Here is a 144,179-nt window from a genome sequence, read left to right on the forward strand (position 1 = left end):
CATCCATCTGTCATCTATCTATTGATCTATCTATCCACTCATCTATCTATCTATCTATCTATCTATCTATCTATCTATCTATCTATCTATCTTCTATCCTATCTATATTTATATACACATACAATCTTAATGATACTTAATAATACTTAATAATAGAAGATGGCATTGTTTGTACTTTAGGTGTTTTCTCAATCGAAAGTTAAGACACATTTTGTGGAAGATCTGAGCACATTTAAGACTACAGAAAAGAAAGCCCCCTTCATATCATATCTCTCTCCCTCAAATCATAAGTTTTCTCTACAATTTTGGACAGAGGTGTTGCTTAATATAGAAGTGGCCTTTCCAGTCTATGTCATACTCACTGATGTGTTTAAACATGTTTTATCCTCTCAGGAGCAAAGCAGGGTCGGAGATAGTTAGTGCTTTGGGGGTGGCCTGAAGACTTCAGAAGGCTGCCTGGAACGGAAATCAGTGGATGAAAGTTTCATGCTTGCCCTCCCCAGCAACTTGCAGTGTTTTCCACAGGAGATACTCTTGTTTATTACCTAGCCAAGGGTTCAGAAGGTAGAAAAGAGTTTTAAGAAAGGACTCTGCACTAGGATGAAGGGAGAGAAACATTATGAGAGCAAAACTGAAGCGTGGTCCTCCAACTCACTAATCAAGATAAACATTTTGATGTGGTAATTAAGAAGAATCAATTAAGTACTAACATGAGTATCGGGTGCTAGTAAGATGGGGCTATGAGTAAAGTACTTGCCATGTACCTAAGGACCTGACTTCAGTCCCTAGGACCCACATTCCATCATCCTATTGGCAAAGTGTAAGGTGAGAGTCACGTAAACAAGCTGTTCTCTGTGCTGTGGTATGTGTGCTCACACATATACAACATGGATGCACACATAATAATAATAGTAATAATAAATGATAATAAATAATAACATCAATGGATGCTTTTTAAATAAACAAATAATCCGGCCCCCACTTACACACATTGCTATTTTACTTCTAAGTATAATTTTATTATATACTGCCTTGATTTAAATATTTGATATTTTATATGTCAGAAATTTTTTACATTGAAATTTAAATTACTGCATTGCAAAATAATTTATCATGGGTCTCTATTTTGAGTTTTGGGTGCCTCTGTGAGTCTTCACTGTGTTGAACGCCTATCACGACACCTTTTCCCCTGTGTCCTGACTAGCAAGGTGATCTCCAAAACACAGTTGTTCAATCAATGGCTGTGTGGGAAAAGAATGAATAGATCCATGAAAGCACCATGGTCATATCTTCTGTTATTTTTTCTTATCCAGTCCTACTTCTTCCATTCCTCATTGGGGGAGACAGACATGCACCATGTGTCTCTGACTCCTTTTTTTTTGTGCAGAGGTGTTGCTTTCAATGTTTTCAAATAATATAATGCATAACAAGAAGCTTGACTTTTTCTCTTGTTTAAAAGTCTTCCCATTATAATTAATTATTGTCAGGTCATTATCGTACATGTGGGAATTTTTGCTCAAAAGACATCACCTCAGCTTATCTATACTTTAATCACAGGATAACCATCTCTTTGTATATAACATATGTGTGCTGTCAGCTGGGTGGGGATAGGAAGCCTCATTCCTCACTCATATTCAGAAGAGTCTGCCAATAATGAAAGGCCAGAAGCACTGCAAGAAAACAAAAACCAACATAGCAGAGACAATAAGGAAATCGGGGCTGGCTCTCCATTCATTCATGTGCACTTGTATGAATGTCTATGTGTGTATGAGGCGTATTTACTCACTCAGCCAGCACCCACACAGAAGAGTGCAAACATCGAAACATTAGCTTTAGAGTTGAAATATGTTTCTGCAATTGTTTGAGTTACTCCACCTGGCCTCAGGTCAACCTCTGCATGAGACAGGGAGATCAGGATGGCTAAATTGAACACAACACAAAACCAAACCAAAGTCATCCCTCTGTACAAACAGATGTGGGAACCTTGTTCACTGAGAACCAAATTCTCATACAGTGAGTAACCCGAGGGGTGGGTTACAATCCAAATGTTAAATGCTTTGCCCAGCATTGATTCTTAATATAGGAGGAGTCCTATTGCAGTCTGAAGTATATTCATCATCAATGTCATGTTCCTAACCTCATAAACCACCACCTGAAATAGGATTTCTTGAAGGGCCAGGTCCCTTGAGGCTTCAATGGCTGGAGAGGGTTTGTCCCTTCAGCTGACAATGGCAGGTCCTGCCTCTTTCTCTGGAATCTGAACGTGAGGCATAAGAATTATTTTCATCTCATCTCTTCATTTTAGCTCTGAAAGTAAGTAGCTCCCTTTAGCTAAGATTCAGAGTTGTTTGAACCCTAGGACTATGCATCAGTGGAAGGAAACAGTAACAATGCCTTTAAAAAAAAAATGAACAAAGAATAAAAAAGCCTTCTGAGGCCTTCTTGCAAAACTCAAAAAAATCCTCTTAGGAAATAACATGCCTGCAAAACTGTCAGGTGTCTTCATTTCTCCATCCACTCCTCTTGCTTATTTTGACTTAGGCAGGAGAAAGCATGCATCATGGCCTTTGTGCTTCCTCCTGTCAGAGATAAGTGGAAGGAATGAGTTCAGACTTCAATTGGAGAGTGCTTAGAACAGAGAGGCGGTGGGAAAGCCAATCAATCAATTCATCTCTTAGCTAATTGCCTGACATTGGAAATGAAAAACAGCTGAGATTCTGAGAACTCGGACAGGCCAGCTATTTTTTTTTTCAAGCTAGTTTTTGAAGTGTGTATGACCAGAGATGAATGCAATGAGTTTTTCTCTAGCTATGATTGCATTAAAAAAATAAGAACAAAGATAGATAAAGGTGTCTCCCACCGGCTACATAAAGGCAATTCCTCATTGGCAGTCTCCAGAAATAAGGCCACTTATTGAACTCAGAGGCAAATCTAGGGAATTCATTTAAGGGTATCAGCCTTCCCATGTGTTGTTTGGATTTTTAAGCTACTAAAGCCGAAATGATGAAGGAGCTTATAAAATTGCATTTATATTCTTATTTATAATGTAAAACCTTCTGGTTCACCTGTCTCCCCTCTTCCTCTTCTCTTTCATACTCCTAAATTATTAGGTTCATGCATTTAGGGACTTTATTTTTTCTTTCTTTTACATTTTTAAAGTAAGTAATTTTGGTTTCCTTACCGTACAGCTTGCATTCTCCCAAAGCTCCTGAAATTTTGTTGTTCACTGGACAGCATGGTTCAGATGAACTACTTGGTACTTTGGTCTCATGAATTATCCCTGGACTGGAGTTTTAGTCTTATCCAGTAGAATTTATGAAGTTGTGCATAAGGACACGGTGAGACCTTGGAGGTCATTCACTCAGAAAGATAAAGCCATGAGAAATATTCACTGGGCATTGACTTCACTGATAATATAAGGCACCAGAGATTAATGGTACTGGAATATAGAGCTGCTGTCCAAAGATGAAATTTTAGCTCAGGCACTTTCAATAATCATCAGCAACTCTGGATGATTACCTAGGAGGTGTCAGAGGAGGTGATGTACAGTGTAAAATTTTCTGTGAAATAGATTTTACATATCATATGGAATATCAAAACAAGTATTTAAAAAAAAAAAAAACTGTTTTCCAGTATCAGAAACTCTTCCCTCCAAGCAGAGAAAAAAAACGAGCAAACAACTGAATAAATAAAAACATCAAAAGCTTCTCTTTGGAAGTGGAGTTGACATCTTTTAATGAGCTCAGCTTCCTGATGGCTGCAAGGGACAGATTTGTTTCACTAAAGTAGAACAAATAAACAGAAAAGGTAAACAAGACAGCTATTTGAAGATGACATGACAGCACAAGGTTAAGTCAGGGGTTCCGTGAAAGACATGGGAAGGTCCCTAGGATGTGTCTGTGCAGCCTTTGGTCTGGGGGACATTTTTTGGCACTTGCTGTATAATCAGAGCACTGAATAAACTCTTACCTGTCACAATTACAGCCACCTTCTATAGAGGTCTCCAAGCAGCTGACACTTCCAGCAGGCTTAACAACTTTCCCAGTGTCAACCAACTGCTATTAAAGTGGCAAAGTCAAAATTCCAATTTTTGTTTAACTCAGTGTCTGTGCTCATACCCACAACACACAATGCTATCAGCCCTTAAGGGCTCACCCTATTTAAAACCAAGTCTGGTTCAATGGACAGGCTGTTCATATTTATGTATAGTAAAGTATATATAATATTTATAATTTATGTATAGTAAAGTATACATATGTATAGTAAAGTAAATCTATATAAAGTATAGATTTATGTATAGTAAAGCATTTAGGGATATCATATATCTATTCTCTGTCCTTCACAATACATTTAATTTCTGTATAGTTATTACTTTACATGTTGTCATTACCCACGTCAACACCATTTCCTAAGGAGCTATTCTGATAAAAGCATGTTTACTTATCAAGAGGATGAATGAATATTTCCCAAAACATAGTTCTCCACAGAGCTTGATACTTATACATCATCATTAATATGATGATTTTTTCCTTCTACTTAGTGCTTGACTACGAGACAAGATAAAAAATGACTCAGTTCCTTGGGATTTCTAATCTGATATCCCGACAATGCCAAAGTGTCTAAGATCGGGCAGAGAACTGTATGGTAATTCTCGGATGTGTTGTCCAGCACATCTTAATGTTTGACAAATAGCACACTCAGCAATTATTTCCTGAATGACCTCATCATAATTACCTGAAAAATGATGAACATGTCTTTAGTAAAATATACATGTGAAACTTAGGGCTACTAGGGGCATTTAGGCAAACAGTGCTGGCTGGATTTCTGTAACCTGGCCCTTGTGCCTTCTATTTATTTATTTTTTTGATGGTATACTGCATCAAGTCCTCCCAAACACCTCGTCAGCTCTGTCTCCAGCCCCCCACATTTGGGAGAACAAACTCAACCCTCAAAGGAGTTATATAAGTTATATTGTTAGTTTTCCAAATTTTCATATTAAGCATCAAAACCTGGATTTCAACCTAACCCAAAAATTCCAACTTCTAGGCACCCTCTTCATTATCTCTTGCCTGACAAATATCTGTTTAAAACAGTCCATCATAATCAAATCGACTTTTTGCTTGGCTAATATGTGAGTTCATATTATCTACCAAACTCTTGCCGCCAAGACACTAATAGAAAATTCTATATTGTCTTTCTTGTATACATCATATCTTAAAAACATTGGACTGTACATGTCCAGTTTCAGCTTTTATTAAGTGGATCCAGGACTTAAAGGTGCATGAAAAATAATTATCAATATAAAATGTCTTTTAATCTTTCAAGTTGCTTTATAAGTACCTGACTGATACCTCTTTATCAAGGCTCATCACAATCTTTGATTTAGTTTCCATAAAAATAATTTCGAGTGCACTTGAATTGGGATTTGAACATAGGTTGCATTCCTGTTAGGCTAACACTCTACCAGTGAGCTATAATCCTGGAATATACTAACACTTTTTGTTTTGAATGCATTTTGCTTGGCTTACTAATACCACTTACATGTGTAATGACAGAACAAAAAGGACTCTTAAAACTCAACCATAAGCAAATCTTGATCATTGGCCATTCTCTTGGGGGGAACAGGTAAAAGATAAAATGGTTTAAGAATCAGGGTCACTTGAGGACATGAGGCATCAGGCAAAGCCTTTCAAAAGGAACACTGTCATGCCTAAGTGGACTTTACTGAAGCAAAGATGTCTCAGACAGCAAAGGAAAACCTGCAGTTTGTAGAAACCAGTTTGTATTTTCTTTTTATTTCCTTATGTAAGCAGTCATAATGACCAGGGTCATTTGATTTTCTTTACTTAAGCCTGTTTTGCTGATCGCTTTACAATAATTTCCTGTACGTTGCAGTCTTTATGGCTTCTAGGCCCTGGAATGAGAAGGTAGACCAGCAGGCCTCAGAAAAGCCTTCGGGAAAAGCACACAGACTCTGTAGCATGCCCTCAGCCCTTTTATACATAGCCTATGAATTATCCACAGTGATCTTTACAACATCCTGTGATTCCCATTGCAGGCCATGGGGCTCTTCATCTCCTAGTCAAAATGATCACTGGAATCTCAGGCAAACATCTGCCTTTTGGTGCCTGAGGAATAGCGGCTCTGGTTTTCAGATTTGGGATGACCTAAGTTCCCAGAAATCCCCAACAGTGACTTACTCTCTCACAAGTTTTGAGCCATTGGATTTAGTAATCTGTATCAAGGAAAAACATTTTGCAGTTAAAAACTACAGAACATATACATATATCTTAAATATCAGAAATACAAAATTTCTGTAAGAAATCTTCCTCCTAATTATATTCTCCACTACCTAGGCACAAGGAATGATTCTAAATGCATATGTAAATGATCTGAACTATACTATCCAATGAGGCAAATAACCACGAATAATGAACATAAATATTTGATACTTTATTTGAGCTGAAATGTTATTTCAAAAGATCTAACTTTTTGGAATCCTAAATTCTATCAACTCTGTTATGGTTAAAAAATAAAGGGTCATAACACAGGAAAAACAATAGGAAACTATTTTAAATCATAAAAGATGACTTTTCTACCTGTAATATGTATTCAGGTGTATTTTTCCCAGAATAAATTAGCCTTAGATAGCAGCAGAACTGCAGGAAGACACAACACAACTAAAATATAGCACTTCATACTAGTTTTAAAAATTAGATTTAATGTTTATATCTTTAATTACAAATATAATAAGGAATCTTTAAAATACACAATTATTAGTTTATTCTATGTGCATGAACATTTTGTCCTCACATATATCTGGATACCAGGCATATGCTTGGTACCTGTGGAGATTACAAGAGGCATCAGATCTTCTGGGATTGAAGTTATAGACAGTAGTAAACCACCATGAAGATGTTGGGAATTTTACCCAAGTCTTTTGGAAAAACAGCTAGCACTCTCAATTGCTGAGCTCTCTGGCCCATCAGAAAGGCCAGATATTTTAAAAGATCGCAAAACCCCAGAGAATGTTAACTGGATAAGAAAGACACATTATATGGTTCAAAGTGGTACAGAAAGGAAAACTCACATAGATGAGGCTTTCCCTTCCCAACAATAATACCCTATTCCGGTCACATGTCATGTACTAACAAGGCATTTTATTGTACTGAGATACATCCCCACCAACAAAACCCACAACTTCCAGATATTCCAGAGATCAACATGAATACAGATGGGAAGAAACTTGGACAAGGCCCCCATTTAAAAAAAAAAATCTATCTTGGAAGTCTTTGAAAATAATGATGTATCCTTTCAAATGAATTTTATAAGCATTTTAAAATAAAACCTAATTGGATAATTATTGTGGAAGTTCAGAGCCCAAGACTTCTATGTATAATTAGAAAACATGATTGGGGAGCCAAGTTCTAAAACATTTTGAGAGCAGCAGTTGTTTTAAATATTTGATGCATGTTCTTGAAGAGTCAAGGAATCTCTGGGAGGCATGGGAGAAAGATGACAAGCAGCTCTTTTAAGAGGTCGAGTGTGAACATTTTCACACCAATTTCCAAGGAAAGAATACATCTGTAAGCACTTTCAGCTAGTATTGCAATGCTTTGCATATATTATGAGCTTTGTTGAAGCACCTATGTATTATCATTAGGTAAGAGAAAGAATGCAAGGACTTCCATCTAATTTTATCCTGATGGCTCTCATGTGAATCTCAAGATTTTCATGCACACATTAAGTTGAAAGCTTTAGGTTTTAATAAGCAATCTGGCAGCGCAGTTATTTTGTCTGTCTCCTTGGCAGGTGTCCTCTGGGGGCTGATTTTGCTTCGTTCTTGGGCAGATTTTGTCCTAGTTTGGGTCGGAAATGTCTCCCCAAAGACTCATGTGTCAGAGGCTTTTTCCCCAGCCAGGTGTCTTTGGAAGATGGTAGAGCATAAGAGAAACCTTCAAATGATATTGATGTACTTGGAAATTTTTGTATACAAGGCAAATGTATCCTGGAAGCTGAAATGGGGGTAGAAAGAACACAGCCGAATTCCAGAGAGTCTCTCAAACTCATTTAGTGATTGTCTTTTCTGCCACTTCACCCTAACCCTTTAAAATATAGTTTCCCAAAGAAACGTCAAAAGCGTGCATTTTGTGTGTATTCATTTTTCATAGTTTTTTAGTTCCTAAACCTTAAACAAGCAGCAGAGAGAGGAAGCAGCTGAAGGTACTTAAGGAATCCACATTCTCAGTTTTAAAATGCCTCTGCATCTTAATGGTTTGATTAGGATAATGAATCTTTCGTTGTGTTTGCTGCATTCTGAAAATCGTGTATCGTGAGCATTGCTGATTGTTACATTTAAAATAGCACCCATGTCTGAGGTGCAGTGCTCAGACTCTGCTGAAACTGTTCTTGTCATTATCGACATCGTCAACATGGTCATGTAAAATTACAATATGTGACCCTTTTAGTCTTCTCTGGGCTGAATAGCCATGTCCATTAATGAACAATAGTTCTGTGTTCTTTTGTATCTTCTAACATTCAGGTGATCTGTGTGACCATAACACATTGATCTTAAAACTTAGAACCATGAATACCAAGTGAACAATGAAAGTTTTAACATATTTTATGCCAAAGCATAAACTATTTGGGACAAAACAAACAAACATAAAACAAATTAGATGAAATCGATGCGGAACCAAATCATGTGACCAGGGACAATGCTGGGTATGAGTAGCTGGGTATGGTCAAACAGGATCCACTTGTTCTGTCTTGGAGAGAGTGCACAACACTGGGGAAGAAGAAATGGCTCTGAGAGGGGTAGTGTGACAGTCTGTGCAATACAACGTACATTACCTTCCCTGGGCTTGGCAAGCAAGGCATCACGGAAGCCTTTATCAAGAAAGAGCAACTGACTTGATTCTGAAGCCACTGTAATAGGCAGATTTAGGGAGTAGGTGGAACAAAATGGTAGTTCTGGAAGAGACAGCATTCTGTCAGAGGTACCAAGGTACAAAGGAGCAGTGGTGTAATGGAATAAGAAATGTTCACCAGGAGGAGCCCTAGCACAAGGGGAGGTGAACGTGGAGATGAGAGCTGACAGAGGCGAGGAAGGGAAACAATGACAGAAAGAAGTACTTTAACACGTATGTCACAACCCAGTTATCAGTCCCCATCATGAATTTGTAGCTGTGATGGGTGTGAAGTCCAGACATGAAACTCGAGTTTCCAGTTGACTCACTGAGAGAAGATCTGTGCTGGAAATAAAGTTGATGAGTTCTATTCTGGCAATGCCAGATTTCAAGGGCTGGTCATGAATTTAAGCAGAAAAATACCCCCATGGGTCATTGGATATAAAAAGTTCATAGACAGGATCTGTGTGAAGTTGAAGGGCTGAGAACTGCTGGCCTGTGTCTGCTTCCCTCCCCTAGGGTAGGCAAGCTGGTTCCCCATTGACCTGGACTGGAGTGAAACTTACCCTGGCAGGTGGGTGCAGGCAGGGTCATGGTCGGTGGTGAGTTCGTGGACAAAATAATACACACTTGGGAACAGCTTCAGAGAACTGGTTCAGTGTATTGGTGGAGGGGAGATGGTATTTATGCCCCTGGGAGGAGGCTAGGGTCTTTGGGGCAAGGTTTGTGTGGCCGGCCATGTACAGGCTAAGGCAGGAATGTTGGAAGATACTTCATCTGCATACTCAGGGACTGTAGAGTGTGTATGTAGGGGGTGAACTTTACAAGGTCAAAAAGGAAGTAAAGCCTGATAACTGTCAAAATAATAAATTCTTGTTAGAGTTGATGGTGGAGCAGCTGACTTTGAAGCATCAGGTTGGGAGGGGGAGGAACTCTCCTCCTGCCATACTTATCTGAGGTATCCCAGGGGTTGAAGCTCTCCCAACCCTTCCTCTGTAACAGTGGGTCATTGGGGCCTCACAAGGAACCATCTATATACAGCTCTGAACATCAGAAGAGTCATCCAGAGAGTGTGCTAGAGGAAGACACAAGGGAGACTTGGGAGATGATTAAGTGAGATGGATCCACAGAAAACACTGGGAAGTAGAAGGCGGAAGCTTGAAAATATTAGGAGAGTGCTATTAAGAAAGCTGAGCAAAGGGAGCATTCCAATGGAGTCTGGGCCAAATGAGGTTTGCCTGTTGCATTGGCAACGACATTGGTGATTTTGAAAAGAACAAGACGAGCGAAGTGATATCAGAAAAACCCCCAGTGGTGGTGGGCTGAAGTACAGGAGGCAGGAATGGACACAATAGTTATGGACAGCGTTTTCTCAAGAACTCTGGTTGAAAGTGAAAAGGAGTTGTAAAACTAGTAAGTTCTTTTATAAAGTAAAATTCTTCACAATATCACTTAATCTAAAAGTACTACTTAATATTATATGATGTCATATTAGTAGTTAAAGTGTATGGTATTAGAGTTAAAAGGGCTGTAGAGAGTATTTCAAAGGAAATGCCTTTTCTCCAACTCTTAAATATTTGAATGATTTAGATATTTGAATTTGAGCCAGTGTTCAATATTCAAAGTTCTTATTTAGCATATTCTTTTTCAAATGCCTTCATTTCTCTTAGCTGACAAAGTCAACTGTCTCTCCTAAGGGCAGATCAGGCTCCAAAACCGCATGACTTTCAGACATTTTTTTTTCTCTCATCAAAAGCTTTTGAGATTGCTTATTTCTGCAACCATCAAAGAAAAAGTACTCAAACTGGCCAAAACTAATGAGAGCAAAGACATGCCTTTCATATTCCCTAAAATTTCTTTTTGTTTTTTTGAGATTATAATATTATTACACCATTTACCCTTCCCTATATGTTCTCCATACCATCTCATGTGTCACCTTTGTCTTACTCTCTTTTTAAATTTATGGCCTCTTTTTCTTTAATTGTGTGTGTGTGTGTGTGTGTGTGTGTGTTCCTAAAATACATAAACACAACATGTTCAATTTATATTTGTTATACAATATATTTGTATTTTATATATACAATATATTTTTATTTATTTGTTATTTATATATACACGTTTTCAGAACTGATAGTTTTGTGTTAGTCAGCTGGTGTATTCTTCCTTGGGGAATAAACTATTTTCTCTACTTTCAGTGTTCCTTGGCTGCCTGTTACTTATTTCTTGTTTAAGACTGAGGCATGTTTCTTACTGAGAGAGAATTGAGTGAGTGACCAACAAACTTAATCAAAATGTTTTACAAATGATATATATTTAGAAAGGATAACTTAGATGCTTAGAGAGTTGCTGTGGGTCAGAAAATAAAGTGTGAATATGTTTAGAAAGAGAGCCAGAGTCCTGGCCTCCAATCTGAGACTCTGGAGGCCATCTTTCCTCATTGCAGATGTACCACTTAGTGGTGACACATTTCCTTTCTAAACAGAACTTTAAAATATGAAGTACATTTTATCTACTTTTTTAGTACTATAAGTGAAAGCATTAGGTGCCAGACCCCTGATGTGTGTGATCCTGGTAGGAATCTTTACATTGAGTAGGATACAAACTGCTGCACTAGAAGGTTCATTTCCATCAGCTCCTTGTTCTCTGAATGAGACTCCACTAACATTCTATTTGATAAGCTAACCAAGAACTTTAATGGAGAGCTCCAAAAATTCAATGACTGTAAACATTAGGCACATTTTACCAAGTCTGCTGGATAAAAAAAAAAAAAATGCCAAGAACCCTAAATATTGAAATAATTTTGTTCTGTAACAAGTGGCTGTTTTCTTGATTGATTTCTTTGCTTAAAATTCATCTTTTCTTTATTTTCCTTTTTTTTTCTCTTCATACATAAAGTAGAGGGAAGGAGAAATGAAAGAGAGACAGAGACAGACAGACAGAGATCTTATTAGAAACACTGAACAACAACAACAAATGATCTAATTAGATGATATCAGGACTTAATTTTGGCTACTACTGTGAACAAATTTGGGAAAACGCTTACATCTGGTGTTATTTTTAAAAAGCGGCAGAAAAAATGGTAGTCTTTGGGCTGGAGAGACAGCTCAACAGCTAAGAGAACTTACTGCTCTTCCAGAGAAGCTGAGTTTGGTTTTCAGCACACACATGGGGTGGCCCACAAAGACCCATAACTATAGCTCCAGAAGACTGGAAACCTCTGTGAGCACTTGCATATACACACATGAAGACACATACACACAGCTATATATGGTTTAAAATAATTTAAAATTTGAAAAAGTCATAATCTGAAAGACTATGACTGACTTCCTTAAAATTTTAAAATACAGGAAAAAAAGAAATGTTCTCTGTGTGTTCTCCAAAAAAAACTAGTTTTTAACATGGCACATAACATTTATCCATATTACAAATGACAAGGACAGCTAAGAGTGACAAGAATTCACATTTTATATTTTTTAAAGGTATATATTTTCATACTCTGAAATTTAAAAGCTGTCAGAACTCGTGTGTTATATTTACATTTTCCACTTTTTATCTGGATTGCATAGTTAAATGAATGTATTTTTTATATTCTCCTATTAAATATTGCTTTTTCATAAAAAATAGATAATAGAAAACATACAAACTCTTTGACAAATCTCAATTTTCATATACAATAAATTTAAATCATTTTCTGAAAAAAATAAAGATGGCAAAAATCTCAATTTCAGTATGTAAAGTCACAGAAATAGGGCACTCCTTCATCTTAATCGTGGTTCAATACTCCAATCAACTGAACCTTTTTCAGACACACCAGAGATGAAGGGAAACTGAACATACTCCATTTTGTAAGTTCGGTGTGAGCTGGGGTGATATGCAGATAGATTATAGTTCCCTATTTTCTAAAGAGATGAATGTAGACATGCATTTTACTTGTTTATATTTTAGAAGAAGAAGAAAGTAGGCCTAGAGACAGAGAAGATTGAGGAAATACCATAATACCAAGCAAGCATTTCACAGAATCTGTTGGTGAGGGTTTACTATGAACAGAACACCCAGTTAAAAGAAGCCTCTTAGGTTTTTTGTTTGCTGTTATTATAAACTATTAGCTCACACTGTACAGTGCACTCCAGTGGGCAGAATGCCTTTGTTGCCACAGCTCTGATATTCTCACAGCCGTCTTATACACTAGTCCAAAGCTGCTTACACTGTTATTACTCAGATGAAGAAATTGGACTCAAAGATTTAAAGGTTTAAAAGGCCACCTGAATCTTAACTAAGAGTTATTTGCATGTAACACTGTGATTCTATTGTAGGAAATTTCACATTGCTTTCGACCCAGTTAATTTACCCTGATTATATTAGCTATATCAGGGTATATATTGGCATAGAATTGAAACAAAATATGATGACATTAATTATGTTCTGATGTAGTTTTTTCTTTATTTTTTGAATACTAAAGTCATACCATAAAATAACAACTACAGTTTCCCCAGTTTTCACGTGTGATCTTTATGTGTAGAGAGACACTCGCTGTGACACAGAAATACCACTGAGTACAGATGTCAGAGAACTGGGTTATCTGTGAAAGACTAGAAATAAGGTTATAATGAGAAACCAAGCTGCAACTCGGGATTCCTTTTATTATTTGTATGCGACAGCAATTCTAAATAAAGCCACCTTAAAAATAACCTTCCCTGTGTCCCAGGAAGCATTCATGAACCCATTCCCCCGTCCACTTCTTTTTTTCTTTCTTCCTCTTTTTTTTTTTTTTTTCCTGTAAGATGGAGGCTGGTCCCAAGATGGAGTAGGTTTGGCCTCTCAAACGTGAATGGAGCCCCTGGTCTAACCCTTCCCCCACTACTGTTCTCCATTGCCATCTTTTATGCATCACACCCAACCCTTGGATTTTCTTATCAGAGACACCCTATATACTATGGTATATAGTATAAAGCAGTAAGAAGAATTTGTCTTAAATTTCCTCTGATAGTGAGAAATTAAACTCACATTTGTTCAACTTCAACAATGCTTTTACAAAGTATTCATATAGTAATTTCATGGAAATTCATGATACTTATCTGACAATGTTTGCAAGTTGGACAGAAAATAAGGTATATAATAGTTGGGCAGAACCTAGGATTGTGTACATGCCATCTATCTGGTGTTAAAACCATAATAACCTAAAGGGATAGTAGGATTCATGAAGTTAAGTCTAAGTGATAGAATAAAGAAATAATCTTGAAAAATCTGTGAAATAGCAACACATAATCAACATTCAACCTTGTAGTCAACAGAAGTCAAAAAAAAAAATCATGGATATGAAGCCAGATGAGTTTTAAGTCTCCAATTTTGTTAGAAAAACACATGTTGTGATGGCAGTGAATAAATTAGTAAATTTGGACACTTCAGCACCTGGTCATCATGGAGTGGATAATTAAGTGAATATCCCTGCAAGGTTTACTAAAATGTGAAATATACTTCATGGCATTTGGGAGTCAATAAAATAATAAACAGTTATTGCAGTAAGTTTGGCTAGAAAACTACATGTACAAAAGTGAAGTCAGAGTTCATCCTCTGTTTATCTGCTAGGTAACTTTTCTGGTTTCTGTGATATTGGCTAAAAGCCTAGTATCTAACAGTATTGTGAATACACACTTAAGCTAATAATGTAAGGCTAGATTTAAAGGCCTCCAGATCTTGAAGCCAATAGACTTTAACACAGTTGTACTATGTTATAGTTATATCAAGAAATATAAAAACTAAATTCAAAATCTTAATTGAAATCAGGAACGTACCAAAGACAGTCTCGTAGTATTTATATGACTGAAAAATATAATAACTACAGCTAAGGGGTAAATGAATGCTTAATAGTATATTATACCTAAAAGATTAATTCATGAGGAAGTGAGCAAGGGGGCTGGAATGAAGGCTCAGTGAAGAGATGGCTCAGTGGTTATGAGCACTTGCTGCCATTGCAGAGAGCCATATTTGATTCTTATTACCAACATGTTGACAACTGTTAAAATCTCATTTCCAGAGAATTAAGCAGGCTTTTCTGGCTTCTGTGCATGCTGGGTGTGCACACAGTACACATATAGACATCCAGGCAAAACATTTTACACACATAAAATGAAAATAAATAAACCTTCAATAAAATAGAGAGAGGAGAGAGAGAGACAGAGAGAGAGAGAGAGAGAGTAAATTAACTGTGGAAAGGTTAAAGGATGGGAAGCAGAATGGTGTAGGAGACATTGAAACATAGTGAGAGGGAGGGAGGGAGGAATGGATGGATGGATGGATGGATGGATGGATGGAGTGAATGTCTATTACATCAGGCAAATACTGATCAGAAGCATGCTGGAAACATCAAATGTAAAAAAATAAAAGCAAATGAAGTACCCAGACAAGCCATATACTAATCAAGTAAAACTGCCAAAAAAAAAAAAAAAAAAAAAAAAAAAAAAAAAAAAAAAGGTATCCTTAATGGTAGTGAAACTCAGAAGGCATCCAATGAACTCAGCAACTGAGGATCTCCCAAAAGCATTTTGAATTTGTGAACATGGGATAACATTCTCGAAGTCAGAAACACATACATACACTCAAAGAATACCTCTGAGTTACATTCTGTAACCATCTGTCCTTCAAGAGTGACTATAAAATAATTTTTCAAAGCTTTCTTTAAATGGTCATGTAAAGGTCAATATTTAAATTAACCCTACAGATTTAAATTTTTGGTAAAAGGAAAACAAAGTAGCTGAAATCTGAACTGAAAAGAAGGATCCCATCTGTACCAAGAGCAAAAGATATGGTAACAATGTATACTGAATAGTGATACATTGTTGAATAAATAATGAAAAGCCATAACCTGATATTTTGTGTCACATAGTGTCACATAGACTTCAAATACACAATAGAGACAAATTGGGACTGGAAGAAATAAACGAAGACACCTAAGGTTACTTAGAAGTCACTGCCAAAGCACTTAGTAATTACCTCTGAAGATCTTAGTGTCCTCATCAATTCAGGCTTTGATAAGTGAAGGGTTCATATAGCAATTTCTATGTAAATGTGAAAGAATATAAACATAGTATCTATTGAGGGAGCTTAGAAAATGGTTTCCTGAATAAAATACCCACCTGAAAACATAAGACATGAGTTCAGATCCCAAGCACCCAAATATAAAGCCAAGTGTTCTGCCCCATAACTATGATAGTAGTGCTGGCGTTGGGGGACACAGCAGAGCTCACTGGGGCAGCCAATCTTCTCAGATTGAAGGAGAAACCCTGTCTCAAAACATAAGGTGCAGGGTGATAGAGGAAAACACTACAACTTTTGACTTGACGTGCACCTAAGTAGACACTCTGTGTATAATGAAGGGGTGTGTGTCAATCGAAAAGAAGATCACGTGTGATGAGAAAGAACAGAAGACAGTACATAAAAATGAGCTACATTTTAGAATTAAAGTATGAAATTTCCCCCAACCAAAAAATAAGAAAAGACATACCAAAAAACATCAACATATAGAGTGTAAAAGTAGATGGGGGAAAAAAAATACCTGTAAACACTGATTAAAAGGAATGTGCCATTACACTAACAGACCTAGACTCCCAAGAAGTACCGTAAGAGAAAAATAACAGTCCACAATAAAAAAATATTCACTTGGAAAATACATTCTAATTCATTTGCTTAAAAGCCATTGTCTGAAGCATGGAATGTCACAGTTACAAACAGTGCCACAGTCATAATGTTGAATTGCAAACAGCCAATTTCTAGCTTAGCAAATCAAATACACAAAAAATATGAATTATTTAACATATTATGGTTGGTTAAATAATAACCAACTATAATATTGCCAAAAGGGTTTTTAAATGTTGAAAGGTATAGGATATGGTATAGTATAAATATAAAGTGAAATTCAACAAACTTTGACAAACTTTTAAAGTTTAAATGTTTTGTGTCTCTTTGTCTATACCCTATTATATCTACTGGGTTATTGTCTATAGTATAATTTAATATGTATTAGCTAATTTATTCTAATTTTGACACTTAAAATTATATTGATGACAATAGAATTTAGCTAAATAGAAATCAATGTAAAAACTCTAAAGTAAATTTATGTGTGTGTAAACCCAGAGAGGCAACTAACTAATAAGTCAAATTTAATTAATTAAGTCAGTGGAATGCCCAACTCCAAGAGAGAATCAGCACTCTCCCTTGAGGACCAGGCAGTACTGCAGAAGAGCAGGCAGAACGGTTGTAGGAGCCAGAGGTCAGAGAGGACAAGCATGAAACACTATCTCCAAGACATGAAACACTGCACACACACAGAGCTGTGGAACTCTCTATACAAGCCAGGCTGGACTCAAACTCATAGAGATCCACCTGCCTCTCTCTCTCTCTGCCTCTCTGCCTCTCTCTCCTCTGCCTCTCTGCCTCTCTGCCTCTCTGCCTCTCTGCCTCTCTGCCTCTCTGCCTCTCTGCCTCTCTGCCTCTCTGCCTCTCTGCCTCTCTGCCTCTCTGCCTCTCTGCCTCTCTGCCTCTCTGCCTCTCTGCCTCTCTGCCTCTCTGCCTCTCTGCCTCTCTGCCTCTCTGCCTCTCTGCCTCTCTGCCTCTCTGCCTCTCTGCCTCTCTGCCTCTCTGCCTCTCTGCCTCTCTGCCTCTCTCTCTGCCTCTCTCTCTGCCTCTCTCTCTGCCTCTCTCTCTGCCTCTCTCTCTGCCTCTCTCTCTGCCTCTCTCTCTGCCTCTCTCTCTGCCTCTCTCTCTGCCTCTCTCTCTGCCTCTCTCTCTGCCTCTCTCTCTGCCTCTCTGCCTTTCTGCCTCTCTGCCTTTCTGCCTCTCTGCCTCTGCCTTCCATGTGCCACTATGCCTGGCATATCAACTACATTTTAATGCACAAGAAAGAGAAAGTAAGATCCAGAAAAGTAGATGTTGTTAATAGGAGAAATCCAAGATAACTTAAAACATCCTGATAATACTCTGCTTGTAGTTTAAAAGGCCCAGGATCATATAGGCAATGTTCTTCATATTGATCTAATTACACACTAAATAAAATCCCATTATAATATTCTTGCTGGTTTGTATTGTTTATAAACAGCTGCTGTTTAAAAAAAACTTGGCTCTTGTTGGGGTAGTGATGACAACCAGGTAAGCCTCCAAGAAAGAGGAGAAAGCAGAAGAGGAGCAGGAAAACGGGGGGTTGGGGGGATGCCTTTTGTTCCCTTGAATATCAAGTTCTAGTATAAATCTCAGTAACTGTAGCCACTGCACAGTGAAGAATAGATGAGCAGTCTAGGCTAGAAACCAGAAAGAATCCCTCTTCTGCATGAATGCTTGACTGACAACAAGGAGAAATTACAGGACTCTGAGAAAGCATGGCTCCCCAGTAAACAGTCCTGGGATACTGGGTATTCATAATGATAGACTGAATAATCTATTATTTCACCTATTGATATCACCAAAAACAGTCAATTCTAGCTGCAGTCTAGATTCAAAACAAGATGAAGCTTCTGCAGTGTTCAATGCAAGGTTATCTTGATGACCTACACAGGGCAGGGGTGTTTGCCACAAGATCGGAGCAGAGCTGTATGAAAATCAAGATCTTCCACTCATCAAAAGAGATTGGAAGGAGTGCGAAGGGCGGGCTGAATGCAAATGACAACATTCTGAATGAGTACATTTATTCAAACCTGGGGATGGGGGGTGGAATAAAAACAAACATGTCAAGCTAAACACCCGTGGTCAACCTGCAAGGCAAAATACTTGCATAACATACTGAGTGGAGGGGGGAATGGACACAGACTGAGCAGGACTTCAGTTTGCTGATGTGAATAGAAAATAAGAAGTTTGCTGTTCAGAGAAAAATTTCAATATGTGTTACACACTTTACTATACACTGTGTTAATCAGAGGAGGGAAAGAGTGAAAGGGAGGGAGGACTAAAGAGACAGAGACACAGAGAGGAACTCAGGATCTGGCAGAATAGTAACAAGGAAATAAAATTGTATTAGTTGGTTGATACTTACTCGGGGAGATCTGGTATGCTTTCAATTTTCTGTTGTTTATTGCCCACTCTGCTCATTTATGTCTATGCCCCAAATGCAAGGGCACCCACATTAATAAAAGAAAATTTACTAACTCAAAGCACACACTGAACCTCACACAATAAGAGTGGGGGATTTCAACACCCCATTCTCAGCAATGGACAGATCATGGAAACAGAAACTAAACAGAGACACAGTAGAATTAACGTAAGTTATGAGCCAAATGGATTTAATGGATATCTATAGAACAAAGCAGGCCTCAACAGATACAAAAAGATTGAAATAAACCATTGCATCCTACGGACTAAGGCTGGTCTTCAATAATAACAAAAACAACGGAAAGCCCACATACACGTGGAAAGTGAACAATGCTCTACTCAGTGATGACTTGGTCAAGGAAGAAATAAAGAAAGAAATTAAAGACTTTTTAGAATTTAATGAAAATGAAGGCTCGTCATAACAAAACTTATGGGACACAATGGAAGCAGTGCTAAGGGGAAAACTCATTTACAAAAAGAAACTGGAGAGAGCATACACTAGCAGCTTGACAGCACACCTGAAAACTCTAGAACAAAAAGAAGCAAATACACACAAGAGGAGTAGATGGCAGGAAATAATCAAACTCAGGGCTGAAATCAACCAAGTAGAAACAAAAGGAACTATACGAAGAATCAACAAAACCAGAAACTAGTTCTTTGAGAAAATCAACAAGATAGATAAACTCTTAGCCAGACTAACTAGAAGTCACAGAGACAGTATCCAAATTAATAAAATCAGAACTGAAAAGGGAGACATAACAACAGAAACTGAGAAAATTCAAAAAATCATCAGATCCTACTACAAAAGCTTATAGTCAACAAAACTGGAAAATCTGGATGAAATGGACAATTTTCTAAACAGATACCAGGTACCAAAGTTAAATCAGGAGCAGATAAACCATCTAAACACTCCCATAACCCCTAAAGAAATAGCAGCAGGCATTAAAAAGGCTCCCCACCAGAAAAAAAACCCAGGACCAGATGGTTTTAGTGCAGAATTCTATCAGACCTTTCAGGAAGACCTAATACCAATTCTCTTCAAATTATTCCACAAACTAGAAACAGAAGGAACACTACCCAATTCATTCAATGAAGCCACAATCATGCTCATATCTAAATCGCACAAAGACCCAACAAAGAAACAGAACTTCAGACCAATCTCCCTTATGAATATCGATGCAAAAATACTCAATAAAATTCTCACAAACCGAATCCAAGAACACATCAAAACATTCATCCATCATGATCAAGTAGGCTTTATCCCAGGAATGCAGGGATGGTTCAACATTCAGAAATCCATCAATATAATCCACTATATAAACAAACTCAAAGAAAAAGACCACATGATCATCTCACTAGACGCTGAGAAAGTGTTTGACAAAATTCAACATCCCTTCATGGTTAAAGTCTTGAAAAGATCAGGAATTCAAGGCCCATATCTAAATATAGTAAAAGCAAAATACAGCAAGCCAGTAGCCAACATCAAACTAAATGGAAAGAAACTTGAAGCAATCCCACTAAAATCAGGGACTAGACAAGGCTACCCACTCTCATCCTACCTATTCAATATAGTACTGGAAGTCTTAGCTAGAGCAATTAGACAACAAAAACAGTCAAAGGGATATAAATAGGAAAAGAAGAAGTCAAAATATCACTATTTGCAGATGATATGATAGTATACATAAGTGACCCCAAAACTTCCACCAAAGAACTTCTAAACCTGATAAACAACTTCAGCAAAATGGCTGGTTATAAAATCAATTCAAACAAATCAGTAGCCTTCCTCTACTCAAAAGATAAACAGTCTGAGAAGAAATTAGAAAAATGACACCCTTCACAATAGTCACAAATAATATAAGATAACTTGGTGTGAATCTAGCCAAGCAAGTGAAAGATCTATATGACAAGAACTTCAAGTCTCTGAAGAAAGAAATCAATGATCTCACAAGATGGAAAGATCTCCCATGCTCATGGATTGGCAGGATTAATATAGCAAAAAATGGCCATTTTGCTGAAGGCAATCTACAGATTCAATGCAATCCCCATTAAAATCCAAACTCAATTCTTCACAGAGTTAGAAAAAGACATTCTCAAATTCATTTGGAGTAACAAAAAACCCAGGTTAGCAAAAACTATTCTCAACATTAAAAGAACTTCTGGGTGAATCACCATCCCTGACCTCAAGCTGTACTACAGAGCAATAGTGAAAAAACAAACAAAAAACAAAAACAATACAAAACAACAACAACAACAAAAACCCTGCATGGTATTGATACAGAGACAGGTAGGAAGATCAATGGAATAGAATTGAAGATCCAGAAATGAACCCACACACCTATGGTCACTTGATCTTTGACAAAGGATCTAAAACCATCCAGTGGAAAAAGAACAGCATTTTCAACAAATGGTGCTGGTTCAAATGGAGAACAACATGTAGAAGAATGCAAACTGATCCATTCTTATCTCCTTGTACAAAGCTCAAGTCCAAGTAGATAAAGGACCTTCACATAAAACCAGATACACCGAAACTAATTGAAGAGAAGGTGAGGAAGGACTTTGAATACTTGGGCACAGGGAAAAGTTCCTGAACAGAACACCAGTGGTTTATGTTCTAAGATCAAGAATTGACAAATGGGACCTCATAAAATTGCAAAGCTTCTGTAAGGCAAAGGACACTGTCAATAGGACAAAACAGCAAGCAACAGATTTGGAAAAGATCTTTACCAATCCCACATCCTATAGAGGGCTAGTATCCAGTATATACAAAGAACTCAAGAAATTAGACTCCAGACAACCAAATAACCCTATTTAAAATGGGTTACAGAGCTAAACAAAGAATTCTCAACTGAGGAAACTTGAATGGCAAAGAAGCACCTAAAAAAATGTTCAATATCCTTAGTCATCAGGGAAATGCAAATCAAAACAACCCTGAGATTCCACCTCACACCAGTCAGAATGGTTAAGATAAAAAAATCAGGTGATAGTAGATGCTGGCGATGATACAGAGAAAGAGGAACACTCCTCCATTGTTGGTGGGATTGCAAGATGGTACAAGCATTCTGGAAATCAGGCTGGCGGTTCCTCAAAAAATTGGATATAGCATTACCTAAGGACCAAGCTACACCACTCCTGGGCATATACCCAGAAGATGCTCCAACATATAACAAGGACATATGTTCCACTATGTTCATAGCAGCCTTATTTATAATAGCCAGAAGCTGGAAAGAACCCTGATGATCTTCAACAGAGGAATGGATATAGAAAATGTGGTATATTTATACAATGGAGTATTACTCAGCTATTAAAAACAATGAATTTGAGAAATTCTTAAGTAAATGGATGGAACTAGAAAATATCATTCTGAGTGAGGTAACCCAATCACAAAAGAACACACATGGTTTTCACTCACTGATAATTGGATATAGCCCAAAAGCTTGCAATACCCAAGATTCAAGTCACAGACCACATTAAGCTCATGAAGAAGGAAGACCAAGTGTGGGTGCTTTGGTCCTACTTAGAAGGAGTAACAAAATACTCAAGAGAGCAAATATGAAGACAAAGGGTGGGACAGAAACTGAAGGAGGGGCCATCTGGAGACTGTTCCACCTGGGTATTCATCCCATTTGCAGTCACCAAATGTAGAAGCTTATGTGGATGTCAGGAAGTATATGCTGACAGGAGCCTGATACAGCTGCCTCCTTAGAGGTCTGCCAGAGTCTGATGTATTCAGAGGGGAATGCTCACAGCTAACCATTGAACTGATCAAGGGGTTCCCAATGGAGTAGTTAGAGAGAAGACTGAAGGAGCTGAAAGGGTTTGTAGCCCCATGAAGAGAGCTACTAGAGCTCCCAGGGTCTAAACCACCAGCCTGGGAGCACATAGGGACTCCAGCTGTGTACGTAGGGGAGGATGGCCTTGTCAGGCATATGTGGGATAGGAGATCCTTGGTACCATGAAGGCTGGATGCTGAGTGTGGGGCAATCCGAGGGTGGAGAGGTGGGAGTGGGGTGGGTTGGTGGGGGCACATCCTCATAGAAGCAGGAGGAAGGGGGATGGGATAAGGGGTTCCTGGTTGGTGGGGGGATGGGGAAAGGGGATAACATCTGAAATGTAAATACAATATTCAATTAAAAAAAGAAAGAAAGAAACAAACAAAAGGTCAGAATCAGGCTGTCAGCTGCTCCTAGATTCATCACCTGACAAACAAATAATGAAAATAAGGTGTATAAAGGGACCGCATAAGCTCCTTAGAACAGGCCCAGCTGCTTAGAAAATCTTTGGGCATGTTCAGAAAGAGACTACAGAAAAACACTATCTTCTGATAACCCTCCAGAATGACCCTAGTCTCCATAGAAAGGCACTGAGGAAACTGAGCCCCTTTCTGAGGCCATGACTTTCTGAAGTTAGGTAAAGACCTGACTCATTCCTCCAAGGTCAGAGTTCAGCAATACTGAGCTTGTAGCAAGCGGTCCTTTGAGCCTTTAGGGAGGGGGTTTACTGCAATAAGGGATCATCAAGCTTATCCAAGATTTGATACACTTCATGATCGGTTTCTTCTCTTGCATGCATCAGATTAGGGGAAAAATGGAAATGGAAGAGCTATTGGAAGCCACATGTAAGGACAGTCCTAAGACGGAACTGGAGAAAAACCCAGAAAAGTAGAAAACTCCAGTAGACACCCATTAGTGCACTGGGCATCCATAAATGCTGGTGGCTTTGATTTAATGAAGCAATGTAGTTTACAAGAAGACAGCTTTTACAGGACAGCAGAATTTTGTAAGAAAGTACTAATAAAAATATTTACTTCCATCTTATCTGAACCACCCTTTTTTTTTTTACCTTTAATAAAACATATTCTTGCAGAAACCTGGGATATTCAAAGCATAAGGCTCAGTATACTACCAAATAAAAATACTGAACAAGTAGCATTCTGTCATACAAATAATAGCCAAGCAAGTCACAGGGCCAGACACTGAACTCAAGCTATGCTTATCTTAAGGATCAGGAAAATATCTTTATATTTTCTCTGTAAAATATGTCTCCACTCTACAAATAATCAAGATATAATACAGCAACCTCGAATATCCAAATAAATGTTTATCGTGTGTGAGGCATATATGTACCTTGAATGTTCATTTTTTTCTGTTTCATTTACATGTAATCCATGTATAAATAAATTAGTGTTCTGAAAAAAAGTTAATTTCATGCTACCTTATTTTTCTCTACAAAATAAATATTTTTCTAACTATCCAATGTTTAAAAAGGTAAGTTGTCTGTAGAAGTATGACTGTAATAAATACTACCTTTGTATTGGCTGGTGTGGTTGGCCAGTATTGTGGCAAAACTATCTGATTTGGAAAAAGCAAAGAAAACAAAACTAGTAAATTGACCTCAGAGCAAAGGTTTGGCCTTCAAGTGGCCCTGGAGGGAGAGGCTATACACCACAGACTGGTTACCGGCTGCTGATACTTCTGCATCTGGCTATTCATAGTATAATATACTTTTGGAGACACACTAAAATCAGTAACAGAAAGTATCTCTTTGAGGTACCAATTTAAGCAGATTTATTTACAAAAGGCAAGCATTCCCAACTGGCACGCACACATTAGAAATAGTTAAAATTCTTCCAGAGAAATGTTTGAATTAATTATGCTGTACTTTCCCTGGTGGATCCATCTCCTTTCTGGGAACATCAACGGCTCTGATAACCCACAAAGCTCGTTCCAGGCTCGTGATTCCTCTTTGTGAGGTTCTTTCTTTTGAGCTGGCCCAGATCAGTGCTGCACTCCACAGGAATTGCAGTTTGTTGCCTAGTGGCTTGAAATATTTTGTGGCGTCCTGTCACATAGTGAAAACCAAACTCTGTATTCGTTAAATTTGATAGCAAAAAGTTAGAACAATAACTGTGGCTCATGCCTATAAAAATCAATGCTTTGCCAACAGCATATGCGAAGACTGACAATGATCCCATGTATCAAGTGACGCTGGGACGCTGGGATAAATGCCTAAGAAAACAGCCGCTCTCGCCATGTAAATAAGCAGGAAAAAGGGATCATGTATAGAAATAAATCAATTTTCATTCTCTGCTTAGAGGTCTCATGTGCAAGATGATTAAAAAGAAAATGACTTGCAGGCTGCAGTTAACCCTGTACTGACCATGGGTTTGTATGGAGGCCACATTCGCAACCCCATGATTATGTGAGAAGCATACCTAAATACGTTGATAGATGTAAATTCTTGTGACTCTCCTTAAATCATGGAATATGAATTTGTGAGTTATTTAAGGTAAGACCTTTCAAAGGTGTTTTAGGCAATGATTGACTTCAGTGGCAGATTTAAACTGAATTTTACTTGCTGTTTGTCTTTAAGGCCTCCACGGTAACCTCAGGATTCCCAAACTTTCTACAGCTACATGACAGGGGATCAAAATTATCACAAAGGTGTCACAGAATTGTAAAATCCAGATAGATTTCAATTTGAAGACCAGTCAATACCTTACCTACCAAATATGGATGTCTTCTGAAGGCTGAGCACTGTCTAAGTTATTTAAACAATGTGATTGAAAATATGAAGCTTTTTTTTTTTTCCTGTTGAACTCATAAACATCATTTCACTATTGGGACAATAGCACATCACTGGGACAGCAGACCCTGTCTTGGCATGACAGAAGAGAGGCCCTGAGGATCCATGCTCAACCACACCCCACTGTGAGCCTAGGAAAGGATTCCATTCAGATACACATTGTGCTTCCTTGTATGAGTTTTCTGCTCACAAGGTGGATGGTGAGTGCATATACGGATGCTTGTCATTTCACTGTGCCTCAGTTTCCCCATCTATGAAATTGTGTCAGAAATGGCCATCTGGCGTCCTTCCTCAGAGCCGCAAACTCAGGCTTTTAAAAAGCAGCTTTGGATACTAAAGTGAAGAACAAGTCTTAAAATGGAGGAAAAGGAAGCTATGGTTTCTCTTCTTCATCATCCCTGGTTACCTTTTCCAGCCACTCCTAAAGTCGGGTCATGATGGGGAAGAAAAGGATCAGGAGAAAATAAACAGAACATCCAAGAGGCACGGGTGATCCTAGGTCCCATAAAGGAAGGGGAGGAATATAACATTTCTAGCTTCCTACCCTTCTTCCTGGGAAAACAGTCAGAAAACTAGCCAGCACCCGGTTGCTGTTCCTCAGTCTGCAGATGGAAAGGAAAAGTGGGGAAAGGAAACACATGACATTCAATAGGGAAGGATGGAGAAAGGTGTTCTCTTTATGTGTCCGAGTTCCTCATGCTGTCTCCCATGGGAGGAGAGGAGGCGGGGCTTTCCAGGATGACCTGAGTCAGTAAGACAATAAAACTATCCCAGCCACAACTGGGTTGTTATTGAAATAAGACTCCAGCCCAGGAGGATTAAAATGCACAATATCATCCGTGAAAGGATTTGCCATATCAGACATTTTGTTAGGTCTTTCAAAAACTGGCCTAATGTGTTAATATTGAAAATAGATGTGTGTCATTTGAGAGTGAGTATAAAATACTACGTGTATTAAATTAATAATGTTTCATTACTCTCCCATCACAGAGTCATTATTTTAAATAACCATATTTCATTCCAGTGGACAGAGTGTAAATGAGTATGTATTTTTATGTAAAGTGGACCTGCGTCATTATTTATTCATGAGTTTTAAAAGGATCATTATTTTTGACAGACAGTTCCTGTCAAAAGATTTATGCATAAGAGCTCATGTTTCCCCACAATAATCATCAATCAATAAACTTTAGAATTTGGTACTTAAAATTCAGTGTTACAGAGATGCACATTTTGTTCCAATTAAACACATGTTTGCATTTGGAAAATAAACTGCAACCTCGGTTCAATTATATATAATCAGAAATATCAATATTGCATATGCACGGTGAGTCATGCTTTCAGATTGGGAATGTGTCTGGATACATTTTAAGCGATCGCTTTGTTTCCTTACACCACACTCTTTGTGTGTATGTGTCCCTGTGGGGCAGGAAGGGAAACTTAAGAGATCTGACTTCTAACACAGTAATTGGTTATCACGGATGGCCGTTCTCAAAGCAGGGATGGCATTCTTTACTGCTACCAGTTCAATTTTCAGGGAATGGAGAGGGCAAAAAACCAGACATCTAGTCTAGAAAAACTGTGACTTTCAGTATGGGGCAGGGGCCAGTTCAGGAGCAAAGGTGATATGAGACAGAGGTGTGATACAAAGTTACTACTGCTCAAAGGACAACTATAAAGCCCTTGTCTCTCCCCACACCTGCTCCCTGCACTCCCCAGAGGAAAGAACCAGGAGGTTTCCATCACCTGGGACAAGCTGTCCTCTCAGGATGAACTTGCTTCTCTCAGACCAGCCATCGACAGGTGAGATAGTCTTCCAGGCTTATCTGCTATGCTCCTTTGAAGACTCTGAGTCAGAGGACCTGAATTAGACTGTCCTGTGCCACAAAGTCCGTCTTCATCTCTAGGTTTCTAGAGTTTATATTATCCACTACTTTGATGTATCGCCTGACTATCAAACACTCAACACATAAACTCCCTTCCCAGGCTTTGGAAGCAGAAAGGCCACATCTGCTTCTCTGGCAGTCTACAGTGAGGCACAGGCAGGGAGGAAGAACTGTAGCACAGAGGATATATAATCTTTGTCTGGGAGTTATACAACCCTTGTCACCAGGGCCAGTTTTTGTTTTTCTTTTCAATTGACTATATAACTATAACTGAGGATAAAATATCAGGCTTCATGGGAAGACTTGGAGACAGAGGCAGGGGACAGTGAAGAGCATGAGGGGACCAGAGAGGGAAGAAGGGATGGCTGACAATCTCAGGAATCACAGCACCTGTGTATTTTCATTAAAAACACAACCTTGGGGGGCAGTGAAATGCTTCAGAGGGTTAAGATATTTGGTATCAAGTCTGAGGATCTGAGATGCTTCTGGGAAAGCTAGCTTATAGAGAGAGACAACTCCACAGGTGTCTTCCAACTTCTACATACCCATGCAAACACACACACACACACACACACACACCACCACCACCACCACCACCACCAGCAGCAGCAGCAGCAGCAGCACTGCCACCACCAATAATAATGATAATGACAAGTGTAAAATTACTAAAAGTTACCTTTTCAAGTTGTACACAGTCTTTCCCTGTTGGAAATAGTTTAAGAACACATGAATGAGTGAATGTTGTTACTCAGAACTTCCTTCCAGCTTCCTAAACAGGGTAGACATTAGTAAGTAACAGGAAGAGAAGGAGAATGTAGAACTTGTGTCACTGAGAGCTAAACAATAACAACCTCCAAACGTGCGATGAAGAAGAAATCCATAATTGGGGGAATCAGTGACTTAAATGAAAAAATGTGTGAAAAATGCCCTCATAGGAGATTGTCTGAGAGGCAAAGAGCTGGGTGTTTATTTTTATAAGCGAACATTTCAAAGTATCTTTAGGGAGAAATGAAAATAGGAATTTGCCACAAATGTATACTGCTGAAGAGGTAATAACTAAAGAGTCCTGGAGGATACACGGAGAAAGGAGGAGGAGCAAGGGGGAAAGGGGAAGGAAAGAGGAGGAGGAGCAAGGAGAGAAGGGGGAGGAGAGAGGAGGAGGAGCAAGAAGAGAAGGCAGAGAGAGGAGGAGGAGCAAGAAGAGAAGGCGGAGAGAGGAAGAGGAGCAAGGAGGGAGAAATTCAGAGGCATATTGGAGCTGTGAATACTGACTGCAAAGAGAGAAAGCCAATTTTGTATTTAATAGATGCTTTACAACATATAAAAGCACATTCATCTTACATGGCAGAAAGAATATCCCAAGTAATTATCATCATATAAAATTAAACCTTGTTACTTTTGTATGCGGCTGGCATTTTCATTGCAAAATATGTTACTGAGATGTTTACATTAATTCATGATTACTTGTAAAATTTTATATGTATATAATATATTGCTTTCTGGATAGATTTCCAGGAGACAGATTGCAATTTTACAAAACATTAAAAGATAAGCGTATACCAAATCAATATGGAGGAACAGAAAATGTCAAACTTAGATGCCCGGTCACCTAGTCCCCTACAGGTCACAGGCCAAACTGTCCTCCTTCTTCTCCAGAAAAGAGCTATTGAACCTAAGGACCTCTAAGTGCTGGAGAATCAGAATTCGGAGACTCTAGAATCTTCTCTTTGTCAATAAAAGGAAAGGTCTAGTAATAGCTTGGCCAATATTTTTGTAAGTATAGAAACCATCGTGTCCATTGGGGTTAGATTATACAGTTCAATCGCATTAATTATTTTATAATTATGTATAAATCTTTGTACTCTTGACAATGTTCAAGATATTAAACTAGCATTTCCCTTGAGTTTCGACTTCTTCCTTTTCATCCTACACAAATTTTATTCACATGCATCTTCAACAGTTTATGCAGTCTTAGAGTGGAGTAGAGAGGTATAGACACTGCCCAACAATCTGAGTGTGGCAACCATGTTCCAGCCCTATGTCTTCACGCATTAGAGGTAGAATTTAAGATCCCTGTAAATGCCTGAAACTCTCAGTGGTGCCTAAATTCCTATATGTAGTGTTTGTTTAATCCTCATGACACAGTACTGGCACTCTTTTGTTTGTGAGCTTGAAATTAAGAAACAAACTAGCAATGATTCTCATTCATTCGCTCTCTCTCTCTCTCTCTCTCTCGCGCTCTCTCTGTCGCTCGCTCCCCACTTTTTTCTCTCTCCCTCTCTTCTGCAGTACTGAGACTTGAATCTAAAAAGTCTTGTACATTTTAGGCAAGTGACCACTAAACTCGTTCATTCATTCATTCATTCATTCACTCATCCATTTGCTCATTATGTTTTATTTTGACACAGCCTGACTAAATTGCATACACACACACACACACACACACACACACACACACACACACACATCACATTTTGAATTTATCTAGTATCCTCCACAGGATGCTGGAAACTTGCAATAATCTTGCCTCAGCCTCTGAGTACTGGGGATTCCCAGTCAATTTTCTTCTTCACAATGTAATGAGAAGATATTGGCAAATTCTCCCCTTCCCTATTAAACTGATATAATTTGACATTTTATTTAAGGGAAGTTTATTTTCTCTCTTTTTATCTTCTCATTGACATATTCAAACTTATCATTACTGGTTGCTCATGAGCTACGGGCCCATAATTAAGAAAAATGAGACTTCGTAGGACACAAATACTGTGCTTCTCTGGCAGTGGACCTGATGGCTCATTGCTGTATTAAGTGACTACTAGTAGGTAGCATATACAGTATGGATATGTTAAACAAACAAAAAAATGATTCCTGTCCTAGGAGCACAGAGCAAAGCTTCATGGGATTTCATGTGATACATAGAATGGCATACGAGTCAAAATGTAAGAATATTTAGCTATGGTTGTCAACCTTATGAATGCTACAACCCTTTAATAAAGTTTCTCATGTTGCAGTGACCCCCAACCATAACATTATTTTTGTTGCTGCTTCATAACTGTAACTTTGCTGTTATGAATCATAATGTTAATATCTGTGTTTTCTGATAATATTAGGCAAACCATGTGAAAGAGTTATTTGACCCCCTCCTCCCCAAGGAAGTTGTGACCCATAGGTTGAGAACCTCTAATTTACAGTATCTTTTGAACTTGCCTTTTAATATTTTTCTATTGTAGTTGGTTGCAAAGAACTGAAACTTCAAGAAGGTAAAACTGTAGATAAATATATACACTGCAATACTATATACATTGAACATACTGCATACATATACATACTACACACTGCACACACTGCACACACTACATACACTACATATACTGTATATACCACACTCTATATATACTGTACACACTGTGAATGGTGCAATACTGCACACACCATACACACTATGCACACTGCATACACTGATCATATCACACACACTACATATACTGCATACACTGTACACACTGCACATACTGTAGACATTGCATGCATTATACACACTGTACACACTGAACACACTGCACACACTGTAAACATTGCATGCTCTATATATACTTTACACACTGTACACACTACACACAATATACTGTGCATGTTGCACACACTGCACACACTGCATACACTGTACACACTGAACATTCTGTACACATTGAACACTCTGTACATACCACACATACTATACACATTGTACACATTGTAAACACTGTAATACTGCACACACTATATACTCTGTGCACACTGAACAAGCTATATACACTATACACACTACACATAACTGTATACACTGCCCAAATCATACATGCTGCACACACTGCACACACTACACAAACTCTACACACTATGCACACTGTGCACACTGCACACAGTGTACACTTTTGTTTTGTATTCACTCTTAATCATTTTTCTCAGGCTTTGCTTGAAAAGAATACTTTTAAATTAAACTTTAAAATAGAATACATGTTTAAAAAATACCCTTAACATGACTGTACACATAATTTTAGGTACAGTTTTGTAAAAATACAATGCCTTTGGAAATGCCACAGAAATGAAAAATGTGGAACATTGCCAATAACCCTCAGGCCCCTTCCATGCCTCCTCCCAGTCACTATCTGCCCCCTCCCATTTTTTCCTCAAAGAAATTATTCATCTGAGTTCTATCATTGTGAATGATTTCATCTGTTTGTTTTTAACTTTTATGAATATGAGTTCTCATAGAATATGTCTTACACCTTACTTCTTTTACCTGACCTTGTCTTTGGGAGCTTCGTGCAGGTTGTGAAGTACAGGACGCATGTGTTCATTTTTATTGCTCAGAACCGTTCCATTGTGTAGCTAAATGGCAATTTCATCCCATTAACAGTAGCATCTGGGTGGCTTCCCATTGTGTGCTATTATCAGAGTGGTACTATGCACATCCATGTCTGTTGGGAACACAGGGTACCTTTGTCTCAGATATATACCTCAAAGGTGAATTGCTGGATGACAGGGTGTGTAATTTTCATCATTAAAGATGTTGTCAATTTTCCAAAGTGGCTGTATTAATTTATTCTCCCACAGTGAGAGACCCAGCTGCTCCATATCGCCATCATTAGCACGATGCCCTGTCAGTCACTCTTATTTTAACCGTTCAGGAGTGCATGTGGCAGCATGGCATCGCAGCTTGTATTCGTGTCTTCCTGATTCTTAAGGAGGCTGGGTATCTTTCCATATCATTATCCACTTTCGGAAGACCATCTTTTGCCGTTACCAATAAGAACAACTTTCATTAACTCAATGGACTTGGTTGACACTCAGTTCAATAAAGGTTTAGTTTACTGGGAATAAGAAAGTTTTAGCTTGAAGAGTAGAATCCTTACAGGGCATTCAGATGTGTCAGAGACACAGGTCATCATTCTTCATAGATGTGCTTTAAAGACATCAAGGATTACTTAGCCTGGTAGACCATGTAGTGAAGATTGGCCACCTAAGATGATGGGTAATCATTATGAAGTCTGTCTGAGGAGAATGAGCTTTGTTTGATTCCTGCCATGTTTATTTTAGGAACACAGCCAGTTTTCTCTACTCTCTGTTAGTCAGCAACTGCAAAGATAGCATTTCCAGGGTGTGAGTTTTATGCTGCAAAGTTACACAGGTAGTCTAGTTAGAAACCGAATCAAATTACCTCTGCAAATTATAGCTTCTCCAGCAGTAACAGGGATAAGTACCCACATGAAGGTAAATCAAGCCATGCGTTTAAAGCATGAAACGCACAATTTTACTTGTGGGAAATAATCAATAAATTTTATGGCAACCAAACTGTGAGGATTTAAAGATACACCGTGAGGTAATCTTTTAACATGTGCCATTCCCCTTGACTTGTTAGCACACATAAAATGTATTCTCTCAAACACAAATCTCTCAAAATGCTGGGAAAAAAAAAAAACAGTGCTGTTTGCTGTTTGCTTTTTTCTAACATGTGTTTCTTCAAAGGGAAGCCTTATGGACTACAGCCATAGGCTAATCATCTTGAGCTCAAATCAGAGCTTTACAAAGAAAAACCAGAGCAACAAAATACACACACACACACACACACACACACACTTTGGAAATTTCACCTGGATTTATACATTTTTGCTTTTTGTTTTAAATCTCTGTCCCCAGTACTGATGAGTCCATGTTCCTAGTATGGGATTCGGACCTGGAACAAATGGTGGGTGAGGAGCATATTTTACATACCAAAGCAGACCCTGTCTCCAGGTTCTTCAGCATCCTGGAGTTCTTACCTGTCCCTGGACATGGCTGCCACACCCTACCCTCTATGCTGAACTTTCCAGCCCAGGGGCTGGGCTACCCTTACCCTGGAAGCTCCTCCCTTTATAATCTAGACATTTTGCACACACACTCTTCTGCTCTTTCTCCCTCCCAGCATTTTCTCTCTCCCTAGATGTGCTAGCTCTTTCTCTCTTTCTTTTCCCCTCTGTCTCCTTCCCCATGGTGACTCGCCTCACCCCATTCCTTTGGACCAGTGAACCCGCCCAAGAGTGGCTTCCCACCAAGCCTGTCTTTATAAACTTTAATTTGGCTTGAACTGGCTCATTTCATCAGCGGGGAATGACTTATCACCAAGTACATGGCATCACCATTACCATCTTGAAGCCTGAGAAGCTCTAAGATTACCTACAGGAGACGCTCACAGATTGTAGTTACTTTGTGTCCCTTCTAGAAGGGTGAGGGTCATCAGCTTCTCACATTAGATATCAACCACCACTTCCCATTGTCTCAGCTTCATGTGTTGTTAGGGGAGGGGGTGGGGGAGAGCATAGTATTGAGTAGGTGGAAAGTTTACTGGGGCTGGGATGGGAATCAAGTGATACCTCTTTTGTTATCTGTCACTCATGCTGGGGTGGGGCTTTGGATGATACACTTGCCTCATTCCCTGTGCTTCTGTTAACTCTCCACAAATGCTTCCATAAACAAGTCCCCCAATGCTCATTTAGTTCCTACCCTCAAAAGCTTGGTGAGTCACCAAAATGGACTTGGTCCATCTATTCTATCTGAAGTCAATGGGCATTTATTTGGTCTTAAAACAATTATTTCTCTCTTTTTCAGTATCTGTAGGCTGTTTTATTGGTTTCTTTGGGTAGTGTTTTTGTTTGCCTGTGTTTTTATGCATTGAGACAAAGTTGACACGTGGTGAAATAGAGAGATGTAAAAACAGTTCTAACTCCCACATAGCACTGGTTCAGTCAAGAAATAGAACATCCCTGTGACTCAGGAAAATTGCCCTGTCTTCCAAGTCAGTGTAAAAGCAAACTGCTCTGTTCCCACCATACCTTAATTTTCCCATTCAAGAATTTGGCTGGGCACAATTTTACACGTGTGGACACTGTCTCCATGCTTTCCCTTTCTTGGGATTAGCAAAATCAGGTGAGGTTTCCCCGCCATGTACTACACCCTCCAGCCTGAAACTACCCCATTTAACCTGGCTCTACTCTTCTCATTTCCCATTCTGCCTTACATTTCCAAAGGAATCTGTCCAAATAAGGGATAAGATATGAATATCATTTGAAAGTCATTGAATGCTTCTCCAGATCACAATAGTCCGATCTCAGAAACTTTTTGGTTTTATAAACGTATGCAAGAGAGGAAACTGCTGTTTCTTACTCTGGAGAGGTAAAGGTGCCATGTTGGAATGAAGAGGTTTAAGACTTGGTGAATGCTTCAAAATGTGTGGAATGTATGTACCTCATAAGTATATGAGGCAATCCGATTAGCTGTAGCAATGTACTTGCCCATAACTTTATTTTTTCAAATTATGACTGATATATATAAAGATATAGTCTTTCCCCAAGATCTGAGGGCTGAGCCCAGGGCCTTGTGTCAACCACACAAAAAAAGTTCCAACTCATCTATATAATACATGTGCAAATATATATGCATATTAATGTATATTAATATATTATGTGTATTATATAAATGTATGTTTTTAAATGCCAAAATATAATGCTCTAAATAAGAATATTCAGGGAGTATTGGTCTTCAATATTCAGAAAGGGCTTGTAGTACGCCTGTGGTGGACCCAGATGTACACTCTCTGCCTTATCAGGAAGCTCATTTGTCTCCACGGATGAATAATGAGGTTCTTTCCTCTGTGACATTCGCTTCCCAAGAGATTTCTCTCTTCTGTGTCAATTTTAAAGTGGATATATACCTTAAATATTTTTGACAAACTAAATGTTTGCCTTATTTGAAGGCAAGGGGCAGAACAGACACAACTTGAAGAGGCATAAAATATTTTTATTTTTCCATTTTTTTCTCTGTCCTAAACTTTAATGTTTGAGGACCTTATTTACCACAATTAAAAGTCCCTGTATGAGTGTTGCTTTGTGTGCTTGTACGTGTGCATATGTGCATGCGGGGGTGTGTGTGTGTGTGTGCACATGCGCATACGTGCTGTCCATCCTGCCATTCTCTTGGGAACCTCTCTGTGGAGGGACTTTGCTAGTTTCCACTGCTTTCTAAGGAAGAAGGCAGTGAAGTATTAGGGTTTGGATCTTATATGCCCCAAAGTTGCATGTACCAACATGTGGCAGTATTAGGAGGTTGTGGGATCTTAAGAGGGAAAGGCTTAGTCAAAGAAAGTTAGGTCAGTAAATGCATGCCTTTGAAGGGGATATTGGGAACTTGGCCACTTTCCATATCTCCTTCTTTACTTCCTGTTCACCATAAAGAAAGCAATGTCAATCTAATATTTTCTGCTAAAGCAACAGAGCCAACTGACAATAAAACCTCTTAACCCAAGAGCTTAAAGAAACATCTCATTCTCACAAGCTGACTTATCTTGGGCTTTACCATGATGGAAATCTGAACAGCACAGTTGCTCTCAGCAGCTGAGAGTAGGGAGTGGAGAGGGATCAGAACCCAGTTCAGCCTTCTGCCAAAATAATCACTGACCTTAGTAACAAACCCGCAGTGACCAGGACGGTGCTGAGATTTAGGAGCCTGGCTTCAGCTGTGTAAGAAATGCCATCAATGGCATCTCATTGCTTACATACTTTCTCCTTACCTGGATGCTAAGTGTTTGCTTGAAAAGTCATGAAATATCTGCTTCGTTCTAAAGGAGCAGACATACTAAAACATGGTTATTCTTGCAAGGACGGGGATTGAGAAAAGTTATTATGATTTTTCGTGCAGCTAGAATTCCTAAATGAGTTTGATAAAATGTTAGAAGGTCCATATTTGTATCAAACATGTGAAAGTCAGATAGATGTTTCTGCTTAATGCAGAAATAATATGCAGTATTTCCTATAATGTTGATGGTAATATAATAACACTGGTAATAATGAAAACATCAGTAATGACTTCATTACTGTTAACGGATTTATCTACTGTTCTTTAATATCTCAAATGACAGATATAATAGATTACGAATTCATATCCAGTGGCCAAAGGGAATGCTCATTGTCACTCGCTGAACCCACATTTTGTTTAGATCATGCAGCATTAGATGCTGAAACAATTCCCTGGTGTGTTTGGTGTTTATATGTTGCTTCATGCATGTGTGTGGACATGCACCCCCATGCACATTCACGCTGAGACTGGAGTGTGACTTCATGTGTCTTCTCCTATCACCCTCTGCCTTATGCCCTTGAAACAGGGTCTGTCACTGTTCCAGAAGCTCACAGGTTCAGTTAGGATGGTTAGCCAGCAAGCTTTTCTGATTAGTGGCTCTAACTCGGTGTTAGAGTTAAAGACATGCGCAGTCATGCCACACCTTTTACATGGTGCTATGGATTCTAGCTCAGGTCTTCATGGTTACAAAGCAGATACTCTTACCCACTGCACTATCTCCTTACCTTCTGAAATGTGCTTCAATCTAGAAACTCTTGCAGAGATACAGAAACCAACTTCTGGCCAATGTGATCTTTATTTGCATATTTTATTTATGCTATTTCCTGAAAAAACAAAACAAAACAAACAAACAAACAAACACCCAGTGGCTCCTGAGCAAAATTTCTCTTGCTTAATTACAACCACTATCCTTAGAAAAAGTGACTTGGGTTGCATTTTAAATCACAGTGATGCTTTGCTCTTAAAGAAGAAATCTTGTTTGCAGCTCCAAATTACCCCTGTCTCAGTCAAACTAGTGAAAACATTTATTAAAGCAATTGCTCCCTGGAGCATGCTGAAAGGGTAACAACTACGGGATCACTTAAGAGAAAAGATGGCTTTCAGAGAACTATGTGTGTGGTTACATAACTTTACAGTGCAGCAAGGTGTTCCCACTTCCTGCATGTCTTTTAGCTGAGCATGAGCTGTATCCTTTTTTTTTTTTTTCTTTTTTGAGCCATGTCTTGCCCAGTGTGTGTGTGTGTGTGTGTGTGTGTGTGTGTGTGGTTTCAGTACCGGAAGGGTGTGTCAGGCTGTTCTCATTAATGACCTTCAAGAAGAGAATTTTCAAACATGGCATGTTGAAAGCAGACTTGATCCGAACATGCTGTGGCTCTCAGAATGTCATGCCCTTTGGAAATGCAAGGCACTCAAGACATCTCCACCTGATCAAAAATGGCACCAGCCTCAATTAACGCCAACAACTGCAATTAGGAAACCACGGATGAGTTGGGACATGAGAGGCTCTAATTTCTTTTTGCCCAGATATCTGTTCTCGGTGACACCTGTCATGTTTCATTGATGTGAATACTTTCGGAGGCTAGTCACCATCTTTTTGAAAATTGCATTTCTGACCAGAGCTCCCTAGGCAGAGTATCAATCTATCTCTATTTGCAATAGCTCCCTAGGCCATCCCTGAGTACTCCCAGGCATGGAGCATTTAATTTGAAGAAGGGTGCAAGGTAAGACTAGTTGCAGCCATGTAGTTCAATACCAACTTTTGGAGAAATAAAATAAGTTTTTATGTAGAGTAATAGGTATCATAGACACTGGGTCAGAATATAGCAGCTGTGCTTGGGACTACCTTCCCATTACCAGTCAGAAAATGAGAACCAAGGTAAGTAGTCTCATGATTTGAAAATGTCACCTATGAGACTGAGAAGCAGCTTACATTATTATATACCATGATGAGTATGCTATATGGAAAAGGTGATCAAAGAACGCTATATGAAAAAGCTGATCAAGTGTATATCAACTTTTAAACCGTCATTCATATCTATGCTTGCAAACATGTCACCTTGCAGGAAAAAAAAGAAGGTGGGACATGGAATAAAAATACATAGTCTTAGATAGACATAGAGACAATGAACACATAACATTAAATACCATTTTATAAGTGAAGCATACAGAAAAGTGTATGAAGATCTCTTATCTCTTAACATCTGAAGGCTAGCTGCTTCCATCTTTGACTTTCTCATGAATAACATTCCTTTGACAACATCATTCTTGTTTCTTTAAAGAACTTGGGAATTGGAGAAGTCATGTACAAATACAAGCTTATTCCTGGTTCTCAGCTTTGGACAAATAAATGTGAGGACTGCAAGATAGATAGATTGGATGCTGTTTCTGCCTTCTACCTTGTTATTGGAAGTCTATTGAGAAAATAATTATCTAGATCTTTCCTTTCAACTTACAATGATCCATAAACCTTTGCTACAAGGTTGCACATTGAATGCATACCCTTATCCCAGCTTCTTAGTTTCCTCCTTACCTAATAGAATCAAGCTTAACACGTGAAATCTTGATGGATGATCCTAGGTAGTTAATCGAATCTTATCTTTCTATTAATCTAATTTTTTTGTCAAGATGTAGTCTCAGCAGTTTATCTTCAGCACTAATCAAATTTCATTTTTAATCCAAGTAAGTTCAAATGGGTTGTAACTTCTGAACATTTTTCTTGTTCTCTCAGCATTTATCTGGAGAGGATTCCCCACCCACAAACTCTTCTCTTATACTGACAGTTATCCACACGTTTCTTCTCATGGACCATATGCACGTCCTGTACCTGAGAGAGATATGAGACAGAGGTGGGAGAAAACCTCAAGCAATGGCAGGCTGGAGAAGTGCAAGTGTATAGGACCTGATGGTTCATCAGAGTCCTCTTTTGTACAGTGAAAAGTCCATTCCTGTGACTTCATGACTATGCCAGTGAGTAAACGGGACAGATGTGTGACACAGAGTTGACACTGAGAATAATTGTGCTCCTATGGCGTTCTAATGTTTGAAAGCTGCTGTTAATAGTTAAAAAGTCTATGATATTTGGAAGAAGAAGTGAACTTTTAGAGAATGAGTTCCATGGTGTTGTTCTTTTGCCACTTGGAGGACTCAAGACCTGAGGACCAAGTCTAGTATGGATATGGTATTTGCATGAGAGAGTAGGCATTGCAAAGAAGGATCCAGTGGGCAAACAACTCCTACCTGCACACTTGGGGTGGGAACAGAGGCCCGAAGGCTCACTCCTCCCACTAAGTTGATAGGAGCTCCTCAGATAGCCACAGCCCAAAACAAGTGAATTTCTTTAGGAAGGAAAAAAGAGTAAGGTAATAAAACCAAAAAAAAAAAAAAAAAAAAAAAAAAAACCATTCAATCTTTGTTCAGTACAGTGCTTTGCCCTCACTGTTATTTGTTTGTTTGTAGTTTGACTATCTAAGTAACTGGCATTTGTGCAATATGGATATTTGTATTTAAACTAATCCAAGTTAAACAAGTAAGACTCTTCCTCAGGATAGCAGCTACATTTTGAGCGCTCAGCAGCTACTTGTGGCAAATAACATTGGATGACATGGGTTTAGGCCGTGTACCTGATTCAGCAGGTACATTGTGAGGATATTAGCACAGACCCTGGAATGTAGCACACGTCCAGGCAATGGAAACACTGGGTTCAGGTTGGGGATCATAGCTCCACTGTAAGCTTGCAGTGGGTTTATGTTGCTCACACTCAGAGCTTTCCTGTCCTTGAGGTTTAGATCAAGATTGAGAACATTCATTTTGCAAATTACAGTGAACAATAAAGTTATAAGAAACTTGAGCTAGGTATATAACCCAAGAAATAGCCAACAAATAACAAGTGTTTAATAACAATAACAATGACTCCTACATTGTAAAAAAAAAAAAAAAAATGCTGGTTAAAGACACAATATAGTAGCTGGGTGGTGGTAGTGCATGCCTTTAATCTCAGCACTCAGGAGGCAGAGACAGGCAAATCTCTGTGAGTTCAGGCCAACCTAGTCTACAAAGTGAATTTCAGGACATTCAGAACTAAACAGAGAATCCCTGTCTTAACCCCACCCCTTCCAAAAAAAAAAAATGGACATCAAATAGTGAAACTTCAGTGATGCCTTTCTGGTGTAGGACGTGAGGCCAATTCCTGAGGAACTCTTTCCAGCTAAGTGTCATTTCTGTCACAGTGAGGTAAGACACATCTGAAATGCAGCTGGTTAAACCGAATATATACTTCTTCATACGTACTTATTGCAGTTAGATTTGGACATAAGAGAGAAATTTAAGTATTAGGTGATTTTTTTTCACCAAAAAACAAAACAAAACAAAACAAAACAAAAAAAACCCCAAACAAACAAAATAAAACAAAGAAAAAGACAAACAAAAAATCCCCCAGAAAATGTAAAGTTCAAATTTTCATTTAAATGCATGTCACACCCTGAGCAGAAGTACCCCTTTCCTACCAAAAACCATTTCCTTTTGTGCAGTTATTAATACAAGATTAGATTTCCCCCCTTACTTAATATGCGGAATGTACCGTGACAAAAGGTGGCCCCTAGGCAGACTGAAGAAAAAGAAACAGCCACTGGATTTCTCATTACAATGACAAAAAGATAGTGCTTCCCAGCAAACAATGTTTTCTTTTGTTTTTCCTATCCTGATAGGAAACCGTGAAAAGCTATTCAGCACATCCTCTTGGGTTCCATTTCAAATGAATCTCTCACAGCCATTTTAGAAGTCCTCAAGTTGGAATAAATATTCTTCAGATTTTAAGAAGAGCAGCTTGTAGACGGATCACGATGTAGCCGGGTTATGGGAAACTGATGGGCACCGGAGGGAACAATTCAAACTCCTGGGTAATTTCTAGTGGGTCATCAGGTGCTGGTGTCACCTCTGCTTCAGCTGCAGCAGTGGCTTCTTTGTCTGCATGTGTCTTCTTCATGTGAATGCTGTCAAATTCCTTTGCAGAATGTCTCCTCTTTTCAATACAGCCGAGGGACACTGTACATAGTGCAGCTCTGGTATGGTTCTGAGACCCCATGGCCCCAATGGGAGGGATTCAGATTCCATCTGCTCTGAACTACAGAGGGACTCTTTGGTCAAGCTAAGGCCCTGTATGGGTGCATCAGTGACTGGCATACTGTCAGCATTAGGCTTGAGAAGCATATTTGTCCTGCTGCTGATGGTGACAGTTTATGAATGAGTGGATTTTGATACTGGTTAATTAGAAGGAACTTGATTGCAGCATCTGTTGCCCAGCAGCAAACGATCCCTTCTGTGTGTTGTTCAGACAGTTTTCCTTATGGCGTACAAACTGGTTAATAGAAAGGGCCATTGGTACACCAGAGATGAGAAAACAAACTTTCAATTTTTTTTTTCTGACAGCATAAGATCTGTCTATATGATTCATCTTATCAAAACGCCCCCCTAATAACTAAGAACAATACTAAACTCTGATGTTTGTTCCAGGCTTGTTCTGGCTATTGTCTTAAACACTATTTTGGACTTTACTCAATAGAAGGACACGCTACCTAATATAATGAATAGCCCCAAAGAGAATACATTCTCTTAAAACGTAACTACTGAAATTTAAAGATGGTAACAAAAATTGCTTTAAATGTTGTGAAACTTAGAAGATGAGGTGATATAGCTTTTTTCTCATCTCTGGAGTACCAATGGCCCTTTCTATTAACCAGTTTGTATGCCATAAGGAAAACTGTCTGAACTAGTCAGATATAGTTGGGTATCAAGGTACAAGAGCTAGAAGAACAGCCAGTTTGCTATGAAATTGTGTCTCCTAGAAATGTCAGAAAAACTATACCCATGTTGCCCCACCAACATGACTAAAAAAGGATGGAATAAAGATGATAGCAATAAATATGTGAATGTGGTTAACCAATTACTTATCCAATATCAAATGATCATTCCTGAAAGCATAACAAGTAACCTAATACTGACTGAACAGGGTATATTTATGTATTTAGAAGTATATGTATACACACACACACACACACACACACAAACAACAACAACAATTAAAAACAGCCATGAATTTCAGAAAGAAGTGCATGTGAGGGTTTGGAAGGAGGGTGATGGCTATAGTATGTGTCTCCTTAAGCAGTTGTGATGATTAAATGTTAGGGCATATAAAAGTACAGTACCTGCCACTTGGCTTTGTGAGTTATCAACCCAAGTTATTTATTTTCTGTACTGACGACATTTTCCCTGCTTTTTGTCTATGCTTGGCTTCTTTACCAGGGACAACAGTGGCAAGCATAGCTGGAGAGTTTGTTTGTTTGTTTGTTTTAAATAAACACTAAAATTAAAGCCTTTTGGGAATTGGAGTATAGATGCAACTATTATTTTCTGTCTCCAGAGTTATTTTCCCTGGAACTATAAAACTCTGTTGACTCATTTCTTTCCTAATTTACCTTTTCATTGTCGACTAATAAGAATGAATAGATCATGCTTGAATTCTAATCAAACAGGCATGGTGGTGGTGTTAGTGCTGAACTGGTGGGGGGGGGAGTCTGGGAAAGGGAGAAGGCAGAGGAAGATGATGAAGAAGAAAAGTTCTTATAAATAAAAGAAAACACAAAAAAATAAGATACGTGAACCACCTGAGTGCAGGACAACAATAAACACTTTCACAATAGAAAAATTAGTACAAGACACTTGACCCATGTGCAGTCTTTGTGTAACAAAATCTTTGAACAGTGACAGTGTCAATGACACGTTTAAGACAGGAAGTTCAACATTAATGGCTAGATGTTAAATATCAAAATGTTTCTAACCTAATTTCTCTTGGCAGGGTAACTATGCCAGGGATAAACCCACAGCATTAGTTATTTTCTTTGTCACATGGAAAAAAAATACTCAACAGAAGCAGTTTCAATGAGGAAAGGGATTGGCTCAACATTCCAGGGGATTTCAGTCCATCATGACGGAGAGGACAAGGAACTGAGAAGCTTAGAACAAGCACAGACTTTGGGAGCCATTTATGATGTACCCTTTCTCAGGATGTGCCACATGGCCATAAAGTATGGAATGAATCGTGTTTGGATGTCTGTTTTCAGTGTGTTGCTCTGTGAACACACTACACAGACAGCCAGTGGAGCTTCCAAGTTAAGGTAATCATGTGCCATTGGCATTTATTTTTAATACGAGCTTTCCAATGAGTCTGTTTATGGGCTGTTAAGATAACACACTTTGAAAGTGTAGTCAAAGGAACAGTCTTCTAGATAAGCACTTTGTGTGAATTCTGCTTCTCCCACATGGACTTCAGACCGTTAGCCTGTGTGAGTAGTTGCTTCTGAATACATAGATAATGCAGTTATACGCAAGAGCCTGGCCTGCATAAAACAAGGCATTGTGCAGGTCCACTGTTTCTCCATGCTGCATTGAGAGTTGCTCAGACGGTTCAGTGCAGCAACCTTTGTCTTTACCATGTTTTCTTAGAGGGGGCTTGGCTTGTGTGAGCCCTTTGATCATTTATCTCTTCCACCCTCAACAGGGAGTACACACTAAAGCCTTTCCTCCACAATGGCCAGGCCACCCCTGGCTGCTTTTTCTCCAGCTCACATCGCATCAATTTGTGCTGTGCAGATGCCAGGACAATTGGAGACAGGGAGGCGTCCTGCCGTCTGGTGGGCTGGCCGAGGAGACTAAGATGGTAACATTCACAGAGGACACTGGCTCTCTGCTTCTCAGGCAAACCCGTATACAATGGGCCTTTGTTGATTAGCATGTAAGAGTCTTTAAAGGATTGTTTTAATCCATGCGGATCCTCAGGTGAACTCCCTTCCCAGGACAGCTTGGCTTAGCTGCGGCTGGCTTCTGGAAGCAGGCTGAGGTTGTAGTGATGCTCCATTGGAGCTGTAATGTTGAGAAAGAGAGCTTGGCAAAGATCTGCTTTTATAAGACCTCGAGATGCCAAGACAGACGTTTTTAACATCCTATTTTCCACCTAAAGGTAGCAATGCTGTACATCCGGAATAGGATAGAAGAAAACAAATCTGAATAGGAACCTTCTCAGCAACTGAACCATAACTGAAGGCAATGGGGTGGGAAGCAGTGTAGGTGTACTGAAACTGATCAGCAGCAGCAAAGCAATGATGTTAAATGCTGGCCAGAGAGGATGAGGCAGAGGGATGCTTTTAACGCCTGGGATGCTTTTGTGGATGCATTCCATATAGGATGAGCAACAGAAGCTGGACCCCGAGTCCTCATGATCAGTACTACAGAGAACGCCATTGACAGTAAGCAAGATTAGAAGGAAAGAAAAAGAGCCTGCAGCCAGTATGGTATGGCTATCTAAAAAAAAAAAAAAAAAACCAAGATGGTAACCAAAAGAAGAGAATGCAAAAGAAGAGAATGTAGCAAGACTGCCCTGGTATGAAATCTGCATCTGGTCCTTACTGTCCACTCACAGTCACAATTCTCTGTGTTTCAGTTCCTTCACTGAATGGGGGTGATCACCCTAGAACTTACCTAGCTAAGTTGCTATAAGGTTATGTGAGTTGAAGTGATTTTTCAAGCACATTAACAAATTGTGGTTGGTAATGATGTACTCTATGCATGGCTGATGAATAAGTAATAAATATATAATGAACGTTTTAAATACACCTTTAATATTTGATTATATATTTACTCTGTCTAAATTGAGAGTATCGTTTAGTTGCATGAGAATTGTTCCCCTTTGGCACTATGAAGGCACAGCAAAACATACACACTAAAGAACCCGTTCTCATCCTCTGGTTGGAGAATAAGGTCATGCAGATATAAAAGGCTGAATGCTCCAAATAGGAACAATAGCATTCAAAACCCCACATTAAAGTATATACCTTGTGAGATTAACCTCTGGGTGAGCATTTCAATACTGCCGGTGGCGGAGACCGCAAAGAACAAGAAATCATTTATTCCCGGATCATCATATCAGATCTGTCTAACAGAGGTCCCAGAAGGGAGGAAGTTTCACTCCAAGCAGCCAGGCTTCTATCCAAGAGTAATTCATGTGATGGGAAAGAAGATGGATCCGAGTACCTTTGTACTACTGACAGGTGGTTGTGGTCATTCACTCACACTGCCAGTGCCGATCACATTCATTTTTTAGTAGAGCCACGTCTTATACCAATTTATCCCAAGGGTCTGTGAATACAAAGACTTGCCGTTAATCTTCACGGGTTTTTTTTTTTTTTTCTCCGTCCAAAAGTACATCCCGCGATAACGCAGAAGGAGTACGTAAGGCAGCAGGAGTACGTAAGGCAGCAGGCTTCACTTTCCACATCACCAGAAGAGCAAGAACGGCACCAACCTAATTTTAAATATAGTCAGTTGTGGCCACTAGCAAATAGGAAACAAAACATCACAAAAATGCACAACGTGGTCTGATGCTACATTTTCCCACGTGTTGTCTTGGTCATGCCAATCTCAAAGTGTGGTGAGGAACCATCAGCATCCGTGTTGGCATCGGGAGACTTCCTGTTGCTGCTGTGTTGCTGCAGCCATCAGGCCACCATCCCCTCTGTGTCTGCCTGCTCCAGTTCCTTTTCCTCACCAGTCCTTCATTTTCATAAACCACTTTTAAAAAGTCTGCAGTGTTTTCATAGAAAACAAGAGCCCATTCAGTGTTCCCTGTGTGTTGGTTTTTTACCATTTTCTTAATTTTTGGCATATTTAATTTTTTTTCCTAACTACTTAGTTTATAGTTTATTTAGTTTATGGTTGAGAAGAGAGCTAGGATCAACAGGGCTTTTGTATAAGAATGGTTTAAAACAGTCAGTGCTTTTCTTGAGGCTCTGGGTGATATAAATAACAATATGTACCCATAAGTTTTATTGATATAAAAATCTCCCATGACTCTGTAACAGGAATCTCTAGAATTGATACCCAACCAAAGGACAGGTCTGGTTGGATCGACTTAGCAAGAGAAATGTTATATTCGTATATTACAGTCACCTGTATGCCAGGCTCACTTCTCAGAATATGCTGGCAGGGCTGAGGGATGATTTACATCTTTAATCCCAGTACTTGGGATGCCGAAGCAGAGGAATTCTATGACCCTGAGACAGTGTGAGTTCAGTGAATGACATTCGGTGTCAAAAAACAGTTTTCAAATGTGCATTTCTTGCACCAGGAGCAATTAATGTTGGGGAAATAAAAGCTTAGTGTATAAGGCAGGACACTACGAGCAGAGCCAAGATGAAACGAAATAGCCATGACCTAAAATCCACTACAATGGATCGTTCAAGCCAAGCACTCGATGTTCCCATTGAGTGTTTGGCATGGGTTTAATAAAACAGTCAGTTCTCATAAGCTACCCTATAAAATGGCTACAATGTTAAGATAAAAACATGAAATCTTATATCATATATATAGCCCACAGATTTGTGAAACACATTAGCCAAGGATCTCCTTAGAGTTGTCCTGCAGTTTTTAAAAGAGAGAGAGAGATGTAAGATATATACAGAAGATACACCATTTTCAATGGCACAGCTGAGTGCTTTTCATATGGTTGTATATTTGTGCAGCCCTTACGACTGATTCTAAAATGTTTTTCAGCCTTTAAGCTGAATACCCTTTAGTAGTCTCTCCTCCTTCATTCTTTTTTACTAGCCACTGGCAACCATTAATCTATATTTTTATCTCTATTGATTTATCTGTTCCAGAAATTTAACACACAAAACTAATTATGGAAGATGTGGTCTTTTATGTCTTCCTCTTGGTGTAATATTTTGAAGTTTATCCATGTTTCATTCCTTTTTATGGCTGAATAATATTCTCCTGTATAATTATACTATATTTCATTTTGTCCATTCATAAATTTATGATGTAACGTCACTTGGATCGCCTTCATGGGAGGACTATTATGAATCAAGCTGCTGAGAATTTCCAGAATGTGAATATAAATCTTCATTTCTCTCCTGCACATAATGACACTGTATAGTTTCTACAGCAATAAAAGCTTTTCTCTAGAAGATGTACCATTATGCACACCACCACTTGTGTCTGAACATCCACTACATCTTCATGAGCATCTGTTGTTTACAAGTCACTCTGGGTTGTGCAGTTGCTTCTCACTGTGCTCTGAATCTGTTTCCTGAGGCTGCCTCTACCAAACATTGATTCATGTGCTTATGGGCCATTTCTATATCTTCCTTGGATAATTGTTTATTCACACTCCCCCTATTGATTATTTAAGTGGGTTATTTTTGCCTTTCTGGCCTTACTTTAAACTTTCTTACACTACTCCTTTATCAGATACATAATCTGCTGATATTTCCTTTGACTCTGTAAATTGTCTTATCACATTCTGACTAAGTAGTCTTAAAGTTGCTTACTATAAAGCATTTACTGATTTTTAATACTGGGGTTTTTAACACGATTGTCACCACTTGGGACATCCTTTTTAATATCCTGATACTTGTTGATATGAGCCATTGACAGGCTTTCCCTTCTTGTGTATTAATTAGATAAGAGTCTTTGAATATGGAATAATACCTAGAAATGTAATACAAGACAGCAATGCCCAGACTTCCGTATGTTTAAGGAATTGAATACATCTGATGATATGTGTTTACCATTGTGGCACAATTAGGACTAATTCTAGACTAGTTTTAACAAAATCTAATTAGTCTGAGATGATGAGAGGAAGGATTAATTTAGGTGTTAAATATGTCTTTAAGATAGAATGGATTGAGTAAAACTTCCATCTTTTAGAGTACAAATCAACCCACATCATCCTTTACTAGAAATATCAGTATGAATAAGTTAAAAATGTCAAAGGGACCCAAAAGGAATGAAGAAGAACCTTCCAAAATGCAGACCTGGGCTTGAGACTTCTTGGTCTGTAACACTACTTGGTTGTTCTATGAGAATGGGACCCTACTCCAGTAACCACTGGGGAAATGCAGGTTAAGACCTACAATGAGATATGGATTCACATCTTAGGACAGCAATAGTCAAAAAAAACCCAAAAAACAAAAAACAATAAATGTCAAGGATATACACACTATGTGGGATTCCTAAGATCCTAAGCATTATGCAAAACATTGTTAAGATACAGGATCAACTAAAATGTTGTCAGTGGGGAAAGGGATAAAGAAAATGTGGCAGACTGTGCAAAAAAGAATACAATTCTTCCTTTAAAATGCAAAAGACCTGTCAGTTACAAAAACATGGATGAACCTGGACAACATGCCACGTGCCAAAGCTAAGCAGAGAAGAACAAGCACTGAAACCAAAATCCTAGTGAGTCAACTTACACTAGTAGAGAGCAGAATGGTCACCAGAGCCTTGAGGGAGCTAGGGGGACTGAAACGACTCTTGATTAAGGACAAAACATTTCAGCTGGACAACAGGAAATAATTTAAGGTCCTAGTGTATAAAATAGGTGACTACAGACCGTGAATCACGTAGTCCATTCTTGAAATTGCTGAGATTACATTTGAATGTTCTCATTACAAAACAAAATAAAACACCGCTAAGCATGTGAGGCCAAACATTAGTTGGTGCTATTTAGCCAAGCTGCATTGTGTACATATGTTACAGTATGTTATAAATTATAAGTGTATTTACTTTTGATGAACTAAAAAAAATAAGTGTCCAGGGCTGCAAATATAACTCCATATTAAAATGTATGCCCAGTATGTATGGGGTTCTTGTTCAGTCCTTAATACTTCAGAAAAGTATCAAGTACTTGCATTATACAATAAGGAAACATAGCAACAGCAGGCAGGCCCATCAGCCATTTATCTTAAGCACATTGCTAAAAGGCTTTCCTTACAGCAGCACAGAAACACACACACACACACACACACACACACACACACACACACACACTAGCCTATATCACTACTTTACAGTAAGCTCACAGCTTATTAATGCTACAGGGATTGTCTGGCTAGGAAGTAACGTCAAATTATTTTGAAAAGTCCTTATAGCAGATTCTTTGGGATCACAACAATCTTTCATCTACTTAAGAACTCTAAGGACAACCTCAACTGGCAAAGTGTTGCTTTAGCATTATTTAATAAATACATACCTTTTTTTCTACAAGTAAGGCATTGGAATAAAATATGAGAATTCATATTTTACAAACAGGCACCAATAGTCATTTGATTTATTCTTTAGGAATTTGTCCTGTATCTTTTATTGTGGAAAGAACATTCTCCTCCCCATCCCCAAAAAAGGAAGAGAGAAAATTAGAACAATACAAGCAGCCTACCAATTAGATTAAAACAGCTTTATAAATTCCTGGGTATCTCACTGAGACCACCTTCTTTCACACATATCCATTTAGATCCTGCCCCAACTAAAGGGAAACCATCAAAACTGTGTTTGTAATAATAACATCGTTTTGCTTATTTTAAAGGTCAATGGATTTAAAATTCCTCTTCTAAGGCTGCTGGATACACACCTGTAGGATAGAAGCATCACACTGGCTGATGAGGTAATGGGATGCTGAAGCATTCTGAAAGGGATGAGTGCTGGAAGATGTGTAGCTCATGACAAGGGGCTATCCAAGCCCTTGATGTACAAAATGATTGGCATATCCAAGGCAGTCTTAAAATGTACTGTTGAACAGTAATGGAGCTGAGAAGTGCTTGGTTCCTGGATCATCAATTCACTCCCAGTCTGTGTTGATTTTATTTCCAAAGTAGAGATCGAATCTTTCCATAATAATTTTCTGGGGCAAACTACCATGAAACTCACTGACTTCAATAATCTCTGTCAGCATTCTAGCTGTACATTCTAGGTTGGTTGGGAACTAGCTGGTCTAGGATGGCTTTGACTCTTCTCCACAGGTTGAGACTTGAGCTGTCTCAAGAGATTTTTTGTCTTTCCTGAAATAGTAGGATCTCTGGGTTAATTTCTGTCATGTCCATAGCACGAAGGCAAATGAGAAAACCTCAAACACAGCACATGGACATGCTCTACTTGGACTATATGTGATCAAAAAAGTCCTACCAACTAAAGGAAGTCAAGTGGTGTGCCCTCTATCAGAGGTCACAGAGCGTACTGTGTCTTTTCAGGGTTATACATGCTGAGTCAATCACAAAAAAGCACAGAGAGAGAGAGAGATGAGAGATTTGGGCTACACCACTAATCTACCATCCCTACTATGGTTGGATTGGATGGTATGCTTACCTAATGCAGTCTTTTTGTTGAGGGGTTAACTTGGCCTTTCTTGACCTCGACATTTCATCTGGTCCTTGTTCTATTAGACTACACAGGACTTTCCACCCCAAGGAGTCAGAGCAGTTGTTCCTGTTCTTCCACTTAGGGAAAACATCTGCAGGGTTGTTTTTGTTTTTCTTCGGTTGTCATCTGGATGTTTGGCAGCATGTCAAAAGTTTTGCTCTGAGAAGTCTGGAGAGTGACTGCAGTTCATGTATTACTTCCTTTCCAGTTATAATAATACATCAGCGTCTCCCTCAAATGCGCCTCCTGGGATGCAAGCTGGGAAACATGTTGTAGGGAAGAATGGGATAAATCCTACCTTGAGTTCCTTTACAATAGCATATTCCCACACACCTAAGCCAATGGCCCCATTTCTAGCCACCTCAGGCATTGTTTTGTCACATTACGGTGACATTCTGGGTGTTTGTTTGTTTTGTTTTGTTTTTGTTTTTCGAGACAGGGTTTCTCTGTGTAGCTCTGGCTGTCCTGGAACTCACTCTGTAGACCAGGCTGGCCTCAAACTCAGAAATCTGCCTGCCTCTGCCTCCCAAGTGCTGGGATTAAAGGCATGTGCCACCACTGCCCGGCTACGGTGACATTCTGGTGTGGAGACCATTGGTGGCTATAGGTTTAACAACCACAGGAATATATTTTCACATTACTCCTGTTCCATGAAAGACAATCATTTGTCATTACATGAAGATACATATTTGAATGTTAAGTGCCCCCATCTTGGTATGTCAGTTTGGCTATCTAGTTGTGAGCCCCTTTACTTTTCTTAGGGAAACTGAACTTTAAGGCCAGTGTTTGAAAATTTGGAAACAATCCATATATGGTAAGCTATCAACCTTATGAATGGTGGTAGTATTTCCTCACATTTTTCTCTGTAAAGGTCTCAAAATGATTATGAAGCCAGATATAACTTTAAATAAAACAAAATACTAGCTGTATAACATACTTGATAATTAATAAACAATATATATGCTTTGTTTCTCCAGAGCTGATAATTCTACATCAGCAAAATTCATAGAGAATTAGAAGACTAAAGTATTAGATACAGCTCATGGCCCAGACAAGTATAAAGAGTGACCAATGTCTGGCAGAACAATATATATGGAGCTAAGACAACAAAGACTAGTAGAATATTTACTGCAGAATAGAGACAGATCAAGATGATTGAGAGGAAAGCAAGTAATGGACACAGACCATGAAAGGAAGCAGCAAAACAAAACACTGGATGGGTTAGGATGCTATGTCACAGGACAGCACTCTCCAATCCGGCCTTAGATACTCTGACAGGTTGAGGTCAGTGGGTTACCTTCCACTCAGACATGCACTATTGAAAAGAAAGGTGCCAGTCTTCTCTTTATTTTTTTACCAGCCTCTGATTTCTAGAACATTGCTTGACTGGGAATAGATGCTCAACACACGCTTGATGGAGAGAAATTAAAAATGTATATGGAAGCCTGTTGATGAACAACAGCCTGATACTTCAGGACATTGTCAGGAACCGAGGTCTCGACCTGCTGGCATGGCGGAGAAGGTCACAAACATTGATTGTCTTTCAGAAGACTGGAGCAGTTGGCACATTTTCAGGAGAAATACCCGTGTCCTGTGATTATGTCATAATCTATTTATAAATCTGAGGGAAAAATGGGGGAGAGTTTACCGGGCAGGAGACTTAAACATTAGAATGGAGACATGGGAACAGAGGGGAAAAAACAAGCAAGATTTCCTTGTGAGTGTCCTAAAAAAAACTTATGAATTAGAAAATCTTATGTGTTCTTGAACCCAGAAATTGTACATTTGATAAAGGCAAGGCCATATGATCCTCACTGTGGAAAGGAAGGAGAAGACAGTTAGGAGGCCTGTGAGGGCAGCCCCTGGGATTCACTCTGTGTTGCAGGGATGTTGAAGAAGTCCTTCTTAACATCTATTTAAACAATGCTTAAAACCTAGATAAATATGAAATTCTGTGCTACCCTGGTTTAGTCTTAGGAAATACTCAGATGTAAGTAGTTCATCAACGTAAAGGAACTCTTTCTAATCTTTGCAGATCCCCAAGAACACTGTGAGAAATTTACAAATGTGCTCATTTGACACTTCAAAAATCTGTTTTCCCATCAAAAGAGATATTCTATTTACTCCATAAAAACTAATGACATATTAAAAATTTAAAGCTGAGGGAAAGATAACAAAAGAAATATAAGGAGAGAAGGAAAAGTGTAAATTTCAAAGTAAAAATACATAAATTATAAAATTCCAAATCAAGGATAAAACCATTAAATGAGTCCAAATCTTGGTTCATTGACAGTGTAAAGGTAAAAAAAAAAAAGGGAATACCATGGGGGCCTGGAGAGCAGGAGAGAGAGAGAGAGAGAAAGAGAGAGAGAGAGAGAGAGAGATCCTCTGACTATTAAAAACTGAAGCATGTCTGGAGAGGGGAAGAGACCACAGATTTTGAATAAAGAAAATACAAGCAAATATGAGCAAAGTGCACTTTGTTGATCTTTGAGAAAATATTTGAAACCTAAGATGAATGAAATAAGTTGCTAAAACACATCCTGAAGAGCACACAAAATGAAGAGTTGTCAGGGGACATCAACTGCAGAAACACCAGTCCAACAGACAATTGTGTCAGCCACATGATCACATTCGAAAGAAACAAGAAACTCTCAGTCTGTTTAAAATGTTTCTGAGCAGAAAGGAAAGAAGGAAAGGCTGCATGCTTGTGTGTGTGTGTGTGTGTGTGTGTGTGTGTGTGTGTGTGTGTGTGTTTGTATGTTTTATAAAGTCACTATTTTCAGAACCTTACAACACAGCCTGACTCAATAAAATTAAATTAAATATCACCTATAGCATCAGTTCCAAATTCAAATGTAGTCTTGTCAAATAAACTACAGTTACATATGTAAGAACAATTATAACACAACCACCTTAAATTCAAAGCAAGGATTCAGGATGTCTAAGCATAAAGATCTGTTAAAGTAGAGTATGTATTAAGAAGTACACAGAAAGCAGTCACTTGAGCACTTTTATATATGCCCAGAAGCCATTTGATGAAATTTTTCTAAGACAGAAATAGAATCATGATCCCTACCATAATACTGAATCTTCAGGAAACTAGATAGTTTTTTCTCATTAAGCTAGATACCAGAAAAAAGGGAGAAGGATCAAAAAGGTTACAGGGAGAATGATAAAGTTTCATGATTGCCAGACTGTGATAACACTGGAATATGTAAAAGGATCAATTTTGGCACAATTATGCATCCAGAAGGTTCTTATAAATTACACATAAAACTTTATTTTCCCCATGTAGCAGATAATCGGTGGTAGTTAGAATGAAGTACAAAAATCTCACCTATCAATAAAACATAAAAAAACCTAGAAATGCAAGCCATTTATCTATTTGAAAAAAAGTTAAATGTGTTGTCACACCTAGGACACTGGAGTAAATTTAAAGACCTGGCTCTGCCTGGGTGAGAACATGGACTTCAGGTAGACAGAACTGGCCCTCTGTCTTCACCATGCCTCACATATTGTCTGTTTGTCTATCTCCTAAACACAAAAAGAGTACGTCTGTTTGTCTTTCTCCCAGGGGCATGTTTTACCTCTTTAAAGGTACTGCAGTATCTGTGTAGCATGCTTGAAATAGACCTCCCTTAATTCAAAATTTCAATACCAGGCAAAAGAATAACAATAATTCCTTGAGACGGATTCTATTCGGCAGGAATGTTACTAAATAAAGGTTGGTGACACGCCTTAGCTCTCCTAGCTGTTAGATACCTCCCAGGAAGCAGTGATAAACGTTCTAATGTATTTTCCAGAATAAATACTCTGTAAGGAGGGTCACTAGATGTGGAAATTTTGATTGAACAAGTGAATTATTGAGCAAAGGATTTGGAATAATTGGTTAAGCAGAGGCTCAAAGCTGGGCTTGGAATTTGTATCTTTACTTCAGAATAAATTAGAGCGTCCAGAGATTTTTAAACACAAAATAAGATGCTGTTTAAGTGGTCGAGGACAGAACTATCTAGATCTTCTTGGAGGAAAATTCTGTTGAGTAAGACACAGAAGTCAGGGTAAATACAATTAAAGGGCAAAGGCTTCCCTTGAAATAGAAATATTTTCATGATTAAGACCAGAACAAATGATGTTAGAACAGAAGCATCCAGAAATATATTTCCATTGTGTATGTAAATATAAATCTGATAGCCTCCAATTACATTGAGTTCTAGTAAATCAGCAATGAAGATGCCAGTGACCCAAGAAAAACAGGCAATAAACACAGAAAGAAAAGAAACAAAAATAGCTTCTAGTTGTGAAACATGCACACCCTCACCTGAGGAAGAAATTGTTTCTCAGTTGTCCCAATGGCATTGTGCTTTAATATGCCACAGAGGATGTACAGGAGCAAGAAATCTCAGCCATGCTTATAGATGCCTACATCAGTGGAGTCTACAGTAGCCAATTTTATCAATTGGTGTGACATTACATATTCTCTGTATTCCTCTGTTTCTCTAGTGTTGAGATAAAGCCGTGATCAAAATCAATGTGAGAATGGAAGGGTTTATTACATCTTCTTGTTTATAGTCATCTGTCATGAAGGGAAGCCAATGCAGGAACCCGGAGGCAGGAACTGATGCTGAGACCATAGAGGAACATTGCTTACTGGTTTGTTCTCATGGCTTACTCAGCTCACATTTTTACACAACTCAGGACTACCTGCATAGGGGCAGCACCGCCTACAGTGGGCTGTGTCTTCCCACATCTGTTAGGAGTAATCAGGAATATGCGCTATGGACCTGCCTTGTAGATTTTTTTCAGCAATGGTAGCATAGAGGGTTGGGCTGCCAAAACAAATGGATGGGGATTTTGGAGAATTATTGTACTGTGTTGTTTTTTTTTCTTGGGTATCTAATTTGTTTGTCATTGGTTTTGTTCTTTTGAAAGAGGGTCTCATTCTGCGGCCTACCCTTGGCTATAACTTTTTATGTAGCCCAGTCTGCCCAAGATCTTACAGCAATGCCCCTGCCTGCTGGGATGATAAGTATGACCTTCCACACCAGGTTTGTTTTCAGTTTTGCTTCTATTTTTGTTTGTACAAATCGTACATTGGGCAGAATTTTTAAAAAGAAAATCTCTTGTTTTGTTTGTTTATTTTTTTCAAATAAAGGGATTTGTCTCCATGTAGCATATTTTGAGATTTTAACTCAATAGACTTTGGGAGCTTTTTTTTTTTTTAAATAGCATAATTGGCTGCAGAGGTCAGATAATAATGAGTTGATCTTCCTAGTATGTAAATCACCTACCTAATTTAAAGAAAAGCTGTACTCTAAGTAGAAGCAGAAATACTGAGAGACAACCTTCGGGAGAGATCCAGCACTGCTAAAACCAAAAACGTTGCCCACACTTTGTCAAGCTACAGTCCTTGACTGGTTTCCAAAGACAGAATGAGTCTGAAAAGGCTGCATCCTGGCATTACAGTGAGTCTCTCATCTAACAACTAGAAGGCCATTTCATCACCTCTGCATGCAGAGGATTCTTGGTTCTGCTAACTGACTGAAAGAAACAAGTGATAATCTATCGCTTGCCTTCCACCAGTGTCCACATGGCCATGCTCATACACATTCTGTTATGCATCCTGTGCCTTCTTGGTCCCAGTAACCACCTTCATATAAGCTCATCACTGGGGAAGTGATTTTAAGCACTTTTGGCCAATGGGCCAATCAGATCCATCTGTCAAATCTAGCCCAGCACAACAAATGTGACTCTGCACGGTGCTTGTCACTGCAGACAGAGCAGATGTGATGCTATTGATGCCAATTTTAAACTGTTTCTGAACATTTTCACTTCCAGGGCTACAAAGAGCCAGGTCCACCCTTGGCTTTGGCATTGAGGGGCTCCCCAAAGCTTACATTTACATTACCATGTTGTTAATAGAATGATTCAGTTGTCTCTCCTGTTAAAAATGTGTAAGAGCTGAGATTCTATAGCAAGGTACCACTGACTAGAAATTACAGGACCTTCGAAATACTAATTCTGAGCATGATTGTGTGTGCAAATAATTCTAAATTTGGAAGGCAGAGACACAAGGAGTGCTACAAGTTCAAGGCCACTCCAGGCTACACAATGGGCTGTGGGAAAGCTGAAATGATATAACAAAACCCTGCTTCAATAAAGGAGAATATTCACTCATGGGTCAGTTCAAAGCACAGAGATACGCACTAGTCTATGGTTTGGCTAGAGGCTTTAAATTGTAGTTTACAAATTTTGTATTAGAAAGAGATTCTTTTATAAAATGTAATTCTAGGTAGATTCTCAAAATTCAGGATACAGATACAGGCTTGCAGTATAGGAGATGAGTAAGGCCAACTTGCAAGTTGCCTTCATCTCTGTGTAAACTGAATTACAATTACAGGACGCATGGGAGTCAATTTGTACTTCAGTGGTTTAAGTGGCACCCAGGATGCCTTTCCTGTTCTCATTTTCTCTGCTTTCTGCAACAACCCTTTGTCCTCTTCAATCCTAAAATCATCAAAAAAAGTTTTATCTTCGATATTAGGATATTCATACTGCTAATCAATACATTAACCTTGATCGCTTGAGTTAGAGTCATCATAAAGTATACAGGGTATTAAAGTACACAGGGTATTTCCTAATACCTCAAGCAATGTGGCGAAGTGAATTTTTATTTTTTATCTTAAACTCATTATATAAGCTATAACATTAGACAGTATAATCACTGGGGTCGATAACCTATTGTTTATAGTAATGACCTTAAGCAAAAAGAAAAAAAAAGATGATTAAAAATGATATTGTAATGACACCCAATCTTCAGAAATGTGTATAAAAACTGGATTAGAATAATGCCTTCCATGGAGTAAGTATCAAATAACTTTAAAAAATAGAATTGATAAAGACTGATAACTATGCGATTGTGATGGCTAACCTTAATTGTCAACCTTACTGGAACGAGAATACATGTGGAAACCCTCTTGGATATGTCTGTCAGGCTGTGTCCAGAAAGGACTACAAAGGGAATATCCATCTTGAATGTATGCAGTCCGATGTCTGGTTGAGTCCCTCAGCAGAGTATAAAGGAGAAACAGAAATGAGCTCCGGAGTTCACAAATCTTGGTTTCCTGGCTGCAGACGCAGTGACTGACTGCCTCGAGCCTTTGCTTCCTCCCTCTGTGATGAACTAACTGCACCTCCAGACTGTGAGCTAAAATCAGCCCTTCTTCCCTCAAGTGAACTGCTGATCATCAGAGTGAGCAATCTCCTGACCATCCCAGTGTGTTGAGCACTAAACTACTGTAGGGGCAGGTTAGGTGTGCACTTCTCATTTTCTTACGTTACTACATATTCCCATAGGAAGACAAGGTACACTGTAGACCAGAAGGAATGCTGTAGCATATTTTTGGGGAAATTCCAGTTGTTGTCCACAATGACTGACGGTACTTTCTGTCCCCATCAATGATGTACACAAAGAGGTTCTATTTTCTGTGAGTGTTGACCAACACTGTAGTCCCCTGCTCTTTTAAACAGTCATAACTATTGTGATAGCCGCTCTCGTTGTGAGTTTAATTTGCTTCTCCCTGGTGCTTAGGGATGGTCAGCAATCTGTATGTTTTCTTTTTAAAAATGTGTTTTCAGGTCTTTTGCCTGATATTAGTAGGGTTTTTATTTCTATTTATTATTCTCTCATATATTACATCAGACCATAGTTTCTCCTCCCTCTTCTCCTTCCAGTCCCCACCCTTCTTTGCTTTCTACTTCTCACCACCACCTTTTTGCTCCCCCAAATCCACTCCTCCTCTGTTTCCCTTCAGAAAAGAGCAGACCTCCAGGTGACATGAACCAAACATGGCATGACAAGTTACAATAAGACTAAGCACATGCCCTCATATCAAGGCTGGATAAGGCAACAGGGAAGGAGGAAAGGGGTCATAAAAGCAGGCAATAGAGTCTGAGACAAGTCCCATTCCACTCTTAGGAGTCCCAAGAGAACACCAAGCTATACAACATAACATATATGCAGAGGACCTATCTTAGACCCATATAGGCCCCTTGCTTGCTGGTTCAGTCTCTGTAAACATCTATGAGCCCTGTTTATTTGATTCTGTGAGCTGTGTTCTTGTGGTGTCATTGACCTTTCTGGTTCCTACAATCCTTCCTCCCTGTCTTCCAAAGTATTCCCCAAGCTCTACCTAATGTTTGGAATTGGCGCTCAGCATCTGTTCCTCTAAGTTGCTAGATAAAGCCTCTCTGATGGCCATTATGCTGGGTTCCTATCTATGAGTATAGCAGAATATCATGAAGAATCATATTACTTACCTTGTTTTGCCAGTAATGTTTGGTTTTGTCCTAGGTCTCTGGGCTATCTAGTCTCTGGTTCCTGACCCTCCAGGCAGTGTCAGGGGGTGGGCTCCCTCTCATGTCATGGGTCTTTAGGTGGACCAGTCATTGGTTGGCCACTCCTACAATTACTATTCCAGATGTACTGCAGTACGTCTTATAGGTAGGACAAATTGTGGGTCAAAGGTTTTGTGTCTGGGTTGGTGCCCTAGTCGCTCCACTAAAAGCCTTGCTTGGTTATAGAAGATGGGTAGTTCAGGCTCCAGACCCCACAATTATTAGGAGTCTTAGCTAGAGTCATCTTGTGGATTCCAGGGAGTTCTGCTGCACTAGGTTTCTACCTTGCTCACTAAATGCTCCCCAACTCCAGGAATCTCTCCCACTATGCTATCTCTCCATACCTCTGCCTGATCCCTCTTGTTCCCATACCCACCTGTCCACTTATGAAATCTATTTTATTTTCCCTTCCCAGGGAGATCCTTGCCTCCTAACTCTCTTGAAGCCTCCTTGTTGCTTAGCCTCTTTGTGTCTGTGGATCATCCTTTATAAGTAATATCCATTTATTAATGAATACATACTACGCTTATCTTTCTGTGTCTGGATTGCCACACTCAGGATGATTTTTTTTCCTAGTTCCATCCATTTACCTGTAAATTTCATGATGTCACTGTTTTAAATAGCCAAGAAATAATGCATTGTATAAATGTACCACATTTTCTTTATCTAGTCTTCTGTTGAGAGACATCTAAATTGTTTCCAGTTTCTGGCTATTATTAATAAATCTGCTTTGAACATAGTTGAGCAGGTGTTCTAGTGGTAGGATAGAACATCCTTTGGGTATAGGCCCAGGAATGGTAAAGCTGGGTCTTAAGATAGATTGACTTTAAATTTTCTAAGAAATTGGCATATTGGTTTCCAAAGTAGCTGTGTAAGTCTGCATTCCCATCAGCAATGGAGGAGTGTTCCCCTTGTTCCATATCCTTGCCAACAAGAGCTGTCACTTATGTTTTTTATCTAAGCCATTCTGACAAGTGTAAGATGGAATATCAGAGTTGTTTTGATTTGCATTTCCCTGATGGCTAAGATACTGAATGTTTAAATGTTTCTCGGCAATTAGAGATTTCTCTGTTGAGAATTCTCTGTTTAAATCTGTAACCCATTTTTAATTTGATTATTTGGTTTATTAATTTCTACTATATTGAATTTTTTTAATATATTTTGAATTTTAGTCCTTTGTCAAGTGTGAAGTTGGTTTTCCCATTCTGTAGGCTACTGTTTTGTCCAAATGAATGTGTCCTTTGTCTTATGAAAGCATCTCAGTTCCATGAAGTGCCATTTATTAACTGTCAATCTTAGTACCTGTGCTATTGATTCTGTTCAGGAAGTTGCTTCCTATGCCAGTGCATTCAAGGTTATTTCCCAGTTTCTCTTCTGTCAGGTTCAGTGTATCTGGTTTTATCCACTTGAGGTCTTTAATCCACTTGGACTTGAGTTTTGTACAGGGTGATAGATAGGGATCTATTTGCATTGTCCTACATGGAGACATCCAGTTTGACTAGCACCATTTGTTGAAGATGTTGTCTTTATTTCCAGTGTGTATTTCTGGCTTCTTTATCAAAAACCAGGTGTCTATGGGTGTGTGGATTTAGGTCTGGGATTTGATTTCATTGAGCAACTAATACCATGCCAATACCATGCAGATTTTATTACTATAGCTCTGTAGTAGAGCTGGAAATCAGAGATGGTGATACCTCTGGATGTTCTTTTATTGTACAGGACTGTTTTAGCTATCCTGGGTTTTTTGTTTTTCCATACAAAATTGATTATTGTTCTTCCAAAGTCTATTTTAAAAAGTTGTTTTGAAATTTTGATGGGGACTGCAGTGTGAATCTGTAGATTGCTTTTGATCAGATGGTCATTTTTTATTGCGTTAATTCTATTGAGTATGGGAGATCTATCCATCTTTTGATATCTTTTTGAAGTTATTGTCATACAATCTTTTACTTATTTTGTTAGAGTTAACCCAAAATATTTTACATTATTGAGGCTATTGTGAAGGGTGCTGTTCCCCTGATTTTTTTCTCAGCCCATTTGCTCTTTGCATATAGGAGGGCAACTGATTGATTCATTTCTATTTCTTTTCTTTCTTTTTTTCAGTTAATCTTGTATCAATCCACCACACTGCCAGTGTGTACCAGCTGTTCCCTGGTAGAAATTTAGGGGTCACTTATGTAAACCATCAAATCATCTCCAAATAATAATACATTGACTTCTTCCTTTACAAATTTGTACCCCTTTGATTTCATTTTTTTAATTTCATTTAGTTGTCTTACTAAAGCTAGAATTTCAAGTACTATATTGAATAGATATGGAGAGAGTGGGCTGCCTTGTCTTGTTCCTGATTTTAGTAAAAATGCTTTGAGTTTGTCTGCATTTAATTTGATATTGGCTATCAGCTTGCTTTAAATTGCCTTTCTTATGTTTAGTTATTCCCCTTGTATCCCTGGTCTCTCCAAAACTTTTAATATAAAGGGAAGTTGAGTTTTGTCAAGGGCTTTTTCTGCATCTATTGAGAGGATCATGGTTTTTTCTTTCAGATTGTTTACGTGGTAGGTTACATTGGTGGATTTTTATATGTTGAACCATCCCTACATCTCTGTGATGAAGCCTACTTGATCATGGTAGATGATCTTTTTGATCTGTTTTTGAATTTTGTTTGCAAGTATTTTATTAAATATTTTTGCCTCAATATTCATGAGGGAAATTGGTCTGTAATTCTCTTTGTTGAATCTTTATGTTGTTTGGGTATCAGGGTGACTGTAGCCTCATAAGATGAATTTAACAATGTTCATTCTGCTTCTATTTTGTGGAATAATTTGAGGAGTATTGGTATTAGCTCTTCTTTGTAAGTCTGGTAGAATTCTATGCTAAAAATATCTGCCCCTGGTCTTTTTGTTGGTTGGGAGACTTTTAATGACTACTTCCTTAGGGTTTATAGATCTATTTAAACTTTTTATATGATCTTGGTTCAACTTTGGTAGGTGATATTTATCAGTAAAGTTGTCCATTTCTTTTAGATTTTCAAATTTTTTGGAGTACAGGTTTTTGAAGTACGGACTAATGATTTTTGAATTTCCTCTGTGTTCTCATGTCTCTCATTTCATTTCTAACTTTGTTCAGTTGTGTACTTGCTTTCAGTCTTTTAGTTAGTTTGGATATAGGTTTGTCTATCTTATTGATATTCTCAAAGAACCAACTCTTTGTTTCATTGACTTTTTGTACTGGTCTCTTTGTTTCAATTTATTGATTTTAGCCCCGAGTTTGATTATTTTCTGCTGACTACTCCTCTTGGGTATATTCGATTCTATTGGTTCTAGAGCTTCCACATGTCCTGTTAAGTTGCTAGTATGAGTTCTCTCTAATTTTTTTTAGTGAACTCACTTAGTGCTAGTGCTTTGAACTTTGCTCTTAGCACTGCTTTCATTGTTTCCCATAGGTGTTGGCTTGTTGTTCATCCATTTTCATTGAATTCTAGGCAGTCTTTAATTTCTATCTTTATTTCTACCTGACCCAGCATCATTCAGTAGAGCGCTTTTAAGTTTTCATGAGTTTGTAGGCTTTTTATTGCTTCTGTTGTTAAAATTCAGCCTTAAGGCATGATGGTCTGATAGGATACAGGGGGTTGTTTCAATATTCTTGCTGTGTGACCCCCACATAGTGTAGTCTATTTTGTAGAAAGTTTTGTAAGGTATGAAGATGAAGGTATATCTTTTCTGTTTGGCTGAAATGTTCTGTAGATATCTGTTACATCCATTTGACTCATAATGTCTGTAAGCACCATCATTGCTCTGTTGAGTTTTTGTCTGGGTGACATGTCTATTGATCAAAGTGTTGTACTGACATCTCCCAATACCAAAGTGTGATGTTCAACATGCGATTTAAGCTTTAGTAATATTTCTTTTACAAATGCGGGTAGCCTTGCAGTTGTGGAATAGATATTAAGAACTGAAATGTTATCTTGGTTTAATTTTCCTTTGGTGATTGTGAAGTGTTTTTTCCATCTCTTTTGGCTAATTTTTGTTTGAAGTCTATATTGTTAGATATTAGAATAGCTACAAGAGCTTGCTTCTTGGGTTGATTTGCTTAGAAAATCTTTCTCCAACCTTTTACTCTGAGGCAATGTCTATTTCTGTTGTTGAGGTTTGTTTCTTATATGCAGCAGAATGATGAATTCTGTTTTCACATATATTCTTTTAGCCTGTATCTTTTTTATTGAAGAATTGAATCCATTGATATTGAGACATATTAATGACAAATAATTTTTAATCTCTTTTGTTGGTGATGTTGGTGATGTTGGTGTGTGTGTGTCTATTTCTTTCTTTTGGTTTTGTTGGTGTGAGGTTATTTATTTCCTGTGTTAACCCCCTTGGGTTAAAGTTTCCCTTCTAATACCTATTGTAGGATTAGATTTGTGGATAAATACTATTTAAGTTTGACTTTGTCAAGGAATATCTGCTTTTCTCCAACTATGGTGACTGAAAGTTTTGGGTATGGGTGGCTTCTATGGTGTCCTAGAATCTATAGCATATCTGCCCAGGTCCTTCTGGCTTTTGGCATCTTCATTGAGAAACAGACCATAATTTTAATAGATCTGCCTTTGAATACTACTTAGGTTTTTCCTCTTGCAGTTTTTAATATTCTTTCTTTGTTTAATACATTTTGTGTTTTGATTATATGTGGTGAGGGGGCTTTCTTTTTTGGTCTACTCTATTTTGTGTTCTGTAAGTTTCTTGTATCATTAAAGACATGTCCTTTTTTAGGTAATGAAAATATTCTTTTATGATTTTGTTAAAAATACTTTCTGGGTTTTTGAGTCAGGATTCTTCTCCTTCTATTCCAGTTATTCTTAGGTTTGACCCTTTCATATTGTCCCAGATTTTTTGGATGTTTTTGCAACAGGATACTTATTCTGCTGCAGTAGAAGAGGAGGTGGAGCTGGGAGAGAAAGAGAGGAAGGGGAGGAGAGAAGGAGGTTATCAGCCATGGATAACCACTGATGGGTTGAAAGCTGTCCTGGGTAGCAACTTCTATCAAAAGGGTTAGATATTGGGTAACAACTCTAATTGTGTGGGCACCCTGTTGATTGAGCATTTCTAAATATATAAATCCTTTAGATAATCATTAAGCTTTAAGAGTCTCATTTCTACCTGGTACTGTAAGAATGGCAGATATTGTCCGGGGTTCAGCCGAGCTTTGTGGATGCAGTATGGTGGACTGGCAGAGCCATACCCCATGCTGGCATCTTGTAGGTGCCAGGGCCTGCACATCTAGCTAGCTGGAGCCCCATCAGAGCCAAGGAACAGCAGAAACATGGTGGCTGCCTGGGAATAGGCTGGACAAGGGTGCCATTTTTGAAATATCACCCCTACATGTTTTGTGTCAGGAGTTGTTTTAGATTTAACATTTGCTTTGACTGGTGTATCAATTTCTTCTCTCATATCTTTTACAACTAATATTTTCTCTTCTATCTCTTATATTCTGCTGGTGATACTTGTTTCTCTAGTTCCAGTTTGCTTACCTAGATTTCCATTTCCAGAATTCCTTTGGGTTTTTTCTTTATTTTTCTTATTCCCATTTTCGGGACTTTGACAATTTTATTTATTTATTGTACCTTTTTTGGTCTACTCTATTTTGTGTTCTGTAAGTTTCTTGTATCATTAAAGACATGTGTGTGTGTGTAAAGACATGCCACAATACACATATGAAGGTCAGATATAAAATCTCAACTTCCTTCTTGTTTGTGACAAGTTCTCTTGTTCACTGAAACATTTTCCAGACTCTCTGAACTCTTGTGAGCTTCCAGGGGTCTCTCTGCTATAGCCACTCCCCTACTACAAAGCACTGGGGTTACAGATGCATGATACTGCATCTGGCTCTACTTAGGTTCTGAGGATCTGAACTTGGGTCCCAATGTTTATGAACCATCATCCCTTCAGCCCCCTTTCCCATTCTCTAATCTCTCTCTCCATTCCACTGTTTCCTCACTGGGTATACTAGTTTTAACTCTGATATATGATTTATTTGTCTTTCCATTTGTTTTCAGTACTTGTAGGATTAATCTTTTTGACAAGACCCATCTCACAAAACTCTTTTTGAATGGCCTGATAATGTACACATATAATCTCACTTACTCAGGAGGCTGAGGCAGGTGACTACCATTAGTTTGAGGCCAGCCTAGCCCAAATAGGGAATGCAAACAAGTCTAGAGTACAGAGTCCCAATTTTAAAAAGAAAGAATACTTTTGTCCTATTAATCTCTGGTATTTAATCCATTTACATCCGTGAGGTATTGCAGGGATCCTGTCTATATACAAATGAGAAAAGGTTGCAGTTTCATGCTTCTGTATGTGGACAGGTAATTTTCTCCACATCATTCATTGAAAGGACTGCCCTTTCCTTATGGTGTGTTCTTGGTTTGTTGAAGTTCAGTTGCCCATAGTTGTGTGAATTTTTTTCTGTTTTTTTTTTTTTTCATCCACATGCCATATTTCCTCAGCAATAATAATAAAGTCAATATGATTTCCCTTTGGATCTGTGGTCTCTCCCAAAGCTTTCTTTTTCACTGCTATGCATGTGGTTTCTATAGCATTACTCCAGTCTCCAACTCATGTTCTTCCTCTTCCTCTATGAGTTTGAAAGATGTCTTATTTAGGGTTGTATTGCTATGAACAGATAACATAATCAAGGCAACTCTGATAAGAATAATGTTTAATTGGGGCTGGCTTACAGGTTCGGAGGTTCAGTCCATTATCATCAAGGTGGGAACATGGCAGTGTTCAGGCAGTCATGTTGCAGTAGGACCTGAGAGTCCTATATCTTCATCTGAAGGCTGTTAGGAGAAGATTGGCTTCCAGGTAGCTAGGAATAGGGTCTTAAAGCCTACTCCCTCAGTGACACACCTAGTCCAACAAGGCCATACCTACCAATAGTGTCATTCCCTGGGCCAAGCGTATACAAACCATCACGAAAGATATCATGATAATTATGCATAAATTAAGAACAAATGATCCTTTAGGTAAAGCCTGAAGTGATAGATAAGAAACACAGACAGCATGCTTTATCTACCTGATGGCCATTTGTTTTTTCCTGATTCCTTTCATTATCTTCTGGCTGGATGAAATGGTCAGATACACAAGTTATTAGTTAATAAAGACTATTGGAATGGTCTTATAACTACACTATTTCTAAATGAAGCTAAAACGTTTTTTCTTTTTTTTTTTAATTAGATATTTTACATTTTACATTTCAGATGTAATCCCCTTTCTCTGCCACCCAGGAACCCCCTATCCCACCTGCTTCTATGAGGATATGCCCCAACCCACTCTCCCACTCCCACTTTCCCACCTACGATTTCCCCCACACTGGGGTGTCCAGCCTTCACTGGACCAAGGACTTCCTCACTCACCTATACCTGACACTGTCATCCTCCCCTACATATACAGCTGGAGCCATGGGCCCCTCCCTATGTGCTCCCAGGCTGGTGGTTTAGACCCTGGGAGCTCTGGTTGGTTGGTATTGTTGCTCTCCTCATGTGGGGCCACAAATCCTTTCAGCTCTTTCAGTCTTTTCACTCACTCCTCCATTAGGAACTCCACAATCAGCTCAATGGTTAGCTGTGAGCATCTGGCTCTGTATATTTCAGGCTCTGGCAGATCTCTAAGGAGACAGCTATATCAGGCTCCTGTCAGCATACACTTCTTGGCATCCACATCTGTGTCTATCTTTGGTGACTGTATATAGGATGAATACCCAAGTGGAGCACTTTCTGGATGGCCTCTCCTTCAGTTTCTGTTCCACACTTTGTCTCCATATTTGCTCCCATGAGTATTTTGTTACCCCTTCTAAGAAGGGTCAAAGCACCCACACTTTGGTTTTCCTTGTTCATGAGCTTCATGTGGTCTGTGACTTGAATCTTGGATGTTTCAAGCGTTTATCCAATTATCAGTGAGTGAATACAGTGTGTGTTCTTTTGTGATTAAGTTACCTCACTCAGGATGATACTTTTTAGTTCCATCCATTTACCTAAGAATTTCTTGAATTCATTGTTTTTAATAGGTGAGTAGTATTCCGATGTGTAAATGTATCACATTTTCTGTATCCATTCCTCTGTTGAAGGACATCTGGGTTCTTTGCAGCTTCTGGCTATTACAAATAAGGCTGCTATGAACATAGTGGAGCATGTGTCATTGTTATATGTTGGAGCATCTTCTGGGTGTATGCCCAGGAGTTGTATAGCTGGGTCCTCAGGTAATGGTTCAAAGTAATCCCCATCAAAATTCCAAATCAATTCTTTATAGAGATAGAAAGAGCAATTTGCAAATTCATTTGGAATAAAAAAAAACAGGAGAGCAAAAACTATTCTCAACAATAAAAGCACTTCTGGGGGAATCACCATCCCTGACCTCAAACTGTACTACAGAGAAATAGTGATAAAAACTGCATGGTATTGGTACAGAGATAGGCAGGAAGATCAGTGGAATAGAATTGAAGACCCAGAAATGAACCCCCATACCTATGGTTACTTGATCTTTGACAAAGGAGTTAAAACCATCCAGTGGAAAAAGGACAGCATTTTCAACACATGGTGCTGGTTCAACTGGAGGACAACATGTAGAAGAATGCAAATCAATCCATTCTTATCTCCTTGTACAAAGCTCAAGTCCAAGTAGATAAAAGACCTTTACATAAAACCAGATACACTGAAACTAATAGAAGAGAAGGTAGGGAAGACCCTCAATTACCTAGGCACAGGGGAAAAGTTCCTGAACAGAACGCAAATGGCTTATACTCTAAGATCAACAATTAACAAATGGAACCTCATAAAATTGCAAAGCTTCTGTATGGCGAAGGACACTGACAATAGGACAAAACGGCAACAAAGAGATTGGGAAAAGATCTTTACCAATCCTACATCTGATAGAGGGCTAATACCCAATATATACAAAGAACTCAAGAAATTAGACTCCAGACAACCAAATAACCCTATTTTAAAAATGGGGTGCATAGCTAAACAAACAATTCTCAACTGAGGAAACTCAAATGGCCGAGAAGCACCTAAGGAAATGTTCAATATCTTTAACCATCAGGGAAATGCAAATCAAAACAACCCTGAGATACCACCTCACACCAGTCAGAATGGCCAAAGTCAAAAACTCAGGTGATAGCAGATGCTGGCGAGGATGTGGAGAAAGAGGAACACTCCTCCATTGTTGGTGGGATTGCAAGCTGGTACAACCACTCTGGAAATCAGTCTGGCGGTTCCTTAGAAAACTGGAAGATAAAACTTTAAAATATATCAATTATAATATTATGTTAACATTGTAGTTATATATAGTCACTCTTCTTTATGCACCCAGCCCACATCAAGGAAATTTATAAAAAAAAAAATAGTTTCAAGTTAATTTAGTTCAATCTCATTACATAAAAAACAGTAAAGAACTGCTAAACAACAAATAATAATATTGTGTGAAAACTTCCAGTACAGAATTCCAAATAGTATTTTCTGGTAAAGAAGCATATTTTTTTTTTGAAAAAAAATACTTAAACTGAGAAATACAAAATATCTACTTCCTCTAATAGAAGAGGAATCAAGACAAAACTAATAATGAAAAAATGCACTTCAAATGGATTTTATCTCTGGTGCAGTGTCTAATAGTTCAAATTAAGCAAAGACTAAATTACAAATGTTGACTTTTGGTGTTGGCTGCATTTCCATGGTCTTTGAAATGTTTAGAAATCAGTCTGCACATTTCATTTCCTTTCTGTTCGAAGAGCACGTTGTTGCCAGCTTCTCTTTGATTCCAACATCTGGAATCACTAACCACACAGCTGGGAAGAGCTGCCGGTGATATTTTGTTTTTTTTTTTTTTGACTAAGAATCAGAACCTTGACCTCAACAGAGGGTAATTATCTGGGCAAGCTAATGATGAGAAGTGACAAGACAGAGGCTCGGGCACCAGAGGTTCTAAGATATGAAGCTAGTTTAGGGTTGTGATGCACTAAGTTCTACAAGATGTTGTTACATGGCTCGCTCTGTTTGTCAAACCTCCTGGGTCCCTGTCTGCTCACACATGCCCTAATGCTGCTGAGAGAAATGAGTCCAGACTACTCTCTTTCCACAGTTCACCCTACTGCACATACAGGACACTTAAATCAACAGAAAAGTCAGGAAGAAATCATTGTGTACCTGGAGAAAATGGAAGTAAGAAAGAGGAAACTGAAATCAAGGACTAAAAGGGAGTGTAAGACAATGAAGACTGTAAAATAATGGAAAAATTGTTTTAATATCCTAAAGCTTCCCTTAAAAAGGAAATAATATTATGATAAACATGGGCTCAACAATCATTCCTATTCTATTGCTTAAGCCACACAGGGGAGTAAATCAGAACCAACACTGATGCATAAAAATGAATAGTGCTCAGCAAACATCTATTGTGGTAAAATTATAGTATGGGGCATTCAGGGTGCCACAACTAGAATGAGGTTACACACAGCACGGACAAACCTCATTCAATTAACATGAAGGCAGGAAAGTCAGAGACTAAGGATGTGGCTTGTATAGCTTCATTCACATGAAGTTCAGGAGCTTTGACTAGAGTTGCAATAAGTGAGACATCATTAAGCTGGAGTGAGAGCACTGACTGCAAGAAACACAGGGAGCTTCTAGGATACTGGCAAAATTATCTATCTTTATCTCAGTGTCCACAGAGGAAGGTTATGTGCTTCTATTAAAATTCTTCAATGTGTACATACATTTGTGTTCCTTTTACTATAAGTCAAACATCAACTACAATGAAAAATTATAGTAAGAACTTAATAATGATACATAATCAAAGTGTGAAATTGCTATCAGAATCAATGATATATAAAGAAACTATTACCACATTTGAAAAAATTTCAAATCTGGAAAGAATTTCTAAAATATATAAATAATTTATATATTTAAATATAAGTATCAATTTCATATATAATATGAATATATTATATATTTATAAATATATGTAACATATGTGTGTATTTGTATGAGTTTGTGTGTATGTGTGTGTGTGTGTGTGTGTGTGTGTGTGTGTGTGTGTGCATTGTCTGCATCCAAGCATCAAAGCCTTTAAATGAATGAAGTCACTTGAAGCAGACACCATGGAGAACCCTGCTTGAATTGAACTGACTTTGTTTCTTATCTGTGATCCTTCTCTTTAGAAATTAAGAAATTAAATTTAGAAATTAAATTTAGAAATTTAGAAATTTAGAAATTCCTGATCAAGGAATATTTTTACTTTAAGTATACATGTGAGCCAAATGTTTATCTTTAAAGGTATCCTAGGTTTTAACTTGAAATTGTTCTGGCATGTACAGAGGATTTGCATCATGGCCAATAACATTTTTATTGTTGTTCAATAGTCAGATATAACTGATCACAAAATAATGTGAATAATGATGTCTGGCTCCAAATGTATTCTGAAGGCTAATTTAAAAGAGAAGTCACTAAGGTCTGTAGTTCTCTTCTAGTGTAATGATTAAATGTTTATGGTTCCTGACAGCTTGACAGATTTGTATGGGCAAGAAAACTTTGGGGAAAAAAAGAGTCAAGATCCAAAACCTAAATAACTTCCATGTTTATTTCAGCCAACCCACTGGGAACTCAACAGTGGTTCAGCTTATTCTCTAAAATTATAAGCACCTCAATTACTGTGGATTAGGAAGTCACCCTAATACTTTGATCTCTACTTTACAATCATTCTCATCTCTCTCGTTAGAGGAGGCCATCTTCCTCCACTTTTGTTACAAGGAACCTACTAGAAATGACCATTCCAACACAGTTGATAGAAAATTGAAAGTCTTTATTCCAGCTACCTGGGACTACTCTCAGATATCCAGGACCTAAGTGTAGCATTGAGCATTTAGACTGAAGCATTTCTTAATGGCAAAACCCACACCCTGTTACATAGCTCAGTAGCTGCAGGGGGAAGTTACACAAGCCAGCAATTTAACAGAAGCTAAAATAAGCTGTTAGCTAAAGAGTGCTTCTTCACGAGCAAGCAGTGTAAAAAAAAAAGCTAAGGTAAGTTAGAAGGGGTATTTGGCCTCAGGGCCTAGAATAAAGTTGAGTAATTTCTCATTAGAATTTCCATCAAGGAGATCAAATCCTAGTTACACCTGAAATGGCCTCAACAAGAATATGGAATGGAGGAACCTCTGTGCTGTCTTGCTATGCCACACCCTCTCAGGTCCTAGGTTACAGCAGGGACATACCTCCAGTTTTCAATTCATGTACTTGGTTTAACCAAGCAAATGTTCATTTTGAACACACATTCTTCACATCTGTCACTCTGTTTTCACTCTTGTATTTGCAAAATGCCACAGAACTGCAGACAATAGGATCATTGGCCCACTTCCCTACAGGAGAATGTTGAAAGAGTTGTCCAGGATCTGTCTAAGCCTCTGTCTCTTGTTTGAGAAATAATGATGTAATGCTTACCTTGTCAGATTGCTGGGAAATGTTTAAGGAACATTCTTGGCCAAGATCCGGGAAGATTCCTTTCTTTGCTATGTCTTGTGTTAATTAATTGGCTCATTGAGGAAATTTTTCAGACTCTTAGAGAAGCCCACACTAATTTCCTGCACAGCCTTTCCATTTCTGCTGTAGATGGTGTTAAATATTGTTCACAAATTTTCTGTACTAGATGCTCACCCATCTTCTTGTTGGGAAACTTCTTCACAGAAAGTCAAAGCTGGGAGGAAGCAAACAGGACACTCAGCCTTTCTAGCTCTATACCCTAGTATCAAAGGCTTGAGATGAGAGCTCATCTTTTTGAATAAAAGTATAAAAACACCAATATTTAATATACCTTGACAGAATGAGATATAAGTATTTTGACAAATATCCTATATTTATATATAATGTGTAGTACATGATATTGTCTGGCTCCATAAAGCATTTCTGTTCCCTAAGAACAAGTGGACATGGTATTTTTAACATATTCTCATGTTGGTTACTTGGCTTAGTAACATTTCTATTTTATAAGTTCAAACCAGCCCAGAGTCCACTATTCTGATTGCTAATAAATATTTGCCTTGTAATTGAATTTTCTCAATTTCTGAATCTGGGCTTCCTCCTTTTATTAACTTCGTAAACAAGGTTTATTATAGATGAACACGATGCTGACTGAAGTTTGTACCACTCACTTCCTTTAACAAGCTATGGTGACATTCCCTGTGATCAACATCAAATAAACTTCAAATCAAAATGCAATATGCTACTTCTGAGGTATGCTATCTTCCTTCCTGGGAAAGCACAATAAATTTCGAGCTGCCTATTTTATAGCCTCTAATGGGCACTTAGAGACTTAGTTGGTTTAATTAAAGCAGCATACGTGTAATTGCTAACCCCAGTGGTAGACTTATGGTGCTCTCTGCATTCACGGCAGGGGGCTGGGGTGACAGCCAGTGTTTTTTGAAGCACTGAAATGCTTTAGTTTATTTTGTTTTTAATGTTTGTCATTGTTGCTTACTTGTCTGAAAATTTTTAGTTTTAGTGTGTCACTTACAAAAATTACAAAACAAAATTCTGAGACTCTTGGCTAATCTACCAAAACAAGTCAGTAGCCGAGTCCCATAATCAATTAGGCTGTGCTCACAGACCAGAGTGTAAGCATGACAACCAAATGAGGAAAGCAAAGGAGCTGGTATCTGTACAGGCCTGAGCATTAGGATTCTGCCAGCCAAACTTGATAAAATTGGGATGGTGGATGTAAGCTCATGCCCCAAAGCTGTCAGCATGTAGTTTTAGGCCTTTCATATTCATTCCCAAGGTCTTGCTAAGTCATCCTGTATGAACTTGACAGTTGAAAGCAATGACTCACATTTTAAAAATGTGCTGCTCTGTTCCCTTGCACAGCTCATCATGGGTGAGGCATGGTAAGCTTACTAACTCATTAATGCTCTTCCTTTCTTTGACTAAATGTAGATTGTTGGATGGCCCAGCTGCCTCTATCTCTGGGCATCAAAGCGAAAGTACTCTGTAATATATGGCAAAAGTACCCCTTAGGAGCTTTTTTGACTCTCTAGTTCCTTCGGGTAGAGCTAAGTCCTCTCCAGAAGTGAATAGGACTGCCAGGGTTTATTCCACTTGGATGTCTTCAGAGCAATTAGGTTATGCTGTAATTACTGAAGAACCTTTTAAATTTCTGCAGACATTTGTGGACAGACTGGCACCATCTTTTTGCTTCACATTTCTTAGTCTCTGAAGAGCTCAAAATACAGATTCTTGGTGCCATAGTGCAAACAGTTATGGTCTTGAAGTACTACCAAAGAATTTTTTGATGTTTTTAACCACTCAAAAATATCAACAAACATTATCAAATATTTTTCTCGTGTGAACTGAAACATTTTAGGTAAAATTAGATATTTTTGAACATATCCTTTTGCCTTCTTTTTCATATTATTTATCCAGCATTGGTTCGGGAAGTACCTGGAAAAAATAAAGCAATATCTATAATCATTTAAATGATAGAACATCTGCAAAACTAGCAGAGGCTAGGCACGGCCTCTACTTCCTTTTGCCCAGTAAGTATGATGGGATGGTGTAATACTGTTGTCAGAGTGAACATATGTGTAGAAAAGCATATCACTGGAGACAGCAACATAGAATTTTAATATTCTATACAGTAGATTCCATCCCACTGGAATGCAGTAATTGATATACATTTCAATTTTAGATATAAGACTGATTCTATATTTTTAAAAAAGCTTGAAAAATAGATGTAATTTAGTGACCCAACAAAACTTGACTGTTTAAAGAAAACCATGGTGCTATTTAACAATCTAAGCTGGTTATTAACGTGTTTATCACTCAAGCAGGAAACATGAGTTTGATCCTTAGAACCTAGGTAAAATGAAGGACATGAGTCTGTGGTGACAGAGCATAGGTAAAGCTACTGTCACACAAAATGAGGGCCTAAGTTCAAATCCCTACAGCTCATATAAATCTGGTTGCATACTCCTTCATACTCTTAGGGCTCCTATGGTAAAATGGCAGGTAGATACAAGAAAATTCAGCAAAGCTTACCACCCCTCAATCCCCCATCACAGTTCCCTAATTATACACACATATATCAGACATACACACAAACACAACGTGGTGGCTTTCTGGAGAGGAAAGACATGTTAATCCTGGGCCGTCAGCTCCCTGGGCAGCTAGCCTAGCCTAATCGGTGAGTACCAGAACAACAGAGAGACCCTGTCTCAAAATGAAAGGTGGACAGTTCTCAAAGAACAACACCTAAGATTGACTTCTGGTTTCCACATGCATGTGTACACACATGTATATGCATACATATGTATCCATATACATACATGCATCTGTATATATAAACACATCTGCACACACACACACAAATACACACACACACACAAACACACACACACACACACACACACACACACACACACACTACAAGCCAGATCATAGTATTAATCTAGAAAATAGTCACAGTTTAATTTTAGATAAAAAGATCCAGGTTACAGAAACAAAGTGTATGTAAAAAATACAAGGACATGTATACACATTGAAAATAAGGGATTTCTAAAAAATAGTCCTATTAAAAATATGAACAGTATAGAGATTTTGGATTTTCTACAATTTATTTCACATGTGTATTAAATCTTATGTTTCCCACACTGAATGTCTGTTATCCTAAAGTCAAGCAACAAGTACTTTTAAGAAAGGGGATCAACATAACAGAAGCAATCCATCCAAATCTCCTGATGAGATCCTGATATCAAAACATCTGGCTGATTGAATGGCTTAGCATCAACCTCGCTCTTTGTCGAAGCATTGCCGACATTTGTTCATTTAAGAGCATGCTCTCCATGGAGCTCAAAGAGAGGACTTTTCCAACAGACCAGTTACCTGATTCTCTGGGCCCAGGATGACCTGATAGCCTTCAAGTGAACTGTTAGCAAGGCCGGATGCTGTTTGTGAAGGTGGCCTTCCCTTTGTTGTGTGTAGTGACAACTTTCAGGCAGAGGTCCAAGGAATCCAGATGTTAAAAACCACGAACAGACATGGAGCAGTTCATACCCTTCCAACAGAGGAGACACAACAAGTTAATAAGCAAAGTCAAATGGCTTCAGGAAATCAGCTCTCTGAAGGGTGAGCTCAAAGCATATTTGTTTATCATAGAGGGTCAAGGCTGGAAGCCTTGTGCCAGTTATTCAGCGTTTCCAATGTACTCAAACTTACTTAAACTAACTTAATATAAAAATTGCTGACATATTAGCAAAAACAAAAACAAAAGCTTGGATTTTTACCATGTATCAGTTATTACTCTAAAGTGTGCCTAATTTTTTGGATCATTTTTCTTTTAGAGAAAAGTAGTAACCAGACGGTAACCTAAGGAGGTATTGCCCTTCTTTCTTTCTCTTTCTTTTCTGTCTTTATTTTTTTCTGACTTTCAATGACTGATTTTACCCAGGATTCAGCCAGTAAATTTGCACATTCTGCACCGCCGCACCACCTTTTTACCAATAAATGTTGTATAGATTCACAGTAAAAATGAGAAACACTAGGGATAGTTGTTAAAATGTCACACCTTAAGAAAATATCTATCTGTACTTAGTTGTCAGATTTGTTGAATATTTTACTCCCTGTCTCTGTCTGTCTCTGCCTCTGCCTCTCTGTGTCTGTCTCTTTCTCCCCCCACCTCTCTCTGTCTCTCTGTCTCTCTGTCTCTCTGTCTCTCTCTCTCTCTCTCTCTCTCTCTCTCTCTCTCTCTCTCTCTCTCTCTCTCTCTCTCTCTCTCTCTCTCTCTGTGTGTGTGTGTGTGTGTGTGTGTGTGTGTGTGTCTGTGTGTATTTAAAGAAAAATAAATTGTAGGGGCCAGAGAGATCACTTCATGAGTAAAGGCCTGTAACCTAATGACCTGAGAGAACTGACTCCTACAAGTTGGCTGATATGTCCACACAAGCTGTGTCTGTGGTATGTGTGTCACAACACATAAACATAGAAAAGTAGATAAATAAATACCACTACATATGAAGTACAGAACCACAAAGCTGTTAATCCCCAGGCCTACATTGCTTTCTTCTCCTGTAGGCATGGTAATAAACAAACAAGCAGATAGTTCTTGGCTACAAAGTAAATTCCTGGTTCTGTGGATTTAAGCTAACTGTAACAGCTCAGGATAGAATAATGTTTATTTTTAGGACAAAATTTGTATTAATTCTTTGAGAATTTTCTATAGTGTATTTTGATCATACCTACTCACAAGTCATCCTTCTACATTCCTGGATCCTCTCTCCATCTTTTCACTCACTCCTAATTTCATGTCCCCCCCCCCTTTTAAATAAAATAACTCACTGCACCTACTTTGTGTTCCCCCTGTGCTCATGAGTATGGGGTCATCCACTGGATCATGGCACATCTACCACAGGCTACACCCTTAAAGAAAACAGGCTTCCCCACAAGGAGTCGGCAACTGTGGAATGATGTTTGCAAGGTAAGACATTTGGAATGTTCCAAAGGACTGTCAAATTAGTGCTATTTCATTATCAAAAGAGCCTGACAGATATCCTTAACTAGTTAATGATAGCTTAATAATAAATAAAATTAATTAATTAATAACTTATTTAAATAATATTGAAAGAGTTTTTTTTTTAAATTTGATATTCTATTTACATTTCAGATTTTATCCCCTTACCCCATTCCCCCCACCGCCCAGGAACCCCCTATCCAGTCCCCTCTCCTCCTGCCTCTATGAGGGTGTGCCTCCACCTACCCCCCACTCCCACCTCCCCACCCTCGAATTCCTCCCCGCTCAGTGTTCAGCCTTCATGGGACCAAGAGTCTCCTTTCCCACCTATGCCCAACAAGGCCATCCTCCCCTACATATACATCTGGAGTCATGGGCTCCTCCCTATGTGCTCCTAGGCTGGTGGTTTAGATCCTGGGGGACTCTGGTTGGTTGGCATTGTTGCTCTCCTCTTGAGGCCACTAACCCTTGAAAGGGTTTTTTAAGTGCTAGGTTTTAGACACAACTCAATAGACAAATAATCAAGTATTTATGTGGAAATGGCTGACCTCCTAACTAATGAGAATTGTTGTCTCATTGGCCTCATCCCTGTTGTTAACATGTAGTTATGTTACATGTTACATGCTACACAAGCCCCTGTAATATTGGTTTCCATGGTCTAATCTAAGTCTCCTTTAATGGCCAGTACTTGGTGATTTCTAGGAAAGTATGCAGTGTGCTGACATAGTAATGTAGAGTGTGGCTTTTGCTTCCCTGCTTTCAGCTCTGAGGGAACTGCACTACCAGCCTCCACACAGAGAATATTGGAACCACAGATGAAAAACAGACACACTCTTTGCTCAGTTTCAACCTGTGTTATTGACTCAATTTCTCGTCTCTTTTAAGCCTTCCTCAGCTAACATGCCATTCCCAATACTCTTAGCTCAGCACCTCTCAACCTGCCCTCAACTTCAGTTGCTAAGTTACCTTTAGTCCTAGCTCAACATCCTAACCCTCCACCTGGAGAAATCCTTCTTTTTCTCCTTCTCCTCTTCTTCCCCTCCCTGCTCCCTGCCCTGCTCCCCTCTCCCCTCCCCCTCCCCTTTCCCCTCTCCCCTCCCCCTCCCCTTTCCCCTCTCCCCTCCTCCTCCCCTTTCCACCTCCCCTTTCCCCCTCCCCTTTCCCCCTCCCCTTTCCCCCTCCCCTTTCCCCCTCCCCCTCCCCTCCCCCTCTTCTTTCTCCTCCTCCTCTTTCTCCTCCTCCTCTTTCTCCTTCTCCTCTTCCTCCTCCTCCTCCTCCTCCTCCTCCTCCTCCTCCTCCTCCTCCTCCTCCTCCTCCTCCTCCTCCTCTTTCTCCTCCTCTTTCTCCTCCTCTTTCTCCTCTTTCTCCTCCTCTTTCTCCTCCTCCTTCTCCTCCTCCTTCTCCTTCTCCTCCTCCTTCTCCTCCTTTTCCTGCTCCACATCTTGCCTCACACTCCAGGAACCAGGAACCACCTCTTTCCAGCAATTGGCCCTTGACATCTTTACTGATAGATCAAGATCCAATTGGGAAATAGGACCTTAGCAACAGAACCAACCCCTACATGTTATGTCTTTTACAGTCGTCCTTACAATAAACCGTAAGCACCATGAAGTCACAGATTTCCTGCAATGTACTTGCCAAACCTATTCTCTTGGACCCACAACAAGCATGCATCAGGTACTCATGAAATCTGCTGTGAATATCCAATGCTTTGTGTGCACCACATGCAAATGAGATTGCAGATGTTCTCATAAATATAAACCGTTCCATTTTAATGCACAGGCATGTTAACCCTGGCATTGTATGGTTTTGTCTCTCTGGACTGCTGTTGAACGTCCAGGCTCAGAACAACTCTCAGGCTTACCTTGTGGCTCACCTTCCTCGCTGGGCTTGTGGGCACTTATGTAAGATTTAGAGAAGTGTTTCTTTCCTTGAGGCAACCAGGAGACAACTTTTTATGACAGTGAGTTTACCTGTATTTATGAGACATTAAGAGATTATTTCGTGTTTTGTTTTATTTTCTGTCAAAGATACAGACCAAATTGGGTACATATGTAGGCTCCTTCCTTCCTTTTATATCCCTTTCCTAATTTCAATAGGGAAAGCAGACTTTTTGCTTTTTCTCCACACTCCTCCCATGCTGCCTTATACAGCAAATCTTCTGGCAAACAGCCTGTGCCCAGGATGCTCTCAAAGTCCAAGCTTATAGTGGGCCTACACCAGATGTTGCCTGGGCATGAAGATAGAGGGATGCATTGACAGGAAAAAAGATGAGAAGCTGCATAAAAGAGATGCCAGTGGCCTAGATTCCATGTCTACCGCACCCCTGTAATCCTTAGTAGGAGCTGGTGGGCAACTGTGGACTAGAGTGCAGAACGGGATACTGGGCACTCTGAGATGCTTATTTTAAGATGTTCACTGTTTCTTTGTTGATAATAACAGTAGGTAGGCAGGAACATGGCATTGAAAACTGTTGGCAACTACTACACTCATCTGAGAAAGAGATCAAGGTGCATTGCTGGATATCATAGCTCATACCTATAGCCCCAAAATTCTGGGTCCTGAGAAGGTAGAATAATAAGTTAAACTGTGAGCCAGGATGGTCCGGGCTACATAGCAATGCCTTGTCTCAAAGAAACAACAACAGCAACAAAAAAGACAGAAATGGCTTAAACTAAAGCAGTTCTATGAGGCTGGCGAGAGTATTTAAGTTTTGAGAAATCAGCCTTTCAGTAATAATTACGTTTTTAAAAATTCTGGTTATAAAGTACACTCTCAGAAAAAATAGTACCAATAATTTATTATTTGCTGACTATAGTTCTTAATTTACTTCTTTAACATTCAAATGAATAAAATAGTTGATAAAATACTGCATTTCATTTAACTACTACCTTCTACCTTAAATTTATTTTAACTAATACAAAATACATAAATTTTTATACATTTATGGAGATACTATGTACTCTCCTGATAGAAGTACATAATATATAATATGGTAATCAGGTTTATATACCTCTCAACATTTATTAATTAATTTTTTTTGTTTTGTTTTTTCGAGACATGGTTTCTCTGTATAGCCTTGGCTGTCCTGGAACTCACTCGGTAGACAAGGCTGGCCTTGAACTCAGAAATCCACCTGCCTCTGCCTCCCAAGTGCTGGGATTAAAGGCGTGCGCCACCACCGCCCAGCAATTAAATTTTTATATTTCTTAAACTTTCAAAATCTGGCTGAGGGTGGTAAAATACAACTTTGATTCCAGAACTTGGAATGCAGAACAGGCTGACTTCTATAAGTTTAGTTGAGTCTGGTCTGCATAGTGATTTCTAGGCTAGCCAGAACTACCCAGTGAGACATTGTCTTAAATAAATAAATAAATAAATAAATAAATAAATAAATAAATAAAAAAACCCAATACTTTCAGAATCTTTCTTCTTTCTTTCTCAAAGATTTATTGATTTATTTTGTGTACAGATGTGAATGAGTTGCATGTGCACTGTGTGCATGCAGGTGCCCTTAGGTGCCAAAGGGCTTCAGATCCCTTAGTTCTGGAGTTACAGGCTACTGTGAGCCACCCAATATGGGTACTGAGGACTGAACCCAAGTCCTCTGCAAGAGCAGCCAGAGCTCTTACTACTAAAACCTTTTCCTCAGCCCCTTTTTCTAGCTTTTTTGATGTCCACTGTTTATTTTATTTTTGGTTAACAAATAATAGCTGTATTTGTGGTTTATACAACATGAGGTTTGACTGACAAACAATAATTGCAATTGGGGGTATACAATATATGTGTATATGATCGATCATATATACATTGTGGAATGACTAACAAGCCAATGAACACGCCTGTCACCTTGCTTTTTTACCTGTCATATTTTTAATGTTGAGGCATTGTAAATGTACTTTCGTTACTGTGAAATGTACAATATATTATTTATTATCACAGCTACTTTAAATAAGAATCAGTGCAGGGTCATTTTGATTTCTTTCTCTGCTGTCTGAGTTGCCAGAGCATGTGTGACGTTGAGTCTGATGCAGTCTATACATGTAGACACAGCAGAACTAACACAATACCTGGCACAAACAGAGATGAATCAGAGACAGGATTCTTTAGCTGCAGCCCAAATAAGTTGTGGTAAACACAGGTCAGGGTAAATACAGGTCAGGCCACACTAAGAGTCACACTGCCCTTTTACTCTTTGGCAACCTCATATGGCGTCCTTGACATTTCTTTGCTTTTGTTGTTTAAACAGCATTAAGTGCCTATAAGACGTACTTATAAGATGTACTTAGAGGGTACGGGAAGGTTTACAGGGAGTTCTAATATCCAAGCAAGCCCTTCCCCACTTGGACTGTTGTCACAACTCTCCAAAAGTCACTTTTAACATGTCTACCGTGATAGTCTTTTTTAATTGAAAATTAATTAAAATTTTTCAAATTTGCTCGCCTTTTTCTACAAGGAATCCATTTGCCTTCTGGGCACACAACTGTATGTTCTAACAATCTTCCATGGGGTGACTCAAATGGAAATCAGTTGCGGGTAACCACCCCTGAATAATAATTTTTAGGTCCTTCTTTACCCAATGCTCATGTTACTTAGCAGGAACGCAGTCATGTGGGTGAGAACATGCCAATTATAAGGCAATTGGTTTGTTTTTCTAGCAGACTGGCTTTATTAGGAGGCCCCTAATGTGTTACACATTTTGTTACAAAGTGTGACAATTTATGGTGCATTTTGGGGATTTCAGAAAAGGGAAAGATCTTGCAAATTATTATCTGTGACAGAATTATAATTTTACAAATGATTAATCTCAATCATCCGTCTCTTTTCTCTCTTGGGTTAAGCGAGAAAATTATATCCTACAAAATTAGCTGTCAAAATGTGAGCCTGTGGTTTGGAGTATTTGTACATGAAGAAAACGGAGAGAAGATCTTTATTAATGAGCTGGGTTAAATAAATAAAAAGGTGGCTGCAGGAAAGGCGAGATGCACTGCTATGCTGGACCAAATGCTTCACACATTCTCAGCAGTCAGTAATATTTACCGAGTCGAGTCAGGACAATAAGTCTAGCACCTGTTTCTGAGCATACCCTACCATCTAAATGTGAAGTGTCTCCCTTTGCCCTGTTTGGGCTGGGTGTAAATGACAGTGTGACGTTACTGTCCATTGTCATTGGAATACTGGTGACTAGAAATACAAATGTTAACAATGGAATTCCTGGAACGGTATTTGAAAATGGAGAAAACTGGGCACACATCTCTAGACCAGTGTTTTAATCAGATAGTAGTGGTTTGGGGAAGAGGAGATTATTTAAATAGAACATTACAAAACATATCGAGAATCACGTAACAAACCAAGCAGTCTTGAGCTCAGCCACTTTCCCAGTTATTATTGCTGTGCAGCCTGGGGACAAGGAACTCTAAGGTACCTCATGCCATAATGGGTATGCCTACCACTTTATCTTGTAATTGTGTGTGTGTGTGTGTGTGTGTACACGCGTGCGTGCGTGCGTGTGTGTGTGTGTGTGTGTGTGTGTATCCTCTCCCAAATAGTTAAACTGCAGACTCAGTTCTAAAAGAATCATAAGAGAATTAAAACAAAAGAAGAATTAAGAGCATTTATTAAGAAGAAAATAGGAGGGTGTACTGTACTGAATAGAGCAAATGACTAAGAATACCTGGTTCATCAACTGTGCTGTTTTACACCTAAACAATTCTCATCATGATGGATGCTTTAATCTGGGAAGAGTGAGGGCTTTTATGTTTCCAAGCTCACACAATAGTGAGAAAGAAACAAAACGAAGCAGAAAGACAGAGCCATTGTGCAAGATGACTTTGTCTGAGGCTGCTCCTGTAGAATATGATCCTCTATTTTCTAACCTTTGGCTGTGCCTAATGATCCTCATGGCTTTATAAAAAAACAAACAAATAAACAAAAACACAAAACAAAAAAAAAACCACCATGAAAATTTAAAAACTAGAGGCTTGGATTCCACCATACATTTGTTAGGTATAAACTCTTCAGAACCTCCAAGACTCAGTATATTTTAAAATCGCACAGGTTGCCCCAAGGGTGGCCTGTGCTGAGGATCCCTGGCTGAGGACTGGCTGTCCTTCGTTCTGGGGCGACAGAAGACATGCTCAGTTGGCTCCCTTTGCACCTTCTCATTTCAATCTGCACCTTAGCTGAAGGAGTAGAAGCATCCAAATGAAGTGCCTCACCAAAACAGGAATCAGTACTAAGGATATGCATGGGAGAACTGCAACCTGTCATAAGAGAAGGCCACTCCAGAGGCCACACTTAAGTTCCTTCTCTGTCCTAGTCATGTGAGTGCATAAGGAACTCTCCTTCCCCTCCTCCCTCATTTCTTCCTTCTCTCTTCTCTTTTTCTCTTCATTCTTTTTTTTTCTGTCTTCCAATGATTCCTAAATTACCCCTTATCTACTCATATGCTGGGTTTCTCTCTCCAGTCTCTATTTCTTTGCTCTTTATATGCTGGCTTTGGGGTCAACTCTAATTTTGGCTTTCCAGCTTCCATTTTCTACTGACCCATGGGAATTACCTTAGCTCTCCACCGTGGTGGTGACTGATCTCATTACCTCATTACCTTCTTCAATATCAAGAGAGAGTCTTCCTTACTCAGCACATCACTTCTCAAATGGCTGCATCTTAGTTTGCTCCTCAAACACGATAGGTCAAGTGCCCTTTAGAACACAGTCAATCCAGGACTTGGTCTAGGAGTCAAGATGAACAAAGGCTGGCCACCTCAGGAGGCTCTCTTCAGAACTATGGTAGGCACTTGGCATGTCATAGACCATGTCTCATCATCTGCTGTGGACTTGGGCTTTATAGTAAACAATTAAATGTCTCATCTTCTAGTTTTTTGCAGTCCTAAGACTACAGTACATTTTTAGGTTGCAAATAGTGGAATTATCAGTATAATTGCCTTACTTTTTATGTTCAAGGTGTTCCTGTTTCATTGATTGTATATTTGTAGTCTTTGTCTTTTCTCCATTGTTGTTTCTTCTTTCTCCCCTCTTTCTCTTGACTCCTCTTTTCATCCTTTCCTCTCCTCTTTTCATAAGAGTGGAAAAGGCACATTATGTTGGGGACTATTTCTTATGCCATCACATGTGATATCAAAATCAGAAAGACACATTTAGTGCCACCAAAAGGCTCACACTCAAGTAGGAAGCCTTTATGTTAAAACCGTGCTTACACCTCAACTGAATTTTCCTTCTTCTATTTCAAAGTTTGCTAATTCCTTATTACTTCCTTACTTCGGGGATATTTTTTTCCAAGCATGCAAAGCATAAGAAACAGATGCCAATGTTTCTTTTTGCCTTTTGTAAATGCTTAAACTCATTGCACTGATGTCTGTGTGGCCAAGAAATCGAGAGCAGGGGACACATACCTCTGAGGAAAGGAGAGAAAGGAGAGAGAGTCTGCAACAGCTGGGGAAAGTGTGTTCTCCAGAGGAGATCCTGGGAGGCAGGGAGAGCTTGTCCTTCCTGTGCAGTTCCCCAGAGAGATGAGTCATCTCAGAGCAAACCATCGTGCACTGTTCAACAGAGGCTCCCAGTCTCCCCACAGCTCAGAAAAAGCAGAGTCCTTCCACCCAAAGCTCTTGTTTATGCTAGGGCATTTGTAGGAGCTAAAAACCTGTCCAGAGAATCATATTACTGGGTTTTTCCACAGAAACAAGCAAAAAGGATTTCTGTTGAGGAATTGGACAGAACTTTATGCTGGCTGGGCAAGGGATGGCTTAGAATGACATTTAACTAAAGGCAAAGAAGATATGCACATTGATTCTGGTAGGAATAGGGTGAACTGTTTGTAAACCCTGAAATCCAAAATGACCCAAAAGCCAAAGCCTGACATGATGGCCCTGTGAAAGAGTCTCACATATGCAATCAGTAATAGGATCCCAGACTATTTTAGTAGTGTGCACAAATGAGCTTTGCATCCAAATGGTGATCCTATCTATGATATCTCTTTTTGTATAGACAGCTTTTCAAAAAGTCAGAAAAGTAGCCCATATCCAAAACATTTCTGGCCGAAGAATTTCATATAAGGGCTATTCACACTGTGTCATGCAAAGGATATGACTGAAGTGCAGTTATTTTTAATGGCTGTCACTCTAACATACTCTCCATCCATGTGAGGGTGGGTGATGAGTCCAACAGAAATGTTGGCTTCTAGCATGAACCTGTGCGGTGTTTCTATGACTCTGCAGTTAAACTAACACAAGAGACTAGAAAAAAAAAATCCACTGCAAAGCTACATGCTATGGGAGTCAACGTTTGATGCCTCAGGAGAGAAGCCATTGAACTCGGGGGCTGGGCTTTACTCCCAAAAGGTGGGGCTCAGTTCCTTACTGTTCTCCCAACCTTTTGCTTGTCTGGCTAATTCACGCCCCTTGAAATGTCACTTTGCTTCTTCTTTTGAGAAACAAAGGAAGTACTCTGTGGAAATTCTGGGTGCATTGATTTTGTCCATGAAGAGGTTCTCATAATTTATTAAATATCTTGTTAGATGCATGTGCCATCAATAATTTACTTGTTTAAACAAACTGTATTTGCTCTGTTCTAAAGCATCCATGACAGTGTCTATTTTCTATAATGTTTCAAAAATTATTCCTGGGGTAAATGTCATCTAATTCCCTCATAATATATGTACTGATAAATACAAAGGCACAGGAAGTATGGTAGGTGCTGTGGATAAAGGATGAGTAATAGGCACGTTTCTTCTATTCAGAGAGAAGACAGTGCTATGGAGGGAGCCGTTATCACACAGACTTGCAAAGGTTGTGGGAGATGTTACCAAGGTTATGAGTGGAGTGTTGAAGGATGTTAGGATTTGTCACCCTGAATATGACATTTGACATGATGATAATTAAGAATTTGGGGGGAATGTGAAATCATTAGGGACAGGAACAGCCCTCCCTCCCACCTTATCTGCCTAAAGCAGTACATAAATGTCTCCTGGAAACAGATGAACCCCTCACTCTCTACCCATTGCCCCAAGGAAAGGAGAGTGACTCTGACCACAAAAATAGGGAGTCTCTGCTAAGCGTGTTGGTCCAAACTAGTCTTTACTAAAACCATCTTTCTCCTGTCATAGTTTAATAATATCTGTTCTTTCATTTCTTCTATCTTATCATTTCCCAAAGTCCAAACCTCCTTCTTTTTTTTCTTTGAACCTATGTGCATGTAGATCCAAATAAAAATTGTATGCCTCCTTTTTGTTAATCTTTCTTTTGATAACATTTGTAGGCCTCTAGAGAAAATGTTAGGTGCTAGAAAACATTGCTTCCTTAGGAGACAGGGTTTTATGGGATAATAAAAGCAGTGGGTTTATTGTATTGAGCATGAGCTCAAGAAATGGAGACACTTCATGAGAAATGAAAAGTTGAGCAAAGTCCCAAAGAATGAGCAGAGGCCTCCTCTCCTCTCCTCTCCTCTCCTCTCCTCTCCTCTCCTCTCCTCTCCTCTCCTCTCCTCTCCTCTCCTCTCCTCTCCTCTCCTCTCCTCTCCTCTCCTCTCCCCTCCCCTCCCCTCCCCTCCCCTCCCCTCCCCTCCCCTCCCCTCCTCTCCTCTCCTCTTCCCTCCCCTCCCCTCCTTTCCCCTCCCCTTCCCCCTCCCCCTCCTCCCCTCCTCTCCTCCCTTCCTCCCCTCCTCACCTCTCCTCTCCTCACCTCTCCCCTCCTCACCTCTCCTCTCCTCCCCTCCCCTCTCCTCCTCCTCCTCTTCTTATTTTTCTTCTTCTTCTTCTTCTTCCTCCTTCTTCTTCTTCTTCTTCTTCTTCTTCTTCTTCTTCTTCTTCTTTTCTCTCTCTCTCTCTCTCTCTCTCTCTCTCTCTCTCTCTCTCGTAAGAACCTTACCAGTGACATTCAAAGCATGATTGCATAAAGCTCTTAAGTACTAGCAACTGACATGGAAAATAAAAGCAAGTGCTATCAGATATTCCACATAGATAAAATGTACAGTTTTTGAACACCCTCTCTATATAAAATGCTACATTATGGCTTCTATGGCCAAAATGATTATGATGCATTCATCTTGTCCAAAGCAAATATTTCTGCAAATATCTATCTCTATATCTACAATTATTGTTTCTTGGACATAAAAGTTAAAGAATTTACACTGTTTACATACCTAATTTTTTAAAATTAATTAGTTCACTGTAGTTAGTGGTTCCCCTGCAGAACTGTGGACTATAGTGTCTTCCTTGTCTTAATGATAAAAATATTGACTCTCACCATGTTACACAGGTTGTAACAGTAAAAAATCAACATTAATGTCACATCTTACTTGGGTTCTCTGTTTTGATCCATTCATATATGTATAGTCTCCAGAGCACCAGTATCCTCATCGCAAGTTCATGGAGACAGAGTGATCAGGGACAGCCAAGAAAAATCAGCTATCTGTTATACATGGTGCCACACTCTCTTACCTTCACTAAGGCATCTGAAACATGGCCGTCAACCTGACTCTCAAGTGCTCATACCTCTACCGTAGAGCTTTTGACTAACCCATGACTAGGATTTCTTTTTCTGGTAGAAATGGGCTTCAATTCTCTTTCTTCTTATCGTTGATGATTGCAGTTACGGAAGCCCCACTGCCAAAGCTATTCCAAGAGTTTGTTTTGATTGTTTAACTTAAATGCTACATTCTAGCACCCAAAGCTGAGTTTGAACAACAAAGTAAAATTGAATTAGATTACAGGCAAAATATAGTATAGATATACAGGCATACACAGACACACACATGGATCTATTTGAATAGAACATTATATAGAAGAGAAAAGAGTGACAAATCTTTACCACAAATAAAGTTTTTTTCTTTACTTGGGTTACAGGACAAAGAGTTTAATTTCCCTCTTTTACATTTGAACTGGACATGTGTTGTGGATAGCCCTGGTCTTGTATTTTGATGCTAATTCTGCTTTCCCAGCAAGGGCTGCAGACCAGGAGTGAATACAGGTGACTTCTTGTGAACCTTCTGCCCACCTTAATTTGTAAAATAAAGGCTAGAGCTGGTGATTGGGCAGTAGAAGGGGAGGTACAGCAGAAAAGTCTGGGGATGAGGAAGCGAGAAGGAGGGGGAAGGAGAGGAGAAATGGTGGCTGACTTACCTGTCTCTAGCACTCTCGGGTAGTTATTCATATCAAGGTTATGTAATTGGGCTAACAATTCTAATTGTGTGGGCATCTTGTGTATTGAGTATTTGCTAATATATAAATCTATTAAATAATCTTTAAGCATTAAGAGTCTTCTTTCTACTGGGTACCATGAGGATGGCGGATATTGTCTGGGGTTGAGCCAAACACTACGATGGTGGTGGAGTTGACCTAGGGCCCATACATAGAGTCACGGACTCCAGGAGCTGACCAGTGGAAGCAGCAGTCACGCCAGAGTCCTGGGCTGGTGCCACTGGTGTTGCAGTTAGTGCAGGAACTTAGAGTGGGAACATGGCGACCAGGCCGGGAGCTGGCCAGACCAGCCTTTATTTCTAATACCTCCTGCAACAGACATGACAACATGTTTCCTAACATTAGTATTAAAATGAAAAAAAAATTAGCTACTTAACAGTGAAGAAACTGGGCCACTACTACCTTAATCACTGTGAACATTGCTAATGATGAAATCTGTTGATTGAAGAACCTGCAGACACATGCTGGGAATATGCTGTACATCTGAGGTATTCTTTCTCAAACCAACACCCCTGGACTAGGCTTGAGGGAAAAAAAAAAAAAAAAACAGATAAAGTCGATCTTGAACATTTTACAAAAGAAACCTTCTTCAAATGGCCAGTGTTATTCAAACAAGGTAAGTCTGGAGTTTAGTCAGTAGCAATCCATCACTGTCAGGTTCTTGGTCTTCACAGATGTACGGCAATTATGCAAGATGTTAACTGGAAGATCTTGGCCAAGCATAGACATTGTGAAGTCTGCAAGCTTTTGTAAATCTGAAATTGTTCCAATTTAAGTTTCTTTTAAATAATAATAAAAAAGATGTTAGTGCTATTTTATTTTAAACAACCAGATTTTTTATTTGTAACAGGTTTTGCAAACTGATGCAGAACATAGTGACTAGGTGCTGGCTGTTTATATTTTGCCAGGTGCTGTGCTGTCTTTACATAATACTCATATTTACACTGTAGAAGCTGAATATGATGTCTATTCCCATTCAACAGATGAGACAATTGGACAGATGACATGACCTGCTAGATGTGCCCCTACTAATAAATGCTACAAAACACTCACAAGTTGTATAGTTGGCTAAGAGACTGGCACATTTAAAACTAATGTAAGAGACTGGTACATTAAAACTAAATTAATGCTACATTAAGACTGTAGCATTCAATGTTGAGAATCCAGAGTTTTTACTGTGTAGTATATTCAAGTATGAAGAAAATCCATTTTCTAAATTACTGTACTTTGTGTGTATTTGCAACAAAATAAAAGTGCTTTGTGCCTAGGGTTTCCATCAGTTCTTCCCCATTGGACCCTTGATTTCTGATACAGAAACGCAAGCAACTGTGTATTATCTCCAGCACAGAGGGAGCTGACTGTACAGTACACTACAGCCCCCCATAGAAACTGTGGCTGGACTGCTCTGCTCCAGCAACCTTGGTCTGAATCAATCATTCCTGCTGTTGAAATTTACATTTGAAAAAGCATATTCCAAGCACAACTCTTAAAAGAAAAAAAAAAAAAGGCCCAGAGAAATGCCCCATTTTCTGATGGTGACTGTGTCGTTTTGTTTTCTGTTGTGAAATTTAATATTTGGTTTAAACATTTTCATCCTGAACTGATCCAATTACTTGATTCGGTAATTAATTTGGTAATACTTTTATCTTTGCCTAAGCACTTTCAGAGAGGAAATAAGACACACACACACAGAGACACACATACATACGCACACACACAGAGAGAGAGAGAGAGAGAGAGAGAGAGAGAGAGCAAATTAACAGAACAAAATAGATCCATCTGTGTTGACACCTTATGTGTTTCAGCCCCAGATTCCCCTTAACTCCCATCTTTTGTAAGCCCCTGATTGTGGTCTATGAATGTTTGCCAGATTTGCTATAACTCCAAGCCTCTTCAAACACAACCCTGCTGTTTGCCTCACTGGCTTGCAGTAGCTGTTTACACAACATGCAGATAAATAGAAAACCCGTTCTGCTTATTTCCAGCAAACACATTAGCAAAACAGAAGTTAATGAAGGACACCAGCAAAGGAAGACAGTGTGTTTAAGAAAATGCTTTTCCACAGGAGAGGAAAGAAATGTCTGCCTGTGAGACTGGAGGGCTTATCACTAATGCAGAGTCTTTCTCCAGCCTGGGACTTTTGTCTTCCTCCCTCCCACACGCTGCTCTTTCAAGCCTGATGGTTTGCTTTGTAGTCTTCCCTGCTCTGGAAGGGAGTGCAGAGTCGGAGAGTTCATTAGAGGTGTTTCACAGTCACTCAGATCCCAGGGTCTCTGTCTCATCTTCGCAGATCATGCTGCTCATGGAGGGTCTTTCTTTATTTTGTTCCTTATCCGTGCACTGCCAGAAGTCTACAAAGCCCAGCCTCCTGCCTGTCTCCATTCATACCAGAGGGATGCTAGCACAATTCAAAGTGTGTCCTGTGCCTGTGGGCAGTCCCTGACTGCAAATCAGCTTATTGTATTTTAAAAATTCAACATATTCTTGAGAATGAGGCATTGAAGATGAAAATCTTAATTCTAAGAAGCGTATTACAAAAAGGGATGAATAAAATAAAGAGAGGAGAGAGAAAGCGGGAAGAGTAAATGGAACAAAGAGAAAACAGATGAATGCCAAAGAAGATCGTCAGATGGGTAATGTTGTCTAGAGAGCGGAGCAGTGGGAATCAAGTCTTACTTAAGGATTGAACTGATTTCTGTGCATTTGTTTCTTTTCAGAAACCTTCCCTCACAGCTAATCAGCACTGCTAATGTGTCAGTCTCATTTTAGCCTCAAGAAGCAAGGCTGAGCCAAGGGTTGTTAGAGCTTTGTAAACCAGGAGTTGGGACCCATTCTCCACCAAGTGGCCCCTTCTCTCTCCCCTTTTCTGAATGTGGACCCTTGATTGGAGCGACTTCTTCTAATCAGATAGTCTACTTTGAACCCACGGCTTTCTGCCTAGTAAACCAACGGTCATTGATGATTTGATCACTGATTTCTTTTCTGTGGTTGAAGATGGTCATTTGCAGTGTTCACAGGAGCCGCCTGCTCAAAGAGAACATGCTTAATACGGTTTAATGAGAACTGTACATTTTCATGGATCCAGAGAGAAATTCATCTCATTTTCCACTGATGAAATAAAACTTCTGACACTCCCTAGGACATTGGGGATGAAAAACAGACTGAACTCTCTTAGTTGGAAACTTCTAAGTTCACGCATCTGCCCGGATGGAGCTTTTGGTTCATTGAATCTTCATTATATCCAATTCTCACGAAGTACAAGACAAATTTCAGGGCAGGTGATATAGAAACTGGCTACAGATGCTCTTTCTCGTGATAATTTGTAAATTCCCCATAGGCTGCTGCTACTTTTCTGGAGTGATTGCCGTTTGTACATCTGGGTGTATAGTTAGTACAAGAATTATGTGAGGGCAGCCCTGCAGCCACATGAGAATACGTGGTATAGGACACAAAGATGGGGGAGGGGAGCTTGTCATCAAATGTTTGCAGAAGTAATGAGTCCTATGGGTTCAGATGAATAGAAGGAGCTGGAACTAAATGCTGCACCTTGGTCCAATCCTTTCTGCCATAGTCTGTTTCCTCCAGAGCCAAGGATGCACTGATGCACTCCTGGGTCCCTCTGGTGTGATACTGCAGTTTTAATATGCTGCTCTGCTTTGTTCCAGTCGCTGGGCTTCTCCTGTAGTTTTCTCCTCCTTTTCTGCACTCCTACTTTGAAAACCCTGCCTTAGACTGGGAGCTCTTACGCTCTGCATTTGCAATTCTGTTAGTTTTCCTCTGCAGCCAAACGTGCTTCCATTCTTGTTCACCCAGTATTAATAAAAAGGATGTGTGCCCAGCAGGGAAGCACATTCTCATTTATCTCTGGGCAGAAATGTGAAGAATGGAATGGTCTGATGGTCATTATCTTAACCTTGTGTGACTGCAGACACTCTGAAGTCCTGGCAGAGACGAGTAGACCAGGAAACCCTCATTAAATTTTTCTTCGCGCACCAGACTGTTGAGCGGGTCCCCAGTCCATTTCTTATATAGAACACGTTGCAATAAATAAATATAAGGTTATTCTGTAGTCCAGACAATTGAGCTTCCTAACTTGAAGGGCTGCGAGACACACAAGTTCAGTGCTCTCAGTGGGAGTTACCTACTCCAAGTATCCTTCTCTGAATTTCCTCCCTCCCTCCACCCCATTAAAGAGAAACATTAAAGGTCAGCACAGTGCACCTCTCATGTGATATCCTACCCTTCCTGTGAGAGGAAGCAAGCCCTACAGGGCTGCTTCTGTAGTATGTCTTCAGGGCCGGCATTTTCAAATTCAGTTTCTCTGCACACCAAATTCAAACAGAAGTGGAAGGAAGGGGGATGCGTGTATTGATATTATTCCCAACATGATTATAAATAATTCTGAGACTTTAGTCTCACAAGGAGAACCCTGATGGCACAATAAATAGCAATCACATGTTTATATGGCCATTATGTTATTCTCTCTCTCTCTCTCTCTCTCTCTCTCTCTCTCTCTCTCTCTCTCTCTCTGATGGCTAGTTCCACATTTAAAAAAAAAAAAGTCTTTTTTAAGCATTTCTGAATATGCAAATGAATTTCATCAATAAATGGCAAGGACCAGATTCTTTTTATACAAAGAATCCAAAAGTAATCAGATGAATCAAATGAATCTGGCTGCTCATTCATGAATATGTTTCTTAACTCAGCAGGAAAGGGAAGGGAAGGGGAAAGAGATGCAGCCCTGGTCACTGGCTCCTATTCTGAAGAGCTGGTGGGGCAGCTAGTAAACCATGGCTGAATACTGATGCCAAGGAGCGTGTGCCAGTGGTGGGAAGGAGATGTGGCAAATGTGGAGAGATGTAAGAGGAAAGAGGCTAGAAATCACAGTATTAGAGGTACTCTTCTCACAGGCCACGCAGCTTGAAAAGAGATTTGATGGTTTGAACCATAGACAGGGACAGTTAAACGCTTGCATCAAAATACTAAACCAGCTGGTTCTCGGGGGGGGGGGGTAATTCTCATGGGAATAATGCTGGCACTCCATGCCATTCTTCCTGTTTGAAGGGTTGTCTTCATAGAATAAGGGAGTGGTGAAGTCCCTGTCTTTCCTGGCCTGCGGGGGTGCTGTCCCTTCTACTATCAGAGCACTTCTGGACTCCTACTAGGGTAGTAGATGCCATTCTTTCTGGAGGTCCACATGTTCCTGACAGAGCCCTCTGTCTTCAGTCTACAAGAGCTAGCACAGGAGTCTCTGCTCCTATGGAAATGTAGAAGGGTGAACTTGCTAGTCAGCTGAATGTCAAAGTGAAACTGAGAGGAGTTGCTTGTAACAGGAAGCAGAACATACAGGGTGATAATAGGAACAGGGATTTTGATGAACAGGAGAGGCTAGTCAGTGAGTGTGTGGGAGAGATGTTAGTGCACTGGGGATACTGAAAAGCAAGGTGAGAAAGATGCTCAGTTTGTTTTAGACTAACAAAGACAGACGTGGCAATTCTGTGAGCAGCTATAGTTTTGCTTCTGATCCCAGAACCTAGCAGGATGCCCAATGCCCAAACTTGTTGGGTACTCTGCCTTGTGTCTGATGCAAGTGCTTTGCAGTAGTCAGAGAAGTGATGATTCAAGAACCACAGAAAACTGAGTGCCTGTAAGCAATCCCAAGTGTCTTTGCTGTCTCTATTGCAGTGGGTCAAGTTGGCAGGCAGGAAAGCTTCTGATGCTAAATAAAATTCAGAAAGAAATTCTCTCTCTCTCTCTCTCTCTCTCTCTCTCTCTCTCTCTCTCTCTCTCTCACACACACACACACACACACACACACACACACACTACTACTACTACTACTTACTACTACTACTACTTGTTAGATGTCCGTATACAGCTTAGAACAGACCACACCAGACCAAACAGTTCCAACGGAGGGGGTGTTATTCAGGAGATAGGGCAAAGATGGGGAGAGGGGGAAAAAAAGGAAGAGGATGGAAGAAGAGAGAGAAGAAGAGAGAGGAAGAGGAAAGAGCGGTCAAGGGTTTCTGTCTGTTTTATGTGGGCAGTGATATAGCCTCTCCCAGGTAAAGGTGTGGTAGCCAGATGGATTCTGGGAATGTATGGTGGTTGCCTTGGCAACAATATGGGGGTCGCCTAGATGTGATGTCACTGGGTTTGGAGCCTGATGCCAACACTACTACTACTACTCAGACATTATCTACAGTTTTTCTTCACATGCAGATGCAAGACTCTATTTACTTAAACACTAATGATCACACCATGAAACAGCAAAGATCCTATTTTTTATTCAGTGGGGTATAGGAATTTTGGATACTGCCCCAAAGGATCCTCAAGCTCCTCGGCCCCTGCCATGGTTTGGAGGGCTTTCTAGAAAGCCACTAACTCTGGTTTACCATTCAGTTTCTTGTTTGCCCTTCCTGCTGAGGAGTTGAAGGTGTGCTTTGGAGAGCTAGCTTGCAAAACGGCTGGATCAATAACATGTAGTAGCTACTAAAGTGGTCACCGACCCACATGCCTCATGCGAACATTCCTGGGATATGAAGTGCTGGGAATATTGAATGGAAGAAAGAGTGTCTGGAGGGGTGTTCTTAACCTGCAAAGTTATTAGGAGGTGAGGTGACTGAATACAAACATGGGGCCTGAGTGTTTATTTCAGGATCAAGACAAAACACCATCTTTCAGGAGTTTTGGAGGCAGTTCATTTATGTTCCTTGAGTACCGGGAGTCTGAGTGAGCCACAGAGCAGCCATTAGCTCAGCAGCCATAGCCATCAGCAGCCACTGGTTCATGAGATTTCTGGAATCTTCTTGGCCACAGTTCACCCCAGCAGCTGGATGTTTCAGCGTCTCTGAATAGCATTCTTGGCATTGAAACATCTGTGGAGTTATGTTTGATGTGTTGATCCCTAAGAGCCGTTTATCACAGTTCCTGGTTGTTTCTCACACTTCCTCCTCAGAAACGACATTGGATAGCAATTAGGAAGATTGAACCTTTGAACCATGCAGCTCACCACAGTGGCACAAGTGGGCTCTGAGCCTGGGGCTCTGAAGGGTCCAGAGGAATGTGAGCTTCTTATATTCTACCCTCTGTAAAATGTGGCAGGTCCAACAGAGGAGATGAGAGAAACAAGTGGAACTAGCCAATCTCCGGAGGCTAGAAATTCAGCAACACATTCTCTCAAAGATGAAAGCTACAGACTAGGGTTAGCCCATGCAGGTGAAGGCTCTTGCCTGGAGCCGTGCTTCCCGGAATTGGTCCATGAGCCTTGCAAAAAAAATACAACTGAAACATGCTTTTTTTTTTTTTTTTTTTTGGAACTGGGGAGGGAGTGTTTTACACACTCTTAAAATTCTTTTTATTTTTACTTTTTACTATTTTTTTTTTTTACAGTTTACAGTTTTGTTGAAATTTTGATGTTACTGAAATAATTTTTATTTATTTACAGAAGTATCCCCAATCTTCTAGACAACTATGCATACTGAATAGTTGCCACTGAATAATTGGTTGATTGAGGCCAGGATGATACAAGTGCCAACAGTGCAAGTCAGGCCATTGGAGCTATGAGCAATTGTCAAGCTTACACTTTACCTGCCTCCTCTTGGCTCAGCAGCTGCTGCCTGGCTAATGAGGTGGGGTTGAAAAGTGCTTCTCTCTTTACTGTAGGAGACTCTATAGGATTTGCTTGACTGGTCTGCTTAATTTAGCTAAGCATCATGTTTGCCCAGTACATTGCTTGGGGCATGCACAGGTTAAAAATGGAATGTGGAAGCCAAGGCTGGCTTAGCTCAGACACCAGTTCCACTCCCCTGTCTCGTGTGATCACTTCAGACTGCTGGGAGTGCTCTGTGCTCTCCAGGGCATCTTCTAACATGGGAGAGAGGCGCAGAACAGCACCCAATGATGTCACAGGAAGGTTGGAAACATAGATGAGCTGTGATCCAGGGAGGACAGAGGTGGTGGAGGAAAGAACTCATCAGAGAATGCACCTTCTTACATGAACTTAGCTGTGTTCTCTGCACATGTAGCTTTTTACCACTCTCATGTAGGGGACAGCTCTAAATGACCATATGTGGCCACAGAAGCATGAAGATGATAAATCTTAGAACAGGAACTCCTTTTGCGATGGGTGCATCAAACCAACAAAATCTCATCACTATGTGGTTCCCAGGGATTCCTGGGATGTAAAATGTCCACATGCACTCGCTCTGGTAATGGGACCAATGCGCTAACAAATACACATCACTTGTTCTAACAAACAGTGTTTCTGTGTGTCAATCAAGTTGCAAATGGAAATATTTGCAGTGCTCTTGTGTCTCAGCATAATTGTGTCTGCAATGCTGTAAAAACGTAGTCAGGGTCCTGAGACCTCCAGAGTCACCTCAATCAACCCTTGGCCAGGGTCTTCCGATATTAGAAGCCATATGCAGTTCTTTAAGAACACCTGGTGAGAGGTGAGAGAAGACAATACAACAGAGCTGCTTGCTTCATTTAAAGAGAAGCCAATACCCCTGCCAGGGATTGAATGTGCCAGTCAAGTTTCTTGCTGTGGAATTTGAATCCTCACTGTAACCAAGTTAGAAGATGAAGCTTAAGGAAACATTATGTCATAAGGGCTCCTCTCGTGGATGGTTTACTGTAATCACAGGAGTGGGTCAATTATTTCAAGAGTGATTCAGTGGCCTCTAGTTTCTCCTGAATTTGTAGTCTTACACTGTGATTTCTTCTATGATGTGGTAAACAAGGCTATCGCTTGGTGTACCTTCCCTGCCTCTCTATTTTCAATGGTCAGAAATAGACTTCAGAAGAGAGAAGAGAGATGCTAAGCCTCTAAGAACTGCTATCAGTCTTTGTTTTCCTTGTCCTTCTGGTTAACTACTCTATTTACAGTCAGGGCTGGGCCACATGTTCTTTTGCTCCTAGCCCTCCCTCTAGGATCTTGTCTGCTCAACTGTCTAGGTAACTATGTAATACAGAGATAACACTCTATTAAGTGCTGAGGGACAATATTAACTCGTGTTCCATTCTGAATCCATGATTTGACTCATAGAACCAGTGGGGGAATGTAATAGGCCCCAGATCTTAGTAGAAATAATGCTATCTATGTTAGAGGCACCATTCTGACCTTAAAACCCAGCACACGGGCCTCAATACCTGACAAAACGTCAACAGAGATCTGATCCATCAAGAAAATGGTTTGCAGCTCTAGGTTCCAGGAAAGTTTCTACATGTACTCACCTTGCTTTTTGGCTTCTGTAGTTCTGCTTCTTGCTAACTGAAGTGTGTCAATCAGGAGGTGGGTTTGGTGCGTAGAAGACAAAGAGCTATGAGGATTGGTGTTGCATGATTTGAGCATGCTCCCCATGCAGCTGCTGGCCGGTGATGAAGACTTTCTTTTCAGTTTTAAGAGTGTCCATGTGGTCCCTGGTGGGCTAACCTTGCAACAACAGCCCATCGTGAACAGGAGATGACGATACCTTCCCTCATATGTTGAGATTCTAAGTTGATAAAGTAAAGTCAGTATTCGAGGTACATGTATGCAATAACTTGTTTCCTAGGAAGAAGCAGCAATGTCACAGAATCTTCCAAATCCTCTACTCTTGGTTTTAATCACGGGACCCTAAAGCCTTCTGATATCAAGGAAGCTGGGGAGTGATGTCACCTTAGTCCTCCTACCTTTAGGACTTTATTTTATTTTAAGTGACTTGTCTTGCTTGAAAAGATTACTTTCTTTTCTTCCCTTTTTATTTTGTATTACCCTGAAAATTATAATTCAGTCCTGGGGGGGGGGACAAAAATAAAAATGGCCAAATGGATATCTCAAACTTACAAAAACTAAGTCAGTACATCTCGATTAAAACTAGGAATCCTTCCAATATTTACATTGGATTTGCTTCCAAACGTTGCCATCTTAATGGGCTGTAAATAACTTGGGAGGAACACAGCACTGGAACATTTTAAGCACGTAGGATAGTAGGATACTAATGTCTGAAGACAAGAAACAAAATGTGTAGAAACAAGCCAATTTTCTGTTTTTTAAAAACATGCATAATCTGGCTTGCAGTTAATGTTTTGAGAGAAGGAAGACAAAAAGTAGGCCTACATGAAAAGAGACTTGAGGGTTGGATTGTGTGCATGGCTTCTAGAGAGACAAGAATTAGATGCTTCCAGAATATTTAAACTCCTGCTCACACTGATTGCACAGATAGCTAGGAGTTGCTAGTTTGGGGACTTACTGCTAACAGGCTTCTGGAAAGCAGCAGGGGAAGGGGAGGGATTCTTCTCTCTGGAGTGGCCAGAATGAAGGACAGAGGTCAACTGGGTCATGAAGGGAAAAGGGTGTTTCCAGATGTACTTAAAGTGAGAACCATGACCAGCCACACTGAATCTTTCATATTCTACTTATCTAGAAATTTCACTCAAGTCAGTACGACAGAAAGCATGATTTCCTTTCATGTTGAGGCCTGTCTTACTTCAAATGAATGCAAGTTATGGGAACCACAGTTGCTTGAGTAACAAAAAGAAAATGTGAAAATAAAAACACAAGAAGCAGTTTGTATTCTGTTCACAGATTTGGCACATTGTTAGAAATGATTTTTCAAATAATTATCAAGAGAAGAAAGTTCAGGAAGAAAGTTGGACACTTTCCATCCCCTAAGGACTCCGAGTTAACTCCAGACTTCCTCACTTGGAACCATTACTGAGAGTAAACACTGTCTAAAAGCCACATTGAGTATTTATGTTTATTAAATTTATCTTTTCGGTTTCATAAAAATGAATATATGTTATATATGTGGGTGTTTGACATGCATGTATGTCTGGGCACCATATTTGTGCAATGCCCTTGGAAGTAAGAAGAATATGTCAGATCACCTGGAACTGTTGTTACAGAGGGTCAGCAGTTGCCACATGGGGTCTAGGAAAAGAATCAACATCTCGTGCTAGAACAGGAAGGTTCTTAACCACTGAGCCACCTTTCCAACACCATTGAGACCATTTATTTGCTAAGGAAAATAAGCCTTATGGAATGTCTGCCATTTGGAATGTTTGAGGACTGAGGTCCACATTTTGCAAATTGTGTGTTTGCACTGCTTACTCTTATTTTTGAAATACAAGACTAAGGTAGAGCGAGCTTATTGAAGTCAATAGTAGCTATTCTAATTTTTGAATTTGCTTCTGATGTAAGATTAATATAATTATTGTACTCAAAATAATCTTAATGATTATTTAATATTTTAGTGACTGCTTATTTTAAACCAAAAGATACATAAAACAATAAATACATATACCACACACACACACAAATCCACATATTTTTTTCTATTTACTTAATTTCAGTAGTTTCTTTTTCAAAACACTACATGGTTTCCTTAGACATAGCATCTGAATTCTTTTGCTAAATAATAGTGACCAGAAATATTGACTAAAAATGCAATAAAGGCAAAATTTTTGAATAACATTTTTTTGAAAAATTTACATACACATATAAAATATCTTGATTGTATCTACCTTTTCCCTCCAACTCATTCTGGGACCCCAGTATGTATCTTTTTCAGATTTGTGCCAATAAACACATAATGTGCCATGGTGATTTTTCTCTTCTGCTAGGTACAGACTGAAGGATTTGGAATTTATAAGAATATACTAACGACTAATTTGCTGATGAGGGATATTAAGGTCTACATTTTAAAAGTTTGATACCATGGCACATTCACATAAAGATTTCCTTGAAGCTGTCATTATTTCCATAAGAATTTGTGACCACCCTTCTCTCAGAGGATGTGTCATCACTGAATGTCTTGAATTCCATCTGTTAAACTAAACTACTCGGAGACAGCAATAAAAAGCCATGCTTTACTCTACAAAACGTATCCACACACTTACAAAGTAAAAAGCTAATACCATTGTGCATTCCCCCTTCAGTTGGATTTCTTTTTTAGATGACCAGGCATTATAAAAAGCATAAAAAGTCATTCTCCATTTATTGCCAACTGAGTGGTTCTTTGGAGAGGTTAGTTAGACTAAAAAATATGGAGACTTGAAATGAAATTATCTTTCAAGGAGAGACAAAATTTCAGCCTTTTGTCCAATCTGATTTCCAAAATCAGATATCAGAAAGGGATTTTTTAGTGATGTCTTCTTTTTGAAAACCACGTCATGACCTGCAACATAACTTCAGAACAGCGTGGCTTCGAAGTCAGTTCTGTGTGATAGCTAGCGATTTCTCGATATATCTATCTCCCTACATATACCTAGATAGATACATAAATATAGATATAGATATGCCTTTTTCTTTAAATGCTATAACCACAGGTTATTAAAATCTAAACATACCTAGTAATTGATAGGTGGTAGTGATGCAAAACAAACTTCTTTTTCTTCACTATGTAGTAAATTTAGCTAGTCTGATATTTTTGATGATGGGGGGAGGGGAAGTTACAAAAATTTTGGCCAACAAGGTGAGATGGCTTCACAGGTAAAGGAGCTTGTCACCAAACCCAAGCCAAACCTGAGAACCTGAGTATAATTTTTTTGACCCACATGGTCAAAGAATATAACTGACACCTTCAAGTTGCCCTCTGACCTCTCTATACTAATGCTATGGAGGTGTGCATTTACATATGTGTAAAAGCATACACACACTAAATAGAAATGATTCTCTTCTTAAATCACATAAGACAAATCTCAGTATAAAGGGACATTGGAGACAGAAAGTTCCCAGAGAGATGAGTTGACCCCGCCACTGTATCCACCTCTGATAAGAAGCATCCTTCATCCAGAACTGTGCTTTTTATCTCTCCCTCAAGATACACCAGAGTCCAAAACACTGTGTGATATTTTTGGTGAAAGGAAGTTTGGCGTTTAATCAGAAAGAAAGCAGGAAAGTTGCATGTCTCTTCCCACAATTTTCAAGACATGAATAAATGCTAAGTAAATAAATCTCAGGTTTTAGATAAAACAGAGGCCAAGAATTATCGCTATGCATGCAGCAATGTAAAATCTATGTAGGAGGTTCTTTTTAACTGTTTTTGCAACATCAAATATGAGCCTCTGTGTTCACAAATCCAATTTCTTCATTGACATGAATATGTAATGATATTGATGTAACCTTGGCATTGTCCCTTAAAGAGATATGGTAAAACCTGAATTGTCTCTTTCTACAGGGATCTGTGGAGGTTAAGTGAAGAAAGGATTCTGGTGTTTGTCTTTACCTGCTTTTCTAGAGTGTTCTGTGGAAAACAATGTCCTTTCTGCACCAAAAGATGAACTAGCAAGAAGTGCAGCCAGAAAACAAACCACGTACTCTTTCCGTTGACATTGTCTTTATGTTGACCCAGAAACATGAGTGAGTATGCACCATTGGGCTTCCTAAACCAATCATGTCCTCCATATCGCGATCCCTAAAACTAGCTTCTCTGGACATTTATGTGGCTTCATGGATCTATTCAGTCTTTAAGGTCTATTTAAATCTTGCATATTTAGAATCATATAGACAAAAAACTTTGGACCCTGGTATGTTCTAAATTTTATTACAAAATATTGCCCTCTTTGGTATCTAGAGTGTACTTCCCTTTGAAGGAGGAAATCTGCATGTAGATTTTCAAGAAACCCAGTTTCCACCAGAGCCAAAGTCCTGAAAGATGGGCCTTGAAAGGGAAGCATTAATACTTACCTTACTGTATACCTAGCTGTACCCATGTCCCTCCCCCAGGCTCATTTCTGCAGTACATTAGAAATGGCAGCTGATGCACCATCACAGAGCATCACAGTTTTTAAATACTTGCTCTCCAAGATGTAGTGAAGTCCCCAAACAGGGAGTTCTCCTCATTCCAAGTCAAAGATTCTGTCTGCAATATTATCCTGCTTGACAAAAAAAAAAAAAAAAAAATTTGAGCAAAGTTCAGTGTAGGGAGTGTAGCATCTGCCCTGGGGGCTGGGAGAAGGTGAGGAAGCTGCCTGATTAGCAAATAGGAAAAGCTTTCTGAAGCCCCAAGAAAGTCTTTCCACAGCTAATTAGACAAATCACCCTAAAGGGGAAACATATTTACCTATTGAAGCCTGCCAGCATCCAGTATTTCCCAATTAGTTCAAAGAACATAGCCACATATGTGGGCCAAACTGTGCTACATCCTTTGGAAGCCCCATATCAATGGCTAGAATCTCTTTGATTTTTATGAATCAGTTTAATGCTGTATATGAATATGCTTTCCCTTGAAAATGCAGAGAGCCGCCTAATGGGAGACCCAAAAGCAAATCCTCCCACTGATAATGCACAGCAGGACAGATGTGTAACACCAGTCTGCCAAAGTAGACAAAATGATGTGTACAAATTGAAATGCCAGAGTTCCAATTTGCCACACCTTTGACCCAGATCTCACCCAAAGCTCTCTGTGAATCATCCTTTCTGCCATGAGAATGGTGGCTGTGATTCAAGACAAGACACTAGATTAAATCTGAATGTCCGATGAACAAGGAATAAGCCGTCCGTGTGAATGTGTCTTAAGTAACCTGGATCACAATTTATTCCTCATTTGCCTGAAACTTCATTTTAACTTGTACTAAATTTTACCTGGCGCCATAACCTATGAAAGGGTGAGATGCCATAGGTCGGAACCATGAAAGCGCACTCACACACATGATTAATGCTGCCTGGCAAACATCCCACTTAGAATTTCTAACTGGGAGACAGGTCGCTAGAATAGCTGTTAACAGTCAGGTGGAGGTTCCATCTAGAAGAGCTAGGGGCTTCATCTAGAGACAAGAAAAGTCATGGAGGAAAGGCCACTGCTTCATAAAGACCATGTGCTTCCTTGTTCTCGACTTCCCAAGTCACCTCTCTTGCAAGGTAGTCAGCTTGTCCTGTTTTCTCTCAATTTTGGCAACGTCCATTTACAAAACATTTAGCCAAGTGACATTAGAATTCCACAAAATATATTGCTAATTACTTCTGTGTGTAATATTTTTAAGTGTGTGAGGAGACTCCCATTTTCACAAATGTTTTATACTCTTCATATGTTGAAGCTGGAAAGCCTGCGTCTAACTTAGGCTTTTATTGCTGTGAGGAGACACAATGACCACAGCAACTCTTACAAAGGAAACCATGTAACTGGGGCTGGATTACAGTTTCAGAGGACTTAGTCCACTATCATTGTGTCAAGAAGCATGTCAGCATGCAGGCAGACATGATGCAGGATAAAGGAGCTGAGAATTCTACATCTTAATCTGCAGGCAGCAGGAGACTGTATGTCAACTGGGCATAGCTTGAGCACATAAGACCTCAAAGCTCTTCCTCCATCAAGGCCACACCTCCTCAAACAAGGCCCCACTTCCTAATAGTGCCACTGCCCTATGGGCCTATGGGGACCTTTTTATTTTAAACCACAACATCTTGTCTCTCTCAAAATCATCAAATTCTTTCATATTACAGTTTCAGGAGATGCAATGATGCTTTCTGGTTGACTTGTGGAGTGATACACAGCAGGAGCTAGAGTAAGCACTGCAGTGGTGATCCTGGCCTTAAATTGCTGTGCCTCTACTAGAGCCCTGTGTGACTAAGAATGCATTACAACCTATGTGGAAACTATTTCCAACACAAATAACCCTTCTATCTGTTCCTGTCATTTCACTCAGCATCCATGGTAGCCACAGTAGCCACAGTAGTGCTGGCTGTAGCTATAGCCTCACCTCAGCAGGGCGTTGCAGGGAGAAGATTCAAATAGATTTCTGGTTTCTCTTCAATTTCTGGCTTGACCTTTTACTTTAAAAGACTGAGTAGTTGTGAAATTTGTCTTGTAACATCTTTTTTGTTTTTCCACCTGAGAAATGAAGATGATAACGGTACCTACTACAAGTGATGACTGCGACAGTGTCACAGAATACACTGGCAGAGTTCTCAGCCCAGGATCCAGCATGAAGCAAGCCCCTAGTGACCATCAGTCACTACCCCAGCCATGAAAAACAGAACGACTTGCTGTTTGCCCTGTGTATGGCTTTCCACTAGGAACCACACACTCAGCCATTTCGACTTGGAAAGAAATATTTCAAGCATTTCCTGTCAGAGGAAGATATAATATCCCATGAAATAAACAGATGATTTGAGCCAATTATCTTACAAAACCAGCAAAACAAGCCCTTCCTTATTGTTCAGGACTCCAGTTAGGTTTTTCCAGCAGTCTCCGGCAGTGGTGCGGGGAGTTAGATCACATATTTTGTAGAGATACTCTCTCCTTCTCTCCTGTCCCTCTAAAGTATTCAAATGTGCCTGGGCTATTTCATATGGGTTATTTAAACAACTGCATCCAATTACACTAGTGAGTCATTTAATGGTGATTAAATGCGCGGGTAGCAACGGTACAGCGGCATCCCTCTGTACAGCCGCATCTCTCTCAGTAGCACTACTCACTTGTAGTCTCCAGGCTTCTCTCAGTATTTGATACCCTCAGTTTTTCATGTCTTTCTAATTCTCTGACTTCTAAAAAGAAAAAAAAAAATCCTCCTCAATTTACCCCATACACTGGGACAGGCCACCCAGGGCCCAAATGACCTTTCGCTATGATCCTTCCCTCTGTGTCCATTAAACTTCTCATTTTCTAGGACAACACATTAATTGTGGTATTAATGGAAATAAACTTGATTAATTCAATAGAAAGTTTGCTAGACCGATGGCCCAAGAAAATCTAGGCTCTGTATGTGTGTGTGTGTGTGTGTGTGTGTGTGTGTGTGTGTGTGTGTGTGTTTAACGTGGCCTTGGCTTCAATCTCCAGCAGTGTGTGTGTTTGGGGGGGGGGTGTTGGGGGTGGGGATTGCTGTCAGTCTATTAGACAGTGGAGTCTTCTGAATTTCTGTCCTACTTTGAAGTGGGGTTGTGTGAGAGAATTTGAAGCCATGTGAGCCAGGGAGGGTAACCTAAATGTTCCAAATGCTCTAGGCTTCAGGAATCACTCATCTCTTTAATACCAGCTGACATGGAATGTGCCCTGTCTTGTACAGTGGTGGCAGGTCAGCTTTCTCCTTCTGTTTCTGCAAATCCTATGGAATGCGGACATCTGGGAGAAATCCACCCAGCAGTGATGCACAGGTTCCCTTTTATCTGTTTCTCCGACTGACTTTTGCTACTTACTCTCTGTTTGGTGATCATACCCCAACCTGCTGTCATCTCACCTTATATAGTAAGAGACCAAACAAAGGTTGAAATAAAACTAGTTTCCTCAAAGTGCATCCCCAGGCTGTGTTGTTCTGTGGGAAAAACAAACAAACAAACAAACAAACAAACACATACTAGGGATGGCATAATCAGAAGTGAACTGCAAATATAAAAACCATTCTAAAAATCCAGTATTTAGAATCATGACTTAGAATCTAACCCATATATTTTCTAAAAAGATGTGGTTCCCTGTCTATCACAAGCCTTTCTGTGCACCCCATGCCATGACCTAGAATTCAGCTCCTCTTCCAATTCTACAGTGAGGACAGAAGTGAGCCAGCTATGTGGTGCCCAGAGCCAACTAGAAGAGCTGGGCTGTGGGATCGAAGGACATTTGTGTGAACCAGGGGAGTGAAAACCATTTTTGCCAGAGGAATCCTATACTATGTTGCCCATGGGGTGATGTTTGGCTCCGGACAGCAAGCATCTTCCAGGAACTACTTCTTAAGTATATTTTAATAAAAAATAAACAAATAGGAACAAAAAACTCCCATTTTCTCAGGTTAGATGTCTCCTCAAGAGCTGCTCTCTCATTCTCTGTTTCCTCTCAGCTTCCAGTGTAAAAAGAAAATAGGCATGTGAGAAAAATGTGTAAGCATGTATATGGGTGGGGTGGGAGTCAAAAGAAAGAAGAGGAAAAGTGTTTATGCCAAAGGACCAGCACAAGCAGAGAGTCCTGCATACATTTCACAGGGATGTCAAAAAACAATGACCACAACCCAACTGAACCAGCCAAGCCACAGGCAAACAGACTACCAGGGTGTGAGGTAGAAAGGAGAGGGAGGCAAGAGGTGGCGTCTCAAGGAATTTCCTTTTAAGAAATGGATTGTTAAGGCACAACTAGGAATGTCCATCTTTTCCTAAGTGTTGAGGAAAGTTACTGAAGAAGGGGAGGACAAATTTGGGTTACCATGCTTTAAATCTTACTCTGAAGAGATAGTAAATTGGCAAATGCAGAAGTGGGGCAACAGTTACTGGAGTGTCCTCGGGAAGGAAGACATTCTGAGAGCAGCAGATACAAAATGTGAAAGTCTCGAGGAGTGGAGAGCAGCCAGAGGATGGCTCTGTGATACCCAGGCTGTTTCAAAGAGTGTTCTGACAACTTGAATGCAGTCTAGATGCTGGCGGTGTCTGATCCCCTCCTGAGTAGAAGCTGGTTCAACTGTGTGCTGCAGTTGCCCACCTTTCACACTCCTAATTCCCGGTGGACCACACTAAAGTAAAGCGTTTAAGCATAGTTTTGCCTGGGCAGCAGCGTAAGAATCTGCAACCATTTTTTTTTTTTTTTTCAGTGAGAAAAGCCTAGATGAGGAGGGAAGGATGAAGAATCAAGGGGCCTGTTTTGGTGTGTGAGCACCAAGGTTCCCAAGTCCCCAAGGAGCCACATCATGTGCACAGCTGTGTTTGTGCATCTGGGTCTTACAGGGGAGACCTGAGGATTAACGTTAGGGACTCTTTTCATTTTTCAAGTTTTAGTGCTGCTTCCTGAGAGAAATCAGATAGGAAATAATAAACAGACCCTCTAGAAAAACAAACTGTAGGAAGTTGATTAGGTTTATAAAATCTTAAGACGTTTTCACATAGACTGACTCCAGTTTCTATGGACATTCCAAAGGCCTGAAGGGGAACCAGAGGGCTATTAGGTTTTCAGTCCATGTAACATGGTCTGATTTTCTGGCACATGAGGAAAAAAATATCCACGAGGAACTTACATTTTTAAAGATTTAGTATTTTTTAATTAAGTGTACATCTGTGTGTCTCTTTCTGTGTGTCTCACATGCCCTTGGGGGCAAGAGGACTTGGGTTTTTTAGAGCTGAATGGACAGATGCCTGTGAGCCCCCTGACACAAGTACTGGGAATAGAACTTGGGTCCTCCACAAGTATAGTACACTCTCTTAGAACCATCTCTCTAGACCCAATACTCTCTGTGTTTAAGATCATGATTGAACCAGAATTTATTATCTTACCCTTTCTAGAATTATAGTCAATATCACAAGATTACATATGTCTCAGCATATAACCTTGAAGAACTAGATGAAATGCAGGAAATAAAAAACAAAATATAATGGCACAGTGCCTTCTGAAACTTCTAGAAAAAATAATTATGACGAGCATTCAATTGAAATGCTCTAAGATCTCAACCGTATGATCAATTACAATAGCAATTAGCAACCAATAGCAATCCATGCAGCCACTTGTTCCAAATTTGTACTTTTAAAAATGGTCATAGAGATGCTGCACTTGTGTCATTTCTGTAGATCATTAAAATGGACTCAGGTTATAATGCTGTGAATTGTAATTATACTGTGGGTAATTAAAACAAGAAATTGTCTTTTCATTCACTGTAGGAACCATTTTCCTAGAAACTAAATCTTCATTGAATTTTTCATTATATACTACTCTGTGTCACTGTTCCTTTTTAAATATTGGAATTTCAGATGAGACCTCAAAAACAAAAGTAGATATGTTCTTTTTTATATGCGTGTGTGCGCAAACACACACACCTTCTGTTATTGGCATGCATGTGCAATATTAGGAGATGACATTTACTATGGAGAACAGTTAAGAGATGCAACCCCGCTAGGAATCTGCCCCATGCAGAAATACATTGAGACGCAAATCCACCACCCCCTGAACAGAGGACACAGACAATCTTCAGGCTATTGTAATTATTTCAGAGTGGGTTGACAGCAAACTGTGTAGCGAGTCAATCACGGCATTTAAGCCGCCTCTGAGTTCATCCTGGTGAGATACGTACGCACAGTCATTTCTGCAGCTCTGGAAGAATAATTTTCTGGCCCATCACCATCCAGTTTATACCAAGTCACCAGAGACTTGAAAACATTTTTGAGACTTCCATATCCCAATAAATTATACAAATTATCTGTCAAAGGCGTGTTTGATTTACTAGGCACTAGTGCCAGGCATGATACCCAGGGGAGCAAACTATAACCACTGATAGAAAATACAGCAAGATTGTAGGGGCACAAATTCAGTAGGAAAAGATACATGGGCCCATGACATCATACCATGCATGTGGCAATCATTTCCTTGTGTACACACATTTGTGTGTGTGCTTTTACAAGCCAGGGCAGATTCCTTTAGAGAAAAGAGTAAGAATAGCACACTTTTTCAGCACTTGGAGATATGAAACAAGTCTTGCGGAGTAAAGGGATGTTACAGAAAATGGGGTCATTGAAATCTTCTTTCTAAATAGTCACTTGAGTGCTGAAAGTACGGGGCAAAGTCCAGACTCAGTTTATTGGCAAGAGGCTGATTGATAAAGATTCTGGCACGAAGTACTCAAGCAGAGAGCAGCGGTAGAGCACCATGAACTAACCAAGTGAAGCCAGCAACAGGCCAGGCTCAGGCCCCTCCTAGCCGTATGGCTGTGGGAGCCAGGGATGCTCTCCCTGCTTCTGTTTCATGGGTTACAGAATAGGAATTGTGCTAGGACCTTTCGTGTAAGGTTAGCTTGAGAACTGAGTTCATTCATGCAAAGTGTATAAAATAATTCTTGCTAGTAACTAGATCCTAAACAAATACCAGAATTTCTTATTTGGAAACAATTAAAACAATTAGCTTTGTCACTAAATCATCTATTTCATGTTTTGAAAAGCAACAAGAGGCAATTTGTAATGTCTGCCCATGACCTTATTTGTTATGCTTCCATGTTTTACTGAGTTCAAGGCTGGCTGTATGCTCTGAGACAGCCCAGTTGCTTCTCTGCTCGTGAACCTTAAATAAAACCTGTGGCCATATATTTTTTTCTACCCTCTGGGAGTGAAAAAGCATATTCTAGAGGTATAAATATTTATCACATGAACTTCTTTTCTTTATATAAATCATATGCCAAGCTATCTGTAATCTATAAAACACACTAAAACTATACTTGTCCTAGGACCTTTCTTCTTACTAGTGTAGCATTCAAGGCAAACTATCTGGGGAAGAAGCAGGAGAAGTGGAGGCAGCCCTGGATGCTGGATGTGCACTGTACAATGAAAATCCTTGCTTCTGAGGCCTGTCTCACTTCATGTTAGAACAGTCTGACTTCTCCTGTCAGAGTTGCCATGTGCAAAAAAGCAAGCCCAGCACTCTACAATCCATTCTGATGATCAAATCCTGTTTCTTAGTGTTTTAATAAATCGATACATGCTATTTTCCATTGCATTAAAGATTTCCTTGCATTAAAGTTTCCCACACGAGGAGGAAACAAGATGCACCAATGACATATTACATCATCTTACAGCTGTGTTCTGTTTACATAACGGCATTCCCCAGAGAACAATCGCCTGCCTAGCTGCAAGTGATTCAGCTGCCATCTTCCCTCTGCTACTTCTAAAACCCAAATGATGTCAGACTTGGTGATTAAGGACCAATTGGGATACTGGAATCTGGTTCATAATAAAACAATAACTTTCAGTTGTGGAAAACTCACTTCTGTGACTTGAAAGAAGCTTCAGTGGCTAAGAACAGTGGATGCTCTTCCAAGAGACCTGGATCCTATATCCAGCCCCTCCATGGCATCCGATAATGTTCTGTAACTCCAATCCTAGGGGATTCAATACCCTCTTCCAGCCTTAGTCGGTACTGCATGCTGATAGTGTCTAGACATACATATAGACACTACACTCATACATGAGTACAATCTAAAATTTCTTCCCAGATCACTTCTGTGAAGCAGAAAAAAATAGAAATATAAGTAGAAATCACACTGAATATTATGTTTTTGCTCTGTTGGTCCAGAAGAATCCTTCCCTCCAATCAAAAAGGCAAAAAACAAACTAACAAACAAACAAAAAAGCCTCTCCTTGACACATTTATCCATTGTATCCATTGTAGGCAGTGTAGAATGTAAATGGCCTATTTAACAGTTTTCAATGAAGACATTACAAAGAACTAGTCATATGAACAGTGAATCAATAGTCAATGCCCAAAGGAAGTCTTTCTCTGTTCTTATGTTACATACACTTAATACTGGCTGCAGCCTGGGTTTGAAGTGATTTCCAAAGCCTTGCTCTTCAAAGATTTGCTCTTCCACCAGAAGGGAGAGGAACTTTAGGGAGTTGAGTCTTATGGTTATGCCTCTAATGGATCTCTCTACCACCCTTCTTCTCTGTTAACATTCTCTCTCTCTCTCTGTCTGTCTCTCTCTCTCTCTTCTCTCTGTGTGTATCTAACTCTGTGTCTTTGTCTCTCTGTCTCTGTCACTTTGTGTCTGTATCTCTGTGTCTCTATCTCTGTCTCTCTGTCTTTCTCGCTCTGTCTCTCTCTGTCTCTCTCTGTCTCTGCATCTCTCTCTCTGTCTGTCTCTCTCTCTCTCTCTTCTCTCTCTCTCTCTCTCTCTCTCTCTCCCCTGGCACTAGAAAGTAGGGAGATTTGTTTCCAATGCAGATCCCAAATCAACAGCACCAAACAATCAACTATTAGTGAAACTGTCAGAATAAGTTAATTTCTGTTATTTCTTTTAAATTACTTTATTTTGTCACAAAAACAGAAAGTGAAACAACATAGTACTTGAGATTATGAAACATGGTAACTGTCAGATTAATTTAGGATTTGGTCATGCAAAATTCATAGAAGTGATACATTTATACTAGAGATATGTTTTGATTTGTGCAATAATACTATTTCCCTTGACATTTTAGTATTTGCTGTTTATTGATGACGACCACTCATATTTTTGAACACATACGTTCACTCATGCATAGTTTGCTCATCGGGCAGATTGTCTACCTGAACCTCGTACTGGAGTGGAAGTCAGAGCTTCAGAGGAGAATGGGGAGGATTAAAGCATCTTCCCACTGGGAGTCCACATTCTGGCTCCTGAAACACAGCTCAGACTTGTCAGACAACACAATCATTCTTCCATATATAAGGCTGGTAAACAGTAGTCATGATGAAAAGCTTAGGAATATATTGTTTGTGCTGTTACACATTTAAAATGCAAAAATGCTCTATAGTAGATGTTCTTCATTTACTGAACACCTACTATGCATTAGACTACAAGGTAACATTGTATTTATGATACTTTTCTTCTTTAACTGTGGACTCTGATGAGTCATGTGATAATCATTTCCATTGCACTCATATTATTAGGAAATATGTTTTACCCAAAGTCAACAGCTCTTAAATGAGAGGGTGGATTGAGTTCCAAGTCTGTGTTTCACATTATACCAAGATGTTCAATAAACTGGCTGATATAAGACATCACTGCAGTATAAAACATTTCTAGGAAATAAAGTCCATCTAGAGCAAAGGCTGCTGGGATATTAAAAATATGTAAATATTTAAAAACTCTGCTCTTAGCAAGCTGACTATAAAATTAGCATTAGCAGAGAAGCCTAGGGTGGTGCTCCAGGGTCTCACCCAGACATGCGATCATAATGCTTAACACATGGGAAGATTGGGTGGCCCAGAGCGAGAGCATTGTTCAGAGGATGAAAAGAAGATGCAACATTCCTTTGCGCTGTTTCACTCTGGCTTTCACCATCCACAATGTTATTGCAGGACGTGTTTTGAAACATCCAAAAATCATTTGATTACAGAATTGTCTTCTCCATCGTTTCATTTAGGCTACTCCCGATCATGCCGTTAATGAAGTTTATTGCCTGTCCCCGTGTAAAGAAAGAAATATGAGAACAGCCTTATTCTTTCAAAGTCTTAGAAAGAATGCTGATGGTAGAGATCACTGATACAAAAGAGGATAGGACAGCTGTAGAACAAGTGACAGGTGCCTTCTGTGTCGGTAATAGTGAGTGCCACCTCGGCAACTGCATTCCTCAAGAGGTCAGAATGCTCATAGCATGATGGGATTTCTTCATGTGGGAATTGCATGAAATTTATGTAGAGAAAATCTAACTGTGTCTATTTTGAATAAGCTTCTAGATAAAGCCAACTAAAATTATAAACAACTTAAAATACAACAAAAGTCTTCCTTCCCAGTATTAAAGGAAAAACAAAGTGCTCCATGGGCATGGGTATCAGCTTCCTTTCCTAGATACCCAGAGAGGGGTCTATCTAGACTTGCCCTGGATTCTTTGTGAAGATTAAAGGGAAACTTTCCCTTTACCTGCAGCCCCAGAAGTCCTAAAGAGGAGGGAGGCCCAGGTCCTCACAGTTGAAACGTACACAGCTGGATTCTCCCTAGCTGTGGAGCAGTGCATATGGATTCTATAGTGTAGGAGGGACAGTGCTGCCCTATATATCTTAAACTGGAAGGGGGTGGAGCAGAGGCTTCTATGGGGAACTTATGCTACTGGACCTACTGAGACCCCTGATGACGTCAGGGTCTTATCCTGCAGATGCTCTGCTGAAGTTTCCAGATTCATGGAAGCCACTCCTGTTGCAGGTCTCATCTCTCTGAAACCATCACTAACCAGACCCTGTCTTCTGAAACCCATATCTTCTGGTAGAGGCAGATAGAAAGGCCTGACCATCTGCCTCTGACAGAGATGTTTTATGTCAACTAGCCCACCATTGCTCTGTGTGAGATTTAGCCCTGTGCCATGTGGGCAGCATCATCCCGATCGAATATGTAGAAGCTGGCCCTAGTTTTCCATATGTATGGCACTATTTTCTAGAAACACCCAAGGGAAGCTTTTGTACTCAATCTCTGTCTCTACAGAGTCCTCAAAGAAATCCCAGAAGGTAAGCAAGCTGCTGCAGCAGAAAAAGCTGTGATCCAGGAGTTGTGTGGTGTGAATGTTTACCCAGCTCTCGAGTTAACTGCCACCCAGTCTGACAGGGGCTTTCTGTGACTGTTGATCGGTTTCCTCCTATAGACTGAAGGACTCGGAAGCCACTGAGACCTTTTTACAGCTCTCTGCTCAGCCATGATTGGGTAGAAAACAACTACTGTGCTCCAGCTGTTCTTCCACAGACTAAAATGCAAATGAAGTTGAGGCTGGCTGATGAACAGCATTGAGTTTTAAAGAGGTATGTGTAGGGTTTGCTTGGGTGTGGCGAGAAAGAGGGATGCTATGAGCATCAAAACCAAAGAGAACTCCATAGATCCTGAGGATTGTGCAAACATCAAAGCTGGTTTTTATCTAAAAGGCCAGACCTGGAAGGTCTGTAGCTTCCATCCATCCTGTGACATCACAGAGCACAGAGATCAAGAGCTAGGACCAAATTGTTCTCTTGCTTCCACACAATGCTGAGACGCAGAGAATCTCTGGTCTCTTACCCTTTCTTTCTCCTACCATTTATTTATTTCACCCAATAAATCAGCACTGCTATCTGATGGCAAAGAGGGTCGTGGACAAAGCAGATGTCTTTCCCCTCATCTTATCTGGAAGGTGGAAGGACACTCCAAGTTATTATCTTCTCATTGAACCCTTCAAGTGCCCCCTAGCAGGCTGAGCTTTCTCACAAGTGGTCTGTCGAGAGTTCACCTTTGGCCCTGTCTCAGAGGCAGTACCACAGGCAAAGCGAGCCAGGCATGCACAACCATAAACAGTGGTCTGGCTTTTCTCTTCTAAATCCCAGATACAAGCCTGTGGGTTTGATCTTCACTGATGGACACAAAGGCAGCTGCTGGAGTGGCACAAGGCGACTTCAAGAAGAATATCAAAGAAGAACAGAGCCTGACAATAACATTTACTTACTTGAGGTTGATGTTGGGAAGTCCTTTGCACGTTCAGTAGCCACTGCTGTACTTAATTTACCGATATTTGAGACAAAGGGAGGTCTAAAACCTCCACCAGACTCATATAGCTAATAGATGAGTCCTAATTCAAACACTGTTTTGTGTGCCTATATCACAACCTCTGCCTGAGCTGCTCGGTGGTTATCTGCTCTGTTCAGCAACTCATAGTGGGGGTTAGGAGTAACTTCAGAAGCTGTGAGTGTCAGCAGCTGCCCCTATGATCAACATTCCATCAGCCTATGCCCCAATACTATATTGACAGAGCCTCAGTCTAGCTAGGGCTTTGTTTTGTATTGGACAGACTGCCAGTGTTTAGTGTGCTTCAGATTAATACTATTCCTACAATGAGGACATTTCATAAGTTTTTCATCTGTTATTTGTTTACCGGCTACATGTCATTAAAATGGCAGTTATAACAATGCCAGGAAATAATTTTATTTTGATTGGATTAGGATCACAGGAACTAAGGTACATGATTGAAGGCTTCATGCCACCCCAGGACATAGAGATTTCTCATGAGCCATAAGGACTGGGACATGAAGTCTTGGATGCCACGCTGAGTGTGAGTTAGTAGTCAACCACTGCAGAATCGGTGAGCTGCTTGGCTTCCAGAGAGCGTGGAACACTTTTCTGGAAATCTACTCAGTTTCACCTATCGCCTTTTCTCAAAAGCATGAAACCGCCTCAGATATAACATATTGACTCATGTTGAGGCAAGGTGCTGAGAAAGCTGGTTTGAAGATCCTCCCAAAGCTGCTTGTCACCTGCTGGGACTTTCTGAATCATGCCATGAAGAACAAAGTACTGCCAGGAGTGTCTCAGATAAAGTGTCAAAAGTGTCTGACTTAATTGTTAGCGCAGGGATTTAAGATGCTGGGTGCTAACACCTTCCATTGATTCTGGAGCATTTCCATAGTGTTTAACAAAAAGAGCTGCAGTATTTATAGCCCTTTCACTGGGGATGAGAAGCATTTGCAATTTACACTTTCAATTTTGACTCTTAGCCTTCCTTCTTTTTTTTTTTTTAAACACCCTTCAAGTGGGTGTCAGACTGCAATTCAATGACAGCCTCTCAAAAGTGGTCTAATATAACACATTCTATCCACACCCACAAACATTCCAGAAGGCCCCCTAATCCTGTGTTAATGAAATCTAAATTAGCAAGCTCTGGACCACAGAGTGTGTGTGTGTGTGTGTGTGAGTGTGTGTGTGTGTGTGCGCGCGCGCGTGTCCGTTCTAGACCTTACCACATCTTCAACTTAACTTGTACAGGATGGTCACCAAGCACAGATTCTGCTCTCTCCTGCTCTGCTGCAGGAATGTTTCTCTCTGCCTTCTTCCTTGATAAAATAATACAAGGTACTACTCCCTGACTGGAAGCAGACTCTTAACCTGAACAGAGGTATAACCCTAAGAAAGAATGGAAGATGCTCCTTGGGAGGTTTGTAGTTATGTACCGGGTATGTGTTCCCTTCCCTCAGATCATATGTCATACACAAGCTGCCATGTTTATAACAATTTTGGTATATGTTTTACTCAGATCAAATCAACAAAAGTGGCCTATATTCAATGGGGGAAATGAGGGAAAGCAGATTCACTGACATCGATGTGGATTCTGAGTTATGCATGCATGATACATGATGATGTCTGATCTCACTCAATTCTGAAAATGTAAACTAAACCCCCACTATGAAGCACTTGACTCCTCAGAAAGCCAAACCCTGAAAATTTGGGGTCATGTTGTATTATTAGGAATTATACAAGCTGGAGTCTTGTATGTCCTAGAGAGATAAAATGCAGTAGGTATCATTTTACCTAGAAAAATTTAACACTGTCACTTAAAATGCAAACTGTATATGCTTTTGACATAATAATTTGACTTTATATACATATGAGCAAATTAAAATAGTGCTTAAAATTTCTCTGGATATACATGGAATAAGTTTAACACATAAATGTGTGTATGCTGTGGTATGAGCATGTGTGTGTGTTTGTGTGTGTGTGTGTGTGTGTGTGTGGTATGTGTGTACATGTGGTATGTGAAGTGTGTATGAGTGTGTGGAGTGTATGGTGTGTGTGTGGCATGTAGGTGTAGGGTGTAGTATGCATATGAAGTGTGTAGAATGTGTTTGTATGTGTGATATGTTTGTAGTATGTGGTATGTGTGCTGTATATGTGAATGTGTTGTATGTGTATTTGAGTGTATATGTTGGATGTGTGCTGTATGGATGTGTATGTTTGTGTGATATATGCTTGTATCTTTACACATAGATCTCTCTGACATTATTTACAGTAGATTTAAATTAGATACAACCAATTCATTCATATATACATATATATGTATATATACATATATTCATATATACATATATATATGATATAAGAGGAGAAATAATTATGTGAAACATGACTATTTTACTATAAAATGAAGATATAAAAATACATTGAAAAGAAAGATGTATTGCCATCTCCACTGGAATCTGTGTAAGAAACCAGCAGGTGCTTAGATGGAGGAGGAAGATGGGAGGTATAGTGGGCAGGATAAAGGAGAAGTTTTGTACATTTTCTGTTGGCATTTTCTGGCCTAACCATTATTAAGTCCACATTATAAAATTGTAACTGGGTTATCTGAGCAGGGACATTATAATCTTGCTCTTGATTCTGTATGTATTTTCACAAATAGTAATAACTGTTAACTGTTACATTGAAATATGTATTACCATCTTCATTCTTCCTCTCATGAGTTGGGAATCACAGTTAATTTCTTCTATACATTATATAATTAAAGCCTACCAGATTAAAACAGAAATTACCTATGGTCCAGGAAATAACCCCATACCCAGGTATATGCAAGAAAGTCCACTTAACCTCAATGGGTGGCTTGAAAAGGAAGATGAAAGTAGATGGGAAGGGGGGTTAAGAAGTAGGATGCTGGCTGGGGGAAGTAGAAGGGGGTGTGAGAAGAATGTTGGGGTGTGAACACGATAGAAATATATCATATAAACTCATAAAATTGTCAAAGAACAAGCAAAAAAAGAGAGAAATTAGGAAGTGTTCATGCTTTTGTGTGACGTTAATGTCGGGTAACAAAATTGCCTTACCACTGGCCCATGTTCCCAGCTCATGAGCGTCAGTGAAACTCCAAAGCTCACTCTGAATAAGTCCCTCAGTGCTCACACAGCAATGAATCTTCTAATAAATTTTGGAATGTGACACTTCTGCTGATGTTGCTTCATATCTGAAGATGATCCAGGTTCTTTTAAATACTTAAGAAAATCTGAGTATAATCCACAAAGCCTAGTGGCCATGTTTGACTTGTTAACTATTCATTAATTTGTCAACATGCCATTCATTACTAATAGTGCGTAAAAATTAATATTCTGATATGTTTATTAATATTTTTATGTTACATGGCATACATGATGAGTTATTACCACAGTCTTACAAATTAACCTACATATCACCTTATATAGTTATAGCTCTTATTTCATAGAAATATGTCTCAGCTCTATCAGAAAATATCTAACCTTCTATTAATATATAAGAATAGTGTCCCTCATAATTATTACGATCAAGTCCACATCTTTATATTGATTTCTAGCATCATGATGCAGTGGATGTTAGTATACCCACCCATGTACCTAAAGAAGGGGAATACAGACTTTATCCATATAGACAAGAAGCTGTTCATGGCTCTCTTCAGTTTCAGCCCCATTCTGACTGACCGTATGACTAAGAAACTTATTCTTAAGGGCATCAAACAGATAAGGTAGCAAAAAATCAGTGAAAAAATCAGTCAGGTAAAGACAGCAAAAGAGGTGACTACAGGATAAGCTGAAATTCAAGAAGAACAAGGAAAAACTCAAGTAAAAACAATTTGATAATGTGAACAAAACAGACAAGCTTTTTAAAGATAAAAATAACTAAAACTATATAAAATGGAAAGGAAATTCTAAATAACTTTATGCCCATTAAACAAATTGAATGTCTAATTAAAACCATAGACAATCACCAGACGCCTGTTGGAAGTGTTAACATATGAACACTGGCAACAGCTAAAATGCTCCATATGTAATAGATCTGAGGACAACAGTATGAGTTCATGTTTAGATTAATAAGGACACACTTTGTTATATATAAAAATACTAGGAAATCTCACACTGCCAAGGTAGGAGGATACCCATGCCTGTGTGAAACACTTATCATGATCTCTTACATCACAGCACATAAAATTATATGAAAACATCAATTAGACCTAGAAAAGTGTTAATTATGAAAGGTACAAAAATAAGAATACAAATCTTTGTATCCCTAGAGAAGACAAAGGATTTTAGACAAAACGCAACGTGTTGGTTTTCTTTTTTGGTTTTGTTGGTGATGGTGGTTTTGTTCTTTGTTTGTTTGGGGTTTTTTTGTTGTTGGTTGGTGGTGGTGGTGGTTTTTTTTTGTCTCTTTGACAAATACTGGAAAGAAAGAAGTGTGGGAAGAGAGGTCTATTTCAGCTCACATTTTTAGGTGGTTTTGTCCATCATGCTAGGGAGGGTGTGACAAGGACAGCTCGGGCCATAGCAGTCAAGGAATAGAGGACCTGCCTACTCCGTTTTTCTCTTATATTCTCCCTGGGTCCCCAGCCTACTGGATGCAGCTACTCACATTTAGGGTGGGTCTTACCCTTTAGTTAATCCTTCTTGGAAATGCCTCATGGACACACACAGACATGTGCTTTCTAATATCCTCAGAGCTTCTCAAAACTGTCAAGTTGACAGTTAAGGTTAACTGGCACACACAGAGTGAGCAAACCTCAGACTTCAATAATCAATCCATTAGTGTTTTATCAAAGTAAAGCTTTTTCTCTTTGAAAAATACCATGAAGAAGTGAAAAGGTGAGCACAAAGTGGAAAAAGTAATTGCAATATGTTAATCTAACATATGATTAAATATACATAAAATATGATATAAATACTAAATACATAAGTTACTAAAATACATTAAAATATAACATAAGTCAATAATGTGGCAAATACCTTACTTAATATTTGATTCAAATACAAAATATTTGAAAATAAAACAAAAAAGTTTATAGTAATTAGTACATTAAAAAGTGTTGTTTAACCATGTAAGCTATATTAGAAAAAGACTCAAACCACAGAGGGCTAGCACCACATACCCACACAAACAGCTGACTGTAAAATGACTAGCAATATCAAAGGTTGGAGACATGATGCAACTTCATACTGTTTCATTAGAAAAACAAAATAAATTGTTTTTGGAAAAATGGAACATAAAAGTGACTTTAAACCATAAATGCTAAACTGAGATATGTTCCCACAGAGATGAAACATAAAGCTGCACATAAATGTGCACCAATGTTCCTGGTAGCATTTTTCATGATGGTCAAAATGAGGATGAATTTCAAAACTATTATGTTGATGAAAAGGAACGAAGCAGTACATTCTTTATTATTTTTAGTTGTACACAAGTTAGAAAATAGAGATGATCGGAATGACAAGAAGTTGACCAGGAGCTGGCTGATCCCAAAACCCAAGAATAGGATGCATTTTATTGGGGCAAGACAATTTAGGGGATATTCCGCAGCTTAATCATGGTGGTGGCTTTGTGGATGTATATCGTTTGCAGAGTGTGAGTGATGGGCTTGAATAAGGCACTTGTCTAACATGTACAAAGCCCACATCTGTTGATGCCATTTATTGTCTATAAAGTATACTATGATAAGGTTGTTGAGTACAGTAATGTACCTATGTTTTTGTCACTAAAGTCATCAAAAATTGAAGGGACTATGCACTGGAGTTGGAGTCTGAAGTAAGAACCAAGCTTGAGAGCTAGCTGATGAGTCTCAAGATGAGAAGAAAAGAGAATGGTATCATAGAGTCACTCTCACCTTGTAATCCTGCCTGGCAAAAGGTAGGACTAATTGTTGAACTAATGTCCCCCTCAGAACAGCTGAAACTCACCCAGTGCCTCTGTCTGCACACACCCTTCCATTTGAGTTTTTTTGGTCTTCAGCAGAGCACCCTGACTGTGAATAGACTACCTCTGTCTCCCCAATGGATGGTGTAGTAGGAGCACTGAGTCAGCTGAAGGATGGAAGGAAGCCCAGTCACTAAAGATCTGGGCTCAGTTTCTGCAAACATGTGGTGTTCTTTTCACTAATGGTCTAGTCAGTCTTATCAAGCCATAGGAATATGGAGACACTGTGCTTAGCTAAAGGCACATATTGAGCAGAGAAAATGACCTTTCATCTTGGACAAAACGCCTACTCTCTTTTTCATTGACTGGTACTAGGATGTAACCATCACAGAATCCAAGTGCCTCTAGGACAAATGGCTTCTTTCTATAAAACTTCTTAGTCTTCCTACTGCTATCTTAATCCAAAGATCAGTAGAGAGCTCACTTACAGAAAGAGGAATCGGATGCACCCCCATGACCCCACCAGGACCCTAACTTATTTCTTTCAATGGCTTACCTGTCTGTAAAGGCAACCTAACAAACTCCAAAGACCTCTTAAATCATGTGTATTATGTTGAGTGGGTGGCTGTTTTACTGCCCTTTCCCTGTGGAAGATGTTAATATATTACACAACCCCTAAATTATATAGTGTACATAGCAATTATTTTACTAACTAATAATTTTCTGTATTTTTTTTCCTTCTCTTAATGCAGGCTAAAATGGTTTGAAACTTGTGACCCCAAAACAATGTGCTAAAGTCCCAAGCTCCAGACCTGCAAATGCCACCTCATTTGGAACTAGGGTTTTATAGTGAATGGATCGCTTAGAAGCCTCAAGAGGAAATCTCACTGGACCAGCTGTGAATCATAAATGCACTGACTGGTGTCTTTAAATGTGGGATGTGGCACAGAACTACTGCGTGCAAGGCTGTGTGAACAGGCAGAGAGCTTCGAGCTAATGGATACTAGGATCCCCCAGTGGCTTAAAGGATACAAGGAAAGCTTCTCTCTGAAGCCTTCAGAAGGAGGGTGGACTGCTATTGCTTGCTTCTACATGAGGCCTCCAGAGCTGCGGGGTAAACATCCCTGTTGCTCTCTCCCACCCAGTTTGTGGTCATCTGTTACAGTCATATTACACAACTAGATATTCAGAGCAAGCCTACACCCTCCCAGATCACCATCAATGATTAATTCAGACCACATTCAAAACCACGTCAGAAATGAGGAACAGGAGAATAAAAATCAAGAAATATGCACATATCCAGCCTAAAAGAAAAGCAGAAGAGATTAATACCGTGTAGGAAGTGAAACAAATGCTAAGGAATTGCTAATGGGACACGACTTTTTGGAAAGCAGTCTACAGGTTTTCGTGTAAGGCTTGTACACACTGTCTGGAAACTGCAGCATAAGGAAGGAAACAGCTGCACATTGACAGCTGCAGGGGCTTTTCTAAAACATCATTGTTCTCTATGTTGGGGAGCAACTCAAGTATCTACAAACTTAATAATAATAATAAATAATTAATAATAATAATAATAATAATAATAATAATAATAATAATAAAGTGCCCTATATTCTACAAACTATTGTCTAATTAATACTCATAAAAATACTCTATGTGGACTGAGCTGAATGACCTTCCACGTGTGTGTGTGTGTGTGTGTGTATGTGTGTGTATACACATGTGTGCGCATGCGCCAGGACACACTTGGTTGTGGATACATGTAGAACTTAGAATTTGATCATCCTCGGTTACTTTTTGCCTTGTTTTTTCAGACAGAATCTCTTAGTAAACCTGAATCCCTCTGAGTCTGCTGGTTGGCCAGACAGTAAAGGCCAAGAATTCACCTATCTATACTTCCACAGGAGTGGGCTAAGCAGTGTATGCCACCCTTTTCAGGGTGTTTGTTTGTTTGTTTGTTGTTTTACACAGAGATGCTAGAGAACCAAACTCAGGTCTTCACGCTTGTATGGCAAGAGTTTTACTCATGGAGACATCCACTCAGCCCTGGTAGCATTTTTTTTAAGTGGGTTGTATAGTTGTTTCATGAATTTTTATATTTTTTTCTGAACTTTCATTGATTATATTGTTTTACTAATCAGAAAATTGGAAAGAAGACAGAAAAAGGATGACAGAAGCCTTAGAAGTGTTGGATGTGCTCTGATTTACCTTGAAGGGGCGTGTGTTTTCCTGAGGTTCTGTCTCTTCTCTTTCTTGCTCTGGTTCTCGGTCTATCTACTCAGTTCATGCTCACAGCATTTTCTATCAAAATCCAAGACTCTGGAAAAGATAGCAATATGATGCAAAACTCAACAAATTCTAACTGTTGCTTTGGAGTCCGGGTGATGTGGGGGACACGGTAGCAGAACTTAGCTATGCTGGAGCCCCACTGCCTCAGGGATGCTGAGCAGTGACTGAGATTAGCTGGGGATTGGTAGAGATGTAGGGCAGAGCCAGCTAACAGGCAACCATCCATCATTGTGAAGGGCTTTCAACATGGCGTTGTTTGAGCATCATCTAAGACCCATGAGATAGCACTGCTGCTTCTATTTCTTGCGAGTGAGCTTGTTCACTGAAGAGGAGTGAAGTCCAGAGTCACAAATGACCAGTCAAGTCTTGAAAACCATTGTCAGTGTAGGTACGAGAGAGGCAGCTGTTGATGAATTCTCTGACTCAGGTTAATATGACCTGGGCGCCAGTGGCTCTGAGAGCCTGTGAAGAGTGTAGACACAGCTTTGGGTAATCACAGCACATCTGAGAATATTTGCTTTTAGTCAAGCTCTACCTAAAGTATAATCCACAGACAACATCAATATTGCTTGTGGTAGTTTATATGAGTTAGCAAAGCTCTCTGTTTATCTTCTGTGTGGTTGATATCCCATCTCCCCATCCAAATACTTACACACTCTCAGCTAAACCTGAGCTCTTTGCAGACTCAAAGAAATGAATCACTTAGCAAATCACTTCAGATAAACAGACATAGTCAGAGCTCTGTCTGGATTCATGCTGGAGAGAGAGCGCAGACCTTAGCTGGTTCATATCACTGCCCTCCCTGCCAATAAACTGGCCATTTACAATATTGCTTTTGCCAAGAATTCCCCAGGCCCTTGTGTGGTTTCAGTGGAGGATATATGGAGAGACTGAATAAATATCGTGTTATCCCCACTCATGTCCTCAAAGCTTTTTGCAAACTATCAAGTTATTTTTTTATGATCTCAATGAATTGTGGAGATTGATTAAATCCATCCCCAGTACTCGTATTTTGAGTTTAGATAAAAGTTATCCTCCTTTAAGTGCCTTAGTAATTTTGACATTAAATAGCAAAAATGGAAGTGACAGGAACGGTGGTGTAGGCAGCATCAACACAGAGGTTCTTCTTGCTACATTTTGTTGAGTTTCTTACACTGTGAACCACAGACATAAGTCAATGGGTTAATGATGATCCAGAAAGCAGAAATCCCTGTGGATCTAAGGAAATACTTTAAAACACCCCTAGTGGATGCTAAGGAATTAATACTAACAATAAAATAAGAGAGGTCTACAAATAGCTTAATAGCAATGTGGCAAAGGAGAGGAACAGAGTAAAACCTTGTAAACTTGAGGCCAGGCCCGAGTGTTACCCATTCCCTACTCTAGAACAGATTTGGCCATGTGAGTGTTTCAAAGAGCATTTAACTCATCTCCTTCTTCACCACCCAGATTCCTTAAGAGCTATTTTTATAATGCAATTGCTCATTTCCTATCATGTAAAAAAAAATCTAATATCACCATCCTTTCATTTCAAAGTTGATGCATTAGAATATTCTCTTTCCTTTTTTGAAGAATCAGAAAGCCCTCCAAGTGTAGTTTATTGTTTTAACTGACTTAGAACAGCACGTGTTTCACATAACCAATACATTAAAAGGGGGCACTTTTAGTTGACTGTTAGGAGTCTGGTAGAGTCTAAGGAAAGGCTATGGAGAGATTTCTCCAGGGACTAGGATCCAGGATGCCTCATGTGCAGTTCACTGGCAACGCAAGGACAGTAACTTTGTTCCATTTTGACACTGTGTAGCTATGACCCAGTGAAGCTGCTTTAGGTAGAAGAAAAGGCAAGGAAATAAAGATAGTAAAGCAGGCTGGATGGAAGTCTTCAGGGAGACTATAATCAATTTCAGATCAGAAGGAACTCTTCAGGGGAAATCATTGTGAGCACTGGGCACTGTGAGTCTCAACTTCTCCCTTTGTAAGATGGAAGGAGTGGTTGTCCCTTCTTCCCTGGGTACTTGTGGTTCATGGAGACCCTAGAATGTACTTAACAAGAAGCCTAGCACTTCACAGTTACTTAGTAAAAATTTCAATCAATGGCTATAGTCACAATATTTCCTATATCATATATTCATTTGCAAATGAAACCAGGTTTACAAGAATGGGGGACTAGTGAAGGTACCTCATGCTGTAGGGCTGTTACCATTCACCAATCAATTTTCTTCTCTCATGCCAGTTTCTGCTCACAGTCATCTTAGGACCTATAGTTCCATGTTTCAGTAGAAGAGACCATATCCTCAGAGGAACTCATAGAGAATAAAATGAGGGAATATTTCCACACATTTCTTTTGTCTGCCAATTCTTCAATCTACCTGGGTTACAACTGCTTTAATGAATATGCCTTTAGAATGTATATTTTTATAATTTTGATCATGATTTTAAAAGGTTCTCTAAATAGACATGCACTATTCAGAGAAATCTCTTTCATTTTCCTTTTGTATCTCTTTCTCTTTATGATGTTAAAGGGGTGAGTGCAGGAACATGTATGCAGTTCATGCACAGACACTTCCCAGTTTCTAATCAGCAGGGACCTTTCCCAAGGGAAATGAAGCAGAGGCCTAAGAAATCTAGTGGCTTTTTTGGTTTGGTTTGATTGGAGAAAAAAAAAAAAAAAGCTTTAAGGCTTTTTCAATTATCCACAGAATAGGTTAATGATAATTTATTGTAGGAAGATTGTGCTAAGTCAATGAAGTGTAACTGTTTTCATAGGAATTATGCGATCAAAATGACAGAAATGGTGTCTGAAAATAGCACACAACACCTAGGCTAGGTAAGGAGCTGTGCTAGCTCCAGCCTAGTGCCCATTAGTAGCATCTGGAGTATTCAACATCTGCCTAGACCTCCATCCAGCAGCAGAGACTGCCATTAATTAGTCTGCCCTGGAATTCAAAAGGTGGCATGGTGATTCAGGGTGTTTCTAGATTGAAGCTGTGCTTAAGACTATGTGACCAATGCAATTCTTCACCTCTCTTCAAGAAGTATGTTTCTACTTAAAACACTATACATGTAAACATTGGCTTACAGTGTGTGTGTGTGTGTGTGTGTGTGTGTGTGTGTGTGTGTGTGTGTGTCTCCTTGTGTGTGGGCACGAGCGGAGGCCAGGGAAGACGTCTGTTATCTTTCTTCATTTCTTTATACCATGAGCTCAAGGGATCTCCTATTTTTGTTTTTCAGTGTTGGGATCGTGGGTTCTCCGGATCCGGACTTAGGTACGTGTGAGTGCGTAGCAAGCACATTACCAACTAAACCATTTCCCTAGCCCCATGAATAATTTTTTAAAACCATGTTAAATGACCTAACCATTGATAGTCTCATTATTCCATTCTCTTCTTTTCCTGTCTCATTTCTTGAGTAATAAAATGATCGCAAGCCAAACTCACAGAGAAATCACGTCTTGGGATTACAAAAAGAAAGAAAGAAAAAGTGGAAAAGGCAAGAGCCATTTGAAAACATGCTTTGTTGGAGACAGCTTTAATCCCAATGAAAAAAAAATTTCTTCTTGAGAAAGAAAACGTGCTCTCGAAGTGTCCAAGAATAATAATGGACGCTTTGGGGATGTGTTAATTGTGAAAACAGAGCATTAAGAATGGATTGTGCAGGTTTTATTTAAGTCTCTGCTGATGCTCATTTGTTTGCTGATAAAAGCAAGGTCCCAGGTTGTCCCATTAGCTTTAGCGCCATCCCTGCCTTCCCTGCTAAGCCCCATGGAGCTATAACTTGAAGCCAGTTTTGTTATGATACCGTGAGGAACCAGGCTCGCCCTGCTCACAGTCTATGCCAAATGCTGGAAGAGTCCCAGTGGAGGGAATCTGATTCCAATTTAGGGATGAAAGTACAATCCCCCCTGCCAGGTTTAAATTGAGAGCATATTACTCATTCTTAAGCTAATTTCTCAGCTTCAGAATTATTCGGCACATGTGTGCAGTATATGTTCTCTCAGCTTCCTCCTCGGGGACCCTGACCTTGATGGACTAGTTGTAGCTGGAAGGAAAAGTTAATCAGTGAGAATCCTAGTTAAACACTTCAGTTAAGCAAGAAAATAAGGCATTAAAATTAAAAGAGGGACCTTACAGACGTGAGGGATGTGACTCTGGCATGTTTCTTGTCGATAACTCTTTTCTACATGTCAAGTTCTGAGGCAACGGTGACCAAACACTAGGGTTCTCAAAGCACTCGTAAGTGAAAAGAATCATGATTAAAGTACCCTAGTGGGAGACCCATGGGAAACTGTGCTGTCCTATGGGTTTAACCCACTGCCACAATAGACCTCTGTCTTACTTCAAACTTTGTAGGCTTGGTTTTTTTGCCCCCTTCTGTATTTTCGTTGTTTGTGTGTGTGTGTGTGTGTGTGTGTGTGTGTGTGTGTGTGTGTGTGTGTATCTGTGTGTATCTGTGTGTACACATGTTCATGTTTGAGCATGTTTGTGGAGGTCAGTGGCTGATGTCAGATGTCTTCCTTAATTACTTTCTGCCTTAGTTTTTGAGACAGGATCTAGACTAAACTAGATCTTATATATTCAGTTAGATTGGCTGGCCAGCAAGCCCCAGGAAGTCTCTTGCCTCTGTGTATAAGCACTGAGATCACAGGTATATTGCTGTAATCATTAATTGGCATTTTACATGATTAATGTAATCATTAATTGGCATTTACATTTGGGATCAGGACCTGAAACCTCATGTTTGTGCAGCAAAACTTTACCAACTAAGCCACATCTTTAGCGCTCTGTGTGTTTCTTTAAGATCAACAATTATATTCATACATATTTATTTATTTATTATATATCATTATTATGTATCATTATTATACTATATATCATTATTACATAATCATTTTTATATATAGCAATCCAGTATATATTTTTCTTAGATTTAACATTATACATGCATATATATAACATATATGACATGCCATTATATATAATGTCAAGTCTAAGAAAAATATATACTGTATATTAATGTGAATATAAAAATAGTGGTACAAGAGGTGACCTAAATGTCTCCCTGTTCAACAGTCTATGATCATTCTTTCCTTCAATAACAAAAAACAATTCCCAGGTCCACATCCTTTGTGTCTACTGAGAATGTAGCTCCTCTCATTGTTCCTGAAGAGACGGATGCTTCTGTACTTTCAACCCTCTCTCCTTGCCCCTACACCATACCTGACCCTCTAAATATAGTTCTTTCATCTGATGTCATTTCTGTAAGTATTACATAAGTTTATCCCTAGTTGCTAAACTACTATTAATCCATATTACTGCACCTATGACTTGCACTTGGATGTGGGCATAGCAAAAGAATGACATCACATCGAGTAAAAGAGAATTAAATGGAACATAGGGCATTGCTGTGTAGCAAATGTGTTAAGCAGTTCCTACCGTTGCTTCTTGGGATCCAGGCTAGCTGGGATGCTCTCTGTTAACCAAAAACATATCCCGACTCCCACATCTTTTCTTCAAGAATCCTTCCCTCTGCCTTGGACTTCAACCATAGCAATAATGGTTTCAATTTATATAGATTGTTACTTTCTTATATAAAGACATTAATCCCTGCTCCTCTGCTACTAACCTCTATGATTTGCTTAGCCTGATCTCCCCTCACCCCACCCCCACACACTACTTTCTTCTTACAACCATCCCACATGTCAGCCTCCTTGAAATATCCTGGTATCCTTCCTCACCATACCTATGGCTGAGAACTTGTTTTCTGGCCATTTACATCCTTCATAGGCCTTCACACAGTATAATCAGTGGTCTACAGCCAGCTTAGCTTAGGAATAGTTGACCATTCCATCAGTGAAACTGTTGAGTGGGAAAATTTGACCTTTGATGTTGCTCAGTTCAGATAAAAATTTCTTTCCTTTGACTTCACAAATGGTGCTTCTTTTTCTTTTCCCTGCCACCTTCTGCTATTAAACTGAAGGACAATTACAGAAAGAGGAGTGAGAGATGGCATAAGATAAACTGTCAAGTCTCCCAGAAGCATTACATTCTAATGTGCAATGCCATCTCAAGCCAAGAATATGTAGCAAGAGTGTCTCTGGCTGTGGATATCAATCATCCAAAGCCACCGGAGAGCATGACTTTGAGGTTGAGGGCCTTTCCAATTTCCTGGAATCATGCAGCAGCACAGAACTTCTGTACTATCTTTCTCTAAGCCATCTTCCTCATAGACTTGCTCCGTCTGACAGCAGATTAGAATGGATGAGATGCGAAGCCATGCCTTCCTCTTTCAAACTAGCATATTGGCTTGATAGCTTGAGATTGCTTTTCTTTCATCCCATCCCTGACTTCCTAGCTAGGCAGCGTTCAATGGATACCCGAGTATCCAAATTTAAAAAAAAAAAAAATCCTCACCTGATTGCCAAGTGTTCTAAAAGCATATGTTTATTTCATCTCTTTCTTAGCAGTTAATTAAAAGGAGAGGAGAAAATGACAGCTCAGTATGAACAGTGCATGCCATGGGAGCTCACAGACCCCAAGTTCAGTCTCTAGCTCTCATGGAGGAAGGGGGAAGGCAAAAGTAACGGTGCACATTATAATCCCAGGACTGCAGAAGCAGACTCAGAGGCTTCCTGGCCAGTCAGCCCAGACTGTTCATCCCATCTCAAATGTAAGGCCATGGACCCTGAAGAATGATCCTGAAGTTGATTTCTATAGACCCTGTTCTCTCTCTCTCTCTCTCTCTCTCTCTCTCTCTCTCTCTCTCTCTCTCTCTCTCTGTCTCTCCACACACACACACACACACACACACACACACACACACACGCCATACAACTTAGAACACACTTGATACAAGAAAGTCAATTACATTGTTTTAGTATAGTGCCAGGTAAATATGCATGGTGCAGCATTATGACACACTGGGATCAGGCCTAAGATTACAAATCAGACATTTACATTTACAGCTCAGCTCATATAGTAAACAAGTGACCCAGGGTAGGTGATTTAATATCTCTGCCTCAGTTTCCACATATATTAATTGGTGATAGTAAAGCACCTGCCTCATGAGATTGATGCAAGATGGAAATGACATGATTTCTGTTTATCGGTAAAACAGTCAGTAGCAAAATTGTATATCTGATACTTCATATCTCTTTTCACTGAGATATCTGTACCATAGAAGGAGATATCAGCATAGAAAGTCAAATTCATAATACAAAGCGAAGAGCAATGAGTAAGTTGCACAACTAGAGAACTCTCAGACTCTTTGAAGCCATAAAACTGCAAAAGGAGGCAAGGACAGGGACCATGTAAAAAGAGAATTGCTTAGAAAGAGTCAAGCACTATAACTGCTATAAGCTCTAAAGATTTCTTTTGCTTTGTGCAGTTGCCTTGTATGGTTCCATGTTCACTCAACGCATGGGCTATCAGCTTTCAGGTGAGACAGGACTTCAGCAGATTCCATTTGAGACCTGGATATGCTTTATTTGGAACCAGAGAACACTCGGGTAGGAGACATGAGTCGAATTTCCACAGTCACTGGAGATGAACAAACACACATAGCCAGTTTTTATGAGCAGGGCAAGAGGCAACATCTTCCTGGTACAGGTTGCAACTTTTCTCTGGACAAGGGGTACAACAGCAGCCCATGTGCTGAGGATTAAAAGTCATGAATGCTATCTCAGCCCAGTGCTGTTGACTAGTTAACAGAGATAGGTGGAAGGCCAGAGCAGCAGAAGCTGGAGGACAGTGTCAATATATCAGAAAGAATCACATGCAGGCACCCAACACAGAGATACATCAGCTGTTGAAAGCATGCAGGCCTGCCAGCCTCTATGATCAATCTGGGAGGGAGCGACAGTTTTAAGAGAAGTGGCTAGGCATTTCAATGTTTGCCAGGCTCCAAGGATAATGCAACAAAACCCTTGCAAGTGTCCAGTCTCTACCCTGATTCTTTACCACTTCTCTAGCCTCTGTGCATCATTCTGGCTGGCAAGCTGTTGGTTAAGTCCATAAGGACTCAGCAGGAAAACATGGTGTGTGTGTGTGTGTGTGTGTGTGTGTGTGTGTGTGTGTGTGTGTGTTAGACATTTGGAGAGGGGAAGAGAGAGAGGGATTTATTTTAAGGAACTGCCTCATTGTGATCAAGGAGTCTGGAAGAGTGCAGGCTGGCCCCGGGAGGAACCGCAGAACTACTTGTCATTCAGAAAAATTAGTTTTTGCTCTATCAAGCCCTTAGAATGATTGGATGATGCTTGGCACATTATAGAAGGTAATTTGCTCTCTTTCATATCTAAAATGAAATCTCCGCAGAAACATCTAGAATCTTGTTTGCTCAAATTCTGGGTACCATGGCATCATGAAGTTGACACGTGAGCCTAAGCAGCAACACAGGTAGAGTATTGAAAAGTCAAGCACCACGGGATGAGAGGACGGCCACACACTGCTTTCCTACGTCAATAAGCTGACAAAGAGAGGAGAGGAGGGGCTCAATGCAAAACTACATAGTGAGTTTTGTTCTTTGTGTGGCAGGTCTTCTAATTTTACATAGTAAAGTACCTGCATAACCTCAAAGACAGATACAATCCAGCTTTATAAGTAGAAGATATTAACCTTTCGAATGTACAATGAAAACACCCACTAAAAGTTGATTATTCTGTGAGTGCTCACAGAAGATATACTAAAGTGCTTAGGACCTGCTAACATCCAATAATTACTATTATTACTTGTCTTAGTTAGGGTTTTACTGCTGTGAGCAGACACCGTGACCAAGGCAAGTCTTATAAAGGACAACATTTAATTGGGGCTGGGCTTACAGGTTCAGAGGTGCAGTCCGTTATCATTAAGGTGGGAACATGGCATCGTGTAGACAGGCATAGTACAGGAGAAGCTGAGTTCCATTTTTTGTTTGTTTTTTGTTGGTTTGGTTTTGTTTTGTTTTTAGCATCACACAACAAAGCTTTATTCATCCTCAACGACTACAGAAAACCAAGCCCACTGAGATGCCTCACTTGAGAATGCTGTCACTTGAGCTTCTGTCAGTTCTCTCTCAATCCGTTTCAACTCATCTAGTCTCTTCTTTTCCTCTGCTGCTATTCTCCTGTCTTCCTCTGACCGGGGTTTTAAGTAACTGTAGCGCTTGGTGCTGGATGCCATGCGAGGATCAGAGTGGAGTACCGGCGAACTTGATTGGAGAGATCTGAATGGGGGGGGGGGGGTGGCACATTTTGTCCATGTCCTTAGCGTCGGCAGCTCTGAGCTGAGAGTTCTACATCTTAATCTGAAGCTTGCTAGCAGAATACTGACTTTCAGGCAGTTAGGATAAGGGTCTTAAGCTCATGCCCACAGTGACACACCTACTCCAACAAGGCCACACCTAATAATGCCACTCCCTGGGCCAAGCATATATAAACCATCACATTACTATTGACACAGGCCCATGTGAAATTGACCATGAACAGAACAGGATATAAAATGCACAGCCTTGTACAATATGCTTGGCTAATGACTGCACATATATTTAACTGGAAATGGTAGCATTTACGATGCTGTCATACTTAGTAGGTAGGAAAAGGCATGTTAAAACGTATTTACTTTATTTTCCAACTTAAAGGTTAATGTAATGTGCCACATTTTGATATGTCACCTAAATATGCCCCTGCACTTTCCTCTGTTACTGGACATGTATGAAGCTTGAAATCTGAATGCACTGACACTACAGAAACAACTGCTTTGCTGGCGTTTATCACTGTCCATACCCCATGGGTACCATTGACTCTTAGGTAAACAATGAGGCTGCTCAATGGAAATAGGACGATGGAATTCATGCATTCCTTTACTGTTCTATTTCTACTTTTCCCTCTCCGAATTTGTATCACTCTTGCCAAAGTATTTGAGAACCCTTATTAAAAGTAGGTATTTTAAAAAAAATGAAGCTTACAGGTTACAAATCTTTACTATTTTTAAGTTTCTGCTAAAGTACTAGCCCATCTCTTCCAAGTGAAATATGTTAGAATTCATATAGTCTACCATCCAAAATAAATTACTGTGTTGGAGCTCTACTTAAAGGCAGAGATGGGCTAGGGATGGCATTGTGCTAAATCTTACTCTCCTGAGCAATACTGAGAAGAACTTGGCTCCATCCTTTGGCAACAAGCTGCACGTTAAATAATTTGTGATTGAGGTTTAAGCAAGATTCATGTTGGAAAGTCCAGCTGTTTGAGGGAGCCTTATTCTTCTTCCCTCAGACCATGTCGAGAGGAAAAAAAAAATTCTGCCAAGGTTTTGAAAGTGGCAAAGAAAGAATGTTACTGCCCCTTTGCCTTTGCGGTGCTGTGTAAATCATCTGCCAGCCGAAGATGAAGTGAGCACCAGAATTCATAAGGATGTAGCAGTTTGTTCTAGCAAACGTGGGGTCTCAGAAACTAAAGTTGTAAGGCTGTGCTCATACAGAGCAGCAGGGGGTGAGGCCCTCAGGTTTTCTATTGATTTAAGTAGCGGGGATCTTTTGACAACTTGTGGATCCTATTAAAGGTCTGGAAAGTATTTGTAATAATGATAGTAATAAAAATAGTATTTCTTTCATTCTTTATGACATAAATCATGGTCAGTTGGTATTTCTTGAACATTTGCTGAAGAGCTATTGTAAATATTAAGAGTATTGGGTGACTTTGCCATGAAGGAGAAAATGAGGGGTGGGGAGAACTTACCAGTAGATAAAATATAAATAGGTTATAAAGAAAAATGTCTACTTGAGAGGGTCTCCTTCATGTCTCCTTAGAGGTTCACTGTGGATGACAGTGAATTGCTGGCTGTCATTTTCAGTGAAGGGCTCTAGCAGACCAGAGCATGGGAAACATGATGTGGACAGTTTTGGCCTTTTACCTTTCTCCCCAACCTCCTTTTCTAAAACCAATTAGGTAACATTCCTAAAGCCAGCCCTCAAAGTCTCTTCCCTTATTTGACAATTTTCTCCCCCTAAGGCTGACCACCAATCAAGTATTGAAATCCATCAGTCAAAAGTCCCCCTTTGGCTCACCTAATTAACACGTGCAATCAAAATTAAATGCCTCAGTCTAGCACAGGGTTCCTCTCTTACTGTTATAAACTGCCATTTGCCCGTGGGCTTTGTCTGTCTCCTCTCTATCCAGAGGCAGTGCTTTGTCCTCGGGGACAAATGTCCTTTCCTTTCTACCCCTTGCTCCTTTCTCCCGGTCCCTCATCTTTTGTCTCTTATTCCATGTCCTTTGTCCCGCTGGGCAAATCAATCTCCTTTGTGCTGAGAACTTGGTCTTGTTGTGTCCTGTATTGACTCTGTCCTTTCAGTCAGGCTGTTTGAGTTCCTTTCAAATGGGGGGAGACATCCTACTCCAGTATCTAAGAAGCTTCTTCCTTCCCTACCTTAGAGAATCTCTTCTCGTGGAAAGTTGATGAAAGCCAGGTGCAGCCAGTGTGGTGAGACTTGCAATGATGAGATGGTACAAAGGCTAGCCGAGCTCTCTCCTCCCTCCCGGCATGCACAGGGCTGTCCAATTAGCCTACCTGGAAGTGAATATACTCCTAAGCAGAACAGCAGGACCTCTCTACAAAGACAGCCAATGAGCTAAGCTTCTTTCTCCAGAAGAACCATGGAGCATCAAATGGTGCTCAGAGGACGCCGGGCAAGGAAACAGAAGATTTCTAGGCATGTGTATAAGGTCATGACCCTGCGGGACATCTGTGACTTTCTTCACTACTCCGAGGTCATGGTACCTCTGAGAAGCATCAGTTAGACCTACAGCAATTCGTTATGAAACCCATTATCCTGCCAATTTCAAACAGCAAGAGAATACTTACAATATATGTGATGTGTGAAAATCAGGGCCTCGCTCATTTTAAATGGGTCCTTGGTTCGGACAGAGCATGCTCAACTACTGTGGTGCTTTGGGGAGCTTATTTCAGCACGTGGAGCTGGCAGCAAGCACCTTTTTTATACAAATGATAAATAAATATGGAATGAGACTTTGGGGCCAAATTGGAATTGGTATCATTTAATTTCTTCTTATGTTTCCAGCCAATTAAATGAATGGGTGCCTGTGGTAATTAAACTCACTTTGATAATTAGACACTGAGGATTCTTAGATTACTGAACATTAATGAATATTTCCCCAGTATGGTCCCTGCGCCCTAATGCTGCCAAATGAAATTTCCCCTTTAGCCTTAACATTTACAGTTTTTTCAAAAATTCCAAGTATGGAGATAGAAACCAAAAAAAAAAAAAAAAAAAAAAAAAGTAATTAGATTTGATTCTGTTATAATTTTTTAAGTATATACAGGTTGATAGCATTTTAATACGAATCACGTTTCATTATGAAAAGGTGTTACCTGAACTTACTTTCATGGAAGTTGGAGATCACATCCAGTGTGCAAATTAAAACTATATTCAGTGGAGAGATTGCTGCTTTGCTGCCACTACAAACAAATGGACCCCGTGTAGATGCTCACTGTGTGTGCTAGAAGGTGAGGCAAAGACAGCCCAAGGACCTGGGCCTTGCTATGGTGCACCCATGGGTACAATGCATGCAGTGGCTCACCCAGCTCATGCTTTTCCACTAGATGAGCCATACCAAGTACCATTACCTGAAAGCTATGCTCTCCTTTTTTCTTGGGATTATTGTACAACCATTAGGAGGGAAATTGGTCCACAGGCTTATAATACAAACTAGCAACCCAAAACACGCTTAATTCAAACATTTACCGTAAATACTGGATAGCTGAAGGAGCCATTTCTAGATATGCTTTATATATAGTTACGTATTTCAAATGCTTTAAATATATAAGCATTCCACATATTCAAATGCTTACTTCTAATAGTCAACCACGTCCTTGTATAAACGTTAGAAGTAGGTAATTAGCCTTTGTTGAACATTCTGTGATCTGAGCATTTGTGCCTTCTCAGAAATCAGATAGTGTATGGCTAATTCATATGCCAGTGTGACAGTATTAGGTGGGATCATTAAAAGGTGATTAATTAACAACGATAGAACTCTCATGAATGGAACCGGTGTCCTTTAAGGGAAAAAACAAACAATCAAAAACGTAGATCTGCCAGCACCTACTTTTGGACTTTCTAAAACTGTAAGAAGAACAAATTCTGTCGTTTGAACTACTAAGTTCATGTAATTGGTGATAACAAAATGCATGTCACTGTTCTCTACTATAACTGACATGTCTTGGCATCACTGTGGAGTCCTGGCATACTGATAGGTAGAAAGTGCATTTCTGTGGGGCAAAACCATGTCAGAATTTGTTAGAACTAATTCAGTCTACGAAAAGTGTCCCATCATGCTATATAAAGCTCAGAGTCATGGGAGAGGAACTGAAGCCCATTCCATCATCATGTTGGGACCCTCCCTTAGCCTTCTCATGATGATCACAACACACCCATAAATTATGGGTAACAGGGGTTAGAGAGATAATTGGTAGTTGAAAGTATATACCACTCTTGGAGATGACTGGGGTTAATTCTCAGCATCCATATTGAGGAACTCACAATCACCTTGGCCTTCAGCTCCCAGGGATTCAGTATCGCTTTCTGGTCTGCATATGCACATGCATTCACAAGTACATTCATACACAGAAAAAATGCAATTAAAATGTTTTTTAATCTTTACAAATGTATGGATAAAGACCTTGTTAAGCAAAGTAAACTAAGAAGGCCAAAGAATATCCTGGGGTCTTTAATAAATGCTACTTGCTCTCCTTCTTTTCTTTCTTCACAGAAAGTTAGGGAGTACTCACCTTTTTTACGTGCTCAAAGTTGACCCAAAATCAGATTACATAATACATACAAAATGGATGTTATGATCAATGACAAGGTGAAGACCAACGTTGGCTCTTAGGTTTTCAATGGGTTTCTCATTATTTCCCATATAGAGAGAGTCTCCTTTCTTTCATTCCTTCCATCATTCTGTGCATCCCCAGCTCCACAGATATGTTTCTCCTAAATTTACAGAAAATCTATGTTTACATCTCATTAGTCAAAATTTCATTATGGAATATCATTCCCAAAGACATCTGGCAATAGTAAGAGGAGGTCATAAAGCAAGTGAAAGTCATGTTCTTTTACATGTAGCATGTCACGTGACACTACCTCAAGAAGGAGTTATAATATTCAATATGAGAGATGTACATAGCCTGGATTCTAAACACATTTTAAAGCTGTAAATAAATGAACTGATTAATTGTTAGATATAAGAATAAGCAAGGGCTGATGCATGGCTTTAAGGTCTGGGCAATGAGATGACATTCATGTTTGCGAGGTTGGAGAAGATGGGTTTTATAGTGGGCTACACTGGGCACCATTTTCAGCTGATAATTTGAAATACATATTACACACAGAAGAAGCAGTGGCACAAATCAAGTGATGCACAAGTTCAGAGAGAAGATTGGGACTCAACAATAGAGGTCCAGAGCATCAAGGCAGAGAAAAACTTCAGTGGTTAGAGATCTGAAGGATGAAGGGACCAGTAAGGAATGTGACTAATGAGATATAAGGGGGTGTAGAGAAGTGGATGGATGTGTGAATTGTGTGCTCTGATTATCTTAGTACTTTCAGTGTTGTATGAGGGAAAGATGATGGGGAGGTGATGTTCTGAAGTTTTGAAGTTAGAGAAAATGATCATAGCAGTGTACTATAGTCTACAACTAAAATCTCCATGAAGGCCCATTGTCAGTAGCATGGTCCCCATCTTGGCTTCATAGAGAGAGGGTAGAATCTTCAATATATGGGGAAAATAGGGGCACCCACTTTTTTTTCTTCCTGTGTAAAGCAGTTGTTTTCCTTGACTGCGTACTTGTGCTATGTGCATACTCTAGCACAAAGAAACAAGGCCAATTGATCTTTTATTGAGACCTCTAAAACTGCTATATAATGTGCCTCCTTTCATAGTCTTTATGGTAAGAGATGACACACAGGGGTGTCATAGTTTAATCCTGGGGAGTAAGAGAGTTTAAAGGGAAGAAAGATAATGCCATGGGAGAATTTCTTAATTTTGGAATGAGAAAGAATCATCCGAGAACAAAAATAAATGATAATAGAGAGAAAACATGATCAAGAAAGAATCTATATTGTATGAGTAGGAATTGGGGATTTGGATTCAAATCCCATATCTATCTAATTCTACTTTTCTGATTTGAAGTATTCAACACAGCTGAGATGGAAATATTCATCTATATATATTGGTATAACATATATATATATATATATATATATATATATATATATATATATTGGTATAACATTGGTGACAGCATTACTTGAGATTTACATAGATTGATGTTTGGAAGGTATCTGGTATAATACCAGTTTATAAGAAACCAGTATTGCCAAAATCAGAATGAATATAGAAAGTTATCTAGCAAAGTGTTAGGACCACAAGCAATTCCAAACGTCTAGTGAGATAGATGCCCAAATAGATCAATGAAACCTGAGCCCTTGCCTACCAATGACAGATGCTTCAAGATGCATATGCAATGGAAAGGAACCTGAGCCAGGATGCTCAGAGGCAAAGCATAGGCTAGTTGGTGTGAAAGTGCCCAACTCTGAGTCCTGAGAATGCTCACTGGGATGATATGGCCAGAGAGAGGGAGCAGCAGCCACTAGCCAAGCTCGGTACAACTCCCCCAGTCCACTACCAGAAAGGTTCAAAGACAAGAAAACTGCCACTTAAGGACAATGGTGGAGAGCCACTTAATAAAAAGTACCTGACAGCAAAAAATGGAAAAAATAGAACAAGGGAATGAGAACAGGAGCCTTCCTCTGGGGGACAGATTGTCTCTCGGTCAGACAGGAGCTCCTCTCACTGGAAAGGCAACACAGCTGCACCAGAGCAACTTTGGCATACCAAAAATGTCAACACAGATTCTCTCTCCCATTCCAGCAAAGGTGGCAGTGTGGAGTACTGGGGGGAGCAGTAGGAGAGTCTCCAAACCAAGGAGGGAAATAAAATTGATAAAACTATCAAGCCAGCATACGGGGCAGCCACGAGGTAACACAAAATACTAAGGCCAAATTCAACCCTGTTCCTGGCTAGATGAAACCAGATTGTGCTAGAAAATGGAGCTTATTTCTTCTAATGGGTCAGCATAGCATGTAAGATCAGATTACTTCAAATGTGAGGTGTAGGGTTAAGGAGATGACTCAGGACGTAAAGGCACTTGCTACCAAGGTTGATGATTTGAGCTCAGTCTGGGACATACATAGTAAGAGGAGAGAACCAACTCCAGCACATTAGTCCTCTCACTTCCACATGTGTGTCTTGGTGTGTGCACACACATACACACACAGTTAATTAATTATTTTTTAAAAGAGGAATGGACATTGAGTAATTGAATGGATATTCTAAAAGAGCAGATAACTACATAGGTAAAGCCTCCAGAGTCATAAGTAGAGTCAGCACGGCCAGAGAAAGGAATTGTGAATTCAATGCAAGAGCAGTAGAAAACTACATGAGCTGAAACAGAAAAAAAAAAGGAATAAGAAACAGGACAGACAATAGTATGCAAGGATTTCAAAGGGCAATAGCACATGTGCAATTGAAATCCAATGAGAAGAAGGAGAAAGCAGAACAGAAATAATATTTAAAATTTCGTTTTTTATAAAATTATTCAGGGAGAGGAAATCACAAATAAAAAAAATGGTCACAGGCCCCAAGAAGGACAGATGCATGAGCATGTGTGTGCAAGCGCGAGCACACACACACACACACACACACACACACACAATTAAAACACTGAAGTGTGAAGCTAGAAGATGTGGAGGGTAACCACCAGGCAAAAAGAAGGTAGAAAAAGAAATACAGCTTTCACGACAGAGTGCCTATGAGAAACAACCAAACGGAAAGTCAATGTAGGAGCCTCACTAAATCCTGGATCTGTGGGCTTCATTAGGCGGCCTGTCTAGCAAGAAATCCATAGCTAGGAAAAGAGGAGTGAAAGAGAAAGAAAAAGTTCCTCACACAAACAGTGCAGAAGCAATTCATTGCTGAACATCCTCCTGTGATGTGTTAAGGGAAGTTGCGTAGGCAGATGACACTGAATGCCAGTCAGAAACTTGCAGCCATGCTGTAATCCCAGTACTAAGGAGGTTGAGGCAGGAATATCATGAAACTGAGGCCAGCCTGGGCTACCTGGTAAGACTCTCAAAAATAAAAAAAGTCAACATCAACAATGAAGAAGGCTGAAAAAAAGGAAGGAAGCTCAGGAGGGAGGGAAGCAAACAGGGAGAGAAGCAAGGAGGGAGAGGACACTAGAGTGAATAAAGGTGAGATAAAATGTAATGTGTAATCAGCTTGCATAAAAGTAAGTTCTATGACAAGAATAGATAAAATATCAGGTAAGACTACCCGGGTGCATTCTACTCGAGACATTTACATACATATGGAGCAGAATAATATTACTGGACGTTAATTCAGATCAATTTAGATTTTGTATTGTAAAGCCTATGAGAGTCACCAAAGACTTTGTAAAAGGAGATGAAATTTTAACTTCTCACAGGAAATAAAATGAAATTATGACACTAATAGAGGCAGACAAGGGAAAGAAAGAAGGAAGGAAAGGACAGATGGAAGGAAGGAAGGAAGGAAGAAAGGAAAGAAAGAAAGAAAGAAAGAAAGAAAGAAAGAAAGAAAGAAGCAAATGTAAAGATAGGAAACAGGTAGAAAGATATTTGACTTTTAAACAATTTAAATAATAACATGAATGTGATCACTTCAAATATAATAGTTTAAATATACCAGTTTAAAAGTAAAGACCATCATTCAAAAGGCAGATTGAATAGAAGGCCAGATCAAAATTTCTGCTTCCCTGGGGCTATGACTCAGCAATTAAGAGCATTGCTGCCCTTCCAGAGAATCTCAGTTCGATCCTGGGCACCCATGTAGCCCTTACAACGATCTGTAACTCCAGTTCTAGGGATCAGATGATGCCTTCTGGCCTGTGTGGGCAGGAGGCCTGTATGCAGTGCACAGTTATAGATGCAAATAAAAGATCCACACATGAAATAATATGTTTTTAACCATTATGCTACCAATAGAAATCCATTTAAATATAGCAATATAAATATATCTCTCAATATTTTAAATTTAATAACACAAACAGCTTATGTATCAAAAAGTATAAAACTTAGAATATTAACAAGGAGGCTGACTACGTTCTGTGGGTATCTGCACAAGATACATATGCATATGATATCAACATAGGAACCTGTAAGACATTGCTACTGTCCTCTGCTTTAAAGACTAATTAAATAATAGCTTTAAAAATTAAATAACATGTCCAATATTTTCTGACTAGTAAAAGACAGAGCTGGAACTAACAAGCAGACCGTCTGATTAGACATGCCACACAGACATTCACTGGTTGGAACCACTGCGCAGCTAGTGACTACAACTTTAATGCCTGCAGATCTATTGATCACAAATGATTTCACAATAGTTTCCAGTTCTTCTGAGTATTGTGAGACCAGGTTTGTTTTATTATGGAAAAGTGAATGGGGGCTTAGCCAAAGCCTCAACTTAAATTAATTTCACCTTCACATTTCAGGATTTTATAGTCTATAGTAACATATTTATAACATTTTAACAATCTGAGTTTACCTTGCCCCAGTGATCTTAATGTTGCATGCACTAACATTTTCTAAATATTAACTACATTACAGTATTTATTTTGCCCCATTCTTAATTCTCTTCTGTTTTGAAAGTAAATATTGGCTAGCATGCACCATACTGTGGCAATACCCAAGTTTCTATAAACATAGATATCAGGTTTTCAAACACTTTATCTATTACTTGTATACATTTTGAATCCATTAAGCTTCATAAAAATATTCATGTAAAGATAATTCCACGAACTGGAAGTAATTTTATGGAAAAGTTAGAATCCTGCAAAAAAAAAAAAAAAAAAAGAGTTGGGGTGGGGGGGAGTTTGTAGGAAAATAGAGACCTGTAGGTTTTTCTTCAAATGTAAGTTATAAATATTATATTTTGTAGTTGTTTAGGTGTGATTGACTCTGCAGTCAGGACAGAACACAAGCTTGTATTTCTTACTTAATAGTCACAAGGGTACTTTTGGATTGGAAAACTGCAAATTCATTTTTTAGCTACAGATGGTTGCTGTAAAGAAAACAAAAGTGGCCATAAAGCACTCGGCCAATAAACACAGTTAAAACAATAAGGTGTGTCTGGAACAAGCTGGCTTTAATAGTACATACCACCCATCAGAATCTCCAGTGCTCATTTCATCAACAAAGAAGTGAGTATCAACTAGGGCTGCCATTAACTGGCCAGAAAAGCTAAGCACTAGCACTCCAACTAGAAGTAGAAAAAATCCCAGAGCAAAGTGTGGCCTGCCTGGCAGCCAGCATGTCTTCCTACGGTGATCAGAGAGCACTGTCTACTCTAGAACTTTCCTAACTCCACAAAGAAATTCTTCAAGGGAGTCAGCGTTCACATGGAAAATATATCCTTAGCCATGCTTTTTGGTTCCTAAAGCTCCTGCCATGTTCCATCTAATCCATTAGGACAATGAGAGGAAAGGAGTACTAGATCACGTGAATTTCTTTTTAGCCCAATTGGCTAACTGATGAGCTCTTTGCTCTTAGGCCTTAGGATAAAAAACGAACGCCACATTTGTTTGTCTTGACTTTCAAACTGGATTGTGTGATTCCAATCCAAACCCAAATTCTCTTATTGATGGATGGTGAAAATCCCTTGGAATAGATCTATACTTAAACATTGTATTATCTCATATTTCTCACTTGTATCATCTTTCAGACACTACGGAAAAAAATCACTTTAGAAATAGTTTTTCATTTGGCTGTCTTACGCCTTAAACTATGAGTATTTTACAGGCGGAGATAGTAAGAATTGGAAAGTGAAATATTTCCCCGACACTTCGAGTAATTATCTGGTGAACTTGGCAAATGAATCGCAAGTTCATTTGTCTTCCTTTTAAGAAGATTGGCCCATGCAGGAGGACTCTGTCTGCTCAGTAGGCTCTGAAGCAGCCTAGATCTCAGCACACAATATTCTATTTATTATGCATTAAATTACTGACTTATTTTAGGAATTTTAAATATCATACTACCTAAAATCATTTTACCTGAAAACTGTTACTCCAATATTCTCAAGGTTCAGGTGATGTTTGCCTTGTTCACTGGACAGTATCCACTTAGACTTAATGTTCTCCCGGCCAGCTCTGTGCAAAAGCCAAGGAAGATTAACAAAAGCAAGTCTCTACTGCCAAAATGGCTACAATCCTGAGGCCAATAGTCTTGGGATTTTGTGTGTTCAAAGATGCTTCCGGAGCCTTAGTAGGGGATGATAAAAAGTCAGGAAAGACTTCACAGAAAGACACATGGTATGAGATTTAGAATCTATGAACCAATCAGAACTAATGTGCCAATAAGAATGGGTAAAATTAAAAGTACATAGGATGTGTAGTCAAGAAATAATTTTGTACAAATGCAGTATGAATACAAATAAGGGACAAATACTGACACAGTGTTTCAGGGTACAAAATCATAGAAATGTTGATTGGCCGCAGAGTGATATAGGCTTTGAGAACAGCAAATAACTTGAAAATGTCTGCAAATGACAGAATTGACTTGCATATCTGACTGTAAGAAAATCAGTAGCTTCTGCAGTAGAGCTGCTTTATTTCAGGTACCTGAGCCCTAAAAGTGTGGGTGAAGGTGAAGAAAGTTAGGATGAATAATGCTTGGATGTGAGATGGGATAGGATGGAGAGAATACTGAAGAAAATACATCAGTGTGGGAATGAAAGTCAGTGTGACAAAATAACATAGAGAAATTAACAGAGCAGAAAAAGATGACTTATTTAGTTTGGGGATGCATAACATGGTTAGATACTGGTCCATGTGGCTAGTAGACATATAGCAATATTCAATACACTTAAATTCATTGCATAAAGTGATATGAAAGATGTAATGTTAACTCCTTAGCATTATCAGAAGATAAAATTGTTCATTAATAAAACTGAGAAGGAATGACATGAAGACACACAGAGACCAGGCAGTTTAACTACACCCAGAAGTGAAGGTTATTGAATTTGAAAACAGTGAAATCGCAGCAGTGCCTCGGGCAACAGAAAGACCATGAGCTAGTACAATGATCTGGTGGTGGACTTTGTCCAGTCACTGAGGACCTTGGAGAAGGACAGTTTGGTCAAGAGTCAGTAGACTTTTGGCTGTGGTTACCTGAGGAAAAATAGTTGAAGCCATGACAACAAAACCAGATTTCTTTCTGGAGGAGGTACTGGTCAAGAGAAAACTGAGTATATCTGCCAGGAACTACAAACATAATTTGTTCTTTGTTTGTGGGACTATTTTGTTGTCTGCTTAAGGGTTGTGAGAAAAACATGCTAACTGATGGCATACACACTTCCCCTCAAAAGTTGTGTGGTGGTCAGGCTAAAACTTGTTACAGAGAATTGAAAAGCAAATGGATGATAAGGAAGAGAAGCCAAGAGGGTTATTATTACTAGAGTTGTAGTAAGAGCCTGTAAATGAATTTTCCCCCCAATGGCACACATCATACCCCAAGCCCTGAAGAGAAGGTGTCCCTAAAATATGCAAATCCTAAGTGAGATAGAAAAATGGTCCCTGACTTAGGTCTTTAAACTGATCGTGACACATTGCTCAGATAAAAGTTACTTTAAGATCTAGCTGTACAATTTGGCCACGCAATGTGCTTGTGTGTCCTTAGGACCTGCGCAAGTGAAGAAGATCTCTGATGAGGCTGCCCATGCACCTCTGACGGTCACTAGGCCCCAAATGTGTGCTTCCTGTTTCTCCATGCTACCCTGTCATGATCTCTATGTCCACCCGACATACCTCTGGCTGGCCTTGTGCCTTGCTTTGCTAGAATCCTCTCTCTACTCTTGTGTTCAGGTGGACACAAGAAAAGTGACGCCTCCCCCTACCCCCATCACATTCATCCGGTTTGGAATTTTACTTCCATAAAATGTATCTCTTTTGCTGTGACTGAGAATTCTTTATCTACTCTATTTTTTAAAGAGTTTTTTTTTTCAATGTTAACATTATTTAATGTGTAGACGCATTTTGTTGCATGTGTGTTGCATGAGTTTTCTGGTGCCTGAGGAGGCCAGGAGAGGGTGTTGTGAGCCACTGTATGGGTGCTGGGAACTGAATCCATGTCCTCTGGAAGAGCAGCAAGGGCTCTTAATTGTTGAGTCATCTTTCCAGCTCCACTTTTCCAGTTTTTTTGATGTTGCCTCAACTTTATTCATTGTGTGGCAAGTTTGATTACAACACACTCTGGTTGGAAATTTCTCAGGTTAGAGTTTGTGGAATTCAGAGGCCCCATCACGTTATAAACATAACAACTGGGGTTCCTATTTTGGAAAATTATTTGGACTACACGTGTTGCCTATTAATAATTGCCAGGTTAAGCATACAGTGGAAGTAATTAGATTTAATATCTTTTGTGAAAATCTTATTTATTTGAAGGAAAGCAAGAATTCACTAAAGTTATTTGCGGATTTTAGTTTGGGTGTGAAGTAATAATGTCAGTGTGTAAAATTTTAACTTATGTAAGTGTTCATCATAAGATAT

General features: G+C 39.5%; 1 long non-coding RNA gene across 1 annotated transcript; it reads left to right on the forward strand.

The window, feature by feature from the left end:
* The first annotated feature begins 49,511 nt into the window (after positions 1-49,511).
* LOC117702719 (uncharacterized) lies at positions 49,512-104,201 on the forward strand. Its single transcript, XR_004606098.2, has 3 exons — positions 49,512-49,586; positions 100,644-100,825; positions 103,301-104,201. It is a non-coding gene; the product is annotated as an uncharacterized LOC117702719 (long non-coding RNA).
* The last annotated feature ends 39,978 nt before the right edge of the window (positions 104,202-144,179 follow it).

The sequence above is a fragment of the Arvicanthis niloticus genome, chromosome 2 (assembly GCF_011762505.2).
Source record: "Arvicanthis niloticus isolate mArvNil1 chromosome 2, mArvNil1.pat.X, whole genome shotgun sequence".
Lineage (NCBI taxonomy): Eukaryota > Metazoa > Chordata > Mammalia > Rodentia > Muridae > Arvicanthis > Arvicanthis niloticus.